At 42.5% G+C, this 114,009-nt stretch overlaps 4 protein-coding genes across 8 annotated transcripts; 2 read left to right on the forward strand and 2 right to left on the reverse strand.

Annotated features, from left to right (window-relative positions):
• Window positions 1-11,824: 11,824 nt before the first annotated feature.
• On the reverse strand, window positions 11,825-55,446 carry LOC115157306 (complement factor B). Of its 4 annotated transcripts, none has more exons than XM_029705443.1 (18): window positions 55,290-55,446; window positions 54,772-54,987; window positions 42,800-42,985; window positions 41,917-42,090; window positions 41,703-41,795; window positions 41,435-41,577; window positions 40,895-41,027; window positions 40,602-40,742; window positions 38,758-38,853; window positions 20,299-20,436; window positions 20,081-20,190; window positions 19,836-19,959; window positions 16,715-16,856; window positions 16,553-16,629; window positions 13,777-13,877; window positions 13,297-13,420; window positions 12,849-12,898; window positions 11,825-12,546 (listed from the first exon to the last, which is right to left on the reverse strand). In XM_029705443.1, the coding sequence occupies exons 1-18, from the start codon at window positions 55,345-55,347 to the stop codon at window positions 12,364-12,366; spliced, it is 2,289 nt and encodes a 762-aa protein (XP_029561303.1). In that variant the 5' UTR covers window positions 55,348-55,446; the 3' UTR covers window positions 11,825-12,363. The 4 variants fall into 4 exon arrangements, with proteins under 4 accessions (XP_029561303.1, XP_029561304.1, XP_029561306.1 ...); XM_029705444.1 differs by having other exon boundaries at window positions 40,617-40,742; window positions 55,290-55,445; XM_029705445.1 differs by having other exon boundaries at window positions 12,413-12,546; window positions 12,849-12,915.
• A 685-nt stretch (window positions 55,447-56,131) lies between these two features.
• LOC115157307 (DDB1- and CUL4-associated factor 8) lies at window positions 56,132-66,702 on the reverse strand. Its single transcript, XM_029705448.1, has 13 exons — window positions 66,642-66,702; window positions 65,756-65,826; window positions 65,505-65,594; window positions 64,545-65,170; window positions 64,230-64,370; window positions 63,926-64,020; window positions 63,643-63,753; window positions 63,419-63,549; window positions 63,065-63,172; window positions 62,780-62,910; window positions 62,483-62,602; window positions 62,235-62,351; window positions 56,132-59,089 (listed from the first exon to the last, which is right to left on the reverse strand). Exons 2-13 carry the CDS (start codon window positions 65,790-65,792, stop codon window positions 58,982-58,984), a joined length of 1,815 nt encoding a protein of 604 aa, XP_029561308.1. The 5' UTR covers window positions 65,793-65,826; window positions 66,642-66,702; the 3' UTR covers window positions 56,132-58,981.
• A 15,601-nt stretch (window positions 66,703-82,303) lies between these two features.
• Window positions 82,304-95,407, forward strand: LOC115157308 (calsequestrin-1). The gene is made up of 11 exons (XM_029705449.1): window positions 82,304-82,692; window positions 89,866-89,959; window positions 91,011-91,111; window positions 91,275-91,386; window positions 91,551-91,624; window positions 91,732-91,862; window positions 92,538-92,583; window positions 93,567-93,621; window positions 93,746-93,846; window positions 93,987-94,061; window positions 94,438-95,407. Exons 1-11 carry the CDS (start codon window positions 82,456-82,458, stop codon window positions 94,630-94,632), a joined length of 1,221 nt encoding a protein of 406 aa, XP_029561309.1. The 5' UTR covers window positions 82,304-82,455; the 3' UTR covers window positions 94,633-95,407.
• Window positions 95,408-96,118: 711 nt separating this feature from the next.
• si:rp71-1g18.1 (C2H2-type zinc finger protein) lies at window positions 96,119-101,268 on the forward strand. 2 transcript variants are annotated; one of them, XM_029705450.1, is made up of 4 exons: window positions 96,119-96,499; window positions 97,315-97,454; window positions 97,879-97,963; window positions 99,664-101,268. In XM_029705450.1, the coding sequence occupies exons 1-4, from the start codon at window positions 96,235-96,237 to the stop codon at window positions 100,911-100,913; spliced, it is 1,740 nt and encodes a 579-aa protein (XP_029561310.1). In that variant the 5' UTR covers window positions 96,119-96,234; the 3' UTR covers window positions 100,914-101,268. The 2 variants fall into 2 exon arrangements, with proteins under 2 accessions (XP_029561310.1, XP_029561312.1); XM_029705452.1 differs by lacking the exon at window positions 96,119-96,499 and adding an exon at window positions 96,863-97,003.
• Window positions 101,269-114,009: the final 12,741 nt, after the last annotated feature.

Below are 114,009 nucleotides of genomic sequence, written 5' to 3' on the forward strand. Positions count from 1 at the left end.
CTTCTTCTAATGCCTTTTTAGGGGAAAGTAATCCAAAAGTAACTGAAATGAATCAGATTACATTACTAGTTTGGGTAATCCAAAAGTTACTGATTCAAATTTTGGTCAGGTAACTAGTAACTGTAACGGATTACATTAGAAAGTACAAATCCTGCATGTAGGCTAGTTTAGGTTGTTATGTAAGCAAAATGGAGAGCAACAAGGGACACAACCCAAAGAAGGATAAAGGAGCCCCCAACTCTGAGGAAGAGGAAAAGAGCACAGAGGAAACAACTCAGGACCAATGTACAAACAGCTATCTTCTCCCTTCGATCCTTGGCCACATGGAGAACACAGACTTTCCTCACCGATTGAGTATAACATTCCTAATAGTCAGATATCTCCAGGTCTCTTATCTTTCTTTCTATTTCCTACTTCTTCATGATCATTCTCATTATGTTTGTAAATATGTTGATTAGCATTATTAAATGTTGATTGAATAAAAAATAAAGTGTTTGTTTTGTTATTTTGGTAAAGAACACCAAATAATTCATACCATCAGATTAATCAATTTCTTACTATTATTATACATTTTAGTCTTATAGATTATTAATGAAATAGATTAGTATTATTAAAATAACTCACACGTCAGGTCCTCTTAGAACACCATTTTGTCCAGGGCCATGCACAGACCTTTTGAGGGGCATGTGCTCAAACAAAAAAAAGTTAATCGGAACTGCAACTGCGGTCACAAACTAGTTGAGCAATTATTACAAGAAGAGGGGAAAGCCGCACAATCTGAAGAGTAAAGTATTTAACAAAACTGATCATTGGCCACTTGAATAAATGGAACACTAGTCCCTTTTAATAATGTCACTTTAATAATGTTTACATATCTTGCATTACTCATCTCATATGTATGTAGTAGAGTTAAAATGGTTATTCCAGCAAACTTCAAATTATTAGAATAGTACACAACGCAGAACAGAACAATCAGGTTGAGGGTCAGTGGCCAAAGCCCGCGAACAGGAATATTCCAAGTTCAGACAGAAGGGGGGAGTCAGTTCGCCAGGAACTTTACTTTTGGTTTCTAATTTTAATTGTTGCGCTACTGGTGATGCCTGTTGATGTTAGGTAGGCAGCTACAGTAGCTGAATGATGTTAACATCTTCAGGTTTTGTTTCATTAAATGTATTTTATTTTATCTGGGTGCTTACGTCACCTACTAACACCCTGGTACTACCCATAGATCCCGCTCTCCTCAGTCTGAGAAAACACTGAGAGAGAAATGTACGGGTTGCAGATTAGTCCTTTGTAGAAGTCCGTAACGTGAAATAAATAAAACGTCCCAAGGTTAATGCTGTAGATATTGTTATAAAGGGATGTGAGACTATCGAAACACGTAACTTTCAGAGTTTTATTGTTGTTATTAATATAGTTACAGAGTGCTAAAAGTGTTGCTAGCTAGCATGACTTTCTTTCTGTGATGCAGACGGCTAGCTGAGCTGCCGACTAGTGATGGTGTTGCATTATGGGGGATGTAGTTTTTGCCCTCTAAGGCAATTTTACGTTGTAACTTGTTTGTGTTGCAGTGGTTTTGTACATGAGTTGTTGTATTTTGCTACTATCAACACTGAAAGCACCTAGCAATGTATTGGGGATGTGAGACAGGATATGTGTTTTACCTTTCTTCATGCTCCTGTGTAGAATAACTTGTCAGGTGGTGCATTGGAGACTGGTGTGTTCCTGTCCTGTCTTTTCATAATACTATTGCAGGTATGGTTCTATTGTCTAAGAATTAAGATTATACATTCTTTGTATTAAGGACTGGTTATTATTTTATACTATACATTATGGATTTATGTATGAGTGTGATTGTGAGAGTCTGAGAAAACACTGAGAGAGAAAGAACAACTTGTCAGGTGGTGCATTGGAGACTGATGTGTTCCTGTCCTGTCTTTTCATAACACTATTGCAGATCAACATAAAAGCCTTAAAGACAGCCGTGGTGTCGCTCTTCATTTCTTGGTTCTCCTGTGGTGCATAAGAAACCCGCTACAGATTGGTGCCGTGACCCGGATCAACAGATCAGCTGCAGCAGATCGCCGGGGAACCCCTACACAGAACTGGATCGACATCACACGTTTAAAACATTTGAGGGCAAGGTGAACTTTGGACAATATGTTGCGTATACCTCAGTTGTATGAGATTACAGAACAGGAGAGAGAAGACATATCAGGTGTTGGTGATAACAATGTACATGTTACTCCGGTTGGTGTTACTGTGAGAGGTTCACAAGGTATGGCCACTGGGGTGGGGCGGGGGGCTCAGTTGGCCAGTATGGGGGAACATAGCGCTAGAGCCAGTCCTCTTAGATACCCAGCAGTCGACACTAGAGTGCCAAGTGTCAGTAGTAGCCAACCAGAGCATGTTAGCAGTAGCCAACCAGGCAACGATGACAGTGAAGAGTCCCAGAAGGCCATAGGGGGTGAAAATGAAAACCGAACCCAATTGCAAGCCCTAGCAGAGTTAGTCAAACAACTGGGCAGTGAAATAGGTCATCAAGTTGCCGCTAGTCTAGCAGGGGCTGGTCCAAGCACTTCCCCTCCCCAACCAATAGTAGAAATACCTGATTGGTCAAAGGTCAACCTAATTCTGAAGTCAGACGTCAGAGAACCACCCCACTTCCGGGGTGATAGCACAGACCGGTGCACAGTGACTGAATGGCAAGAACTTATGCAACCTCTCTGGCACATGTGGGACGAACTCGTCCCACCTACGTAACAGCCACTGAAATCCAGTGGCGCGATTTTTGAATCGTTAGAAATACTATTACTTCAATTTCTCAAACATATCACTATTTTACAGCTATTTAAAGACAAGAATCTCGTTAATCTAACCCCACTGTCCGATTTCAAAAAGGCTTTACAACGAAAGCAAAACATTAGATTATGTCAGCAGAGTGCCCAGCCAGAAATAATCAGACACCCATTTTTCAAGCTAGCATATCATGTCACATAAACCCAAACCACAGCTAAATGCAGCACTAACCTTTTATGATCTTCATCAGATGACACACCTAGGACATTGTGTTATACAATACATGCATGTCTGTTCAATCAAGTTCATATTTATATCAAAAAACAGCTTTTTACATTAGCATGTGACGTTCAGAAAAAGCATAACCCCCGCAAACTTCCGGGGAATTTACTAACAGTTTGCTAAATTACTCACGATAAACGTTCACAAAAAGCATAACAATTATTTTAAGAATTATAGATACATTACTCCTCTATGCACTCGATATGTCCGATTTTAAAATAGCTTTTCGGATGAAGCACATTTTGCAATAATCTAAGTACATAGCCCGGCATCACAGGGCTAGCTATTTAGACACCCACCCAGGTCAGCCTCCACCAAAATCACATTTCCTATAAGAAAAATGTTCTTACCTTACTTGTTCTTCGTCAGAATACACTGCCAGGACTTCTACTTCAATAACAAATGTTGGTTTGGTCCCAAATAATCCATCGTTATGTCCAAACAGCGACGTTTTGTTCGTGAGTTCTAGACACTATCAGAATGCAACATCACGGTCTTGCGCATGGCGCATTGGCGTGACAAAAAATTTCTAAATATTCCATTACCGTACTTCGAAGCATGTCAACCGCTGTTTAAAACCAATTTTTATGCCATTTATCTCGTAGAAAAGTGATAATATTCCGACCGGGAATATGCATTGAGCCTAAACAGCCGAATAAAATTTATCCTCAGGAGCGAATCGTGCACGCGCCTCATTCAAAGGTCCTCTGAGCCGCCACTTACCAAAGGCGATAATGTGTTTCAGCCTGAGGCTGCCTCGTCAACCTTCAGGTATTTCCCGGGTTCTGAGAGCCTATCGGAGCCCTGGGAATTGTCACGTTACAGCTAAGATCCTTACTTTTCAATAAACAGATGCAAGACGCACGACTCCTTGTCAGACAGGGTACTTCCTGCTTGAAACCTTGTCAGGTTTTTGCCTGCCATAGAAGTTCTGTTATACTCACAGACACCACAGTTTTAGAAAATTCAGAGTGTTTTCTATCCAAACCTGAACAATAATATGCATATTCTAGCTTCTGAGTTGGTGTAGGAGGCAGTTAAAAATGGGCACATATTTTTTCCAAAATTCTCAATACTGCCCCCTATCCCAAACAGGCTTACTTGAAAAAGAAGGGATGCAGTATATCAGAACAGGGGCAAGAAATACAGGACAGACTGATGGGGCGGGCTAAAGACAGTCAGAATTGGGCTCCGTGGAAACCCTCTTGTTAACATAAGCAGAGATCCTGAAGCCATATACAATATCTTGAGGCAGCACTTTGGAGAGGCAATCTCATCCACAATCCCATTAGGATAGTTCTATGAAACCTTACCAAGACAGTCAGAGAGCTGCTTGGATTATTGGGTTAGACTGAACAAAGCAATTGACCTTGCCAATGAGTGCTTGCAAAGACAGGGAAAAAGAGTGGATGATCCTGGTCACGAGGTGACCATGATGTTTGTTAAGCACTGCCCTGATCCGGCACTATATGCCGCTCTTAGGTGCAGGCCTATTGAAAATTGGACCGTTGGAGATTTGCAGGCAATGATTGACAGCCATCACAGAGACAAACAATCAGCCAGACACAGGGCGCAAAGTACTGCCAAGGTAGAAGTTGTGATGACCCCCGACGCTTGGTGTATGACTCAACAACAAGCAGTCGGTCAAAATAATTCAGCCACACCCACTAACAGTGATCAGGCTCCATTGAACAAAGTGATTTCTCTCCTGGAAAAGCTCCTGTCAACCCAGGAACAAAATCAAAGGAGAACTTCAGCCAGAACGCCACAAACTAATACTGCTGCTGGTCCCTGTAGAATTTGTAAGGCCTCAGACCATTCAACTCAGTCGCACTGCTTTAAGGAGGGGTTATGTTTCAAGTGTCACAGGACAGGCCACAGAGGCTTTGAATGTCCAGCAAGAAAACAAGTTGGAGAGGCAACTGCCGAGGCTCCCCCTGGCCCCGCTTTAAACTAACATGCTCACGCCAAGAGGGGGGCGGTGTGGGCGAACATGTTATACCTCCACAGAACACTACAGATATAAGGACTGGAAACACAATGAAAACTGAGGTGATTTATCCAAAAATAGAGAGTAATGACAGTCTTTTCTATGTTCCAGTAATGGTGCAAGAAATTGTAGAACTTCAAGCTCTGATAGATAGTGGGTCTATGACCTGCACGTTAAGTGAGTCAGCTGAAGACACACTTCTGAGATGTAATGTGATAAAACCAGAGTCTAGAAAGCCAACTCAAGTAGTTCTTGTAGGCTTTGGGGGCAACCAGGCACAGCCTAAGTATGAATATGACTTGAACATTGATCTTTTAGATTGCAAGATGGCAGTGTCTGTTTTAGTTGTACCTGGACAGACAGATGACATGATAGTTGGATCGAACGCCATAAAACACATAATGCAACAGGTTAAGAAAACAAAGTGGTATTGGGACAGCCTCTCCAAACCTGCCAAAGGAGATTCACATGGACTTTTACTCAGCATGCTAGCCAACGTGAAACGTTGGCACGGTGACAAAATACCAGACAAAGTGGGAACTGTAATGCTCAAGCAGAGTGTGACTCTCATGCCTCAACATGAACATTTGGTCTGGGGAAAACTGAAAGAAAAGGTGCCGCTATCAGTCGGTAGTACTGTAGTCATAGAGGCCACTACAGCACGATCTGCACCAAGAAATGTCCTAGTAGGACGCACTGTGTGTCCTTTGAGGGGTGACAAGTGGGTCCCCATGAAAGTGATCAACATGTTGGACCACCCTATTATTCTCCGCCGTAACACCAAGTTGGCTGATGTGCACCCATGCCTAGCCCTAGAAGACCTAGAGCTCTATGCCAGCCATGCTGAGAACCCCAGTAAGGTCCAGTCTGCCCTTCAGAATGTCACCCAAGCTGGGGAAGAATGTTCAGTTTGTGGAAAAAGGGCAAAGAAAGAGTATCTACAAAAGTTGGAAGAGTTGGGCTTAAAAGAAGTTGACATAGAGTCCTGTGAAGTGTCTGACATGTGGAAAGGAAAACTAGTGGACCTTATTGCTCAGTATGAAGGCATCTTCTCCAGGGACCGACTTGACTGTGGAGAAGCGAAGAACGTCATCCACCGTATCCGACTCAAAGATGAAAAGCCTTTCCGGCTGCCGTACAGGAGGGTCTCTCCATCCGACTACCAGAAACTGAGACAGACGCTGGAGGAAATGGAGGAGCGGGGCATCATCCGAAAGTCCAGTAGTGAGTGGGCCTCCCCCCTTGTCCTGGTTTGGAAGCCGTCAGGAGAGTTGAGAATTTGCACTGATTTCAGATGGTTGAACCAGAGGACAGAGAAAGATGCATACCCATTGCCCCATCAAGCCGATGCTCTCGCTGCTTTGGGGGGGAACTGCTTCTTCAGTACTATGGATTTGACTTCGGGATTCTACAACATCCCCATACATGAAGATGACCGCAAGTACACAGCGTGCACAACACCTACGGGTTTATTTGAGTACAACAGAATGGCTCAGGGGTTATGTAACAGCCCAGCAACATTCGCCAGAATGATGACCTCGATCTTCGGCGACCAGAACTACTTGTCCCTCCTGTGCTACTTGGATGATCTCCTGGTTTTCGGGAAGACTGAGCAGGAAGCCCTGGACCGTCTCGAAATGGTGTTCTCCCGCCTTAAGGAACACAACCTGAAGCTAGCGCAAAAAAATGTTACCTCCTCAGAAAATCTGTCAAGTTTTTAGGCCATATCGTCACAGCAGAGGGCATTGCAACCGACCCAGGAAAAGTGTCTGCAATCAACGACATCACAGCAGCTGACATGATGGGAAAACACCTTCGCTCCACCAAGGTCAGATCATTTCTTGGTATGGCAAACTATTATTCCCACTTCATTGCGAGTTTCTCAGGTTTAGCAAAACCACTTTCGTCTGATTGCAGGACAGAAAAGTAAGCGGAAAGGAGAAAAAGGAAAACCTCATGGCATGGCCCATAAATGTCTGAAACCTGAAGACTGGCTTTCTGAATGTGGGGAGGCGCTGGAGAAGCTAAAAGCTGCTGTCTCCCAAAAAGCCGTGCTGGCTCTTCTCTTCTGTGAAGAGTCAGGATCTTAGCTGTAACGTGACACTTCCTACGGCTCCAATAGGCTCTCAGAGCCCGGGAAAAACCTGAACGATGACGAGGCAGCCTCTGGCTGAAACACATAATCGCCTTTGCCAAGTGGTCTATCAGAGGACAAAGGGCTTAGGCTCGTGCCCGATTCGACCCAGTGATTTATTTTCTTTCGGCTGTTTACCTAATTGCAGATTCCCGGTCGGAATATTATCGCTTTTTTACGAGAAAAATGGCATAAAAATTTATTTTAAACAGCGGTTGACATGCTTCAAAGTACGGTAATGAAATATTTAGAAATCTTTTGTCACGAAATGCGTCGTGAGCGTGACCGTTATTTACCATTGGGATAGTGTCTAGAACGCACGAACAAAACGTCGCTGTTGGAACATAACTATGGACTATTTTGGACCAAACCTACATTTGTTATTGAAGTAGAAGTCCTGGGAGTGCATTCTGACGAAGAACAGGAAAGGTAATCAAACTTTTCTAATAGGAAATCTGACTTTGGTGAAGGCTAAACTTGGTGGGTGTCTAAATAGCTAGCCCTGGGATGCCGGGCTATCTACTTAGAATATTGCAAAATGTGCTTTCACCGAAAAGCTATTTTAAAATCGGACATATCGAGTGCATAGAGGAGTAATGTATCTATAATTCTTAAAATAATTGTTATGCTTTTTGTGAACGTTTATCGTGAGTAATTTAGTAAATTGTTAGTAAATTCCCCGGAAGTTTGCGGGGGTATGCTTTTTCTGAATGTCACATGCTAATGTAAAAAGCTGGTTTTTGATATAAATATGAACTTGATTGAACAGACATGCATGTATTGTGTAACATAATGTCCTAGGTGTGTCATCTGATGAAGATCATCAAAGGTTAGTGCTGCATTTAGCTGTCTTCTGGGTTTTTGTGACATTATATGCTAGCTTGAAAAATGGGTGTCTGATTATTTCTGGCTGGGTACTCTGCTGACATAATCTAATGTTTTGCTTTCGTTGTAAAGCCTTTTTGAAATCGGACAGTGTGGTTAGATTAACGAGAGTCTTGTCTTTAAATAGCTGTAAAATAGTCATATGTTTGAGAAATTGAAGTAATAGCATTTCAAAGGTATTTGAAAATCGCGCCACAGGATTCAACTGGCTGTTACGTAGGTGGGACGAATTCGTCCCGCCGGTCCTAGAGAAGCTAAAGCCATCGTTCTGAGGGGAACCCATGATGAAGCTGGCCACCAAGGCCAGACTAGAACACTCCATTTGGTACGTCAAAGGTTCTTCTGGACTGGAATGGAAGGGGAAGTGAAGAAGTATGTCTCCTACTGTAAGCGCTGTGTGGTTGGCAAGACAATGGAGCCAGAGGCTAGGGCACCGTTGGAATCTATTCAGACCAGCACAGCGTTGGAACTGGTGTGCATAGACTTCTGGTCAGCAGAAGGAAGGGATGGAGAGAGCGTTGATGTACTCATCATCACAGATCATTTTACGAAGCTGGCACATGCGTTTCCTTGCCCGAACCAGACAGCAAAGGTGGTTGCCCAGAAGTTATGGAACCAGTTCTTCTGTGTCTATGGGTTTCCCCAGCGGATACACTCTGACAAAGGAGCAAACTTTGAGAGTCACTTAATCGCAGAATTGCTACAAGTCTCAGGAGTCAAAAAGTCCAATACCACTCCATATCATCCTATGGGCAACGGTCAGACGGAAAGATTCAACCGCACGCTCGGAAACATGGTCCGATCATTGCCAGCGAGAGCAAAAGAAAGATGGCCCCAGATGATACAGACGCTCACCTTCTCGTACAACTGTACCACACACGAAACGACAGGATTCACACCGTTCTTCCTGATGTTCGGCCAAATTCCACGGCTGCCAGTGGACATCATGTTTGGAAGTACCCTGAAAAACGAAGACGTGTTGACTCATGACGAGTATGTTGACTCGTTCCAAAAGGACCTGCGAGAGGCTGTCAGGATCGCTCAGGCCAACATCACTGAAGCTCAGAAAAAGCAAGCAAGGCAGTATAACAAGAGAGTGAAGGGTACTGCCCTGGAGATTGGGGACCGAGTTCTCTTGGCAAACCGAAAGGAAAGAGGAAAAGGTAAACTTGCCGACTTGTGGGATTCAACGGTCTATGTGATCACATGGAAAGACCCGTCTGTGCACATCTACAGAGTCGAAGATCCTACTACCAAGAAGAGTAAAGTAGTTCATCGAAACTTCATACTGCCAGTGAATTTCCTGCCGGTGGGACAGACAGACGAGATGTCCACAGTAGCCTCTACTGCTTCAGAGGAGGACATAAACGCAGACAGCGGTGACGAAAGACCGGTATTCGATGTGGATGAGGATTCAGAGGATCGAAGGACTGCTGTCTGGATTCTCGAGGGCCAGAACCCTGAGGGACCCACGGAAGCTGAAGGTCAAAAATCTTCGGGACCGGAAGATGGCGTGAACATGAGAGAAGCTTCTCCTCAAAGCCCAGCGAAGGACATGATCTCAGGACAAGCAGCTAAATCAAGCACAGGAAGCTCCTCAATGATGCCTGGTGATGATTCAAGTGATCCTTCTGAAGATGACAAGTAGAGAAGCAACGTCAGTGAGCAGTCTAGATGGCATCAGCAGTAGAAGTTCATCAGTCAGCGGCTCTGTATGCATAAGATCTACTAAGAAGAGAATGAGTAACCAGAGAGAGGTAGAGCGCAGAAACAGCCAGACATCTGAGCTCACTGATACAGTCCTGAGACCAAGTGAAGGCACTTTGAGAACTCGAACTGGAAGAGTTGTGAAGCCTGTCAGAAGACTTTTAGAGTCAATGAGTCAAGTGATTGCTGAGCTGGACAAAAGAGAGCATCTAGCCGCTCTGATTCAAGCCTTATCAACTTTTGTTGAAGTGACAGTACCCCAGTGACACAGAAGCCAGAGGATAGATTAAGGAAATGAGAAATACTTTATTAGGGGGTCATAGGTTGTATGTATATGGGCATATTTCTACCTGGCAAAGTCTCTTTGCTGTCCTTCTGGACGACTCTTGGTCAAGGTTACCCCTGTGGAGGAAGAAGTCTTACCTTATGTCTTAAAGTTTGCTGAAATCAAGAAGGGGTGAGTGTAGTAGAGTTAAAATGGTTATTCCAGCAAACTTTAAATTATTAGAATAGTACACAACGCAGAACAGAACAATCAGGTTGAGGGTCAGTGGCCAAAGCCCGCGAACAGGAATATTCCAAGTTCAGACAGAAGGGGGAAGTCAGTTCGCCAGGAACTTTACTTTTGGTTCCTAATTTTAATTGTTGCGCTACTGGTGATGCCTGTTGATGTTAGGTAGGCAGCTACAGTAGCTGAATGATGTTAACATCTTCAGGTTTTGTTTCATTAAATGTATTTTATTTTATCTGGGTGCTTACGTCACCTGCTAACACCCTGGTACTACCCATAGATCCCGCTCTCCTCAGTCTGAGAAAACACTGAGAGAGAAAGGTACGGGTTGCAGATTACTCCTTTGTAGAAGTCCGTAACGTGAAATAAATAAAACGTCCCAAGGTTAATGCTGTAGATATTGTTATAAGGGGATGTGAGACTATCGAAACACGTAACTTTCAGAGTTTTATTGTTGTTATTAATATAGTTACAGAGTGCTAAAAGTGTTGCTAGCTAGCATGACTTTCTTTCTGTGATACAGACGGCTAGCTGAGCTGCCGACCAGTGATGGTGTTGCATTATGGGGGATGTAGTTTTTGCCCTCTAAGGCGATTTTACGTTGTAACTTGTTTGTGTTGCAGTGGTTTTGTACATGAGTTGTTGTATTTTGCTACTATCAACACTGAAAGCACCTAGCAATGTATTGGGGATGTGAGACAGGATATGTGTTTTACCTTTCTTCATGCTCCTGTGTAGAACAACTTGTCAGGTGGTGCATTGGAGACTGATGTGTTCCTGTCCTGTCTTTTCATAATACTATTGCAGGTATGGTTCTATTGTCTAAGAATTAAGATTATACATTCTTTGTATTAAGGACTGGTTATTATTTTATACTATACATTATGGCTTTATGTATGAGTGTGATTGTGAGAGTCTGAGAAAACACTGAGAGAGAAAGAACAACTTGTCAGGTGGCGCATTGGAGACTGATGTGTTCCTGTCCTGTATTTTCATAATACTATTGCAGATCAACATAAAAGCCTTAAAGACAGCCGTGGTGTCGCTCTTCATTTCTTGGTTCTCCTGTGGTGCATAAGAAACCCGCTACATGTATATACTGTATTCTATACTATCTACTGTATCTTTGTCTATGCCGCTTTGACAATGCTCGTCCATATATTTATATATTCTTAATTCCATTCCTTTACTTAGATGTGTGTGTATAAGGTATTTGTTGTGAAATTGTTAGATATTACTTGTTAGATATTGCTGCACTCTCTGAACTAGAAGCACAAGCATTTTGCTACACCCGCAATAACATCTACTAAACACGTATGTGACCAATAAAATTTGATTTGATGAGGGGGAGCTGCTAAAATGTTTTTCTCGCAAGGTGGAGGGGGGAGTATGGATGTGGGTATGCAGACCCACGAACCACTGTGGCTCCTCATGATGAGTTCCGGATATTTGTGGCCCCCACCCCCATCAAAGTTGCCCGTCCCTGATTTAGAATGAGAAGATGTACCCACATAGATTGAAATAAAAAATGAAACATTTATTGGATTTAAAAAATATGCCATGCCCAAAAGCCACTGTAATCTAAAAATGACACACATAACATCATTGTCATCTCCACTGGCAAAATTCATAATCATTTCTCGGAACACTTGACTGGGTTAAAAATTAACCAGGACATGCCCCTTATCGTAAAACTATCTTTTGGGTCTTGACCAAAGTAAAGTCCAAAGACAAACATTGTGTTTTGATGTGTAACCAATTACACAACAGGTCAAAGACAGCAGATTTTCATTAGATATTTGACTGAACTGTCAACAAATACACATTTGAACTAAACCTAATCCTGTTAATTTGTAGTAAAAATCTAAACCATTGCAGACATTAATTTCATATTCCTACAATAAACATACAAACAAAATCACATTGACTGAAAATAATGAACTACTCTTCACATTTCACAACTTCTGCATGGGCACAACTTCTACATTCTATTTGAATTGTTGATATAGGCCTACTGTACTTATCACGTATGTATGCAAGTTACACATATGACTTTCAGTCAACAAATTTTAAAGGCTCATAATTAGTTACATATTTTTTCTCTCCCAGGTGCATCTTGAGGAACTTCTGCATTCGGAATAGGTTAATGTGGTAATCTCTAGTAGTTGCAGTTGAAAGAGGCTTTGGGATATTATTACCCATACACAGGTCCTTAACCCCCCAGCTGATCACACCCACCTAAGACAAAAATAAGTTGATTACTTTAATAATATACACACAGTGAATTGTTATTTTAACGTGGCCAAGTTTAACTCCCAAAAACACATTCAAAGGAATAGTAGTACATCAAAAATTGAGAGTTTCAACTAAAAAGGCCTTAAAACATCTAGAGAACTTCAACATTTCAAGAGAAACCTAATCCTGCACATTTTACGAGAATGTCACCGGTGCGATTTCCTGTTTATCTTGATACAACCAGCATCATGCTGATAAAAGAAACATAGTATTTAAACGTGGAAGTATAGGTTAAATACACTCACCTGAATCCGACGTTTTTGATTTTTCAGATACAGGGCACCACCAGAGTCACCTTTAAATGTACACATACTGTACATGTAATACAATGTCATATAGCCTACCTGTATGTGCACACTGCCAGGTGAGACATCATACATGTAAAAGACCATTTCTAAATGTACATTTACATTTTAGTCATTTAGCAGACGCTCTTATCCAGAGCGACTTACAGTAGTGAATGCATACATTTCATACAATTTTTTTTTCTTCCCGTACTGGTCCCCCTGTGGGAATCGAACCCACAACCCTGGCGTTGCAAACGCCATGCTCTACCAACTGAGCCACACACATAAATATTACACAGCAATGGGATGTGCTAGAAAATATAAAAATGACTATGCAGAATTTTCCTGTAATACTGTGTTTAGTTTCCATAGTGATACATTTCCTTGATACATTGATTGAACGTACCTTTGCAGGCAACGTCCTCAACTTTGTCTTCTGTCCCTCCTGTACACAGGAAGTTCTTAGTCACAGCCTCCTTGTAGTTTTTAATGCCCTCAGCTTCCTCTGCATCCTTAATACAGCTCTCCCTCTGTGAAAAAGGAACAGAGACTGTCAGAGTTCACAGAACCCATCATTGTGGTATTCACACCGTAACTCTTATTCTTATAGCCATGGACGAATCAGATTGTGGAATTGTTTAAAGTACTTTCCAGACTCACTACTACTTTTATTACCAAGTAGATCATCCTCACAGGCAGATGCTTACAGATTTCTGAATAAAAAGTAGCTATGTGTTTGGGTGAAAGTTTGTAAGCCTAGACACTGCATAAACATTGCTATGGGATGTCTGATTGAATTCCAGCCTGCTCATGGCCATCTCAAAGCATGATTCGAAAAATCTGTTTGAATCTGCTGGCGAGACGGTTTTCACACAAACATTCTCACCTTTTCTTTCAATTTGATTTGAACATCCTTCTCGTACATCTGACCCTTCCACTCAGACATGAATCTGGCAGGTACAGAATTCTGATTCAATAGGAATTCCTCTGGGCAAAGAAAGATCAACTACCATTAGATAGCATACTACATTGAATAATGATAACGATAGCTAAACAACCGTACCTTCTGAGCATGTGCTGCTATATGGACACAATTTTATACGTAGCTGCTGATCCCTCCACTGCTGCTTCCCCGTCTTTCCTGTTCCCCTCACCTCTCATGGCAATGATCTCTTTGTCTGCTGTTCAAACTTTGACATGTTGTACAAACTTCTTTGTCTGTTCTAACTATAAACGACCTTTGTCTGTTGATAATAAACAACATGATTGACATGTTACAGAGAGGTGGAACAGTAGGCTACTCTGGCGAATTTCAATGATGTGCTGTCCATCAAATAGTGCAGTGTTGCTTGGTCATTGAGAAGCAAACTAACAATTGTATGTTATTTATTGTTAAATCGCAGATTGTTCTGCCCCAATGCAATTTGCAGACAGGGCTGGGCTACATGTAGGCATTGTTGGGGAGTAATGTAATCTGTTTACAAAAAAACTTGTAACTGTAATTGTTACGTTACCAGCAAAAATATTTTAAACAGATTACAGATACTTTTGAAAAAGTATATGATTACTTCTTGGATTACTTTTAAATTCAGAAAGGATTTTTGCAGAAAAAAAATATTATGTATCCTCTGTTATCTCAATGAAATTCAATCCAGTGTTAAAAAAAGGTGCACTTTTAAGTTTGTTCCACCTGAAACCACTATGATGACACAGCAAATGTGTTTGATGGATACTTTTTGTCTTCTTCTAATGCTCATTTGGGGAAAGTAATCCAAAAGTAACTGAAATTAATCAGATTACAGTACTAGTTTGGGTAATCCAAAAGTTACTGATTAGAATTTTGGTCAGGTAACTAGTAACTGTAATGGATTACATTAGAAAGTACAAACCCTACATGTAGGCTAGTTTAGGTTGTTATGTAAGCAAAATGCAGAGCAACAAGGGACACAACCCAAAGAAGGATAAAGGAGCCCCCAACTCTGAGGGGAAAAAGAGCACAGAGGAAACTCAACTCTGGACCCAAGAACAACCAGCCATCTTCTGCCTTTGTTCTCCTCCATGTTGCCTGACCAGAGTCAATGATCAAAGACTTTCCTCACCGATTGAATATAACATTCCTAATAGTCAGATATCTCCAGGTCTCTTATCTTTCATTCTATTTCCTACTTCTTCATGATCATTCTCATTATGTTAGTAAATATTTTGATTAGCGTTATTAAAGGTTCATTGAATAAAAGTTTTTGTTTGTTTTGTTATTCTAGTAAAGAACCTTTACTCAGTACTTTGTTGAAGACACCTTTGGCAGCAAGTACAGCCTCGAGTCGTCTTGGGTATGACACTACAAGCTGGGCAGACCTGTATTTGGGGAGTTACTCCCATTCTTCTCTGCAGATCCTCTCAAGCTTTGTCAGGTTGGATGGGGAGCGTTGCTACACAGCTATTTTCAGGTCTCTCCAGAGATGTTCGATCGGGTTTAAGTCTGGGCTCTGGCTTGACCACTCAAGGACATTCAGAGACTTGTCCCGAAGCCACTCCTGCTTTGTCTTGGCTGTGTGCTTAGGGCCGTTGTAGTGTTGGGAGGTGAACCTTAACCCCAGTCTGAGGTCTGAGCGCTCTGGAGCAGGATTACATCAAGGATCTCTCTGTACTTTGCGCCGTTCATTTTTCCCTCGATCCTGACTAGCCTCCCAGTCCCTGCCGCTGAAAAACATCCCCGCAGCATGATGCTGCCACCACCATGCTTCACCGTAGGTTGGTGCCAGGTTTCCTCCAGACGTGACGCTTGGTATTCAGGCCAAAGAGTTCAGAGAATCTCCAATCAATGTTACTATTAATATTCAATCGAGAAATTTGGATAGGTGGAAGAAATTATATAGTAAAACCGGCAAAAGAGCAAACGTAAACTAGGGAAAAAACGCAAAATCGTCCCCTGTGCCCAATAAAAAACATCACACAATCCTTCCCAAAGTAAAAACAAAAGTTTGACAATCCTCCCCTATTTTGGACCACCCCTGCCCCCAGTAAATTTCGATCCGTCCCTAATCTGGATATGTGAGACTGCTTTTGCATGCCAATGCTGATGATTGTTCATTGGTCAACAATCAAGACCCGCAAGAATTTAAAGATTATAGGAAGGGTTAAGAACAGTGTGAGTAAAATGAGAAACGAGAAGTGAGGGGGAGGGTGAGCAGGAGCTATGTAAAACAAATGTGTGCGTGAAGAAACACATGCGCAGAACGCTATACTTTGGTTGTTTGGCTATGGGAAAGAGGCGTACTAAAGATCTATGGTGGACAATAAGATCTGGAAGACAAGATCTACTAAACAACTAAAAACAGAATTAAAAAGAAGAAGCTGGTCAATAAGTTGACCAACAAAAACATCCATTGACACTATTAAATACGTAAATCATGTTAAGTAGCCTAACAATGAACCCCATGTATTGATTGAAAACAGATTTGTATTTATATTAATTAATATATTTATTTAAAAAACAAAAAAAGGAAAGAGGTGTCCTGTGGGGGTGGGACGGGACGGTTCAATATGGTTGCGCAGCCTCTGCCTATTCATAATTGGTGCTAGAAATCGTTTCAGCTCATATTTTGTGTGCTTATGTGTGGGTAGTTATGACACGCTTACATTAGATAAATTATGTCACTCACCTTGCGCCTTACAAGTTGTTGATGTATGGAGACCTGATGCACGGATGGAGGATATAGTACAAGGAATACAGATGGGCCTGCAAAATACAGCTACATTTCTCAGAGTTGTCCTCTGTCCTCATAAACCATGCCATATTTTGGGCTTGCCATGTCCTGACTTACCTGGTATATTTAGACATTTGGACATCACTATTCAACTTCAAGAGTGCCACATCGTAGTCATAAAACTCTGAAACCCCTTTGTCCTTCTTCTTAAAGACATTATATTCTGAATGAATTATAGGTTTCTGCTCCAACGTCATATCTGAATCAACAGACAAATATATTATCTTATTTTTTAGTCAGATGTTAGCCTCACACCTGACCATGTGCTGAAATCAAGGCATCAGAGGATAAACTACAATTGAATTTAACAAATGCATTACAATGAATTACCAAATAAAATCACATTTTATTTGTCAAATGCGCCGAATACAACAGCTGTAGACCTTACCGTGAAATGCTTCTTTACAAGCCCTTAACCAACAATGCAGCTCAAGAAATAGATTTAATAAAATATATATTTTAAAATCTATACAATCAAAAAGTAACACATGAAAAGTACATAACAATAACGAGGCTATATACAGGGGGTACCGGTACCGAGTCAATGTGCGGGGGTACAAGTTAGTCGAGGTAATTTGTAAATTGACTATGCATAGATAATAAACAGAGAGCAGCAGCAGTGTAAAACAAATTGAGGAGGGGGGGAGGGGATCAACGTAAATAGTCCTGGACCATGATAATTTGTTAGTGATGTGGATACCAAGGAACTTGAAACTCTCGACCCGCTCCACTTTAGCCCCGTCGATTATGGGGGCCTGTTTGGCCCCTCCTTTTCCTATAGTCCACTCAGCTCCTTTGTCTTGCTCACATTGAGAGAGAGGTTGTTGTCTTGGCACCAGGTCTCTGACCTCCTCCCTATAGGCTGTCTCATTGTTGTCGGTGATCAGGCCTACCACTGTTGTGTCATCAGCAAACTTAATGATGGTGTTGGAGTTGTGTTTTGCCACGCAGTTGTGGGTGAGCAGGGAGTACAGGAGGGGACTAAGCATGCACCACTGAGGGGCCCCAGTGTTGCGGATCAGTGTGGCAGATGTGTTGTTGCCTACCCTTACCACTTGGGGGAGGCCCGTCAGGAAGTCCAGGATCCAGTTGCAGAGGAAGGTGTTTAGTCCCAGGGTCCTTAGCTTAGTGATGAGCTTTGTGGACACTATGGTGTTGAACGCTGAGCTGTAGTCAATGAAAAGCATTCTCACATAAGTGTTCCTTTTGTCCAGGTGGGAAAGGGCAGTGTGGAGTGCAATTGAGATTGTGTCATCTGTGGATCTGTTGGGGCAGTATGCAAATTGGAGTGGGTCTAGGGTTTCTGGCATGATGGTGTTGATGTGAGCCATGACCAGCCATTCAAAGCACTTCATGGTTACAGACGTGAGTGCTTCGCGGGCGGTAATAATTTAGGCATTTTAACTTCGCTTTATTGGGCAAATGCCAACGGTCTATTTGAAACATGTAGGTATTACAGACGCGGCCAGGTAGAGGTTGAAAATATCAGTTCAGACACTTGCCAGTTGATCCGTGCATGCTTTGAGTACACGTCCAGGTAATCCGTCTGGCCCACAGCTTTGTGAATATTGACCTGTTTATGGGGTCTTGCTCACATCGGCTACGGAGAGCGTGATCACACAGTCGTCCGGAACAGCTGGTGCTCTCATGCATGCTTCAGTGTTGCTTGCCTCGAAGCGAGCATAAAAGGCATTTAGCTCGTCTGGTAGGGTTTCGTCACTGGGCAGCTCGCGGTTGTGTTTTCCTTTGTAGTCCGTAATAGTTTTCAAGCCCTGCCACATCCGACGAGCGTCAAAGCCATTCAATCTCAGTCCTGTACTGACGCGTGGCCAGTTTGATGGTAAGCCTGAGGGCATAGCAGGATTTCTTATAAGTGTCCAGAAGCGGCAGCTCTAGCCTTTAGCTCAGGGCGGATGTTGCCTGTAATCCATGGCTTCTGGTTAGGAAATGTACACATGGTCACTGTGGGGACAACTTCGTCAATGCACTTATTGATAAAGCCGGTGACTGAGGTGGTATACTCCTCAATGCCATTGGATGAATCCCGGAACATATTCCAGTCTGTGCTAAAAAAAGTCCTGTAGCGTAGCATCCGCGTCAACTGACCACTTCCGAATTGAGCGAGTCACTGGTACTTCCTGCTTTAGTTTTTGCTTGTAAGCAGGAATCAGGAGGATAGAATTATGGTCAGATTTGCCAAATGGAGGGCGAGGGAAAGCTTTGTATGCATCTCTCTGTGTGGAATAAAGATGGTCTAGAGATTTTTTCCTCTGGTTGCACATGTGACATGCTGGTAAAACGGATTTAAGTTTGCCTTCATTAAAGTCCCCGGCCACTAGGAGCGCCACTTTTGGATGAGCATTTTCTTGTCTGCTTATGGCCATATACAGCTTGTTGAGGGCGTTCTTAGTGCCAGCATCGGTTGTGGTGGTAAATAGACAGCTACGAATAATATAGATGAGAACTCTCTTGGTAGATAGTGTGGTCTACAGCTTATCATGAGGTATTCTACATCAGGTGAGAAATACCTCGAGACTTCTTTAATATTAGACATCGCGCACCAGCAGTTATTGACAAATAGACACACACCCCCACCCCTCATCTTAGCAGACGCAGCTGCTCTGTCCTGCCGAAACACGGAGAAGCCAGCCAGCTCTATATTATCCGCGTCGTTGTTCAGCCAAGTCTCTGTGAAACATAAGATATTACAGTTTTTAATGTCCCGTTGGTCAGATAGTCAATGGTAGATCGTCCAGTTTGTTTTCCAATGATTGCACGTTGGCCAATAATACTGAGGGTAGTGGTGGTTTACCTACTCGTCTGTAAATTCTTACAAGGCACCCCGCCCTCCTCCCCCTTTTTCTCTGTCTTTTCTTCACGCTGATGACGGGGATTTGGTCCTTGTCTTGACAAAGCAGTATATCCTTCGCGTCGGACTCATTAAAGAAAAAATCTTTGTTGAGTTTGAGGAGAGTAACCGCTGTACTGATGTCCAGAAGCTCTTTTCAGTCATAAGAGATAGTAGCAGCAACATTATGTACAAAATGAGTTTACAGCAATGCGAAAAAACTAACAAAATAGCACAGTTGGTTAGGAGCCTGTAAAACGGCAGCCCTCCGCTCTGGCACCATTATTGAATTGTACACATTGCCCAGAGAAGTTCAGAGAAGCACAGTACCTTCCTGGTTGAAGACTTTCACTTTAATCCTATCTATCTGCTTCTCCCTGAAACAGTGAGCAGCTGTAAGGACAAATCTAGGTGTAACGAGGGCACCCATGCAAGAGCTATGCTCATTGCCGACCTGAATGGAAGAAGGAGAAATAGATAAATACTGTAGCATGCCCACAGACTAGCTGCATAGTAGTTCCTCTTGAATGTAAAATGTGTCTCAAAGATCTCTTATTTGTTCTTCATCGACTCACCTCGACAGAGATTGTGACTACCCAAGGGTATTCTTGCCGTTTGGATGAAGTGGAATCATCACCATCACGGTCCCAGGATAGACCACACAGGCCTACACTGTTACTCTCATCTATAGAGAAGCAGAGAGAGAAAAAAACACACCTATGATCATGTACAGCAATGTGCACTAATTATAACTGTACACACTACATGAACACCAATGCTATTCTACACTAACCTATAATCATCTTGAACAGGGATGTCAGTTTGGTGTCGTCTCTTAGTTTGTAGAAATGCTTTTCTGAACTCTTCTTCGACACCAACTTGTTGATTTCCTCCTCGTTCATTTCTGCACCCACACCGAAAACATAAATATCTGAAAGAGAAGCGACAGACAGCTTATGTTATCTATGACACGTGTCCTTCACCTCTTATTTCCTGTGTGTTGATCTTTTTTTAAATTTCTCCTTGAGTTTAAGTATTCACATTGGTTGAGTTCCTGCCCGACTACATTGCACCCAGCAAACAGGGGACGTCCTAAGGCCATGTTCCCATGAGGTTCCTTTTAGGTATTCAGCGAGAAGTTATCCCATTGTTATCCCATCCATTCTGAGAACATTCTAGGAACATTAAAACATGAAGTTAACCTTAAAGGGACGCTCAGTTCAGGTCCCGGTTTGGTAACAGTATAACGTTATAATAAGTCCACTAGGGAACGTTACAAATAGGTTCCTATTTGGTTCTGACAAGATGTTGTCCTTGAGACATTCAATGACCACAAGGGGACATTGTAGACAGGTCCTGGCTTGTTACAGCTGGAACTTCACTTAAGGTTGTGGCATGACCATTAGGGAATATTACAAAAAGATCCCCAGGAGGTTCCAATAGGACATTATATTCAGGATATTCAGCAAACACAAGGTGACATCCAGTACAGGCCCTAGTTTCCTTCCGATAGAATGTTATAATAAGGTCTTTGAATGACCCTTAAAACCCTGTTTGGCTCTGACAGGACATTCTTATCATGACATTCAACGACCACACAAGCATGTTCCATGCATGTCCTAGTTTGCTTACACCGGGACGTTGTGTCATGGTCCCCAAGAGGGGTATGTTCCAGACATGTCATCAAGGATGTTTTTAGAGGGGCCTCCCGAGTGGCGCAGTGGACTAAGGCTGCATTGCAGTACTAGCTGTGCCACTTGAGATTCTGGGTTTGAGTCCTGGCTCTGTCGCAGCCGGGCGCGACCGGGAGACCCATGAGGCGGCGCACAATTGGCCCAGCGTCGTCAAGGTTAGGGGAGGGTTTGGCTGGCAGGAATGTCCTTGTCCCATCGCGCACTAGTGACTCCTGTGGCGGACCGGGCACAGTGCACGCTGACACGGTTGCCAGGTGTACGGTGTTTCCTCCGACACATTGGTGCGGCTGGCTTCCGGGTTAAGTGGGCATTGTGTCAAAAAAGCAGTGCGGCTTGGTTGGGTTGTGTTTCGGAGGACGCACCACTCTCGACCTTCGCCTCTCCCGAGTCGGGAGTAGCAGCGATGAGACAAGACTGTAATTACCAATTGGATACCCCAATTTATTTTTATTTTTTTAATAAAGGACGTTTTTAGAACGTTCTCAGGACACTCTGTACCAGTCCTCAGGATGTCAAATGATGGTCACAAGGGACCATTCTCTGGAATACTTTTGTCTAGTTCCCTGTAAGTTACCAGGACGTCACTGAAGACCATGTCAGGACTTTTTGGGGCATTCTCAGGACATTCATTTGACTAATCATTAGGACGTTGCATGATGGTCCCAAGGGAACGTTCTCTGGGGGACCATTGCCTAGTTCCCTGTAAGTTACCAGGAAGTCACTGAGTTGTGTATAATCACTAGTTGTAAATAATGTATGTAAACTTTGTTTAAAATCCACTGTCTGTATTCTGTCTCTTTATGTTGTTAATCAGTAGCAGCACCATATCACCAAGTAAAATCTGAGTATGTGTAAATGTTCTTGGCAACTAAAGGTGATTCGGGGACTTTTTTTAGGACGTTCTCAGGACAGCAATTTGACTAGTCATTAGGACGTTGCGTGATGGTCCTAAGGGAACGTTCTCCGGAGGACCTGACTTTTCAATATGACCCCACTTGGGATTTTAACTCACAACCTCTGGATTTGGAGTACACTGATGTTTCAGTGTAGCCATCCCTGTAGCTCAGTTGGTAGAGCATGGTGTTTGCAACACCAGGGTTGTGGGTTCGATTCCCACGGGGGGCCAGCACAGAAAAAAAAATGTATGATATGTATGAAATTGTATGAAATGTATGCATTCACTACTGTAAGTCGCTCTGGATAAGAGCGTCTGCTAAATGACTAAAATGTAAAAATGTAAAATGTTTCTGCAGAACCACAGAGTCTGTAGCATTCTCAGAAGTCCCATACACATTTATTACCTAGAACACATTTCTGCAGCAAAAGAGTGCCATCCGCATTGCTAAATCAGTTAATCTGCCTCTTGGTAGGCTTTGGGATAGTTAAAAGGCCAGAGGACCTGAGGGACCTACAGGGTACATAACTTAAAAGCATGTTTGACATGTATCATGGATTGATTTAAAAACCAATTGAAGAATCTGAAAATGTACTCTAAAACTCAGACAGCGAGTGCAGAGACCTTAAAACCGGTGTAAAATGTGCTCTCCGTCTGGTCTTGGTCAGTACCCGTGCTGCAGCATTCGGTATGTTTTGCAGTTGACCAATGGCTTTCTTGGGTAGACCAGACAGGAAAGCATTACAGTAGTCAAGCCTGCTTGTAATAAAAGCATGGATTAGTCTCTCTGTATCAGCCTGAGAGAGAAACATCCGCACCTTTGCAATGTTCCTCAGGTGGTAAAAAGCTATTTTGGTCACATTCCTAGTGTGTGATTCGAAATTGAATTCAGAATAGATAATAAGACAGAGATGTATCTTTATTGCCTGTGAATTAAAATGTGCAGACAGATTTTCTCTCTGTGCTTTGGTTCCAACATTAAGTACCTTAGTCTAGCTGGAGGAAGTTGTGCTAATGGTAAGCGAGTGTTGTGTCTTTTCCTTTGCAATGATGATTACATTTTTTGGTCGAACCTCGACTCACATTGGTTGAGCGCCCTCTTCTTTCCTTTCAATAGTGAGTGTATTACAGATAATCCTGAATGAATCCTGAATAATGATGAGTGAGAAAGTTAGAGGGTCAAAGATCATATCCCAAAGACATGCTAAACTCCCTTGTAAGCATGTCTTGGGGGTATGATCTTTGAATCTCTGTAACTTTCTCACTCAGCATTATACACAATATATTCACGATTATCCATAATCATTGTGGCATTCACATGAATGTAGAAGTGTTTATAAATAAGAATATAATATGTTTCTAATAAAAGTGACTCCAAAATAACACTTTACATTATTTACCATTAATTTTAATTAGGCACAAAATAATCTGAAACACAACCAAAACGAACTGCAAATGCATCCAACAAGTTTGTAGAGTCACAAGCTTGATGTAGTCATTGCGTGCTAGGAGCATGGGACCTAATACTAAACTTTTGACTACTTTATTAATACGAATCTTTAGGGGTGTCAATCATTTTGACCCCTACCCTTTTGTTTAAAAAGTAATTTGTTTTTCCTCAAAATCTCTTTCTCTGAGCAATTGTATCAGTATAAAATTATATAATTTCCAAATAGTTTTGAACATACAATATAGCTCAGTATTTGAATAATGTAGGTGGTCAGCTTATTTTTTCGGGGGAACCTTTCTCTGGGACCCTCAGGTAACATCCTGACAACTAATACACTGAACGTCCTGAGAATGTCCTAGCCTGGGCCCGTATCCACAAAGCGTCTCAGAGTACAAAATTGGTCATATATGCTGAGAATAAAGACATTTTACTCATACTCTTATGGGTAAAAAATTCTCATAAGAGTTCCACCTAGTGGACAGATATTTAGGAGATCTCATGAGCTGTTCAGACTAACCAGCAGGTGTCTTGACTATAGAAAAAGGCAGAGAGTCAGTGGTTCCCGCACCCCAAATAGGCAATTGCTTTGGAGTTGTTAAAATAATGTTTTGATATTTCTATATGATCAACCAATAAATAACCTAGACCTACATGCAACAGTATCTCTTGCGCTTTTGACAATGATTTTACATGAGGCCTAATTCACATATGTCTAAATACGTATAACCACTAGGCTAATAAATAATCAAATTTTTTCATGAACCTATATCATGTTATTTCACTTTATCCCTTTAGAGCTTATGCAAAAGCTATTTACAAAGTTGTTGAACAGGAGTGACAAGTGTTTTAATATAATGGTAATATCATCAAAATTCCACTTTCAACCGGTATAATACTGTATGACTCAGTGTAATGCCTACCACTTCATTCAAAATGTCAGAATTGGTTAAATAACATTATGCATGCCAACATATTAGGCAAAAATGACGAGTAGGCAAAGTTATCGTGTCAGGCAAAAATTCTAGTTATCAAACATTTTACCATTTCAATATTTGATTTACAGTGACAGTCACTGTGGTTGTTTGAAGCATACTATAGAGTTCACAGCTGGCAATGCCTCATCGCAATTGGTTATTCCCCATTATTTGCAACAATGTCATTGAGCATCATCACTATCTTTTCGGTACCTCAAACTGTCGAGATTCCCAGATGAGATAAACTTTAATGAGAGGATTTTACTCCTGGCTCAGAGTTTGAGCAGTGTCATAAAGGAAACATTCACCCATTTTAAATGTTATATTGTTTTTTGTGCATCTCTGAGTGGTGTTCTATTGATTCCCTGGGTCATTTCATGTCTTCTTGTGTATCTGAGGTATTGGCTTTCAAGCAGGCAGAATTTCGACCCGTATGATGTAGCATTGTGAAAAGTCCCTCTCACTACACTGGAAGTTAATAGGAATACGACTTTTAGATCACTAAAACATCTCTCATCATATCAAATTTTAATACTGCCCCATGTCATAACTTGGGAGGTTGTCTTCTCTCGAATGAGCCACTGATCATATTCCTACCTCGAGAAATTTGTAATTTAACAGAGGGTCAAACACATTTCTCCTATTTGTCTGTCTCTTCAGTCCAAGGTGCATTGTATGGTGCCGATGTGAATGTCAGACTCCACTCTGTGAGGCACATCGATCTACAGGTTGAACATAATGAGATTGTAGACACCTAAATTGAAAGTGCAGTTTGTTGAGGAGATTTTGCTGCTAACTAGCTAGCTAGCAAACGTAGCTATACACAATTGACAACAAACTTTCAGTATGCTTATAGAGGACATTCAACAAGCACAGAACATACACAAATGACTGATGATTGGCTGAGAGAAATTCATGATAAAAAGATTGTGGGGCTGTTTTGTTAGACTTCAGTGTGGCCTTTGACATTATCGATCATAGTCTACTGCTGGCAAAACTGATGTGTTATGGCTTTACACCCCCTGTTATATTGTGGATAAAGAGTTACCTGTCTAACAGAACACAGAGGGTTACTTTAATGCAAGCCTCTCAAACATAACCCAGGTAGAATCAGGAATTCCCCAAGGCAGCTATCTAGGCCCATTACTTTTTCAATCTTTACTAATGAATTGCCACTAGCTTTGAGGAAAGCCAGAGTGTCTATGTATGTGGATGACTCAACACTATACACATCAGCTACTACAGCGACTGAAATGACTGCAACACTTAACAAAGAGTTGCAGTTAGTTTCAGAGTAGGTGGCAAGGCATAAGTTAGTCCTAAATATTTCTAAAACTAAAAGCATCGTATTTGGGACAAATCATTCACTAAACCCTAAACCTCAACTACATCTCGTAATGAATAATGTGGAAATTGAGCAAGTTCAGGTGACTAAACTCCTTGGAGTTACCCTTGATTTTAAACTGTCATGGTCAAAACAGATTGATACAACAATAGCTAAGATGGGGAGTATTTCCATGATAAGACGCTGCTCTACATTCTTGACAGCACTGTCAACAAGGCAGGTCCTACAGGCTCTAGTTTTGACGCACCTAGACTACTGTTCAGTCGTGTGGTCAGGTGACACAGAAAAGGACTTCGAAAAATTGGTTCAGAACAGGGCAGCACGGCTGGCCCTTGGATGTACACAGAGAGCTAATATTAATAATATGCATGTCAATTTCTCCTGGCTCAAGTGGAGGAGAGAGTGACTTCCTCACTGCTTGTATTTATGAGAGGTATTGACATGTTGAACGCACCGAGCTGTCTGTTTGAACTACTGGCGCATAGCTCAGACACCCACGCATACCCTACAAGACATGCCACAAGAGGTCTCTTCACAGTCCCCAAGTCCAGAACAGAATATGGAAGGTGCACAGTACTAAATAGAGCCATGAATACATGGAACTCTATTCCACATCAAGTATAAATCCACGATAATCGAGAATTTCAATAAGCATTTCCGTGCTTCTACACCTGCATTGCTTGCTGTTTGGGGTTTTAGGCTGGGTTTCTGTACAGCACTTTGAGATATCAGCTGATGTAAGAAGGGCTATATAAATACATTTAATTTGATTTGATCCGTGGCCTCCAACTGCTCTTAAATGCTAGTAAAACTAAATGCATGAACTTCAACCGATCGCTGCCCGCACCCGCCCGCCCGGCTAGCATCACTACTCTGGACGGTTCTGACTTAGAATATGCGGACAACGATAAATACCTAGGTGTCTGGCTAGACTGTAAACTCTCCTTCCAGACTCACATTAAGCATCTCCAAATCAAAGTTAAATCTAGAATTGGCTTCCTATTTCGCAACAAAGCCTCCTTCACTCATGCTGCCAAACATACCCTCGTATAACTGACTATCCTACCGATCCTTGACGGCGATGTCATTTACAAAATAGCCTCCAACACTCTACTCAGCAAATTGGATGCAGTCTATCACAGTGCCATCCGTTTTGTCACCAAAGCCCCATATACTACCCAACACTGTGACCTGTATGCTCTCATTGGCTGGTCCTCGCTACATATTCGTCGCCAAACCCACTGGTTCCAGGTCATCTAAAAGTATTTTCTAGGTAAAGCTCCGCCTTATCTCAGCTTACTGGTCACCATAACAACACCCATCCATAGCAGGCGCTCCAGCAGGTATATTTCACTAGTCATCCCCAAAGCCAACACCTCCTTTGGCCGCCTTTCCTTCCAGTTCTCTGCTGCCAATGACTGGAACGAATTGCAAAAATCACTGAAGTTGGAGACATATCTCCCACACTAACTTTAAGCGTCAGCTGTCAGAGCAGCTTACCGATCGCTGCAGCTGTACACACCCCATCTGTAAATAGCCCATCCAACCAACTACCTAATCATCCACATATTTGTTTGTTTTTCTGCTCTTTTGCACACCAGTATTTCTACTTGCACATCCTCATCTGCACATATACCACTCCAGCGTAAAAAAAAAATTGTCACTGGCCTACACACAATACCCCATAATGTCAAAGCAGAAATCTATTTTTCACATTTTTACAAATGAATAAAAAATGTAAAGCTGAAACCCCTTTGTTATGGCAAGCCTAAATAAGTTCAGGAGTAACAATGTGCTTAACAAGTCACATAATAAGTTGCATGGACTCACTCTGTATAATAGTGTTCAACAAGATTTTTGAATGACTACCTCATCTATGTACCCCACATATACAATTATCTGTAAGGTCTCTCAGTCGAGCAGTGAATCTCAAACACAGATTCAACCACAAAGACCAGGGAGGTTTTCCAATGACTTGCAAAGAACGGCACCTATTGGTAGATGGGTATAAATAACATAAAAAGCAGACATTGAATATCCCTTTAATAAAAATCTAAGGGGGGGTTCTACTAAGCTATATGGAATTGTTTTAAATAAGTCATACAAAGGATAATTTAGGTATTTGTTTTTGAATCAGCCCAAAAAGAAATGAAACAACTATTTCATGATTATTTTACGGCTATTAGCCCATATAAATGCATTGAATAACAGATTCACGACATGGAAAACCAGATAGTCCAACCCCAAAAAATGTAAAAGGAAGTTTGTTCTTAAGTGTCTGTCCTACACTACCATTGAAAGGTTTGGAGTCACTTAGAAATGTCCTTGTTTTGAAAGAAAAGCTAATTTTTGGTCCATTAAAATAACATAAAATTGATCAGAAATACAGTGTAGACATTGTTAGTGTTGTAAATGACTATCGCAGCTGGAAACGTCTGATTTTTAATGGAATATCTACATAGGCCCATTATCAGCAACCATCACTCCTGTGTTCCAAAGGCACGTTGTGTTAGCTAATCCAAGTTTATAATTTTAAAAGGCTAATTAATCATTAGAAAAACCTTTTGCAATTATGTTAGCACAGCTGAAAACTGTTGTTCTGATTAAAGAAGCAATAAAACTTGCTTTCTTTCGACTAGTTGAGTATCTGGAGCATCAGCATTTATGGGTTCGATTACAGGCTCAAAATGGCTAGTAACAAAGTACTTTCTTCTGAAACTCATCAGTCTATTCTTTTTCTGAGAAATGAAGGCCATTCCAGGCGATAGTATCTGCAAAACACGAGTCTCAACGTCAACAGTGAAGAGGTGACTCCGGAATGCTGGCCTTCTATGCAGAGCTGCAAAGAAAAAGCCATAGCTCAGATTGGCCAATAAAAATAAAATATTAAGATGGGCAAAAGAACACTGGCCGGAGGAACTCTGCCTAGAAGGCCGGCATCCCTGAGTCGCCTCTTCACTGTTGACATTGAGACTGGTGTTTTGCGGGTACAATTTAATGAAGCTGCCAGTTGAGGACTTGTGAGGAGTCTGTTTCTCAAACTAGACACTCTAATGTACAGTCGTGGCCAAAAGTTTTGAGAATGACACAAGTATTAATTTTCACAAAGTCTGCTGCTTCAGTGTCTTTAGATATTTTTGTCAGATGTTGCTATGGAATACTGAAGTACAATTACAAGCATTTCATACGTGTCAAAGGCTTTTATTGACAATTACATGAAGTTGATGCAAAGAGTCAATATTTGCAGTGTTGACCCTTCTTTTTCAAGACCTCTGCAATCCGCCCTGGAATGCTGTCAAATAACTTCTGGGCCACATCCTGACTGATCGCAGCCCATTCTTGCATAATCAATGCTTGGAGTTTGTCAGAATTTGTGGGTTTTTGTTTGACCACCCGCCTCTTGAGGATTGACCACAAGTTCTCAATGGGATTAAGGTCTGGGGAGTTTCCTGGCCATGGACCAAAATATTGATGTTTTGTTACCAGAGCCACTTAGTTTTGCCTTATGGCAAGGTGCTCCATCATGCTGGAAAAGGCATTGTTCATCACCAAACTGTTCCTGGATGGTTGGGAGAAGTTGCTCTCAGAGGATGTGTTGGTACCATTTTTTATTCATGGCTGTGTTCTTAGGCAAAATTGTGAGTGAGCCCACTCCCTTGGCTGAGAAGCAACCCCACACATGAATGGTCTCAGGATGATACAGGACTGATGGTAGCGCTCACCTTGTCTTCTCCGGACAAGCTTTTTTCCGGATGCCCCAAACAATCGGAAAGGGGATTCATCCGAGAAAATGACTTTACCCCAGTCCTCAGCAGTCCAATCCCTGTACCTTTTGCAGAATATCAGTCTGTCCCTGATGTTTTCCTGGTGAGAAGTGGCTTCTTTGCTGTCCTTCTTGACACCAGGCCATCCTCCAAAAGTCTTCGCCTCACTGTGCGTGTAGATGCACTCACACTTGCCTGCTGCCATTCCTGAGCAAGCTCAGTACTGGTGGTGCCCCGATCCCGCAGCTGAATCAACTTTAGGAGACGGTCCTGACGCATGCTGGACTCTCTTGGGCGCCCTGAAGCCTTCTTCACAACAATTGAACCGCTCTCCTTGATGTTCTTGATCATCCAATAAATGGTTGATTTAGGTGCAATCTTACTGGCAGCAATATCCTTGCCTGTGAAGCCCTTTTTGTGCAAAGCAATGACGGCACGTGTTTCCTTGCAGGTAACCATGGTTGACAGAGGAAGAACAATGATTCCAAGCACCACCCTCCTTTTGAAGCTTCCAGTTTGTTATTCGAACTCAATCAGCATGACAGAGTGATCTCCAGCCTTGTCCTCGTCAACACTCACATCTGTGTTAATAAGAGAATCACTGACATGATGTCAGCTGGTCCTTTAGTGGCAGGGCTGAAATGCAGTGAAAAGGTTTTTTAGGGATTCAGTTCATTTGCATGGCAAATGATCATCTGATCACTCTTCATAACATTCTGGAGTATATGCAAATTGCCATCATACAAACTGAGGCAGCAGACTTTGTGAAAATGTATATTTGTGTCATTCTCAAAACTTTTGGCCACAACTGTACTTGTCTTCTTGCTCATCTGTGCACTGGGGCCTCCCACTCCTCTTTCTTTTCTGGTTAGAGCCAGTTTGCACTGTTCTGTGAAGGGAGTAGTACACAGCATTGTACGAGATCTTCAGTTTCTTGGTAATTTCTCGCATGGAATAGCATTCATTTGTCAGAACAAGAAAAGACTGACGAGTTTCAGAAGAAAGTTCTTTGTTTCTAGCCATTTTGAGCCTGTAATCGAACCCACAAATGCTGATGCTTCAGATACTCAACTAGTCGAAAGGTCAGCTTTATTGCTTCTTTAATCAGGACACAGTTTTCAGCTGTGCTAACATAATTGCAAAAGGGTTTTCTATTGATCAATTAGCCTTTTAAAATGATAAACTTGGATTAGGCTCTTGGGCTCCCAAGTGGCGCAGTGGTCTAAGCTAGAGACGTCACTACAGATAACCTGGTTCGAATCCAGACTGGATCACAACCGGCCGTGATTGGGAGTCCCATAGGGTGGCGCACAATTGGCCCAGCGTTGTCTGAGTTTGGCCGGTGTAGGCCATCATTTTAAATAAGATTTTGTTCTCAACTGACTTGCCTAGTTAAATAAAGGTTAAATCAAAAAAATATATAATAATAATAATAATTAGCTAACACAACATGCCATTGGAACAAAGGAGTGATGGTTGCTGATAATGGGCCTTTGTACGCCTATGTAGATATTCCATTAAAAATCAGCCGTTTCCAGCTACAATAGTCATTTACAACATTAACAATGTCTACACTGTATTTCTGATCAATTTGCTATTATTTTAACGGACAAAAACATGGACATTTCTAAGTGACCCCAAACTTTTGATCGGTGGTGTATATGTGAGAGACATAAGAAAGATCAGGTAACTTATTTTTTTACATTTATTTAACCTCTTGTTTTGGCACACCATATATATATACACTCAGCAAAAAAAAGAAACGTCCTCTCACTGTCAACTGCGTTTATTTTCAGCAAATTTAACATGTGTAAATATTTGTATGAACATAACAAGATTCAACAACTGAGACTTAAACTGAACAAGTTCCACAGACGTGACAAACAGAAATGGAATAATGGGGGGTCAAAATCAAAAGTAACAGTCAGTATCTGGTGTGGCCACCAGCTGCATTAAGTACGGCAGTGGATCTCCTCTTCATGAACTGTACTAGATTTGCCAGTTCTTGCTTTGAGATGTCACCCCACTCTTCCACCAAGGCACCTGCAAGTTCCCGGACATTTCTGGGGGGAATGGCCCTGGCCCTAGCCCTCACCCTCTGATCCAACAGATCCCAGACGTGCTCAATGGGATTGAGATCCGGGCTCTTCGCTGGCCATGGCAGAACAATGACATTCCTGTCTTGCAGGAAATCACGCACAGAACGAGCAGTATGGCTGGTGGCATTGTCATGCTGAAGGGTCATGTCAGGATGAGCCTGCAGGAAGGGTACCGCATGAGGGAGGAGGATGTCTTCCCTGTAACGCACAGCATTACGATCGCCTGCAATGACAAGCTCAGTCCGATGATGCTGTGACACACCGCCCCAGACCATGACGGACCCTTCACTTCCAAATCGATCCCGCTCCAGAGTACAGGCCTCGGTGTAATGCTCATTCCTTCGACGATAAATGTGAATCCGACCATCACCCCTGGTGAGACAAAACCACGACTCGTCAGTGAAGAGCACCTTTTGCCAGTCCTGTCTGGTCCAGCGACGGTGGGTTTGTGCCCATAGGCGACGTTGTTGCCGGTGATGTCTGGTGAGGACCTGCCTTACAACAGACCTACAAGCCCTCAGTCCAGCTTCTCTCAGCCTATTGCGGACAGTCTGAGCACTGATGGAGGGATTGTGCGTTCCTGGTGTAACTCGGGCAGTTGTTGTTGCCATCCTGTACCTGTCACGCAGGTGTGATGTTCGGATGTACCGATCCTGTGCAGGTGTTGTTACACGTGGTCTGTCACTGCGAGGACGATCAACTGTCCGTCCTGTCTCCCTGTAGCGCTCTCTTAGGAGTATCACAGTATGGAAATTGCAATTTATTGCCCCGGCCACATCTGCACTCCTCATGCCTCCTTGCAGCATGACTAAGGCACGTTCACGCAGATGAGCAGGGACCCTGGGCATCTTTCTTTTGGTGTTTTTCAGAGTCAGTAGAAAGGCCTCTTTAGTGTCCTAAGTTTTCATAACTGTGACCTTAATTGCCTACCGTCTGTAAGCTGCTAGTGTCTTAACGACCGTTCCACAGTTTCTGACACTCTATCAAAAACCCACTTAATTGAGCATGACATAGACATCGGAGATGCTAAGCCTATCAAACAGATTTTATCAACTGCAATTGGAAATTAGAGGTGCAGTATATGTTGGACAATGGTATTGCGGAGCCATGTTGTCAAATTGGGCTTCACCCTGTCTTCTGATCAAAAAGTCTGATTCCACTTTCAGACCTTGCACTGATTATAGAAAAGTTAACAATGTTACTAAAGCAGACCTTAACCCTCTTCCTAGGATGGAGGACTGTATTGAGCAAGTTGGGTCAGCAAAGTATGTTAGCAAATTTGATATTTTAAAGGGATATTGGCAAGTACCCCTTACCAAAAGAGCTTGTGAGATTGCTGCCTTTATAACTCCATCTGGTTTGTTCTCTTATACAGTGATGCCTTTCGGGTTGCGGAATGCTCCAGCCACCTTCCAGAGGCTGATGAATCGGGTGGTCTCAGGTCTGGAAGGGTGTGCCGTGTATTTGGACGACATGGTCGTCTACTCAGACTCTTGGGAGGAGCATGTCTGTAGAGTGCAAGCCCTGTTTGAAAGACTGGTGTGGGCCAGGTTGACTATCAATTTGGCAAAGTGTGAGTTTGCCAAAGCTACAGTCACATACCTAGGCAAGGTTGTTGGTCAGGGTGTTGTCTGTCCCATGGAAGCCAAGGTTCAGGCTGTGAAGCAGTTCCCACAGCCCTCCACAAAGAAAGTGCTGATGCGCTTCCTGGGAATGGCGGGGTACTACCGTGCTTTCTGTAAGAACTTTTCGGTAGTAGTGTCCCCCCTGTTGAAGGCCAAGGCTGAATTTATCTGGTCCACCCAGTGTCAAGAGGCATTTGATGCAGTTAAGGCTCTTTTGTGTTTGGCACCCGTGTTGGTAGCACCAAATTTTGGGAAACCTTTCAAATTGCAGGTAGACGCCAGTCAAATCGATGCTGGGGCTGTGCTTCTCCAGGAAAATGATGACAATGTTGAGTGTCCAGTCAGTTTCTTTTCCCGGAAATGTAATAAGTATCAGCAAAACTATTCTGTAATTGAAAAGGAGGCTTTAGGTCTCATTTGGGCTTTACAGCACTTCGAAGTCTATGTTGGTTCTGGTTTGACCCCTTTAACTGTGTTCACTGACCACAACCCACTTATTTTTTCTGAAGTCCCTGCAAAATCCCAACCAGTGCCTGATGCGTTGGGCTTTGTTCTTGCAACCATTCAACCTCGATATTAGACACATTAGTGGTAAGGATAATATCATTGCTGATGCTCTGTCCCGTGCTCCTTTAGCCTAGTTTGTATTTTCTCTCTGCTGACCCCTGCGGGCTGTCTGCGCCTCTTTCCTCTTAAATTGCTCCCTAGGTACCAGGGCTGCCAAGTTTGAGGGGCGGACAGTCAGCTAGGGGACACGGGGCTACTGCTAGGAGCCGGGACTGGTATCTGTTTTTTGGGGGGGAATTTTGGATTGTTTTAAATATGTTGGGTCGTAATTTGGGTTGAGGGTGGGACCCTCATTTTAAGGAGGGGGGTGTCACGGCCCCTCTGCAGTGCAGGGGCGGTTCCTCCTGCAGGCAGAGGAGGGTCGTTAGTGATTGGAGCTGGCATGATTGGAGCCACCTGGGCTCAGGGTTTAAAACTGCTTCACTAACCACTCTCTCTCTCTCTCCCTGCTCCTCCAGGTATGATTCTGTTTTGTTTGTTCCTTTGTAGGTTTACTTAGTTTCCACTCAGTCATGTTCACACACACAGATTCATACATCCATGCACCTTACATACACCCTACATTATGACATTTCCACACCTCATTCCTTTTTCTTTGTTTAAAGTTAATAGTTTTTGGTTTACAATAAAGAACCTTTTGATTGGCCTATACCTGTTGTTCATGTCCCCTCATTTTTGCCACCGGCTATGAGCCGGCCTGTGACAAGTGGTGTTCATTAATTGTTTATGGTTCATTGAACAAGCATGGGAAACAGTGTTTAAATCATTTACAATGAAGATCTGTGAAGTTATTTGGATTTTTACAAATTATCATTGAAAGACAGGGTCCTGAAAAAGGGAAGTTTATTTTTTTGCTGAGTTTACATTGCATTCGGAAAGTATAAAGACCCCTTGACTTTTTCCACATTTTGTTACATTACAGCCTTATTCTAAAATGTATTATTGTTTTTTTCCCTTACCAATCTACACACAATACCCCATAATGACAAAGCAAAAACAGGTTTTTAAAAATGTTTGTAAATTTATACAAATAAAAAAATTGAAATATTACATTTACATAAGTATTCAGACCCTTTACTCACTACTTTGTTGAAGAACCTTTGACAACGATTACAGCCTCAAGTCTTCTTGGATATGACGCTACAAGCTTGGCACACCTGTATTTGGGGAGTTTCTCCCATTCTTCTCTGCAGATCCTCTCAAGCCCTGTCAGGTTGCATGGGGAATGTTGCTGCACAGCTATTTTCAGGTCTCTCCAGAGATGTTCGATCGGGTTCAGGTCTGGCTCTGGCTGGGCCACTCAAGGACATTCAGAGACTTGTCGTTGTCCTGTTGGAAGGTCAACCTTTGCCCCAGTCTGAGGTCCTGAGTGCTCTGGAGCAGGATTTCATCAAGGATCTCGCTGTACATTGCTCCGTTCATCTTTCCCTCGATCCTGACAAGTCTCTCAGTCTCTGCCGCTGAAAAACATTGCCACAGCATGATGCTGCCACCACCATACTTGACTGTAGGGATGGTGCAAGGTTTCCTCCCGACGTGACGCTTGGTATTCAGGCCAAAGAGTTCAAAGAGAATGTTTCTCATGGTCTGAGAGTATTTATCTAGGGGCGGCAGGTAGCCTAGTTGTTAGAGCATTGGGCCAGTGACCAAAAGGTTGCTGGCTCAAATCCCAGAGCTGACAAGGTAAAATCTGTGGCTCTGCCCCTAAACAAGGCAGTTAACCCACTGTTCCCTGGTAGGCCGACATTGTAAATAAGAATTTGTTCTTAACTGACTTGCCTACTTAATAAATTAAATTACATTTTTTTAAATGTGGTCTTTTGGCAAACTCCAAGCGGGCTGTCATGTTCCTTTTACTGAGGAGTGGCTTCCGTCTGGCCACTCTACCAATAAAGGCCTGATTGGTGGAGTGCAGCAGAGATGGTTGTCCTTCCATATCCACAGAGGAACTCTGGAGCTCTGTCAGAGTGACCATCTGGTTCTTGGTCACCTCCCTGACGAAGGCCCTTGGTCACCTCCCTGACTAAGGCCCTTCTCCCCCGATTGCTCAGTTTGGCCAGGCGGCCAGATCTTAGTGGATCCAAACGTCTTCCATTTAAGAATGATGGAGGCCACTGTGTTCTTGGTAACATTTTTTGGTACCCTTCTCCAGATCTGTGCCTCGACACAATCCTGTCTCGGAGCTCTATGGACAATTCCTTTGAACTCATGGCTTGGTTTTTGCTCTGACATGCACTGTCAACTAACTGTGGGACCTTAGTGGTGTAAAGTACTTAAGTAAAAATACTTTAAAGTACTACTTAAGTAGTTTTTTGGGGGGTATCTGTATTTTACTTTACTATTTCTATTTCTGACAACATTCACTTTTACTCCACTACATTACAAAAGAAAATAATGTACTTTTTACTCCATACATTTTCCCTGACACCCAAAAGTACATGTTACATTTTGAATGCTTAGGTGGACAGGAAAATGGTCTAATTCAGACACTTAAAGAGAAAATCCCTGGTCAACCCTACTGCCTCTGATCTAGCAGACTCACTAAACACAAAGCTTTTTTGTAAATCATGTCTGAGTGTTGGTGTGCCCCTGATTATTTGTAAATTAAAAAAACAAGAAAAACGTGCTGTCTGGTTTGCTGAATATAAGTCATTTGAAATGATTTTGATACTTAAGTATATTTTAGCAATTACATTTACTATTGATACTTAAGCATATTTAAAAACAAATACTTAACTTTTACTTAAGTAGGATTTTACTGGGTGACTTTCACTTTTACTTGAGTCATTTTCTATTAAGGTATCTTTACTTTTACTCAAGTATGACAATTGGGTTGTTTTTCCACCACTGGACCTTATATAGACAGGTGTGTGCCTTTCCAAATCATGTTCAATCAATTGAATATACCACAGGTTGACTCCAGTCAATGATGATCAATGGAAACAGGATGCACTTGAGCTCAATTTCGAGTCTCATAGCAAAGGGTCTGAATACTTATGTAAAGTTATTTCAATTTTCTTTTAAATACATTTTCAAAAAAATCTAAAAACCTGTTTTCGCTTTGTCATTATGGGGTGTTGTTGACTGCTGAAAAAAAGAAGATTTAATCAATTTGAGAATAAGGCTGTAACAAAATATTGAAAAAATCAAGGTGTCTGAATACTTTCCGAAGGCACTGTACTTCCATTCAACTGGTACCAGGGGACTTTAAGACAAGTCTTGTGAGGCCTGTGGGTGTCTTAGAGCAAAACAACCGACACGTTTGTGAGAGTCTCACCTTTGCTAATATTAGTGTGTATACAACACTGTTCGGACAATACAGACAGAAGTTAGCAAATCGTCTGTACCGACTTCAGACGAGTAGCTTGTGGGGGTCGTAGGCGAACATGGAGAACACCATCGTGTTCGTGAGAGTCCCATCGTTCAAGAGAGGGGTCACGATACAGATTTTGTAAGAAGACCGATTTTCGGGATGACTCATGGTCTGACAAACACCCTCTTTCTCTGTCACCTTTCACCGCAGACGCGGAAGTGTGACATAGACGGATGTATTGAGACGCGTGCAATGCAGATATCTCTATCTTAAACTGACAGATTTTTATGGGGATTTTTTTATTATGCTAATTTGATTTCTGCGGGGGTATGGACATCGACCTTAAAGCACGGTGAAGTTATTCATTTCACTTTGGATGGTGTATAAATACACCCAGTCACTACAAAGACAAAAGGTGTCCTTCCTAATTCAGTTCCTGGAGAGGCAGGAAATTGCTTAGGGATTTCACCATGGGAGTTAGAGAGTTTAATGGCTGTGATAGGAGAAAATTGAGGATGGATTAACAACATTGTAGTTACTCCACAACACTAATCTAACTGACAGAGTGAAAAGGAAGCCTGTCCAGGTTAAAAAATATTCCAAAACATGCATCCTGTTTGCAACAAGGCATTAAAGTAATAGTGCAAAAAATGTGGCAAAGCAATTAACTTTCTGTCCTGAAAGCAAAGTGTTATGTTAAGGGAAAATCCAATACAACACATTACTTAGTACCACTCTCCATATTTTCAAGCATAGTGGTGGCTGCATCATGTGATGGGTATGCTCGTAATCGTTAAGTACTGGGATGTTTTCAGGATAAAAAAAACAAACCATGGCGCTAAACGCTGGAAAAATCCTAGAGGAAAATCTGGTTCCGTCTGCTTTCCAGCAGACACTGGGAGATTAATTCAGCTTTCAGCAGGACAATAACCTAAAACCCAAGCCCAAATTTACACTGGAGTTGCTTACCAAGAAGACAGTGAAGGTTCGAGTTAGTTTTGGTCGAGTTACAGTTTTAGCTTAAATCTGCTTGAAAATGTATGGCAAGACCTGAAAATAGTTGTCTAGCAATGATCAACAACCAATTTGACAGAGCTTGAAGAATTTTGAAAATAATAAATAGGCAAATTTTGCACAATCCCGGTGTGGAAAGACTTACCCAGAAAGTCTCACAGTTGTAATCGCTGCCAAAGGTGATTCTAACATGTATTGAGTCAGGGTGTTGAATACTTATCTAATCAAGATATATTCTTATTATTTTTCATGACAAGAGTATTTTGTGTAGATTGTTGACCAAAAAATGACAATTCAATCCATGGATAATGCCACTTTGTAACAACAACAAAATGGGGAAAAATTCAAGCGGTGTGAATACTTTCTGAAGGCACTGTAACAATGGTTTTGCTTATTTTGCTTTGTTTGTTTGAAAGACAAAAGCGTTCAATCAAGAACTGGGTCAAGTGGCTGGGGCTACATAAGGTGAATAGAGTACATTTATGACAAGAGTGTTCAGCAGTTGATTTTACCCAGATATTTCTGCCAGTCTTTGCCATGTATTTCTTCCATCAGGTTCCTAATCCTGATAACAGTGGGCTCTGCACTTCCCCCCATGTTAGTTTTGCCTGCAGGAATGGCGAGAATTAAATACATTAAATCTACCTTGAATTGTATTATACATTCACACATGCAGTACCAGTCAAAAATTTGGACACACCTACTTATTCAAGGGGTTTTCTTAATTTTTACTATTTTCTACATTGAAGACATCAAAACTATGAAACACATATGAAATTATGTAGTAACCATAAAGTGTTAAATCAAAATATGTTTTATATTTGAGATTCTTCAAAGAAGCCACCATTTGCCTTGATGGCAGCTTTGCACACTCTTGGCATTCTCTCAACCAGCTTCACCTGGAATGCTTTTCCAACAGTCTTGAAGGAGTTCCCACATATGCTGAGCACTTGTTCGTTGCTTTTCCTTCACTCTGTGGTACAACTCATCCCAAACCATCTCAACTGGGTTGATGTTGGGTGATTGGAGGCCAAGTCATCTGATATAGCACTCCATCACTCTCCTTCTTGGTCAAATAGCCCTTACAGCGATTACACCGGGAGGTGTGTTGGGTCATTGTTGAAAAAACAAATGATAAGAAGTCTCTTCTTATTGGTGTCCTTTAGTAGTGGTTTCTTTGCAGCAATTCGAGCATGAAGGCCTGATTCACGCAGTCTCCTCTGAACAGTAGATGTTGAGATGTGTCTGTTACTTGAACTCTGTGAAGCATTGATTTGGGCTGCAATTTCTGAGGCTGGAAACCCTAATGAAATTATCCTCCGCATCAGAGGTAACTCTGGGTATTCCTTTCCTATGGCGATCCTCATGAGAGCCAGTTTCATCATAGCGCTTGATGGTTTTTGCAACTGCACTTGAAGAGAACTTTCGAAGTTCTTGAAATTTTCCATATTGACTGATCTTCATGTCTTAAAGTAATGATGAACTCTTGTTTCTCTTGCTTATTTGAGCTGTTCTTGCCATAATATGGACTTGGTATTTTACCAAATAGGGCTATCTTCTGTATACCACCCTTACCTTGTCACAACACAACTGATTGGCTCAAACACATTAAGAAGGAAATAATTTCCACAAATTAACTTTTAACAAGGCGCACCTGTTAATAGAAATGCATTCCAGGTGACTACATCATGAAGCTGGTTGAAAGAAGGCCCAAGAGTGTGCAAAGCTGTCATCAAGGCAAAGAGATACTTTGAAGAATCTCAAATCGAAAATATATTTGGATTTGTTTAACAGTTGTTTGGTTACTGCATGATTCCATATGTGTTGTTTCATAGTTGTGATGTCTTCACTATTATTCTACGATGTAGAAAATAATAAAAAGCCTTGAATGAGTAGGTGTGTCCAAACTTTTGACTGGTACAATACATACACACACACACACACCTGTACACAGACTCCCACACACACCTGTACACAGACTCCCACACACACACACACACACACACACACACACACACACACACACACACACACACACACACATACACACACACACACACACACACACACACACACACACACACACACACACACACACACACACACACACACACACACACACACACACACATTTGTTTTACTATCCTTGTGGGGACCAAACAATTGATTCCCATTCAAAATCATATTTTCCTTAACCCTAGACCTAACCCCAAACACCTAACACCTAACCCTAATTGTAACCCTAAACCTAACACCTAAGCCTAAAATAGCCTTTTTCCTTGTGGGGACCGGTAAATGTCCCCACTAACTGTGAGGACTTATGTTCCCCACAAGGATAGTAAAACCAAATACTCACACACAACAACATTACCATCTGTAAACATAATAATGGCCTGCTGTGTGTCTTCAAGCTCATTTCTTTCCTTAAAGACAGCCATCTTTCCATGGATTCTTTTAAATACCCTTGAGAGGTTACTTCCAGTACCATTTAATTTACCTGTTGAAGGAGGAAATCTTACTCTGAGAACTATGCATTGCCACCAACATGTTTGCCAGTCAGACACAAAAGAAAAAACAACAAACAATAATACATAATTTATTTACATACTGTAGATTGTGATGGTCAAATAATAAAAGCCATGTTCTTACCATAGGTGACATTATTTAAGTTCTGTAAAACCATGTCTGAGTGTGAGTAAGGAGAGAAGATATCAACAATCTCATTGACCTCAGATGCAAAGCTCAGAATTCCGTACCTCGGAATGACTTCAAAAAAAGATATCTGCCCAGTCAAAAATGGAGAGGAGGAAGTGTAAGAGAGAAAAGAAACACAACCAAAGCATAACAAAACAAAAGTTTCTTGATATCAAAACAAATAACTGACCATTTGTACTGCAATAGTGTTACTAGAAAGTAAAGTATTGCACGCATGACTGTAAGTCGCTTTGGATTAAAGCATCTGCTAAATGGCATATACTATTATATATTACTATGGGCCCTAATCAGACTTGAGATGAGTAGACTTAACATTGACTTAAGTCAATAAAACATGGACTTAAGTCAACATTTTATTACTTAAATCCATGTTAAGTAAACTTACCTCAAGTCTGAATAGGGCCCTAAATGTATTGTAAAGATTGTACAACAGATCTGAGCTGTCTGTTTGTCTTAATACTAGTAATACTGTACCTGGTTGATGAGGGCTTTAACACAGTTTTTGGCCACAGTAAAATTATCTCTGCTTATGCTCCCTGAATTATCCAGAGCAATGTAGATGTGGAGCTTGCCTCCCTGCCTCATCTGGATGGACCTTTGTACTTGCTGCCCATCAGCTGTAAGACAATATTCAATTCGCATGGTACAGATTTCAAAGCAAAAAAAATGTAGCACGGGGTGTATAAAACAAAACAAAAAGAGGAACAATGTCGTTCACTACATATGGGTCTTGGCAACTCACTATTGTCATCCAGGCCAGATATTGCCAGACGATTCTCGAGGGATGTAGAGAAGTACTTGGACACCTCCTCTGGGGTGTCATAGTAGTGTTTACCTGTAAAATGTAAATGTTCAAACTCTACGTATCTAGTTTAGCAGCTTCTAACTGCATCTGTGTATATTATGTGTTACATGGATTTATTGACAATGTGAGGGATGGGTTTATGGTTCCTCACTGTAACAGACAGGCTCAGTTCCTGACCAGTCTCCACCCTCCAGGCATATCCGCTCCTTCGATCCCAGCAGCATCAGTCCTAAAGAACATTCATAGGTCACCCGGTCACCTATATCAAGCATATTTCCATTGCGCTTGGCCCCCGGGGGAACGCCAGGGTCACGGCAATGTCCAGCTAGGGTGTGGGATAAGGTGGAGTAAGATAAGGAAACAATGGACCGGAGGAATTACCTTTACATACAAAAACTTTACCTTAAGAAAACACGTTATTCCAATAGACTAACGCTCTGTGCCATTTGGAACACAGCCAGCTCTACATCTGACATGCAGATCCCCAATGTCTTACAGTCCTCATGACCTAACCAACCCTTAAAGGCCCGATGCAGACATTTTTATCTCATTACAAGTAATTTCTCTGTAACAATTAAGTACCTTAGTGTGATTGTTTTCAATTGAAATGGTCAAAAAGAAACAAAAATGGCTTCTTAGCAAAGAGCAATTTCTCAAGCAAGAATTTTTCTAGGACTGTCTGGGAGTGGTCTGAGTGGGGAGAGGAAAACCAAACATGTGTTGGCATTGGCAGAGAGGTTTGGAACTCTCTTATTGGTCTATTAAGTAATTTACCACATGGTGATGTCACCATGGAAGGCCAAAACTCCATCCGACCAAAACAGGCAGAAATATCAGGTGGTTTTGTCAATCAACAATTACACTAAAAGGGCATCATCATCATTATCACAATTTCAGTGTTATTCCAACATAATAGTGTGGAAATATACATAAAAGACAGGAAAATGTTTTTGACTGCACAGGGCCTTTCAGGATCTCTGGGGGTTGGTAAAGGGATTTGTAAGAGGTTGGACCAAAGATATCTTTTCACTTACAGCCATGATCACAGATAGGCGTGTCGCCACTCCACTTCCCATTACTCTTGCAGACTCTGGAGGCGGAGCCGGCGAAAGCGTAACCGTCATGGCATTCATAAGTGGTCTGGTTCCCAACAACATACTGCAATAGGACAGGAGACACCTCACCATTTCTCAGCACACTGGGATCAGGGCATGTCATGACTGTTGGGAGCGAGATAGAGGGAGCAACAATGAGAGAGTGTAGTTGGTAGCATTAGTGAATATTCTTAATTTTTGTATTTAAGTCAGTTAAGAACAAATTCTGATTTACAATGATGGCCTACCAAAAGGCCCCCTGCGGGGACGGGGGCTGGAATTAAAAATGAAATAAATAGAAATATAGGACAAAACACACATCACCACAAGAGAGACAACACTACATAAAGAGAGACCTAAGACGACAACATAGCATGGCAGCAACACAACATGGCAGCAACACAAAACAGGGTACAAACATTATTGGGCACAGACAACAGCACGAAGGGCAAGAAGGTAGAGACAACAATACATCACGCAAGGCAGCCACAACTGTCAGTAAGAGTGTCCGTGATTGAGTCTTTGAATTAAGAGATTGAGATAAAACTGTCCAGTTTGAGTGTTTGTTGCAGCTCGTTCCAGTCGCTAGCTGCAGCGAACTGAAAAGACAAGCAACCCGGGGATGTGTGCGCTTTGGGGACCTTTAACAGAATGTGACTGGCAGAACGGGTGTTGTTTGTGGAGGATGAGAGCTGCAGTAGATATCTCAGATAGGGGGAGTGAGGCCTAAGAGGGTTTTATAAATAGGCATCAAACAGTGGGTCTTGTGACAGGTATACAGAGATGACCAGTTTACAGAGGAGTATAGAGTGCAGCGATGTGTCCTATAAGGAGCATTGGTGGCAAATCTGATGGTCGAATGGTAAAGAACATCTAGCCGCTCAAGAGCACCTTTACCTGACAATCTATAAATTTCATCTCCGTAATCTAGCATGGGTAGGATGGTCATCTGAATCAGGGTTAGTTTGGCAGCTGGGGTGAAAGAAGGAGCGATTACGATAGAGGAAACCAAGTTTAGATTTAACATTAGCCTGCAGATTTGATATGTGCTGAGAGAAGGACAGTGTACCGTCTAGCCATACTCCCAAGTACTTGTATGAGGTGACTACCACAAGCTCTAAACCCTCAGGAGGTAGTAATCACACCTGTGGGGAGAGAGGCAGTCCTCTTACCAAACGACATGACCTTTGTTTTGGAGGTGTTCAGAACAAGGTTAAGGGCAGAGAAAGCTTGTTGGACACTAAGAAAGCTTTGTTGTAGAGGATTTAACACAAAATCTGGGGAGGGGCCAGCTGAGTATAAGACTGTCATCTGCATATAAATGGATGAGAGAGCTTCCTACTGCCTGAGCTGTTGTTGATGTGAGATAGCAGATGTTCTGACTTTATACAGGGGAAGGGGAAAAACAGGGGAAAAAGAGGGAGGAGCATCGGGGCTAGTCGCATTAGAAGGGGTGGGAGATGAGGAAATGTTGGACGGGCAAGGAGGCATGGCTGAGTCAAATAGAAATTCTGACTTAATGAAGTGGTGATTAAAAAGCTCAGCCATGTGCTTCTTGTCAGTAACAAACACATCATCAACTTTAAGGGACATGGGCAGCTGTGATATATTTTTGTATTATTTATTTGGACAGGGACAATGTACAACAACAAAATAAGTACCAAAAAAAGCAGATAAATGATGCTTTGCACCAGATTTAGCTAACAGCTCATTTCCATCATTCTCTGGGCAGGTGAACATATAAACATGAAAACATTACATACAAACAGACAAAATACAGTGCATTCGGAAGTATTCAGACTAAAGGTCGACCGATTATGTTTTTTTGTTTTTTTTACACCGATACCGATACCGATTATTGGAGGATCAAAAAAGCCAATTCCGATTAATCAGACGATTTTTTTTATTTCTTTGTAATAATGACAATTACAACAATACTGAATGAACACTTATTTTAAGTTAATATAATACATAAATACTATCAATTTAGCCTCAAATAAATAATGAAACATGTCAATTTGGTTTAAATAATGCAAAAACAAAGTGTTGGAGAAGAAAGTAAAAGTGCAATATGTGCCATGTAAAAAAGCTAACGTTTAAGTTCCTTGCTCAGAACATGAGAACATATGAAAGCTGGTGGTTCCTTTTAACATGAGTCTTCAATATTCCCAGGTAAGAAGTTTTAGGTTGTAGTTATTATAAGAATTATAGGACTATTTCTCTCTATACGATTTGTATTTCATATACCTTTCACTATTGGATGTTCTTATAGGCACTTTAGTATTGCCAGTGTAACAGTATAGCATCCGTCCCCCTCCTCGCTCCTACCTGGGCTCAAACCAGGAACACATCGACAACAGCCACCCTCGAAGCAGTGTTACCCATGTAGAGCAAGTGGAACAACTACTCCAAGTCTCATAGCGAGTGACGTTTGAAACGCTATTAGCGCGCACCCGGCTAACTAGCTATCCATTTCACATCGGTTACACCAGCCTAATCTTGGGAGTTGATAGGCTTGAAGTCATAAACAGCGCAATGCTTGAAGAATTGCAAAGGCCTACCACCGCTCAGTCAGACTGCTCTATCAAATATCAAATCATAGACTTAATTATAATATAATAAACACACAGAAATACGAGCCTTAGGTCATTAATATGGTTGAATCCGGAAACTATCATCTTGAAAACAAAACGTTTTTCCTGTCAGTGAAATACGGAACCGTTCCGTATTTTATCTAACGGGTGGCATCCCTAAGTCTAAATATTCCTGTTACATTGCACAACCTTCAATGTTATGTCATAATTACGTAAAATTCTGGCAAATTAGTTCGCAATGAGCCAGGCGGCCCAAAATGTTGCATATAGCCTGACTCTGCATGCAATGAACGCAAGAGAACTGACACAATTTCACCTGGTTAATATTGCCTGCTAACCTGGATTTCTTTTAGCTAAATATGCAGGTTTAAAAATATATACTTCTGTGTATTGATTTTAAGAAAGGGATTGATGTTTATGGTTAGGTATAGTCGTGCAACGATTGTGCTTTTTTTGCAAATGCGCTTTTGTTAAATCATCCCCCATTTGGTGAAGTTGGCTGTCTTTGTTAAGAAGAAATAGTATTCACACAGTTCGCAACGAGCCAGGCGGCCCAAACTGCTGCATATACCCTGACTCTGTTGCAGAGGTGACACATTTTCCCTAGTTATAAGAAATTCATGTTAGCAGGCAATATTAACTAAATATGCAGGTTTACCTTCAGGCTCTGATCAGTCCCTACACCCAAACAAGGGCACTGCGTTCATCCACCTCTGGCCTGCTCACCTCCCTACCTCTGAGGAAGCACAGTTCCCGCTCAGCCCAGTCAAAACTGTTCGCTGCTCTGGCACCCCAATGGTGGAACAAGCTCCCTCACGACGCCAGGACAGCGGAGTCAATCACCACCTTCCGGAGACACCTGAAACCCCACCTCTTCAAGGAATACCTAGGATAGCATAAAGTAATCCTTCTAACCCCCCCCCCCCCTAAAAGATTTAGATGCACTATTGTAAAGTGGTTGTTCCACTGGATATCATAAGGTGAATGCACCAATTTGTAAGTCGCTCTGGATAAGAGCGTCTGCTAAATGACTTAAATGTAAATGTAAAAATATATACTTGTGTATTAATTTTAAGAAAGGCATTGATGTTTATGGTTAGGTACGCGTTGGAGCAACGACAGTCCTTTTTCACAAATGCGCACCGCATCGATTATATGCAATGCAGTACAGGCTAAATAAACTAGTAATATCATCAACCATGTGTAGTTAACTAGTGATTATGATTGATTGATTGATTGATTGTTTTTTATAAGATAAGTTTAATGCTAGCTAGCAGCTGGCTTCTTACTGCATTCGCGTAACAGGCAGGCTCCTTGTGGAGTGCAATGTAAAGCAGGTGGTTAGAGCGTTGGACTAGTTAACCGTAAGGTTGCAAGATTGAATCCCCAAGCTGACAAGGTAAAAATCTGTCGTTCTGCCCCTGAACAAGGAAGTTAACCCACCATTCCTAGGCCGTCATTGGAAATAAGAATGTGTTCTTAACTGACTTGCCTAGTTAAAAAATATTATATTAAAAAAATAAAGAATAAAAATAAAATAAAATAAAAAAATCGGTGGCCCAAAATACTGATTACCGATTGTTATGAAAACTTGAAATCTTTCCTAATTAATCAGCCATTCCGATTAATCGGTTGACCTCTAGTCTGAATGTAGACGCCTTCTGATTGTGTCTGAAGGTCACAACACTCAAAACAGGTTTTAACACACACACTGAGATCTCCTGAAGAGGAAACCTTACAGTTTATCATAACATAATTTATTAACCCTTTAAAAGGTATAAGGCATTGGTTTAACCTTCTTCATGTGCAATATTTCGATTTTATTTTGTGTTATACCACTCAAATATTATCAGGTCCAATAGCAATGATTGCAACGACTATTATTTGCAATGTCTTGACTTCTGTATTGAAACTTGTCTGTATGTCCAGAACTTTGTTTTTCTTAATGTCTGGTGTATTCGGGAAATATTCAGACCCCTGGACTTTATCCACGTTGTGTTAGGTTACAGCCTTATTCCTAAATTTATTACATTGCTTATCCCCCTCATCAAGCTACACACAATGCCCCATAATGACAAAGCAAAAACATGTTTTTACAGGGAAACTCAGGGACATTCAGAGACTTGTCCCGAAGCCACTCCTGCGTTGTCTTGGCTGTGTGCTTAGGTTTGTTGTCCTGTTGGAAGGAGAACCGTCACCCCTAACTGAGATCCTGAGCGCTCTGCAGCAGGTTTTCATCAAGGACCTCTCTGTACTTTGCTTCGTTAATCTTTCCCCTGATCTTGACTAGTCTCCCAGTACCTGCCACTGAAAAACATCCCCACAGCATGATGCTGCCACCACCATGCTTCACCGTAGGTATGGTGCCATGTTTCCTTCAGAAGTGATGCTTGGTATTCAGGCCAAATAGTTCAATCTTGGTTTCATCAGACCAGAGAATATTGTTTCTCATGGTCCGAGAGTCCTTTGGGTGCATTTTGGCAAACTCCAAGCGGGCTGTTATGGGCCTTTTACTGAGGAGTAGCTTCCATCTGGAGTGCTGCAGAGATGGTTGTTCTTCTGGAAGGTTCTCCAATTTCCACAGAGGAACTCTGGAGCTCTGTCAGAGTGACAATCAGGTTCTTGGTCACCTCCCTGACCAAGGCCCTTCTTGTTCAGTTTGGCTGGGCAGCCAGAGTCTTGGTGGTTCCAAACTTCTTCCATTTAAGAATGATGGAGGCCACTGTGTTCTTGGGGACCTTCAATGCTGTAGACAGTTTTTGGTATCCTTCCCCAGATCTGTGCCTCGACACAATCCTGTCTCTGAGCTCTACGGACAATTCCTTCAATCTCATGGCTTGGTTTTTGCTCTGACATGCACTGTCAAATGTGGGACCTTTATATAGACAGGTGTGTGCCTTTCGAAATCATGTCCAATCAATTGAATTTACCACAGTCGGACTCCAATCAACTTGTGGAAGCATCTCGAATGGAAACAGGATGCACCTGAGCTCAATTTCGAGTGTCATAGCAAAGGGTCTGAATACTTATGTCAATAAGAAAATTCTAAAAACCTGTTTTCGCTTTGTCATTATGGGGTATTGAGGATTTGTTTTATTTAATCAATTTTAGAATAAGGCTGTAACGTAACAAAATGTGGAAAAAGTGGAAGGGGTCTGAATTAGAGGTCAACCGATTAACCGGAATGGCCGATTAACTAGGGCCGATTTCAAGTTTTCATAACAATCGGTAATCGGTATTTTTGGCCACAGATTGGCCATTTATTTTTTATTTTTTATATATAATATTTTTTAACTAGGCAAGTCAGTTAAGAACACATTCTTATTTTCAATGACGGCCTAGGAACGGTGGGTTAACTGCCTTGTTCAGGGGCAGAACAACAGATTTTTACCTTGTCAGCTTGGGGAGTCAATCTTGCAACCTTACAGTTAACTAGTCCAACGCTCCAACCACCTGCTTTACATTGCACTCCACGAGGAGCCTGCCTGTTACACGAATGCAGTAAGAAGCCAAGGTAAATTGCTAGCTAGCATTAAACTTATCTTGTAAAAAACAATCAATCAATCAATCATAATCACTAGTTAACTACACATGGTTGATGATATTACTAGTTTATCTAGCCTGTACTGCGTTGCATATAATCGATGCGGTGCGCATTCGTGAAAAAGGACTGTCGTTGCTCCAACGTGTACCTAACCATAAACATCAATGTCTTTCTTAAAATCAATACACAAGTATATATTTTTAAACCTGCATATTTAGTTAATATTGCCTGCAAACATGAATTTCTTTTAACTAGGGGAAATGTGTCACCTCTGCAACAGAGTCAGGGTATATGCAGCAGTTTGAGCTGCCTGGCTCATTGTGAACTGTGTGAATACTATTTCTTCCTAACAAAGACAGCCAACTTCGCCAAACGGGGGATGATTTAACAAAAGCGCATTTGCGAAAAAAGCACAATCGTTGCACAACTGTACCTAACCATAAACATCAATGCCTTTCTTAAAATCAATACACAGAAGTATATATTTTTAAACCTGCATATTTAGCTAAAAGAAATCCAGGGTAGCAGGCAATATTAACCAGGGGAAATTGTGTCAGTTCTCTTGCGTTCATTGCACGCAGAGTCAGGCTATATGCAACAGTTTGGGCCGCCTGGCTCGTTGCGAACTAATTTGACAGAATTTTACGTAATTATGACGTAACATTGAAGGTTGTGCAATGTAACAGGAATATTTAGACTTAGGGATGCCACCCGTTAGATAAAATACGGAACGGTTCCGTATTTCACTCAAAAAAATAAACGTTTTGTTTTCGAGATGATAGTTTGCGGATTCGACCATATTAATGACCTAAGGCTCATATTTCTGTGTGTTTATTATATTATAATTAAGTCTATGATTTGATATTTAATAGAGCAGTCTGACTGAGCGGCAGTAGGCACCAGCAGGCTCGTAAGCATTCATTCAAACAGCACTTTCGTGCGTTTTGCCAGCAGCCCTTTGCAATTCTTCAAGCATTGCGCTGTTTATGACTTCAAGCCTATCAACTCCCAAGATTAGGCTGGTGTAACCGATGTGAAATGAATAGCTAGTTAGCCGGGTGCGCGCTAATAGCGTTTCAAACGTCACTCGCTCTGAGACTTGGAGTAGTTGTTCCACTTGCTCTACATGGGTAACACTGCTTCGAGGGTGGCTGTTGTCAATGTGTTCCTGGTTTGAGCCCAGGTAGGAGCGAGGAGAGGGACGGAAGCTATACTGTTACACTGGCAATACTAAAGTGCCTATAAGAACATCCAATAGTGAAAGGTATATGAAATAAAAATCGTATAGAGAGAAATAATCCTATAATTCCTATAATAACTACAACCTAAAACTTCTTACCTGGGAATATTGAAGACTCATGTTAAAAGGAACCACCAGCTTTCATATGTTCTCATGTTCTGAGCAAGGAACTTAAACGTTAGCTTTTTTACATGGCACATATTGCACTTTTACTTTCTTCTCCAACACTTTGTTTTTGCATTATTTAAACCAAATTGAACATGTTTCATTATTTATTTGAGGCTAAAATGATAGTATTTATGTATTATATTAACTTAAAATAAGTGTTCATTCAGTATTGTTGTAATTGTCATTATTACAAAGAAATAAAAAAAATCGTCTGATTAATCGGAATTGGCTTTTTTTGGGTCCTCCAACATTCAGTATCGGCGTTGAAAAATCATAATCGGTCGACCTCTAATTCAGACTCCTGTCTGGATCCCACTGGGGTTATCTGGTTTTCTGAGAACACAAGGCTGCCACAGACCTGATGAAACCAGCCACCTGTCAGAAGATGCTTACACTTGTTCACATTGTTATGACTCTATACTTGTGATGAAAGGTCAAGTTTCGGTCAAACCCATTTCTGAGTTTTTACTTGCTGATAAGGTGGTTCCTGCTGTCAGGGGGAGGTTAGATTTATTAAAATGTTGTTGCTAGGGAAAGTTACGTATGGTAATTGGGGATGCTATATGAGTTACAGGATGTCTTAGACATTTTGCAGAACTTGGGGGAGAAACTATCATATACTGTTATACTGTAGTCTGTACCAACTTCTGCCTACAAATTGTATTACTAAAGGAGTCTTTGTTTTAATACTTAGACTCTTTGTTTATGTTTCCTTTCCATTACTAATGTATGTTTGATAATTATATAGACCTGATCATTTGTTGAGGAAATTGACCAACACACATATCCCAGTTATTGCACCTACTGAAATTGCACTGTGTTTTAATCAATTCTAAGGATTTGTAGGATTTGGTACGTAAATGTTATTCTCTCTGTATAGTATGATATATAACTTTACATTACAAATGGAATAGCGGTCATACAATATCGTACAAATTAGTGTCATAAGTCTTAAGGCCTTTACTCACAACTGCGCTGAGATCCTTTCGTTCAAATTCTGAAAGAATACAGATTCCGATTTTGATGCACTATACCATTCACACCAAGTCCTAGGAGTTTTTCACTCCACTTCTCAGACAAATTCGCAGAACGTCACCAACACTGCTGCGTTCATTCTCAGTGGCAATATGTTGTTCAAAGTGGCTAGAGAGGACGCAGTAATGAGAGAAAAATCATATACTACTGTAAAAAAAGTTCTGATAGGCCATTCATTCTATACTGTAGGATGAATCATGAAAAGCTACGTTTTCATTCAGTTGCACCCCATTTAATATGAGAGGAAATGCAAAACTGCTACCAGTCGTCATTCCTCGAACATATATGCTGACTATCATTCCACTTGCTGCTGCCTATAATTTTATTTCGATCTGATTAAAGAGATGAAGTCTAGACAAGCTAGGCCTATTTTAGGAAACTTTATGAATGGACATAGAACATTTGTGAACTCGTACACAAACCCACCCACCTAAAAGTTTCCATCAAAGCCGTGATATAGACTATATGAAGATGAATTGACAACCATTTAAAAAAACAGAAATACAGGCACGCAACTTGCCCATAGCCTAATGATCAGCCGTTATTACATTTTAGTGAAGAAATGGGTGGTTATTTTGACATTTTAACATTTTAATTGGTTGGGTGCTTTATCTAAATCAGTGCAACCACTTATTCATAAGGGTAAACTCCAGCAGATACTTTTTTGTCTGTCTTTTAGGATTGCCTATAGCACAGGTGGTCACCAAAGATTCACTTTAGCAGGCCTATAGGCTAATATACAGTGGGGGAAAAAAGTATTTGATCCCCTGCTGATTTTGTACGTTTGCCCACTGACAAAGAAATGATCAGTCGATAATTTTAATGGTAGGTTTATTTGAACAGTGAGAGACAGAATAACAACAAAAATATTGAGAAAAACGCATGTTAAAAATTGTATAAATTGATTTGCATTTTAATGAGGGAAATAAGTATTTGACCCCCTCTCAATCAGAAAGATTTCTGGCTCCCAGGTGTCTTTTATACAGGTAACGAGCTGAGATTAGGAGCACACTCTTAAAGGGAGTGCTCCTAACCGCAGCTTGTTACCTGTATAAAAGAAACCTGTCCACAGAAGCAATCAATCAATCAGATTCCAAACTCTCCAGCATGGCCAAGACCAAAGAGCTCTCCAGGGATGTCAGGGACAAGATTGTAGACCTACACAAGGCTGGAATGGGCTACAAGACCATCGCCAAGCAGCTTGGTGAGAAGGTGACAACAGTTGGTGTGATTATTCGCAAATGGAAGAAACACAAAAGAACTGTCACTATCCCTCGGCCTGGGGCTCCATGCAAGATCTCACCTCGTGGAGTTGCAATGAGCATGAGAACAGTGAGGAATCAGCCCAGAACTACATGGGAGGATCTTGTCAATGATCTCAAGGCAGCTGGGACCATAGTCACCAAGAAAACAATTGGTAACACACTACGCCGTGAAGGACTGAAATCCTGCAGCGCCCGCAAGGTACCCCTGCTGAAGAATACATATACATGCCCGTCTGAAGTTTGCCAGTGAACATCTGAATGATTCAGAGGACAACTGGTGAAAGTGTTGTGGTCAGATTAGACCAAAATGGAGCTCTTTGGCATCAACTCAACTCGCCGTGTTTGGAGGAGGAGGAATGCTGCCTATGACCCCAAGAACACCATCTCCACCGTCAAACACGGAGGTGTAAACATTATGCTTTGGGGGTGTTTTTCTGCTAAGGGGACAGGACAACTTCACCGCATCATTTGACGGGGCCATGTACTGTCAAATCTTGGGTGAGAACCTCCTTCCCTCAGCCAGTGCATTGAAAATGGGTCGTGGATGGGTATTCCAGCATAACAATGACCCAAAACACACGGCCAAGGCAACAAAGGAGTGGCTCAAGAAGAAGCACATTAAGGTCCTGGAGTGGCCTAGGCAGTCTCCAGACCTTAATCCCATAGAAAATCTGTGGAGGGAGCTAAAGGTTCGAGTTGCCAAACGTCAGCATCGAAACCTTAATGACTTGGAGAAGATCTGCAAAGAGGAATGGGACAAAATCCCTCCTGAGATGTGTGCAAACTTGGTGGCCAACTACAAGAAACATCTGACCTCTGTGATTGCCAACAAGGGTTTTGCCACCAAGTACTAAGTCATGTTTTGCAGAGGGGACAAATACTTATTTCCCTCATTAAAATGCAAATCAATTTCTAACATTTTTGACATGCGTTTTTCTGTTTTTTTTGTTGTTATTCTGTCTCTCACTGTTCATATAAACCTACCATTAAAATGACAGACTGATCATTTCTTTGTAAGTGGGCAAACGTACAAAATCAGCAGGAGATCAAATACTTTTTTTCCCCACTGTACACATACACAAAACATTAGGCACACCTTCCTAATATGAGTTGAAGAAAATAATGGACTTGGTGAGAAAGGGCCTTTACTTGGATGACCTCACCTATCATACATCTTCGAGATTTGGAGGACGTATAATATTCTACGTCTTTCTCTGAGACCAGGCTGCTTGTGGAGTCATAAATGAGAATTACAAGGAGAATTTAAGGTTAAGGAGAACTAATAACAAAGGTACGGAGATTTTACATAGCAGGTTATATGAATTGGGTTAAGGTTAGAATAAGGGTTAGGGTTAAGTTCACCAAACTTGGTCCTGGGGACCCCAAGGGGTGCACATTATGGTTTTTGCCCTAGCACTACACAGCTGATTAAAACAATAAAAACTTGATGATAAAATGTGCACCCCTTGAGGTCCTCAGGACCGAGTTTGGAAAACCTGGGTTAGGGGAAGGGTTAGCTAAATTGTTAGTTGTCCCCAACGAGACTCGAACATGCAACCTTTGGATTGCTAGACGGTCGCAGTACACGCCCAACCATCCTCCCCGACCAACCTCCCTACTTTTATTTCTGTCTTAATTAACCATACCATTGTTGCATTTCTAAACCGAGCGTAACATTCTTATTGGAGGTACAAACATTTGATTTGAAAATGTAAAACGTCTGTCCAGTGAGTCGTCTGGTTTTAATGTGTCTTCTGTTGCATAAAAACAAGTCAGTGACCTTTTAGGTTTAAATCAACGTGAGCATGTCTGATTAGACTTTACCATTTTTTGCCTCAGACAAGAAAGGCTTGGAAGCTACTACATGCTTTCAGAGAGGAGGGAAGGCCATTCCATTTCTTTGTTGCTTTGAATGAGAAGGCAGATTGGGCAAGGGTGGTGGACCTTTTGGGGATGGTTGTCAAAGACCCTCAGGGGTGGATGTGCAACATTGTGTGTTATCTTGAACAGCAGAAAGATCTGAGTACAGAATTAAGTTATCCAAATTGAACATATATTCACCATACCCCTGCACTCACTGCCTCGTCGACTGGGGCTTGGGGACCAGCGATTATGGCCCAGACATCTGTGCATACGTTTGGGGTAAGGGTAATAACCATCAGGACAGTGGTACAACAGCTCACTGCCCACATTTGATCCATTTGAGAGACTGTACTCCCCTCCTCGAATTGACATGCCATCAGTACTGCAGACAGAAACTCCAGACGAGAGTACTGAGAGAGCTAGAGAGAGAGAGAGAGAGAGAGAGAGAGAATGAGGGTGTGTGCTTGTGTAATTGGCAGAAGTGTGCAAGATAGTTTGAACATAACATTATAGGTACAGCATAAAGACAAGTATCTATGGCTCTGTAGGTCTGATGCAAAGCTAGGATTCAGGAAAAAAACAACTGTCACTCTTGCCTTTACTAATAGTCATATACACACTATTGCTATACTTTTATTTTCGATCAAAGTATGATTATATTGCTCAACACCTTAAGGAGTAAGACAGGTAACATAAATACAAACATATACCAAGGACTTACCAGTGCAGACAAGGCAGAGAATTAAGGAGTATATCAAAGTCAATATTTCAGGTCCCATCCCTGTGTCTTAAGAGTTGCAGTAATTGAGACAAGGTTTAGAGTTGAGCATTTGGGAATGTGCGTTATTTGTGGGCATAAATATGGAGCCTGAGATTTTATGCTGAGAATCGAAAAGGTAAGCAAACACTATTATATCAATAACGCGGTCACTGTTTAACTAGGCCACTGTTAAACATACACACACAGCAATAAACTTGACTTTGGCTCAGACCCATCACTCATTGATTTGCTTTTACGGTAAAAGGAGAGCTCTAAGACCCATAGTTATTTGCCAACATAGTCTCCCAGGTATTCATCAGTGAAGAAGATATTGATTCACATATTTTCTTCATTTGTGTCTTTATCTTGCTGACAAGAAAGAGCCAGTGGTTTGCTGAAGGGTGTGTGGATTTTTATTTGAGCAAGTATGTGGGTAGTCTCTAGCCCACTAGCCAGATCAGTTTGTGCATTAGGCAACTCCTCCACTGTTCAACAAATAACAGAAGTTAGAAGAAATGGCTAAAGCACACATACTAACTTTACTGGAAGCCAGGTGGTCTATCATATATCCATACTTGTTTGGTTCCCCATACCTCGGGCAAGCTTAGGCAAAAGCCACTATACAATCATGTGTAACGTAAGCACTTTAATGAAATTATCTACCGTTTCGCTCTAAATAATTTAGTTCCTTCCTAGTTAACTTAATTTATATAGTGCTTTTCAAAAGAAGTAACAGTGCTTCACATCATAAAACAAAATAAGTAATAAACAAGGACAGAATGAAAACAATATAGCTCATTATAATCATACATTAAAATAATCTTTATAAAAGTGTCTTCAGTTGTTGGATAACAGAGCCTGATGCCTGAACAAGTTAAAAACAAACAATGTCAAAATAACAAGGGACAGTCTTCTGTTTATTGCACAAATCATACATGTTTCCAACTGAACCGGTAGAACACAATATTAGGCAGCAGTGGGATAAATCATTGATCAAAAGCCGAAATATATATATACACAAGAACAAATAAAAACAGCCAGCGGGACAGAGAAAATTGTAAATTGAAAATGAGAAGGAACCAAACTTGATTCATTGTTTAACTGAATCCTACCGATATACTGTAACAATTGGGGATGTCATTTACAGAAGACAAACTAAAGCCATCCTCGTATCTTCATTTTAAAAGTACTTCGTCCTCATATAGAATATAAACCTCTGCATCAACACCAATCAAATATTTTTACATTTTCTTAAGTCAAACATTGCTAAAGATTATTTCTATACAGTTTTAATATATGTACATGAATTCATCAAACTTTTATAATCTCATACAAAAAGAGAAAAAGCTGGACTTTATCGCTCTCAAACAAAAACAACTGGCAAGCAGATCGATCCTCCCTCCTCCTGTCCCCCCGGAAGGTCTGACAGGGTAGATGGCCTCAAATACAGATTGAGGAACGGCTTCTTAAATCCCACAAAGGTCACAAAGAGAGTCAAACAGCAGTCTCTAAATCTGGGTCGTATCCACAAAGCATCTTAAAGTAAGAGTGCTGATCCAGGATCAGTTTCAGACCATAATGAATAAGATTATATGAACAGATCCAAGATCAACACTGCTACCCAGATGCTTTGATCTGCAGAGACTGATCAAACACCCGCTTCTCCTTTACAGAGTCTGAACTCTGGCAGAGACTGACAGCTGGCATGAGCCATGGATGTAGGTATATTCAGGGTTCCTCAAACAGAAAAGATGAGAATCCTTTTGGATGTACTGTATATATACACAATGAGACCATTCAGGTGTTCCTCAGGAGCCCTCCAGCTCAATAACGTGTACTCTCAGAGAAAGATGGGTTAAGGCTCGCACAGACTACGATTTCAGCCGTCTTATGCCACAATATTGCCATCACAGCCAAAATATCCACATGGTGGTCAAATCCTTAGGTCGTAAACAATTGTCGGACATCTTGGGTCATTCAGTGTTACAGGGTCTATGGCTTCGACAAAGTTCTAGCCGTGTCAGAAATGTTGGGCCTTTATCGTGTTGTGTGGCTGGTGTAACGACTAATAAGATGGCTGACACTGATTATGCACACATTAAGTCAGATTAATATAATAGTTTGATTTAAACATTTACATGCTTTGCAAGAACGATTTCCCTAATAATCTTGTTTACATGACATCTGAAACCAGGCTACTTGATGGGATTTTGATAAATGCACAAAATCGCCAATCAAAATAAAAGTTCCACCACAACGACCATGTTATTTTTGGGAAGCCTATTTGATTCCGAGTTCAGACATATATACGTTTGTATGTGAAAACTATTTCTAAGATGCATACTTTAATTTTCTCCGAATTGGCTTGGGAGGCTTGCGCTGCTGGTGCTGGCACATGCACAGATCAAATACACTGCTGCAGTTGCAATAGCCAATCGCAGAACGTGACGACAGAACTGAAGCAAATTGTACAATCTGGCCGGGTTGATATCAAGATTTTAATTTGGTAACATCGCACAGTGTGACATGTAATAATGGTAAAATACAGATTTTGACGTACAGCGTGGGAAGGCTTTTAGGGAGGTAGAGGCTTAGGCCAGGGTGCTCGTCCAGGAGTGTAAAGGAGGGAGGGGGTTAAGTTGGTGGAAGAAAAGGGAATCTTTCAGCTGGAGCTCTGTTCAAGACACTCCTGCTAAGTGCATATCCCAAGCTAAACAACTAGTCATACCTGTCTCATTTTACAACGCACCTTTACTTTACTGAGGTGTTCTGGGGAGTCAACGTAGCCAATGTTTCATAACAATGCATGGTTGGCCACCCCAGCGCATACTTTGTCTAAGAAACCCAAACATCCCTGATTAAAGTGCACTCAGTAGCGTGGGAGGTGGGGGGGATGTTGGAAGGCATTGGGCTGAGGGAGAGTGAAAAAACACAGCAGAATATAAGGGATGCAGTCACCAGGTATGAGCCATCTGCAGGCTAAGCTGATTGACCACATGCGGATGTTCTGAGGCTAACCCTAGAGGTTGTTAGGGGCTCTGGTTTGGCCCTTGAAAACAAAATGAAATATGGAGTGAATCACATTTTAGGGTTGATCAAAAGGTCAGAATGTACATCAACCCCTTTCTTTCCCCCCTCTTCAAATCCCCCAACAGAAAAGTAGAGGGGAAAGAGAGTGGAGTAACGTGTGCATTGCAGATGACGGCCAACTGATTGTGAGATGTGTGTGATGTTGAAGTTCTTTTGTTCTCTGGCTTGGCAGAGCATACATGTGGGTGTAGATGAGTCTAACTGGTTGTGTAAGGATGTGAGCACTTATCAGCCTCCCTAGAACACAGGTTAGAACAAAATCAGGGTTGAGTGTATCAGCCCCCTCCCCTCAAACGGTGCATGAACACAACTGTCTACAATCACTCCCTGTCTGATTAGAAGTGAGGTTTTGTGTCTGTCTATACTAGTCACCCTCCCTCTAAGTTGTTTGTATGTCTGTGTGTGTGTACCTTTTTACTGTTACTTCATGGTCTCCCAGTGTTCATGTGTGAGCCAATAGTGCCTGCATATATGCATCAATACTAGGGCAATGCAGTGTGTGTGTGTGTGTGTGTGTGTGTGTGTGTGTGTGTGTGTGTGGCTGGCTTGTATATCTCTTTGGCTCAGGAGGACATGCACTGGACGTGGTCTGGCCCTCCATCCTCTTCATCAGAGGAATCTGGAGAGCTCCATGACTCATCAGTGTCTCCCTCTGCACCCTCCCGACGTGTCTAGGAAAGAGAGAGGGAAAAAAAGAGGGAAAGAAATAAAGCGAGAGAAAGAGAGACAGAATACTCAACACAAAAGTCCCTGTAGATACTCCTGGAGAGAGAGATGTCCTGGTTTGATTACTGGAAGAGACGTGGTGGGTGGTGCAGAGGAGGATCCTCCCTCCCCGTCTCAGCCACTCACCTACCAGAGTGTAGGCTCATTACATTTTCTTGTGACGTGTCAAGGTTTTACCCTAGAAGTTAGTCATCCTTAATCATTTTTGTGTCTGTAAACTGCATAAGATTTGGCTTGCTATAACAAATCAAATTGTTGCTTTGGTGATGAATGAGCTAACGCTATTATTTAAAAGTTTTCCCGTGTGGTGTGATCCTACTAATGATAATGTTTCAGTCCCCTTGCTAATTGAGTGAAAAACTCCCTCGCCGAGACCACAGTAGACCAAGTCATAATTCAAATGTTCTAGTAGAAAGTGATAAGCTGTGAATTTTGATAACCTTCTCTTTGAATTAGGTGTTACATTGTTTTACCCAAGTAATATTCGAGGTCCACTGGTATTGCTAATGGTTTTCTGCTAGCAAATGACACTGCTCAACCTCAATTGCCCATACTAGTGTAACTTGATCTTGAGCCATCATTTAGATTGACAATTACATTAGGTGAAAATCTAACAATATTATGTCTGAAAGTGCCCTGCTCTTTAAGTAAGGCGTACCGTTTTTGTTTCAGGACCATATTAGCATTGTTAGTGATCAAAACCTATGCATCACAGAGTACACAACCACCACTTGTCACCCAATTTGCCCCAGGTCAGATAAGGTTAACCCATATGGTTAATAACCCACTCTTTTCTCAGTCTGTAGGCGTAGACTTTAAGTGAACACTAATCTCGACGCATACCATATGAGTCTTAGTTATTAACATTGATCTAATTTCCCTTTTTGATTTCAACCATCTGACTGGAACTCAATTAGTGATTTCTTACTGCCACCCAATATAATTGGGGCACACCTTTTCCAAGCCCATAAAGCCCTTTGTATTTACAGTACAGACCCAATGCAGAACCATTCATCATTTTGTATATGTATTTCCCAGAGCCAACAAGCTCTTTTATGTGTACAAGCAACTCTTGCAGGGGTATAGCCTCTCAGGAACGACTTAAGAGAACATTGGCCAGATGACGCAAGATGTCCCTAAAGAGGCAAAAGCTGCATAGTTTGCTGCCCATTTTAACCAGTTACAGCCCCTTTACAAAGCAACTCAGAAAGAGTTCCAGCGGGGTGAACTGCATTTCAGGTAGACTCAGAATCATATTGGTTAGGCATAAAGTAATGAATGGTTGTGCGTGTTCTTTTAATCTTGTTCGTAAAACTTGAGGGTACGGTCCTCGTAGTCAACCTGCATTCAGCACTCAAAGTTCCTTCTCTCAGAATTTGTCGAGGTAGGACCAATGACATATATAAACCCTGAATTGCTGATGCTGTATTGAAGGTGTCGGTTGGCCATATTGGCACTCCCTAGTATGAGCAGTCCTCCAAGGGAAAGAATGGAATTCTACACTATTTCAATTAAATGTTAAGGACAAAATTACATGTATTTATTTTTGTTGTTGTAGTGAGAACAGTAACATTAGTACAAAAAAAAAATAATACCTTCAGGAAAATGTTAGATTTTTTATGTTTAGCTCACATAATATATTTTAAATGTATGCATTAATTAAGGTGTCTGAAGTAGAACAAACGTGTCAAAAACGAATGTAGACATTAATAAGTCGCTCTGGATAAGAGCGTCTGCTAAATGACTAAAATGTAAAATGTAAATGTAATTAATTAATGCATTTCTATAGCTTCCAAAATATAATTTTTTTTACAATTGAGTGCCGCCAAGACGGCAGCCCTGTGGCTTTAATACAGCGCCCCCTGTCAGTCATCCAGGGTTTATACACGTCATTGGTTAGGACCCATGACAACGCCCAAGTACAGATGGTAAACATGTGCGTGAATTCACTGAAGGAATTCAGAATGCAGTGACTCCAACCCATGTCAACTCTGAGGCGAGAGATCGGTTTTCTAATAAGCGTGAGGAATTAGCCCTTTTCCTTTCTAGACATTGAACAGACAGCTTCCACTGTTTTCCGCTAAACCCCTCATTGATAACATCTTTATCAACACGCCTAAATCTGTCCTCCTTAATGTAGATTTTGGGCAGACTGATACACCTGTTAACCAACCTTATTTCTTTAGGTCCCCTACCCTCTTCACCGCTTACAACCAAGAACCAATTTTAGTGTTGCTCATAAATGACAACCCAGAATCAACTATAAGTACTAGAGGTCGACCGATTAATCGGTTGACTGATATCAAATCCACCTAAAAGGAGTGATATAAGAAAGAGAAAATGCTTACAGAATTAGACTTAAAAAAATGTGTTAGTATTATTTGTCCAGGAGAGGACACTCTTTACATGGCTATAAAGCTATCATGCCTTGGAGCGCTACAGCAAGACAGGACACTATCAGCCAACACAATTACACCAGTCAGAGTGAACAACTGTGAACTAACTGTTACTGCTTCTAGTCAGTGCTGAGAGGATAGAAGCTTGTCAGCTCAAACTGACCAAAATTAGCACTGGCCATACACGGTTACATGTAATAGTAGGGTGTTGGCGTCGTGACGAACAATGGATGCTATGCCCAAATGTAAAGCAAGTGCCGTGCTAAGAACGTTCAAATGTTTTCAGAGACACTACAAAAACTTAGCAGGTTCAAAGTAGCGCTTGATTTATGCTTTTCCTTTCAAGTGACAACATAATTCAGTAGCTACTGCCTTACAATCGATTAACACATACTGAAGCTAGATAGTACACATTGTCAATGTATGGGTATGTCGTTTTCCAGCTGGACAGCATGAGGCAGCTCAGTCTTCAGAGGCTCATTTTTTTGCTGGAATCAGTGCAGTTCATCCTCCTTTCACTAGAGTAACAGTTTTTCCATTAAAAAATAAAATAATATTTTGTGCTATCCAGTGATATTAAGAAAAATAGATCAGTTATCGGTAAACATTTCCACTAAAATCGGATCCAAAACTCATATATTGGTCTGGCTCTAGCATACACACCCCTTACAGTGTTATGGTGTGTTCCACTCACCCTCTGGGACCGTCTGTTTCTCATGTGTCTCATGAGGAACCACAGGAGCTGTGTGTCGTACTGATCTCCATGTCGAACAGTGTCCTCGTCACGCTCACGCTTGTTCTTCTTCATCACCTGAACGACCACAACACCAGTCACATCAAAACTCACAGCTTTGGTATGCAGAATCCAAGCCTATATGCCGTGGGATGTTTGGGATATGTTGAGGTTTGTGTGTGTGGAATCAATGGTATGAACCACCGTACGTCTTTGAGGCCCTTGAGCCCTGTGGGGTTCTCGGCAGTGGGGGCCCAAAGTTTAACATCATGATCCAGACCACTGGTGGCCAGACCTGGGAGGTGAGGGTGGGGCTCCAGGCAGTTCACCTAGGAGAAGAAGTTGAGATAAAGTCAAATGAGAGACAGATTAGTGAGTGAGCATAAAACTGTGAAACTGATACTGTTCAATTTCATTTAAGGGTTTTACTTGCACCTGCCCATTATCAAGCCATTTCCTTTGGCCATCATACATCTTCCCACCCACACACCATCTCTCCCTCTCACCACTCCTCCTCTGTCTCCCTCCATGAACTGGACTATGCAAGCTGAGACCTTGTCCCACAGGTAGATGTGTCCACAATCGCTGCCACTGATCACAAACTCACTGCTAGGGCCATAGAAGTTAACCCCCTTCACTGTGAGATGGAAAAATAGAATAGAGGGGGAGGGAAAGAGACAGCGAGAGAGTATTATACTGGAAGTCACAGTTATAGCATGGTAAAACACCAGTGTTCGTGTTACTTATAATTGACTAGTTCATAATCATTCATTCCCCTTTTAACCCAGTACCTGTAGCGTTGTTGCGATGGCCCTTGTATCGCCTGCAGTAATCTGCACCATCACTATGGCTGGAGTCAAACAAGTAGATGTCCTCATCATTGTAACTAGTCAGGAGCTCTGAAGAGATAGACAGACATGGGGCGCATTCAGCTGGACGCAACATTTTGGAACGTACAGATAGGCTATTTCTATGTAGAACAAACATTCCTCTCATATGTAGAATAAGGAATCACCTCTGCTCTATTCATGGCATTTCTATCCCTGGTCACTGATGGGGAGGACAAACATGAGGACAGTCATAACAGCAAGAGCCAGAGGAACTCCGACTTCGAATAAAAGTGTGCTTGAGTCCTTGTGTTTTACCTGTTCCATCGTGACTGTACAGTAAGCAGGTAATGTTAGTTTTGGACTCGCTGGACACCAGGTGAGATGGACAGAACTTCTTCAGTACGCCATTATTATCATTCTCATTTATCTTCCTCTGATCATAGATCCTACAGAGATAGAAGGTGAGGAGAGGTGTGAGAGAGAATCCAAGACAATGCACTTCCTCTGCTTTACGGACACAAGAGGGATTTGAGTCTAACCTGACATACTGATCTCTCCCTCCCACAGCAAAGTGATGTGTGTTGACAGGGTTCACAAAGATGGTATACAACCCCACTTTCTTATCCCCCTCCTTCACCACCACCAGTTTACTGAGAGAAAAGGAAAAGAGGAAACAAATAGTAGAAAAAGGGTTAAAAGACTTATGTTCTACATTGGGACTTAAGTTTTTCCCAGACTGGTCAGATCACCAGTAACGTCCAGGTGATCTTGCAGTAATGGCGTTAACAATTGCATATCAGACAGACATGTGATGTCACTCACTTGGCAGGCCGGTCGAGGCGAAGGTCGATGCCAAACACCACGGCATCCTCCCCAGCCGACAGAAAACAGCAGGGAGAGTCTGGCTCCAGGGCCAGCTGACACACACAGAGTAAACACAACACACTTAAATCAACTCAGCTTTCAGCTAAAAAGGCTTAGAATCTTAAATGACAACCCATTCCCCACAGTATGGAGGAAAGGGTGTTGTTTGAGACGCCGCCAAAGTCGGGCCAGTAAGACCAGTAGCCAGACTCATTAACTCGATACAACCATACCTTGTGTGGTATACACATGGTCTCCATACCTTGTGTGCTGCCCCTTTATGCTGAGCCACTCTCTTGGTGTTCTTGCAGCGTTGCATGGCAGAGAGCTCAGCCACTCTGATCTGACCATCCCGGGCACACATGGCCAGAGTTGAGTCTCCACTGTGGGGAAGAAACTTGGCCTTTGGAGAAAGAAAGGTACATTTCAACATCTCTCAAAAGGTCCTGAACCGTATTTCTAGCTTTCCTTTCATATTTTTCACATGGTTTCTCAATGGTTGTCAATAACACCAGAAGTGTTCACATCCTTTCTACGGTCTCACCCTCGCCTAGCCTGATTGTGCTCTCCTCCTCACCTGAAAGACATTGCTCTTATGCCCACTGTCAAACTCCAGCTCAGCCCGACGACGTGCCCAGTCCCACACCACCACTCGTAGGTCATCACTGCCAGAGGCCAGGCGTGTGCCTGAGGGGTTGAAGTGCAGGGTGTTCACACAGCCGGTATGTCTCTCCAGGCGCCCTTGTAGCTCCAGCCTCTGGACCAGCCCCCGCGCGCCACACACACGTCTCACAAACTGGTGCGAGCCCCGGCCAATCTCCCTCAACCGCAGGGAGGGCACCGCCCGCCATGATGGCCTGCCAAGATCACGCAGCTCCGCTCCCAGCCAGACGTCCATGGCCTGCTCGTCTTCCTCTTCTTGCTCTTCCTCCTCCTCCTCCTCCTCCACTTCAGAGCTGGAGGAGTGGTGAGCGGTGCCACCGCTCGGGCGGTTCCTCTTTCTGGCGGCCCTCTTAACTGCATCTCTCTCCTTCACTCTCTCTCTTCTACCCCCCTCACCATCTTGCTCCCCTTCCTCGTTCAGGGAGTAGAGGCCGCTGCCGTCCATACTGTCCGTGTCTTCCTCCTCCTCTCCAGGCACCCTCTCACCCTCTGCATCTGGCATTGGCTTGTCCTTAGCGCTGTCTCCTGCCTTTTTGGGAGCTGAGGGAAAGATGAGGAAGTTGTCACACATTGACAAAAAAAGCACTACTGTCAAGAAGCAGGGAGGAAACTTATCCACTGTAAAACAAATAGTTTGTAGAGTGTATAATGTCAAAGTTATGGTGTCCTGTGTGTTTTGGCTACATGTTGGACTATGACAGCAAAAGTCCTCTTATACTACACTGGTTTGAGTCTATGATTAACTGCTTGAGAGCCAGACTGTCCCTCTGGTTTGAGTCTATGATTACCTGCTTAAGAGCCAGACTGGTTTGAGTCTATGATTACCTACTTGAGAGCCAGACTGTCCCTCTGGTTTGAGTCTATGATTGATTACCTGCTTGAGAGCCAGACTGCCCCTCTGTGGCTGTGGAAGCATCTCCCTCCCCACGCTGGTCCTCTCCTGGATCTGGCTCCTCAGACCCACCTGACAAACACACAGAGATGGCGACACATTCACATTAGTCTTACATAGCTGGCTCTGGTAGCGTGGCTTACTAGTAGTAGTTCAACAACAATGTATGTTCGTATTCCCAGTCGGCCAACAGTGAGGCCTGGGTGATCAGTGAGGCCTACGTGATCCCTCACCATTAAGCTCACTGGCTTTACCATCTGCCTCAGCCATCCTGCTTCTCTCTTCGTGTGGACAGGAGGAGAGCCTGGAATGAAACCGAGGCAGGGTCAAATGAATTAGTCTGCCGGCTGCTTTTGAAGACTCCTAATAATAATAAATATGTATATTGCCAATAATTGCAATATGTCCAAGGTAGCAAGACATGTCACTCAACAAGTCAGCTAGCTGTGACTGATGAACAAATTATGTTCTCAAGTCACGGTATGATTGGAAATCTTGCAAACTAGCCAACCAAGTTAGCTAACATATCAGCAACTAAATTAAATCGAGTGCACACTAACACATGAAACTAGCTGCCAGTCTCTAGTTAGCCAACATAGGACTTGCAGCCTGTAGTTTGGAATTGGAAGTAAGTTAGCTAGTTAACGTTAGCTGTCAAACTAATCTTAGCTAGCTGCTGCAGCAACACTGACATTTAACAAAAGTCAAAACAGCTGACTGGCCACCATGTCCATTCTGCTGTAGAGATAATGTTAACTACCTATTCTGTTAGTTGATTGGATTAGCAAATGTACACATTTTGGTACATTTAGTTCAACTTTGTTCAGGAGTTTGACCAATTTCACGCCAGTTAAAAGAAGTAAACAGCAATGGCTGGCATGCTAGCTTGCTAGCTAAAGCTGTTACCTCTAACTACAAGTCGTAGGCCCGACGAGCGTAGCTAGCAACAGTACGTCGTTTTTTCTAATCTTAGGCGCAGATTTATTGTCTTCAACCTACTATACTAACGTTACTTAGCTAACTATAGCACCTTGGATAGAAAATCTTGGAGTAAAAACACACGACATGAAGAATGCGTGTCAAAAAGAAACAGTAAAATTAAAGACTACGTGCGCTCACGAGTGTGTGCTAGCTCTGTTTATGTTTTGACGGTTCAGCTTCTGTTTTCGGTCATTCCTTTTCCGGCGAAGGATTTCTTTCGCCGGAAATGTGGGTCTGTGTATAAATAATGAACCGTGTCATCTAATGTAAATATTGTGAATATGTTGTTGTGGAAATTCTTACACAGGGACACTCAAAGTCAATCTGAAATGAATCATTGTTTATTTGTCAGCGCGCTGGAGAGGTTCCAACCAACTCAATGCACCATAGTACACATGTCAATCAGGAGCTCTCCCTGGGCAGTCCCAGCAGTTGCCTTATATATGGCTATAACAGACAAGCTATATTTGCACGATTTAGCATAATTAATTAAGTATGATCATTTTGTTTAATTCATGTGTCCGACCAATACAGGTTCATAACATGTGGCAGACCAATAGCTCAAGAGGCTTCTCTCTAAGCTGAGACTTTGAAACTGAGATATCTTTGGTTCTCAAAACAAGGTCTGGGCGTACTGCCAAATTGCAGCTACTGATAGGGAGGATTCATTCAGTCAGCCACTTGCATGAACACAGAAATTGGTTTATAGAACAGCACATGAATAGAACACAGAAATTAGTTATAAGAAAAGCAACAAACATTAAAATTCCCATTACAATGTAAAAAAGTGAAGTTAGGTGAAAATTGTTTCCCACCTGTAGGACACTCAAAATGGCATCTTATACGCATGATTGATTGTTCCACATACTAATTATACCCTATCAATTGTTATGTCATTTATTATTACAATTGAATAACTAAAGCTTTCTGGCCTGGGTGGTTTCAAACCACCCACCTTTAAATTAACAGTCTAAGGCGGCGGAGAAGATTGAGGGTATTCGATTAACCTCACCCGGGCACTGGGTTGGGTGTAGTTTGCATCCTGTGAAGTGATTGCATTCTGGAACATGTGTGGTGACACTGATGGTTTCTCGGTAACTAATGGCATCTACGGTTGTGTCTGAAATGATTTTACATAGCAGGTTAGAATAACTAACACAGCAGGTTAGGATAATTAACTTAGCAGGATAGGATAATTAGGTTGAGGTTAAGAAAAGGTTAGGATTTTATGGAAAAGAGGTGTTGTACATTTCTGAATGATGCATCATGCTACCTTGTTGACATCATGACAGATTGCTGTTCGATTTGTGCAGGGCGAACCTTCCACCTCAGCTTCACCAGCTTCGCCCGTTCACGTGAGGCCATAGCCTTGTATAACCCGAGTCAGCTTAATCAAATCCGCTCAATGAGAGTGGTGGTTAGGTGGAAGAGGACTCTGAGCTTCTCCTTTCTGTTGTAAACAGGTCAAGGGCGACCTCGAGTGGCTGAATAAATCAATTGCATTCTGTGAACTGCGTGTGTACCTTTGAAGGAAATTAGAGAAGGGGTGGGGGGGGGTGGGGGTACCTATGTAAGAATAGCATTCAACATCATAGTGCCCTCCAGCTTATCATTAAGCTCAGGGCTCTGGGTCGGAATCCCTCCCTGTGCTACTGGGTCCTAGACTACCTGACGGCTGACCCCAAGGTGTGAAGGTAGGCAACAACACCTCCGCCACGCTGATCCTCAACACAGGGGCCCCACAGGGGTGCCTGCTTAGCCCCCTACTGTACTCCCTGTTCACCCATGACTGCGTGGCCACGCACGTCTCCAGCTCCATCGTCAAGTTTGCTGACGACACAACAATGGTAGGCCTAATTACCAACAACTACGAGAGGGAGGAGATGAGAGCCCTGGCTGAGCGAAGCCAGGAAAATAAGCTCTCCCTCAACATCAACAAAACAAAGGAGCTGATCGTGGACAACAGGAGACAGCAGAGAGAGCACGCCCCCATCCACATCGATGGGGCCGCAGTGGAGAGGGTCAAAAGTTTCAAGTTCCTCGACCTGAAATGGTCCCTTCACACTGACACCTTCAGGAGGCTGAAGAAATGTGGCCTCACAAACTTCTACAGATGCATTCTGTCAGGCTATATCACCACCTGGTACGGCAACTGCACTGCCCGCAGCCGCAGGGATCTCCAGAGGGTGGTGTGGTCAGCATAACACAACACATCTTGCTCTTCAGTGTAATCAGAGGGCTAATATCAACACTATGCATGCCAGTCTCTCTTGGCAAAAGGTAGAGGAGAGACTGGCTGCACGTCTTTTGATAAGAAACATGAATGTGTTGAAAATTCCAAATTGTTTGCATAGTCCACTTACACACAACTCTGATACACAGACTTACCCTACCAGACATGCCACCAGGGGTCTTTTCACAGTCTGCAAATCCAGAGAAAATTCAAGAAAACGTTATATAGAGCCACTCCGTTCCATCTCAGATTACTCAAGTGAACAGCAAACCTGGTTTTAAAACTCAGATAAAGCAACACCTCACGGCACAACCCCTCTCCCCTATCTGACCTAGATACTGTATTTTGTGTGTAGGTACTGATACAGTATGTAGGCTATGTGGGACTTTTCTCCAGTACGGAGAAAAAAATGTATGAAATGTATGCATTCACTACTGTAAGTCGCTCTGGATAAGAGCGTCTGCTAAATGACTTAAATGTAAATGTAAAACATATGCAGATCTGTCCACAAGCTGTTCTTGTCTATTGATGTTCTGTATTATGTAATGTTTGTTGTTTTGTATGGACCCCAGGAAGAGTAGCTGCTGCTTTTGCTACAGCTAATTGGGATCTGAATACTCCACATCCTGTGGCGTTCTGCGTTAGCATCGAATAGCCCCCGTGACATGCAACTTTTCAGGGAAGTTAGGAACCAATATACACAGGCAGTTAGGAAAGCTATGGCTAGCTTTTCAAGCAGAAATTTGCATCCGTTAGCACAAACTCAAAAAAGTTCTGGGACACTGTAAAGTCCATGGAGAATAAGACCACCTCCTCCCAGTTGCCCACTGCACTGAGGCTAGGAAACACTGTCACCACCGATAAATCCACTATAATTGAGAATTTCAATAAGCATTTTTCTACGGCTGGCAATGCTTTCCACCTGGCTACCCCTACCCCGGTCAACAGCCCTGCACTCTCCACAGCAACTCGCCCAAGCCTCCCCATCTCTCCTTCACCCAAATCCAGACAGCTGATGTTCTGAAAGAGCTGCAAAATCTGGACCCCTACAAATCAGCTGGGCTAGACAATCTGGACCCTCTCTTTCTAAAATGATCTGCTGAAATTGTTGCAACCCCTGTTACCAGCCTGTTCAACCTCTCTTTCGTATCGTCTGAGATTCCCAAAGATTGGAAAGCTGCCGCGGTCATCCCCCTCTTCAAAGACCCAAACTGCTACACACCTATATCTATCTTATCCTGCCTTTCTAAGGTCTTCGAAAGCCAAGTTAACAAACAGATTACCGACCATTTCGAATTCCACCGTACCTTCTCTGCTATGCAATCTGCTTTCAGAGTTGGTCATGGTTGCACCTCAGCCACGCTCAAGGTCCTAAACGATATCATAACCGCCATTGATAAGAGAGATTACTGTGCAGCCATATTCATCGACCTGGCCAAGGCTTTCGACTCTGTCAGTCACCACATTCTTATTGGCAGACTCAACAGCCTTGATTTCTCAAATGATTGCCTCGCCTGGTTCACCAACTACTTCTCTGATTGAGTTCAGTGTGTCAAATCGGAGGGCCTGTTGTCCGCACCTCTGGCAGTCTCTATGGGGGTGCCACAAGGTTCAATTCTCGGGCCGACTCTCTTCTCTGTATACATCAATGATGTCGCTCTTGCTGCTGATTCTGATTCTCTGATTCTCTGATCCACCTCTACGCAGACGACACCATTCTGTATACTTCTGGCCCTTCTTTGGACACTGTGTTAACTAACCTCCAGACGAGCTTCAATGCCATACAACTCTCCTTCCGTGGCCTCCAAATGCTCTTAAATGCAAGTAAAACTAAATTCATGCTCTTCAACCGATCACTGCCCGCACCTGCCCGCCTGTCCAGCATCACTACTCTGGACGGTTCTGATTTAGAATATGTGGACAACTACAAATACCTAGGTGTCTAGTTCGACTGTAAACTCTCCTTCCAGACTCACATTAAGTATCTCCAATCCAAAATTAAATATAGAATTGGCTTCCTATTTTGCAACAAAGCCTCATTCACTCATGCAGCCAAATATACCCTCGTAAAACTGACCATCCTACCGATCCTCGACTTCGGCAATGTCATATACAAAATAGCTTCCAACACTCTACTCAACAAATTGGATGCAGTCTATCACAGTGCCATCCGTTTTGTCACCCCATATACTACCCCCCACTGCGACCTGTACGCTCTCGTTGGCTGGCCCTCGCTTCATTCACGTCGCCAAACCCACTGGCTCCAGGTCATCTACAAGTCTCTGATAGGTAAAGCCCCGCCTTATCTCAGCTCACTGGTCACCATAGCAGCACCCACCCATAGCACGCGCTCCAGCAGGTATAGCTCACTGGTCACCCCCAAAGCCAATTCCTCCTTTGGCCGCCTTTCCTTCCAGTTCTCTGCTGCCAATGACTGGAACAAACTGCAAAAATCACTGAAGCTGGAGACTCATATCTCCCTCACTAGCTTTAAGCACCAGCTGTCAGAGCAGCTCACAGATCACTGCACCTGTACATAGCCCATCTGTAAACAGCCCATCCAACTACCTCATCTCCATACTGTATTTATTTATTTATCTTGCTCCTTTGCACCACAGTATCTCTACTTGCACAGTCATCTTCTGCACATCTACCATTCCAGTGTTTAATTGCTATATTGTAATTACTTCGCCACCATGGCCTATTTATTGCCTTAACTCCCTTATCTTACCTCATTTGCACACACTGTATATAGACTTTTTTTCTTTTTTCTACTGTATTATTGACTGTATGTTTGTTTATTTCATGTGTAACTCTGTGTTGTTGTATGTGTCAATCTGCTGTGCTTTATCTTGGCCAGGTTGCAGTTGTAAATGAAAACTTGTTCTCAACTAACCTACCTGGTCAAATAAAGGTGAAATAAAAATGAATTTAAAAAAAGATTGCTGCCCTATGTAGAGTTGAAGTCGGAAGTTTACATACACCTTCGCCAAATAGATTTAAACTCGGTTTTTCACAATTCCTGACATTTAATCCTAGTAAAAATTCCCTGTCTTAGGTCAGTTAGGATCACCACTTTATTTTACGAATGTGAAAGGTCAGAATAATAGTAGAGAGAATGATTTATTTCAGCTTTTATTTCTTTCATCACATTACCAGTGGGTCAGAAGTTTACATACACTCAATTAGTATTTGGTTGCATTACCTTTCAATTGTTTAACTTGGGTAAAATGTTTCGGGTAGCCTTCCACAAGCTTCCCACAATAAGTTGGGTAAATTTTGGCCCATTCCTCCTGACAGAGCTGGTGTAACTGAGTCAGGTTTGATGGCCTCCTTGCTCGCACACACTTTTTCAGTTCTGCCCACAAATGTTCTATAGGATTGAGGTCAGGGCTTGTGATGGCCTTGACATTGTTCTCCTTAAGCCATTTTGCCGCAACTTTGGAAGTATGCTTGGGGTCATTGTCCATTTGGAAGACCCATTTGCGATCAAGCTTTAACTTCCTGACTGATGTCTTGAGATGTTGCTTCAATATATCCACATAATTTTCCTAACTCATGATGCCATCTATTTTGTGAAGTGCACCAGTCCCTCCTGCAGCAAAGCACCCCCACAACATGATGCTGCCACCCCTGTGCTTCACCGTTGGGATGGTGTTTTTCGGCTTGCAAGCATCCCCCTTTTTCCTCCAAACATAACGATGGTCATTATGGCCAAACAGTTCTATTTCTGTTCCATCAGACCAGAGGAAATTTCTCCAAAAAGTACGACCTTTGTCCCGATGTATAGTTGCAAACTGTAGTCTGGCTTTTTTATGGCGGTTTTGGACCAGTGGCTTCTTCCTTGCTGAATGGTCTTGCAGCTTATGTCGATATAGGACTCGTTTTACTGTGGATATAGATACTTTTGTACCCGTTTCCTCCAGCATCTTCACAAGGTCCTTTGCTGTTGTTCTGGGATTGATTGCACTTTTTGCACCAAAGTACGTTAATCTCTAGGAGATAGAGCACGTCTCCTTCCTGAGCGGTATGACGGCTGCATGGTCCCATGGTGTTTATACTTGCATACTATTGTTTGTACAGATGAATGTGGTACCTTCAGGCGTTTGGAAATTCCTCCCAAGGATGAACCAGACTGGTGGAGGTCTACATTTTCTTTTCTGAGGTCTTGGCTGATTTCTTTTGATTTTCCCATGATGTCAAGCAAAGAGGCACTGAGTTTGAAGGCAGGCCTTGAAATACATCCACAGGTACACCTCCAATTGACTCAAATGATGTCAATTAGCCTATCAGAAGCTTCTAAAGCCATTACATAATTTTCTGGAATTTTCCAAACTGTTTAAAGGCACAGTCAACTTAGTGTATGTAAACTTCTGACCCACTGGAATTCCGATACAGTGAATTATAAGTGAAATAATCTGTCTGTAAACAATTGTTGGAAAAATTACTTCTGTCATGCACAAAGTAGATGTCCTAACCGACTTGCCAAAACTATAGTTTGTTAACAAGAAATTTGTGGGGTGGTTGAAAAATGAGTTTTAATGACTCTAAGTGTATGTAAACTTCTGACTTCAACTGTATAGTGAGCTCTAAAAGTATTGGGACAGTGACACAGTTTTTGTTGTTTCGGCTCTGTACTCCGGCACTTTGGATTTTAAATGATACAATGACTATGAGGTTAAAGTGCAGACTGTCAGCTTTAAATTGAGGATATTTCCATCCATATTGGGTGAACCATTTAGGAATTACAGCACTCTGCGTACATAGTCCTCCCCATTTTAGGGGACCAAAAGTATTGGGACAAATTCACGTATATGTAAACAACAAAACATGTGTCATGGTACCAATACTTTTGGAGTTCTTCATTGAACACTGGTAACTTCAATAACATTTACATTCTGTTTTACCACTTCATATACTGTATTCTAGTCATGGCTCATCCTATGTAGAGCTAATGCTGCATACACCTTTTCTATTAATATACTGTCCATGCACACTATTCACATTCATATACTGTGTATTCGGAAAGTATTCAGACCCCTGCCCTGTATCCAAATTTTGTTATGTTACAGCCTTATTCTAAAATTGATTAAATACATATTTTCCTCATCAATCTACACAAAATACCCCATAATGACAAAGCAAAAACAGGTTTAGAAATTTTAGCAAATGTGCTGTACAGAAACCCAGCCTAAAACCCCAAACAGTGAGCAATGCAGATGTAGAAGCACGGTGGCTAGGAAAAACTCCCTAAAAAGGCCAGAACCTAGGAAGAAACCTAGAGAGGAACCAGGCTCTGAGGACTGGCCACCTGATTAAACCAGAACATGGCCAAGATGTTCAAACATTCATAGATGACCTGCAGGGTCAGATAATAATAATCACAGTGGTTGTAGAGGGTGCAACAGGTCAGCACCTCAGGAGTAAATTATTTTCATAGCCGATCATTCAGAGTTAGAGACAGCAGGTGCGGTAGAGAGAGGGTCCAAAACAGCAGGTCAGGGACAAAGTAGCATGTCCAGTGAACAGGTCAGGGTTCCATAGCCGCAGGCAGAACAGTTGAAACTGGAGCAGCAGCACGGCCAGGTGGACTGGGGACAGCAAGGAGTCATCAGGCCAGGTAGTCCTGAGGCATGGTCCTAGGGCTCAGGTCCTCTGAGAGAAGAGAGAAAGAGAGAGAAAGAGCGAGAGAGAAAGGAAAGAGAAAAAGAGAGAGAGAATTAGAGGGAGCATACTTAAATTCACACAAGACACCGGATGAGACAGGAGAAATACTCCAGATATAAAAGACCCCCGACACAAACTATTGCAGCATAAATACTGGAGGCTGAGACAGGAGGGTTCGGGAGACACTATGGCCCTGTCTGACAATACCCCTGGACAGGGCCTCACAGGCAGGATATAACCCCACTCACTTTGCCAAAGCACAGCCCCCACACCACTAGAGGGATATCTTCAACCACCAACCTACTACCCTGAGACAAGGCCAAGTATAGCCCACGAAGATCTCCACCACGGCACAAACAAGAGGTGGGCACCAACAGGAAGATCACGTCAGTGACTCAAACCACTCAAGTGACAAACCCCTCCTAGGGACGGCATGGAAGAGCACCAGTAAGCCAGTGACTCAGCCCCTGTAATAGGGTTAGAGGCAGATAATCCCAGTGGAGAGAGGGGAACTGGCCAGGCAGAGACAGCAAGGACGGTTCGTCGCTCCAGTGCCTTTCCGTTCACATCCCTGGGCCAGACTACACACAATCATAGGACCTACTGAAGAGATGAGTCTGCAATAAAGACTTAAAGGTTGAGACCGAGTCTGCGTCTCTCACATGGATAGGCAGACCATTCCATAAAAATGGCGCTCTATAGGAGAAAGCCCTGCCTCCAGCTGTTTGCTTAGAAATTCTAGTGACAGTAAGGAGGCCTGCGTCTAATGACCGCGGCGTATGTGTAGGTATGTACGGCAGGACCAAATCAGAAAGATGGGTAGGAGCAAGCCCATGTAATGCTTTGTAGGTTAGTAGTAAAACCTTGAAATCAGCCCTAGCCTTAACAGGAAGCCAGTATAGAGAGGCTAGCACTGGAGTAATATGATCAAATTCTTTGGTTCTAGTCAAGATTCTAGCAGCCAAGTTTAGCAATAACTGAAGTGTATTTAGTGCTTTATCCGGGTAGCCGGAAAGTAGAGCATTGCAGTAGTCTAATTTAGAAGTGACAAAAGCATGGATACATTTTTCTGCATCATTTTTGGACAGAAAGTTTCTGATTTTTGCAATGTTACGAAGTCGGAAAAAAGCTGTCTTTGAAATATTCTTGATATGTTCGTCAAAAGAGAAATCAGGGTCCAGAGTAACGCCAAGGTCCTTCACAGTTTTATTTGAGATAACTGTACAACCATCAAGATTAATTGTCAGATCCAACAGAAGATCTCTTAGTTTCTTGGGACCTAGAACTAGCATCTCTGTTTTGTTCGAGTTTAAAAGTAAAACATTTGCCACCATCCACTTCCTTATGTCTGAAACGCAGGCTTCTAGGGAGGGCAATTTTGGGGCTTCACCATGTTTCATCGAAATGTACAGCTGTGTATCGTCCGCATAGCGGTGAGGGTTTGAATGTTCAAATGTCCGAATGACATCACCAAGAGGTAAAATACATAGTGAAAACAATAGTGGTCTTTAAATTGAACCTTGAGGAACACCGAAATTTACAGAAGAAGACAATCCATCCACAGAGACAAACTGATATCTTTCCGACAGATAAGATCTAAACCAGGCCAGAACTTGTCCGTGTAGACCAATTTGGGTTTCCAATCTCTCCAAAAGAATGTGGAGATCGATGGTGTCAAAAGCAGCACTAAGGTCTAGGAGCACGAGGACATATGCAGAGCCTTGGTCTGACGATGGTAAAAAGGTAATTTACCACTTTCACAAGTGCAGTCTCAGTGCTATGGTGGGGTCTAAAACCAGACTGAAGCATTTCGTATACATTGTTTGTCTTCAGGAAGGCAGTGAGTTGCTGCACAACAGCTTTTTCTAACATTGTTGAGAGGAATGGGAGATTCGATATAGGCTGATAGTTTTTATTACTGTCACTTTTAGTGAGTTTGGTACACATCCGGTGGATAGGGAGCCATTTATTATGTTCAACATAGGAGGGCCAAGCACAGGAAGCAGCTCTTTCAGTAGTTTAGTTGGAATAGGGTCCTGTATGCAACCTGAAGGTTTAGAGGCCAAGACTATTTTCATCAATGTGTCAAGAGATATAGCATTAAAAAACTTGACTTTCTCCCTTGATCCTAGGTCCTGGCAGTGTTGTGCAGACTCAGGACAACTGAGATTTAAAGCGGAGTCCGTAATTTGCCCTCTAATGATCATGATCTTTCCGTCAAATAAGTTTATCACTGCGGAAGTGAAAGCCATCCTCTCTTGGGGAATGCTGCTTTTTAGTTAGCTTTGCGACAGTATCAAATTTCTTGGGGTGATTGTTCTTATTCTCCTCAATTAAGTTGGAAAAATAGGATGATCGAGCAGCAATGAGTGCTCTTCGATACTGCACGGTACTGTCTTTCCAAGCCAGTCGGAAGACTTCCAGTTTTGTGTAGCGCCATTTCCGTTCCAATTTTCTGGAAGCTTGCTTTAGGGCTCGGGTATTTTCTGTATACCAGGGAGCTGGTTTCTTATGACAAATGTTTTTTGTTTTTAAGGGTGCGACTGCATCTAGGTTATTACACAAGGTTAAATTTAGTTCCTCAGTTAGGTGGTTAACCAATTGTTGTACTCTGACATCCTTGGGTAGGTGGAGGGAGTCTGGAAGGGCATCTAGGAATGTTTGTGTTGTCTGAGAATTTATAGCACGGCTTTTGATGATCCTTGGTTGGGGTCTGAGCAGATTAATTGTTGCGATTGCAAACGTAATTAAATGGTGGTCCGATAGTCCAGGATTATGATGAAAAATATTAAGATCCACAATATTTATTCCACACGACAAAACTAGGTCCAGAGTATGACTGTGGCAGTGAGTATGTCCGGAGACATGTTGGGCAAAACCCACTGAGTCGATGATGGCTCCGAAAGCCTTTTGGAGTAGGTCTGTGGACTTTTCCATGTGAATATTAAAGTAACCAAAAATGTGAATATTATCTGCCATGACTACAAGGTCCGATAGGAATTCAGGGAACTCAGTGAGGAACCGGAGGCCTGTAAAACAGTAGCTATAAAGACTGATTGAGTAGGCTGCATAAATATCATGACTAGAAGCTCAAAAGACGAAAACGCAGTCATTTTTGGGGGGTAAATTGAAATTTGCTATCGGGATGCGGGGGGGGGGGGGGATATGGTCACAAGTATAACCAGGAGGAGAGGCCTCATTTAACACAGTAAATTCATCTGGCTTAAGTCATGTTTCAGTCAGGCCAATCACATCAAGATTATGATCAGTGATTAGTTCACTGACTATAACTTCCTTGGAAGTGAGGGATCTAACATTAAGTTGCCCTATTTTGAGATGTGACAAATCACAACCTCTTTCAATAATGACAGGAATGGAGGAGGTCTTTATTCCAGTGAGATTGCTAAAGCGAACACCGCCATGTTTCATTTTGCCCAACCTAGATCGAGGCACAGACACGGTCTCAGTGGGGGTAGCTGAGCTGACTACACTAAGCTGGCAGGGTGGCTAACAGCCTGTTGCCTGGCCTGTACCCTATCTCATTGTGGAGCTAGAGGAGTTAGAGCCCTGTCTATGATCATAGATGAGAGCACCCCTCCAGCTAGGATGGAGTCCGTCCAGCAGGCCAGGCTTGGTACTGTTTGTGGGTGTGTCCCAGAAAGAGGGCCAATTATCTACAAATTGTATCTTTTGGGAGGGGCAGAAAACAGTTTTCAACCAGCGATTGGGTTGTGAGACTGCTGTAGAGCTCATCACTCCCCCTAACTGGGAGGGGGCCAGAGACAATTACTCGATGCCGACACATCTTTCTAGCCGATTTACACGCTGAAGCTATGTTGCGCTTGGTGACCTCTGACTGTTTCATCCAACATCATTGGTGCCGAAGTGGATAACAACATCTCTATACTCGCCAGTTTTAGCCTTAGCCAGCACCATCTTCAGATTAGCCTTCACGTCGGTAGCCCTGCCTCCTGGTAAACAGTGTATGGTCGCTGGAAGATTATTTAAGTCAAATCCTGCGGGTAATGGAGTCGCCAATGACTAGGGTGTTCAATTTGTCAGAGCTAATGGTGGGAGGCTTCGGCGTCTCAGACCCCGTAACGGGTGGAGGAGAGACCAGAGAAGGCTCGGGCTCTGACTCCGACTCGCTGCTTAATGGGGAGAACCGGTTGAAAGTTTCTGTCGGCTGAATGAGCGACACCGGTTGAACATTCCTACAGCATTTTCTCCCAGAAGCCATGAATACATTGTCCGGTTGCGGGGACTGTGCGAGGGGATTTTTACTACGATCTGTACTTATTGGTGGCACAGACGCTGTTTCATCCTTTCCTACACTGAAAGAAACGTTAGCAACAAACCGCAACAAACCGCACAGCAGCACGTAAAAACATGTCTACAAGTGACGGTCACTATATATATATATATACACTGCTCAAAAAAATAAACAACACTATGTAACTCCAAGTCAATCACACTTCTGTGAAATCAAACTGTCCACTTAGGAAGCAACACTGATTGACAATAAATTTCACATGCTGTTGTGCAAATGAAATAGACAACAGGTGGAAACTATAGGCAATTAGCAAGACACCCCCAATAAAGGAGTGGTTCTGCAGGTGGGGACCACAGACCACTTCTCAGTTCCTATGCTTCCTGGCTGATGTTTTGGTCACTTTTGAATGCTGGCGGTGCTTTCACTCTAGTGGTAGCATGAGACGGAGTCTACAACCCACACAAGTGGCTCAGGTAGTGCAGCTCATCCAGGATGGCACATCAATGTGAGCTGTGGCAAGAAGGTTTGCTGTGTCTGTCAGCGTAGTGTCCAGAGCATGGAGGCGCTACCAGGAGACAGGCCAGTACATCAGGAGACGTGGAGGAGGCCATAGGAGGGCAACAACCCAGCAGCAGGACCGCTACCTCCGCCTTTGTGCAAGGAGGAGCAGGAGAAACACTGCCAGAGCCCTGCAAAATGACCTCCAGCAGGCCACAAATGTGCATGTGTCTGCTCAAACGGTCAGAAACAGACTCCATGAGGGTGGTATGAGGGCCCGACGTCCACAGGTGGGGGTTGTGCTTACAGCCCAACCCCGTGCAGGACGTTTGTCATTTGCCAGAGAACACCAAGATTGGCAAATTCGCCACTGGCGCCCTGTGCTCTTCACAGATGAAAGCAGGTTCACACTGAGCACGTGACAGACGTGACAGAGTCTGGAGATGCCGTGGGGAATGTTCTGCTGCCTGCAACATCCTCCAGCATGACCGGTTTGGCGGTGGGTCAGTCATGGTGTGGGGTGGTATTTCTTTGGGAGGCCGCACAGCCCTCCATGTGCTCGCCAGAGGTAGCCTGACTGCCATTAGGTACCGAGATGAGATCCTCAGACCCCTTGTGAGACCATATGCTGGTGCGGTTGGCCCTGGGTTCCTCCTAATGCAAGACAATGCTAGACCTCATGTGGCTGGAGTGTGTCAGCAGTTCCTGCAAGAGGAAGGCATTGATGCTATGGACTGGCCCGCACATCTGGGACATCATGTCTCGCTCCATCCACCAACGCCACGTTGCACCACAGACTGTCCAGGAGTTGGCGGATGCTTTAGTCCAGGTCCTCAGGAGACCATGTGGTTTTCCACTTTAATTTTGAGTGTGACTCCAAATCCAGACCTCCATGGGTTGATAAATTGGATTTCCATTGATTATTTTTGTGTGATTTTGTTGTCAGCACATTCAACTATGTAAAGAAAAAAGTATTTAATAAGATTATTTATTTCATTCAGATCTAGGATGTGTTGTTTAAGTGTTCCCTTTATTTTTTTGAGCAGTATATCTATGTGTGTGTATGTATATATGTGTGTATGTATGTGTGTGTAACCAATCTTGATCTGTTCTATGTTAATTGCTGACCAAAATAAAGGTTCTTAAATGAAATACAAGTCTTCAGTTTCTGTTGGTTACAATACAATGGTATATGTGCCAAACATATCAAAACATCAATCAATCAAAGCAATCATTTCGAAACAGTCCATAGGCTGAAGAAAACAAGCGCTCCTGAAAGGCTGCTTGGCTCCAAATTACTGCACATATTTGCTGCCATGCCATATTACACCACTAGAGGCTGCTGTTGCCTAAGAGTAGGCAGTTCATTTCAGTTGCATGAGTTTACGCACCACACTTGGCCCATGTAGCTAAAATATTGTGTTTTTCTCCTGTACAACTAACACTCACAAAGACACATTAGGATAGGACTCCACAGTTGTTTGAAATACATAATGCTTACAAAAGTCGTATTGTGTGAGTATTAATATGACCGCTCCTCACTAAACACTCTCCCTCTCGTTCTCTCAGATACGGTAACACAGAGACAAACGAAACATAGCAGGCCATGGGTTAAGCAAACAGTCTTCATTTTCTACAGTCAATGACACCAGATATGCTTGGCATCTCAGTCAACACTCCCCTTGTCACCCTGTCCCCTTACAGTACACATATCCCATCTCTACATCCCTCTCCCCCTCATATCCCTCCACAAGAGCCGGTGGAGTGGGGGTGACTAAATAGGAATTAGGAATTAGCCGTGCTTGTCACTGAATACAGAGGGGGAGATCATGTAGCAGACTTTTATTTATAATTCACTTCTCCCCTTTCAATTTGTAAAGTTATATCACAGGCAACACACACACACACACACACACGCGCGCACGCGCGCACACACACACACACACACACACACACACACACACACACACACACACACACACACACTTGTAAGTCGACAAATTCACAGAGCGCAAACAAATGAAAATGCTTTCACAATGGTAAAACTATCTGTCGGTTATCATTGAGTGAAGACTGATATCCCCTAGGGCAGGCCAACTGACCTATGTACTGTAACTCTAGTGAAACCAAACCAGAAGCGTCACTCTCATCTCTCGCCCCTGTCCCCCTGTCCTTGTGTGACCTCCTGCCACATTCTAGCACCGGGCAGTGCTAAGAGCAGTAAACTAGACCAGCACCCCTCCTAACATGTCCCCCCATCATCCTAAATCCATTATTTTTCGCCAGGATCGGAGCCCCTCAAAACTAAATATGGGGAAAGTGTTCCAGGACTATCTGTGCCCATCCCCCCGCCCATCATTCCTAGTCTCTCTTCATTTTTCCAGTGGGCTGTCAATCGATCTCTTGCTCTTTCTATTTGAAACCATCGCCTCTGTCTCCCACCGTCCTCTTATTCACTGAAGGAGAGGTGGGGGAAGTCTGTTATTCCTCTATGACTCCGCCTTCCTTTAACCCAACACACAAACACGCAGATGCAGACACACACCCACAAAAACTAACACACACACACACACACACACACACAGGATCTGTATCTTACTCTCGTCAGCCCTGTCACCTCGACAGCCGCTCTACTCCCCTCCCACCTTCATTGCCAAATTCACGCACACACGCCCACACGCGCACACGCACACACGCACACACGCACACACATACACACACACACACACACACACACACACACACACACACACACACACACACACACACACACACAGGCGCGGTCTGTGACCAGACTCCGCCCCTCCATTTCTAACACGCCAGCCCATTTTATTTCCTTGAGGAACTAATTATGAGCCATATAATGATAATTTTGGGCCCAAAAAAAACAACATGTTAAACAGGCCCACTGAGCTAAAACTGGTCCAGCCCGAAATGCCCTCTGCACGCACACACACACACACACACACACACACACACACACACACACACACACACACACACACACACACACACACGCACACACACACGCACACACACACACACGCACACACACACACACACACACACACACATACCTACATCCATAATTGAGCCCACCCCCTCTTGCTCTCTGCCCTGTTTCCAGCTCCCCGTGTGGAGGGGGTTTAATAAGGGGGGCTCAGGAGTTGGTCTTGCTCTGTTCTGGGTGGTGGGGATCGGAAGTCCTTCCTCATTTTTAAGAAATTATTTAAATTTTAACTCACTGAAACTACAATTAATTTCCAAATAAGCAAAGAAACATGAATTGGAGCTGGGTGCTTATGGCAGTCCTTCTGTCTTGCGGGGGACTGTCATGGGGTGAGCAGGGTTTGGACTTCCCTGAGTACGATGGGATGGACCGGGTCATCGAGCTGACTACCAAGAACTACAAGTCTGTGATGAAGACGCATGATGTGATGGTTCTGTACTACCATGAGCATCCCGGATCCGATGCCGTTGCCCAGAAACAGTTTGAAATCGAGGAACTGGCCCTGGAGGTGGGTCACAGGTCAAGGAGGACTTGGTCAGGGGACTAGAAGGTCTGTGTCAGGTGACAGGTGACAGGAGGCTGGGAGGACTGGGTCAGGGGACTTGGAGGACTGGGTCAGGGGACTGGGAGGACTGGGTCAGGGGGGTGGAAGGACTCGGTCAGGGGACTAGGAGGACTGGGTCAGGGGACTGGCAGGACTGGGTCAGGGGACTAGGAGGACTGGGTCAGGGGACTGGGAGGACTGGGTCAGGGGACTGGGAGGACGGTCAGGGGACTGAGTGGACTAGGTCAGGGGACTGGCAGGACTGTGTCAGGGGACTGGCAGGACTGGGTCAGGGGATTGAGTGGACTGGGTCAGGGGACTGGCAGGACTGGGTCAGGGGACTGAGTGGACTGGGTCAGGGGACTGGCAGGACTGGGTCAGAGGACTGAGTGGACTGGGTCAGGTGACTGGCAGGACTGGGTCAGGGGGCTGGGAGGACTGGGTCAGGGTACTGAGAGGACTGGGTCAGGGGACTGAGAGGACTGGGTCAGGGGAGTGAGAGGACTGGGTCAGGGGACTGGGAGGACTGGGTCAGGCAACTGGAAGGACTCGGGCAACTGAGTGGGGTATGGTGAGGAGAGGGGATGGGTAACTGGGAGGTAGAAGTGGGACACAGTGCCTGAGTAGGGATGCACCATCACTGCTATAATTAATCAACTGGATGATAGTGTGTATTAAGGGGCTACGTGGATACAGACAGTATTTACAGGTAACTAAGTGTTGTTGTTAAGGGTAAGGCAACTCAAATGTGGCCTTTGAAACATGCCACAACATAGACAATGATTAAATTAAGATGTTCAAGGCAATAGATAAGAAGCGAAAGCTGCAAGGGTCCGACTATTGCATGGATTGGACAGTTTACTGAATTTGAAAGCCTTTTTAGTGAATGAATTTGGTCATCAGGGTAAATAGGTAAAGGCAGACATGAGATAGTAACAGGAATTAATAATCAGCTGATGCTATAAATGGCCAAATAAGCGATAGTGCCTGGAGGGGACTGTAGGGGTACTATGTTGACTCACCTGCTGTTCCAGAAATCTCTGGGTTGCTGGAAATATCCCTGGTGTGTATTGTTTTAAGACTGACTCATGCTTTTGTGGTCTTAGATGAAATGGGAGATGGCAGGGATGGGCGTGTCTTTAAGGAATGGTGTGGGGCAGGAATTAGTGCAGCGACATAAGAAATACTGACAACTGAGACAAAAACATTTGTCACGTGCCTGTGGCATGGAGGGAGTGTGAGACAGCATTCTTCACATGCAAAGTGCTGAGTCGTGAGGACACGGGATCCCATCACCAGTCCTGGCAAATGGTCGACAGTACAGATAGCAGGTCTGTACTGTCGACCATTTATGACTCAAACATGACATGGACAGAAGTAGCAGGACCCAAAGTCATCAGCTCGTTGACTGATCTGATTTACAATCCATAAGAATAATCTCTTCTATCTTCCTAACATCTATCAGAAATGTCCTACATTTCTTGTATTGATTGTAATAGGGTGTGCGGAGTAAATCCATATGTGTGTGTACATGGCTATATGTCCATTTTGATATGTGTGTGTCACCATGGGTGTTTGTGACCATGGGTGTGTTGTGTGTGTTTATGTGACCCTGTTCTTTGAAGTACGCCCCTCGCTACATCCATCACACACTCAACTGCCCTTTTTCTTCTCCCTGATTTCCAACTGGCCTTCCTACCAGCCAACATGCCATCCCAATAACCCCTCACGATAGGCTAAAGGTCAAAGGTTAAAGCTTCATCCTGTCACTCAAGACTTTCAGCTGCAGAACAGTCACGTTCATCCTGGTGAGAGGATTACATCCATAGCATGATAATTTAGGCGTGTCATCACCTCATTTCAACAGTGTCTGACAGAGTTACACCGTAGGTCTGCTTCAGACTACAGCTCCGTACATAGAAGAAAAATTCACCCATAGAAATAAAATGTGTACATTCTATTTCAATGGCTACACCACTCCATTGTAAATCTGTTACTTAGAGAACTCCACATAGGCCTACTGTCAACACAATTCCATACGTTCAGTGAGAGATGTGCAGCTATTCCTCATTCACTCATATCTGAGCAATATGGATGTCAAGAATGTGTGTGTTGTGTGATTTCATAGACACTTTTTGATTAGTTTTGGCACCAAAGCAAGTGCCAACCTACATTTCGAATTAACTACATTGTTCAATCTTAAACCCCTGCACTCTCTCACCCTTGAAAGGGGATACCGGTTATTGATCTCCAGTGAAATCAGTAGCCCTCTCAGGAGGCACAAAGGTTATCTCATTCAGCAGTGAAACCCATAGGTACCCCTGGATGGCCTGAAACTGAAGACTAATGGGTGTGAATGACTGGTGGTTTATAAAGAAATATAAATGCTCTTCAGATGGCTAATGAGCTAATCCTCTCAAATTCAGCTCTGCCAGGACTGGCCCAACTTCTTAGGACTACAACTTAACCACTTTGGACTACAACTTCCAGGATTCCGTGAAGAGAAACACAACACAGCTCTGATGGCTGAAGAGCTATTTTGGGACTGGTGCCTCTTAAGGAGTTGTATGGTTTTCTTTTTCTTTTACTTATTTAATCACCTGGAAAACGAATAATGAACAAATATACCAAAGTCTACTGTAGAATTTTGCCATGACTAGGTTCCCCGGTTGGAAACGCTTCAGGAAACGAACACATCCACTTGCGTGTGTGCATGTGGGTGTATATGAGTACATGTGTGCATGTATGTATGTAGGTCCGACATGTGTGCATGTATGTATGTATGAAGGTCCGTGTGTGTGCATGTATGCATGTAGGTCCGTGTGTGTGAGAGACATATGTCTACTCAGCAGGGTGTTTTGATTAATGATATATTAATCATCATCTGAGAATTCTTGCCTGCCCCCTCCTCTGTATGTTATGGGACATCGAGGCCTAGCCCAGGAGGTTCAGGCCCCAGTACTGTGGTGTCGGCTGACTGGACTGGGCTGACTGACAGACGGCTGCAGTACTGTACCTGTCAGCGGATCCTAGAGACTTGAGCGTCACCAGCACCTTGCCAAAATAGTCCTTGGTTGGTGTGGCTCTGGGTCTATATTTATCGAGTGCTGCTGTTGTGGATGTTTGTGTATCCTAAAGTGCTGTGTTGCTATTTAAAAGGTAGTAGTGCCATGACATTATGTGAAATTAATGTGCACTCTGCACTCTGTTTTGGTCTATTGCAGAGAAAGAGAGAGAGAGCGAGAGTATACTACATAGAAATAGAATGAATAGAACGGGCTTGGAACCTCAAACCCTGGCAATTTGACTGGTAACTGATGTGTACACTTGCAATAGATGTGGTAAAGAGTTACAATTAAAAAACAAATTTGACTACCATAAACGATTTCTGTATGCTAGCTATTCTAACCAGCTTCTATTCTAACTAATCACTTATCCTAAACCTGAAAAGGGACAACTTCTACATGTTATGCAGCAAAAACTGCCAAATATATCCAAATCAGACTTAAGTAAACACATTGTGTGCCTATTCAATACCGCCTTGCACACTCTTGCCTGCATCGAGCTGATCTAGGGTGTAATCATTAGTCCAAACAGTTGCAAACAAGAGTTTCTATTGGACAAGTTCAGGTATGATTATCAGCACTCTGTTCCGTTTGCTTCCGTTTAAGATTCATTTTTACAGAATCGGCAGAATGAATACACCCATGATCACCCCCAACCACAGCTCACTTTCATAACAGCCACATACAAACAGCATGATCTCTTTGCTCATTGTATAATTCCTTCTCGCAGCTACACGCTATTCTGTGACCAGGCGAGAAAAACCTTTCCAAGCCAAACATTCATAACCGCTACACACAGCTTACATCAGGTTTTCCCAAACTCAGTCCTCGGGACCCCAAGCGGTGCACGTTTTGGTTTTTGCTCTAGTACTACACAGCTGATTCAAATAATAACTAATCATCAAGCTTTGATAATTTGAATCAGCTGTGCAGTGCTAGGGCAAAAAAACAAAACATGCAACCCTTGGGGTCCCGGGGACTGAGTTTGGGAAATGCTGGCCTACATCGTTGTCACCATAGCTACTAAAACTAACGCGTTAGTAAACCCGCTGCAATCATGCAGTACAGTGTACAGCAAGCAGTACAGGGCCCCTGTGGCAATACATTAATAAAACCAAAAGTTTACCTTGACTTGGAAGAGTTCCAGTGTTGGAAAGCCATAGCCAGCTAGCTAACATAGCATCCCTCTGTTTGAGCCGTGTGTCTCAGTAGGCTAAACTAGCTAGCTAGCTAACTATTTCACAGCGGTTTAGATGGTACGATGATTCTCTACACTATACTTGTTTTGTTACAAACTGAAATTAAGCGAACTATTAGAATTTTAGCAAGAAGGAAATGGCAGAGCGACTTCTACATAGTGCATCTTGAAGTGGAAAAATGTATACAACAAAATATAGCTAGCTCTCTCTCTCTATCTCTTGCGTCTCCTTCATTTTGAATATTTATTTATTCAAAACCGTTCAACTATTGTCTCTCTCTATTTGAGTCACCTACTCATCACATTTTATGCACTGCAGTGCTAGCTAGCTGTAGCTTATGCTTTCAGTACTAGATTTGTTCTCTGGTCCTTTGATTGGGTGGACAACATGTCAGTTCATGCTGCAAGAACTCTGATATGTTGGAGGACGTCCTCTGGAAGTTGTCATAATTACTGTGTAAGTCTATGGAAGGTGGTGAGAACCATGAGCCTCCTAGGTTTTTTATCAAAGTCAATGTACCCAGAGGAGGATGGAAACTAGTTGTCCTCCAGCTACACCATGGTGCTACCCCAGAGAGTACTGTTGAGGCTACTGTAGACCTTAATTGCAAAACAGTGTGTTTAATCAATTATTTGGTGACGTGCATATGGTTTAATCTAAAAATGATAACTTTTTTTAATGTTTCACTATTTTTATGAAATTCACTGAGGAGGATAGTCCTCCCCTTCTTCATCTGAGGAGCCTCCACTGCATTCAAATGATGCTGACTGATGTGGCATATGCAATGGAATTCATTTTTTTGTAGCGTCAGTTGAGTTGATTCAACAAATCGCAGCACAGATTGATGGGTACACTTCCTGCTTTTTCTTCCTGCTTTGCTGCTATGGGTACACTCTCAATGGCTAATCAAAAGGGAACCATCGCGCTCTCCCAGAAGCTTGGCTAGTGTGTAAAAAAAATGCAAATTAGGACAAACAAAAGGTGTAATGGGTCTGCACTCAAAAAGATGTCTCATAAAGCTTACTTCATTTTGAAGATAAAAAATTCACTGCATCAGGGACAGCGTACACAGACGTTTCGGCTTTGCAGCCAGCTTCAGTGTGTAGGTACAATTTATTTTTAATTCAAAACAGCATTTGTAGGGAACAACCGATGAGACTGTTATACAACACTGTCTACATCAGATTTTACATATCGTTTATGAGTCAGTCCTACATATTTATGAAAGGCTGAGCCTGATGTCCTTTGCAGTGGGCTATCTCATGAATTGATGCCAGTCCACCCATTATGCCATCATCGACTTGAATGGAGACACCCATTCTATTCATTCTATTTCTATGGTATAATCTAGGTCAGGCAATGAGATAGATGAGGATAGCATGTCATCTCATTTAGATGTACAGTATGTGCTCCTCCCTCCTCCCTTCCCTGATTTGTCACGAAGCAAACTCTCCCCTTGCACTCAGGCAAGAAACCTGCCCGCTTCACAACTCATGCCCCCAAACAGCAACCTTATATAGCTGTAGTAGTCTGTTTGGCTAAAAGCCTTTAGCTGAGTTTAGCCCTCAATCTATTTAACAGGCCGATCTAGATCCTGACCCCCTTAGAACCTCTTCATATGAATACCACTCCCCCCATGACAAATATGGACACATAACTCACTGAGCACAGACGTCAGTTCAGCGTGTAGTTTTGATTCATATTTGATTGAGTTGTCATCTAACATGAATTCAAAGTGAAAACAACAAAAAGTCAAACCATGTCATTGAATTTAGATTGGGTGAAAAAAAAATGCAAAAAGTCCCTAAATTCATGCTTGTTGATGACTTTTTGCAAATTTTATCAATTTTCCATGTTGATTCAGCGTCATCAGATTGAATTTTTTGGTTGAAATGACATGGAAACAAATTTGTTTAAACCAGTTTGTACGCAGTGGGAAGTGTCTACAAGGGAAAACCTATTAATCTGACAAGTAAATAGTGGGGACTTTAGCTGAAAATCAGCTTTCCTGGGACAGCCTGCTATTATACCATTATAATACAGTATAATAATTCACCTCTGACATTTGGGCCGCTGTTTTACAGTTATTCACAAATAAACATTCCCCCAAAAGGTACATAATATCAAACTGCACACCAAGACATAAAGCAAGGGCCACTATTGCTTGCATCCCACGGTTTCAGGCTAGGATCTCTAGGCCTACCATCAGTGCCAGCTATCATCATTGCCATGGTGTGGAACATGACAGCCTGGTTATGGGATTTTGCTATGTAATAAAATTAACTGCACAGAAGCACTGATAACTTATCCTTCATGTCAGTCTGTGTGTCTCTGTGTATGTATGTTTGGGTGCCTGCACCTCCTTGATGAAGTGCTAGAAGAGATATGTGAAAGCAGGGTTGCACCTGTTGCTATCCAAGCACCCAGTTACCCCAACGCAGTCAGCAGAACTGTTATCCCACCCCCTCCGTATGCAGGCCACGGATGTGGCAACATCGTTGGTTGAGCCGGTTGTCAGTTATTAGGGTCAAGTTTCACACAGATTTAGAAAGTGCATGGACAGCGCTCTGAGTCCCAGGCTTTTATGGTGGAGGAACTGAAGGAAAATGTGTGAAATAAAACAACAACATTTCTGTTTGCTTTAGTGTGTACGCAGTGCACTGAGAATGACACCTGTCCCTCCAGCAAACCCACAAAGCTGAGGGTGAAGTGAATGCATATCAATTTCCTTACAGAATATTCAAAAATAAACTTAAAAACAAACTCCCCAAAAGTCCTTATAAGTTCTTCGTACATTATCAGAAGATATTCCTGCTCAGGCATAAGGGTGCCACTGTGTTTTCAGTTATGTGAATGTGTTTTTTTTTTCACAGCTTGCAGCTCAGGTCCTTGATGACCTTGACGATGAGGATATTGGATTTGGCCTTGTTGATGAGAAGAAGGGCAGTGTTGTTGCTAAGAAACTCGGTAAATACGCACAGAAATAGACACTATTACCGATATTCAAGATTCATAGGATTATTTATAGTTCTGAGGCCAGTTATGGTGAAATTGTCACCATCTTTCAACATGTTCCATTTGTCAAAGTGTCACAATCAAATGTAGACATCACCACTGACCAGCTATGTGCTCAGTGGAGTAAACTGCTTGACTGTCTCAATGGATGCATCTCAATAGTCATACGTGGATTCCTCTCCTTGTCTTGCCTCCTTCCTCTGCAACTATCAATGTAGATAATTTCCCCTGTGGAGGGCGCTGCAGAACACTATTTCACATTTCTACTTGTTTATGTGCACGAGCTGCTGTGCGGGTCACACTTCGACAGGCTGCTGACTAAAATACCTCACTCTTACGATGACAGTTTTTAGGAGTACTGTTTTTCAAAAAGGTTATTTTGAAGGAAGGGGTCACTGAGACTTACACTCTCCCAGAATTAGGAAATATATTATAGGAGAAAGCAATATGGTGAACGCCCATTGCCCACTGAGACATCACCTTTTTAATTATCTCACCTCAGTGATGATGAAGTAAAGGAAACAAGGAGAAGACGCCACTACACTTTTGAGATGCACATCTTGTGTCATTGTGCTAAGGCAATCTAGAAAAAAGAAACGCACACCTATAAAGGCGAGGTGCTGGCTAGCGGAGCAGAACACTAGAAAATAAAGGAAAGCCGCACACTCTAAGAGCTCAGATGCAAAAATTTTAATAACCAACGTTTCGACAGCTAAGCTGTCTTCATCAGGGTATCATCACAAACACTGAGAGATGAGTCATTTATATAGTGTCAAGAGACACACAGGTGTTTGTAATCATGGCCAAGTATGGCCTAATATCATTGGTTAACTGAAATATTAAAAAAATGGTATACAAGGAACATACAAAAAGACAAACAAATGGATAAGTGGATTGTGCTAAGGCAACCCATGAGCAAGCCTGACCTCTAGTGGATTCAAGGTTATGACTGGATTATGACTGGATATGTAAGCCCCGAGTTGAAATTATGTTGTCTCCTCAGGACTTGAGGAGGCCGACAGCATCTACATTTTCACCGAGAACGAGATCATTGAGTACGATGGGGAGCTTGCTGCAGACACAATTGTGGAGTTCATCTATGATGTATGTGAGAGTAATGTCATCTATTTATGCTCTTTTTTACCTGGCTGCAATTTGTAGGAAACAGACTATTTATCCACCACTGATATATTCTGTACTGTTTCACTCTCTTTTCCCCCACCATGATCTTCCGCTCCCCATCCATCCTACTTTTACTCTGTTCAAGGTTCTTGAAGACCCAGTTGAGATCATTGAGAACGATCCGGAGGTTAAAGGTTTCCATAACATTGAGGAGGATATCAAACTGGTTGGCTACTTTAAGAGCGAAAAGTCTGAACGTAAGAATATATAATGTATATTTAAAACATTTTATTTCTGTGTTTTTACTGTATACTATAAGTTATGTGTACATTTTATGGATAAAACAGTGTATTAACAGTGTATTTGCCAACAAAAAATCTAGATTTTACTCAGGTCTTAACAAATGCCTGTAACATTTCAGATTATTTGGCCTATGTGGACGCGGCTGAGGAGTTCCACCCACACATCAAGTTCTTCGCTACATTCACTCCCAAGGTGAAGAACCTTGCCCACTAACAACTACATCCTCAAAATTACACTGGAGCTCTACTCTCTTTTAAAAGTATCCCATTGTTCCTTCAGACCAATCCTCTGTATTCCAGGTTGCCAAGGATCTGGGCCTGAAGGTGAATGAGGTGGACTTCTATGAACCCTTTATAGATGAACCCATAGTTATCCCCGGAAAGCCCTACACAGAGGAGGAGCTTGTCGAGTACATCGAGGATCACGACAGGTGAGATTCATGGCCACAGTGGCCAGAATGGCACAATACATAATGAGAAGGGTCAGGTGTTCTTTCCTCTCTTTGTGATTTGACTTGTAAAAACCCTATACCTAGGTGTAAAGGGAATTTTCAGGTGAACCAAAAGGAGAGCAGTCGTTGAAAATATCAATCAAAATCAACAGTTGCAACAGGGAGACACCTCCAGAAAAAATGTATAATCGGGCCTGTTGGAGACGGGTTCCTTTACATTCTAATCGAACAGTACTAAATGTTCTCTAAACATCAGCCCAATAGGCTTGTACAAAGTCAAAACAAAATACTGTAACTTTTCTGCTACAGAATCACAGAGTGTTCATAATGTCATCATCAATACAATAATAATCAGTGTGTCCTCTGCCCTTGTACCTTGACTAGCTCCGGCGTCCAGCCCTATCAAACGATATGAGAACAATCCATAACAGTCAGTAACAAGTCTAGTGATCATCAACCCGTACACAAATGAGTGTTGCAAATAGGTCACTGGAAGTCATGTGTATTACAGAAAGGGAAAACATATAAATATGCTAAGTATTGTGTTAATTACTCTTAACTGACTATTCCCATTAAAGTAGGACTCAAAGTTTAAAAAGTGTAACCTTGCTCAATGAACAATAAATAAATATCTGACGTCCTATTTCTTTACAGACCAACCCTGAGGAAGATGGAGCCCGATAACATGTATGAGATCTGGGTAAGCTATACCAACTATTACCATAAAAATCATCCTACAAAACAAAATGGATGATGTCTTCTTAGTAAGCATGCCTCCCCAATTTTTATTGTTATCCACCTAAGTATACTGAACAAAAATATAAACGCAACATGCTGAACAAAAATATAAACGCAACATTGAACAATTTCAAAGATTTTACTGAGTTACAGTTCATATAAGGAAATCAGTCAATTTAAATAAATTCATTAGGCCCTAATCTATGTATTTCACATGACTGGATAGGGGTGCAGCCATGGGGTGGCCTGGGATGGCATAGGGAGCCAGGCTCAGCCAATCACAATATGTTTTTCCCCACAAAAGGGCTTTATTACAGACAAGCCAGATGTGGAGCTCCTGAGCTGGCGTGGTTACACGTGGTCTGCAGTTTTGAGGCCGGTTGGATGTAGTGCCAAATTCTCTAAAACGACGTTGGAGACAGTGTATGGTAGATAAATTAACCTTACATTCTCTGGCAACAGCTCTGGTGGATATTCCTGCAGTCAGCATGCCAATTGCATGCTCCCTCAAAACTTGAGACATCTGTGGCATTGTTTTGTGTGACAAAACGGCACATTCTAAAGTGGCCTTTTATTGTCCCCAGCACAAGGTGCACCTGTGAAATGATCATGCTGTTTAATCAGCATCATGATATGCCACATCTGTCAAGTGGATGGATTATCTTGGCAAAGAAGAAATGATTACTAATAGGGATGTAGACAAATTTGTGCACAACATTTGAGAGAAATACGCTTTTTGTGCGTATGAAAAATGTCTGGGATTTTTTTTCAGCTCATGAAACATGGGACCAACATTTTACGTGTTGTGCTTATATTTTTGTTCAGTGTATATATGTGGCCTAAATGTGCAAACACGGATGGAAATACACTTGTAGGTAGTCTATATTCCCCATCCCAGTTTTCTTAACTGGTGTTAGTGCGTTTAAGGAGTCTGTCTTTTCTTAGGAGGATGACATTGATGGCGAGCACATCATTGCATTCGCAGAAGAGGATGATCCAGGTACAGAACCAAAGGGGAGGCTAATGAGTCAATAGGGCTGGGTGGGGGAGGAGGGAACCATTGTCAGCAAGAGGGGTTTCATAAGGCTTTATGTACATTTGACACTTGACCTTTGACTTCCCAGATGGTTTTGAGTTCCTGGAAATCCTAAAGGAAGTAGCAGAGGAGCACAATGATAATCCCAACCTCAGCATTGTCTGGATTGATCCAGATGACTTCCCGCTGGTAAAATCATGGTCATGGATGGTCACTTATCAATACAATATAATCCATCTATCCAATTTCCCACATTAAATATGGGGGATCGTGATATGAGATTCTGATTGCTGTTGATTTCTTCCTGGAATATTATCCATCCTCTTTAGCTTGTCCCATACTGGGAGAAGACCTTTGGAATTGACCTAGGCTCTCCCCAGATTGGTGTTGTGGATGTTGAAGATGTGAGTAATGTTTCTGTCATGTATGAGGAGTCATGAGGTTCTACTCATAGAAATAGAATGAATAGGACAGGCTTGGAACATCTAATGCTGGCAATTTAACTGGTAAACTCATGCGTACACTCTGAATGTATTTTTTTGTAATGTCAATGTGTTGTTCAGTTGATTCAACAAATTACAGCACAGATTAATGGGTACATTTCCTGCTTTTACTTCCTGCTTTGCTGCTATGGGTACACTCGCAATGTGCACCCATTATGCTTTTACTGACTTGAATGGGGACGCCCATTCTATTCATTCTATTTCTATGGTTCCACTAGCATTTAAAAACATTCAATAGTCTATCTTTGGCACTGAATTGCTTTTTGTCTCTCTATAGGCCGACAGTGTATGGATGGAGATCGACAATGATGACGACCTACCAAGCGCAGATGAGCTTGAGGAATGGATTGAAGATGTTCTTTCAGATGAAATTGATCCAGATGACGATGACGATGACGATGATGATGACGACGACGACGACGATGACGACGATGATGATGATGATGATGACGATGATGACGATGATGAGTAAATTGTTGATCTCATCATTTCACTGGCCTATGTCTAAATCTGGCCAATATAATAGAATTGGCCAATCACATCATCTCCTTCCTCAAGTTTTCCTTGTCCTCTGTTGTAACACGTCATTAAGTTAAATATGTCTGCTCATATGGACATCCTCATGTTTTCAACATCCTTGCTCAGAGCATCTTGTCAAAATATTGTTGTATTTTTTCCCCTTTGCTTTGAATCCATAAAAGACAGTACTTTCTCAGAGCCCCATTTTTTTATTCACACCACACCTGTAACTTTTCCATCCATACAATATGAAAAGGATACAAAAAATAAATTGTGAAAATAATACTTTCAAAATACAGCTATTGGATATTCACTAGCACTAAATCTTAAAACACCTGATGCTTCTGATTTTTATATTTCAAACAAATAGAGGGGTTACTTTGTTGATGCATTTTAAGTCCATCTGTAAACTTGTCGCCTGAATGTATTTTATTTTTGTTTTATTTTCTCTAGATTAAATGTTCGCCCCTCTCCTAACTTGTCAAATCCAAGGGTGCAAGCAGGCTTTTCCTACATACAGGTCATGGGTCATACCAACCTACTCTGTTGAATTATTGTAACTTTAGTTGGTAAGCTTTTTTTCTTCTTGTGCACTGAAATGTGCTGTAAATCACATGGATGTTTTCTACTGACAAAGAAATATAACAACAGTATTCCTTTTTTTTTAAACAAGAAAACTTAAACATACTGTAAAGGCTCAAAATAAATGACAGCTTGGAAAAAGATTTGAAAACGACTTGTGATCTGGATTATTGTGTGTGTGTGTGGACATGTTTAACTATTCTTGTGGGGACCAGAAGTCCCCACAAGAAAAGTAAACAAACATACATTTGACCAACTGGGGACATTTTGTTAGTTCCCACAAGGTAAAATGCTATTTCTAGGGTTTAGGGTTAAGGTTAGAGTTAGTGTTAGAATTATGTTAAGGGTTAGGTTTATGGGTTATGGTTATGGTTAGGGTAAGAGTATGGGTTAGGTTTAGGAGTTAGGGAAAATAGGATTTTGAATGTGACTGAATTGTGTGTCCCCATAAGGTTAGCTGTACAATACTGTGTGTGTGTGTGTAGCATAAAACTCAGATAAGATAATAACAACAAATATCTCTCACTGTTAGCATTATTTTATTTCCCCCCATATTACATAATGAGATATTACCATATTACGCACCACGCTTTCCCCGGAAATAAAATGTATTTGGCACAAGACGCTAAGCGTACGTTGGGTCGTCACTAGTTAGCACAGCCTCCAAATCCTAAACCCCGCATATTTCTACAATTTATCTTCTTAAAATGTGATTTTAAACCTAACCTTAACCACACTGCTAATATTAAATGAAATGTTAATACATTTTTACGATTTACTTTGTGGCTGTGGTAACTAGTGGAAACACGTACTTTTTTTCTCCATTAAACGTCAGAGACACGCCCCCGGTTTCTCAGACCATGTGGTTGATGATAAACACAGTTTAATATCTCCCCATGTTAAGCTTTTTGGTTTTAACATTTGTTCGATTTTAGTTAGATTTTTTACCGCGCGCTCACTATTAGCTGTCAGCATGTCTGTTTCCGACGATGTGAATTTTGAAACCCAGATTGCGTCTGTTTTGGATTCACTTGCAAAGGTGGCCGTCGTGGAAATAACGAAACTGTTCGAGAGTCGCTTCCTTGCTTCGGGAACCACTATTCTCATTGAAGGGCGGAGGGAACAAAATGAAACCCTGCAAACAGTGGACGCTGTAAAAAAGTCTGGCAAAAAATGTCTTCGCAGTATCGGAGTTCAAGTGGATGAGGAGATAACAACGTCCTCAGAGCTACATGAAAGTATGTTAGCTAACGTTAGTAGTACTTCATTACACTGGTAAATCCATGGTAACGGAATTACGCAGAAATTCAGATATTTTTTTCAGATTAACATGTATACCAAACAAAAAACATTGATTTCAAAGTTTAGCAAACCATACAACTCAATGCACAAATACTAATTTTAACAATTTCCACTGACAATTTTACAAAAACACATTTACAGGAAGAACTGTGCAGATAAAGTTTAGTAACAGAATGAAAACTGACATTTTACCATAATTCTGTTACCAGACTGCATCTGCACAGTTGATGTATTTACTGTGTAAATTGTTCAAAGTAGCCATTGTGCATAGAGTTGTATGGTTTGAAGTCAATGTTTTTTGTTTGGCATACATTTTGTAAAGTAAAAGAGTCTCATTGTCCTGTAGCTAACATTGTTGCTCTGCAGAGAGTGCAGGGAAACGTTGTTCACAATCTCATCAAAACAATTCTTCGGATACTTTGAAGCAAGTATACAATCATGTATGCATTTGAATAAATACACACTGTTTAGTATGCATGATGACTCTTATCATCTTTCTTTCTGAAAGTGACTGTTGAAATCCATTTTTTATTTATTTTATGACTTGATGTTACTGCAAAACATGATGACTGACAAAATGTCAACAAACAACATTTTGGAGGCAAAAAATAACAACGAAATCCACAATTACTGATTTGTTTAATCTCTTTCTTGCTATTATTTTCAGTACTGATCTGCACCATGCTGTCTAACAAATGGAATGTTTGTGTGCTTTGCTTTCTACCCCTCCCCTTTCCCATGCATTCTCCAGACCCAAAACAGTGCTTGTCCTTGGAGGGGGGCAGTGGTTCTTTGAATGGGAGCAGTGAGGAGGAGGGTCCTGCACATCGTATCCCCCCGCTGAAGGCTAATCAGCCTGCTGAACTCAAGTGCTCTGTTCTAGAAGAGAAGGTCAGTGAGTTGTTTGGGTTAAAGGGATACATTGTGATTTTGGCAATGAAGTCCTTTATCTACTTCCTTAGAGTCAGATGAACTCGTATCATTTGTATGTCTTTACGTGCATTTTGAAGGAAGTTGCTAACTAGCATGCTAGCTGTTACCATAGACTTCCAGCCATTGTGCTAATGCTGGTTAGCATTGGCTCGCAAAGCTACCTCAAACTTCCTTCATGCTGGATGTAGAGACATAAAAATAGTATCCAAGAGTTCATCTGACAGTGGGTAAGTAGATAAAGGGCTTCATTGTGAACCATAAGATGTGTTTGTTACTAGGACTAATGCCCTTTTGACTTGTAGGCTTCAAGCTAATTTGATTAGCTGACACCTGTATTACAGAACCTAAGTAGTCGTCTTTTTGGCTTGTCATCTGTCGTCAGGTTGTGGAGATGGTGGAGGGGAGCAGTCTGGAACCAAAATCTTCAACAACCACTGAGCCAGAAGAAGAACAAGTGATCTATTCTGGTAAAAAACACATTTATTCTAGGAGGTGGTAGTGAAGCTATAGACACTGAAATATACACTGCTCAAAAAAATAAAGGGAACACTTAAACAACACATCCTAGATCTGAATGAAAGAAATAATCTTATTAAATACGTTTTTCTTTACATAGTTGAATGTGCTGACAACAAAATCACACAAATAATCAATGGAAATCCAATTTATCAACCCATGGAGGTCTGGATTTGGAGTCACACTCAAAATTAAAGTGGAAAACCACACTACAGGCTGATCCAACTTTGATGTAATGTCCTTAAAACAAGTCAAAATGAGGCTCAGTAGTGTGTGTGGCCTCCACGTGCCTGTATGACCTCCCTACAACGCCTGGGCATGCTCCTGATGAGGTGGCGGATGGTCTCCTGAGGGGTCTCCTCCCAGACCTGGACTAAAGCATCCGCCAACTCCTGGACAGTCTGTGGTGCAATGTGGCATTGGTGGATGGAGCGAGACATGATGTCCCAGATGTGCTCAATTGGATTCAGGTCTGGGGAACGGGCGGGCCAGTCCATAGCATCAATGCCTTCCTCTTGCAGGAACTGCTGACACACTCCAGCCACATGAGGTCTAGCATTGTCTTGCATTAGTAGGAACCCAGGGCCAACCGCACCAGCATATGGTCTCACAAGGGGTCTGAGGATCTCATCTCGGTACCTAATGGCAGTCAGGCTACCTCTGGCGAGCACATGGAGGGCTGTGCGGCCCCCCAAAGAAATGCCACCCCACACCATGACTGACCCACCGCCAAACCGGTCATGCTGGAGGATGTTGCAGGCAGCAGAACGTTCTCCACGGCGTCTCCAGACTCTGTCACGTGCTCAGTGTGAACCTGCTTTCATCTGTGAAGAGCACAGGGCGCCAGTGGCGAATTTTCCAATCTTGGTGTTCTCTGGCAAATGCCAAACGTCCTGCACGGTGTTGGGCTGTAAGCACAACACCCACCTATGGACGTCGGGCCCTCATACCACCCTCATGGAGTCTGTTTCTGACCGTTTGAGCAGACACATGCACATTTGTGGCCTGCTGGAGGTCATTTTGCAGGGCTCTGGCAGTGCTCCTCCTGCGCCTCCTTTCACAAAGGCGGAGGTAGCGGTCCTGCTGCTGGGTTGTTGCCCTTCAATACGGCCTCCTTCACGTCTCCTGATGTACTGGCCTGTCTCCTGGTAGCGCCTCCATGCTCTGGACACTACGCTGACAGACACAGCAAACCTTCTTGCCACAGCTCGCATTGATGTGCCATCCTGGATGAGCTGCACTACCTGAGCCACTTGTGTGGGTTGTAGACTCCGTCTCATGCTACCACTAGAGTGAAAGCACCGCCAGCATTAAAAAGTGACCAAAACATCAGCCAGGAAGCATAGGAACTGAGAAGTGGTCTGTGGTCTCCACCTGCAGAACCACTCCTTTATTGGGGGTGTCTTGCGTATTGCCTATAATTTCCACCTGTTGTCTATTCCATTTGCACAACAGCATGTGACATTTATTGTCAATCAGTGTTGCTTCCTAAGTGGACAGTTTGATTTCACAGAAGTGTGATTGACTTGGAGTTACATTGTGTTGTTTAAGTGTTCCCTTTATTTTTTTGAGCAGTATATTTGTTATAAACTGTTTGTATATAAAGGGTTGAGGGTACTATTTAACAACTATTTTATTTTCTGTCCTCCAGCCACTGTGGATCCAATCCACCTCTATGTTCCTGTTCAAAGCTCCCCAACTAAGCAGAAACCCCAGCCCCTCAAGACAGAAACCGAGAATGGAATCAACATAGAATGCGAGACTAAAGTCATCTGCCAAATGGTCCCAAAGGCAGAGGAGGAGGACCTAACACGACAGCCTACATGTAAAGAAAAGCCTACCCAGGTGGAGCCCCAGCAGGCCAGTTACAGCACCGCCAAAGGGACAGCCTACAGCCCGTCCTCCTCAGATGGGGCTTTGGCTCCTGTACAGGCTAAGAGTAAGTTGAAATTTATGGATATAACGAACCCTCCCTCTGCTATAATGAAGAAAAAGGTCCATTTCAAGCTGGACCAGACAAAGAAGAAGAAGGTGGACTTCAAGCTGGACCAGACAAAGAAGAAGAAGGTGGACTTCAAGCTGGACCAGACAAAGAAGAAGAAGGTGGACTTAAAGCTGGACCAGACAAAGAAGATGAAGGTGGACTTCAAGCTGGACCAGACAAAGAAGAAGAAGGTGGACTTCAAGCTGGACCAAACAAAGAAGAAGAAGGTGGACTTCAAGCTGGACCAGACAAAGAAGAAGAAGAAGAAGGTGGACTTCAAGCTGGACCAGACAAAGAAGAAGAAGGTGGACTTCAAGCTGGACCAGACCTCCTTGGAGCAGAAGTTGACGAGGCCTTGCTCTGTCCAGCTGGTTAACCTGCTTTTGGTGCCCGGAGGAAAGAACTCTGGAGGGAAGAAGGCTAATGGTAGCAACTGTAACGGCAACAAGAGGTTCCCCATGCCGAAGGACCTCAAGACCCACCAAGGCCTCCACACGGGCCGACGCCTCTGCTGCTTCACTCAGTGTGGGAACGGTGTCTGGCGGCTGCAAGGGGTCCTCTCCTCAAGCCGCGCCCATGGCTGCAAGATCTGTGGGAAGCGCTTCAAGCGCAGGAAGATCCTGAGGAGGCACGAGCGCTTCCACACCGGTGAGAAGCCCTACTCCTGCTCCCAGTGCTCCAAAACGTTCGCCCTGCGGAAAAGCCTCCGCAGGCACGAACGGTTCCATACAGGGCAGAGACCTCACAGCTGCCCCCAGTGTGGGAAGAGCTTTCGTCTCAGGGACAATCTGAAGGCTCATCTGCGCTTTCACACTGGTGAGAGACCTTTCACCTGCTCCTTCTGCTCCAAGAGCTTCAGAATCTTCCGGAATCTTGAGAAACACAGCATTGATCACTTGGGAGCGACAGCGAAATAGCACATTTTCCGGCGAAAGACAACTGTGCTAAAAGCATGAGCAGCCTTTTGTAGGCCACCTTACAAAACTGTCCTACCTCTAACTGAAACTACTAAATGTCCATTCCTCATTATAACCAACCCTGTTGGTTATTTTTGTTAAGGTGCTATGATGGTAAATTGCCATTATGAGAGATGGGGACAGTGGAGAGATCTGAAAGGACACAGTCAACCATACTTTATAGGTTTGGATTCTCCAGAATGATCATCACAGTATAAGCTTCAGTGGACACTGATGTTGTTGACAGCCATAATGTTCTAATACGGTAAGGGCCGGTTTTCCAGACACAGATTATACCTAATCTTAAACCAAAAAATTATTTCAATGGAGTTTTTCTATTGCGCATGCTGGACTAGGCTTAAAGGGACTCTTCGGGATTTTGGCAATGAAGCCCTTTATCTACTTCCACAGAGTCAGATAAACTCATGGATACCATTTTTATGACTGCATTCAGTTTGAAGGAAGTTGCTAACTAGCACAATGACTGGAAGTCTATAGTAACTGCTAGTAGAAAACATAGATTTCCGGTCATTGCTCTAATGCTAGTTAGAATTGGCTTGCGAAACTACACTACATGACCAAAGGTATGTGGACACCTGCTCGTTGATTTCGGAATGAGATGTTCAAACTTTACAGTTGGCACTATGCATTGGGGCAGGTAGTGTTCTCCTGGCATCCGCCAAACCCACATTTGTCTGTCAGACTGCCAGATGGTGAAGCGTGATTCATCACTACAGAGAACGCGTTTCCACAGCTCCAGAGTCCAATGGTGGCGAGCTTTACACCACTCCAGCCGACGCTTGGCATTGCGCATGGTGATCTTAGGCTTGTGTGCGGCTGCTCGGCCATGGAAGCCCATTTCATGAAGCTCCTGACTAACAGTTCTTGTGCTGACGTTGCTTCCAGATTCAGTTTGGAACTCTGTAGTGAGTGTTGCAACTGAGGACAGACGATTTTTATGCGCTTCGGCGGTCCCATTCTATGAGCTTGTGTGGCCTACCACTTTGCGGCTGAGCCGTTGTTGCTCCTAGATGTTTCCACTTCATAATATAAGAACATATAGTTGACTGGGGCAGCTCTAGTAGGGCAGAAATTTGATAAACTGACTTGTTGGAAAGGTGGCATCCTATGACGGTACCATATTAGAAGTCACTGAGCTCTTCAGTAAGGCCATTCTACTGCCAATGTTTGTCTATGGAGATTGCATGGCTGTGTTCTTGATTTTTATACACGTGTCAGCAATGGGTGTGGCTGAAATAGCCAAATCCACTGATTTGAAGGGATGTCCACATAATTTTGTATATACAGTTGAAGTCAGAAGTTTACATACACTTAAGTTGGAGTCATTAAAACTAGTTTGTCAACTACTCCACAAATTTCTTGTAAACAAACTATAGTTTTGGCAAGTGGGTTAGGACATCTACTTTGTCCATGACACAAGTACATTTTCCAACAATTGTTTACAGACAGATTATTTCACTTATAATTCACTGTATCACAATTCCAGTGGGTCAGAAGTTTACATACACTAAGTTGACTGTGCCTTTAAACAGCTTGGAAAATTCCAGAAAATTATGTCATGGCTTTAGAAGCTTCTGATAGGCTAATTGACATAATTTGAGTCAATTGGAGGTGTACCTGTGGATGTATTTCAAGGCCTACCTTCAAACTCAGTTGCTTGACATCATGGGAAAATCAAAAGAAATCCGCCAAGACCTCAGATAAAAAATTGTAGACGTCTACAAGTCTGGTTCATCCTTGGAAGCAATTTCCAAACGCCTTAAGGTACCACGTTCATCTGTACAAACAATAGTATGCAAGTATAAACACCATGGGACCTCGCAGCTATCATACCGCTCAGGAAGGAGACACGTTCTGTCTCCTAGAGATGAACGTACTTTGGTGCGAAAAGTGCAAATCAATCCCAGAACAACAGCAAAGGACCTTGTGAAGATGCTGGAGGAAACGTGTACAAAAGTATCTATATCCACAGTAAAACGATTCCTATATCGACATAACCTGAAAGTCGCTCAGCAAGGAAGAAGCCAATGCTCCTAAACCGCCATAAAAAAAGCCAGACTACGGTTTGCAACTTCACATGGGAACAAAGATCGTCCTTTTTGGAGAAATGTCCACTGGTCTGATGAAACAAAAATAGAACTGTTTGGCCATAATGACCATCATTATGTTTGGAGGAAAAGGGGGGAGGCTTACAAGCCGAAGAACACCATCCCAACCGTGAAGCACAGGGGTGGCAGCATCATGTTGTGAGGGTGCTTTGCTGAAGGTGGGACTGGTGCACTTCACAAAATAGATGGCATCATGAGGATGGAAAATTATGTGGATATATTGAAGCAACATCTCAAGACATCAGTCAGGAAGTTAAAGCTTGGTTGCAAATGGGTCTTCCAAATGGACAATGATCCCAAGCATACTTCCAAAGTTGTGGCAAAATGGCTTAAGGACAACAAAGTCAAAGTATTGGAATTGCCATCACAAAGCCTTGACCTCAATCCTATAGAACATTTGTGGGCAGAACTGAAAAAGTGTGTGCGAGCAAGGAGGCCTACAAACCTGACTCAGTTACACCAGCTTTGTCAGGAGGAATGGGCCAAAATTTACCCAACTTATTGTGGGAAGCTTGTGGAAGGCTACCCAAAACGTTTGACCGAAGTTAAAGAATTTAAAGGAAATGCTACCAAATACTAATTGAGTGTATGTAAACTTCTGAACCACTTGGAATGTGACGAAAGAAATAACATCTGAAATAAATAATTCTCTATTATTCTGACATTTCACATTCTTAAAATAAAGTGGTGATCCTAACTGACCTAAAACTGAATTTTTACTAGGATTAAATGTCAGGAATTGTGAAACTGAGTTTAAATGTATTTGGCTAAGGTGTATGTTAACTTCTGACTTTAACTGTATATGCAGAGACATGAAAATGGTATCCATGAGTTCATCTAACTCTGGGGAAGTAGATGAGACTTCAATGCCAAAATTAAGTATCCCTTTAATCTGGGTCTGGAAAACTGGCTCTAGGTCTTTACACTGTATTTCATTGGACAAAACACAAGGGATCTAGGCTGAGATTAGTTTGAGATTATTCTCAAACCACGATCTGTGTTCATGATACTTTTCTTCACTTTGTTGTAAATACAAACAGATTGTACCTTTGTGTATCTTTGTTCATAAATTGTTTGAGAGATGGGTGTAAAGTTTGATACTTTTATCTCTAACTGTTTTACTAAACCATTATGCCAAATACTTTAGTAATGCAGCAACTTTCTCTCGTTCTTTTTTATCCATACTGCTGTGTTTCAGGTAAACATCCTCCTTACTTTTTCCTTTATAGAAGTAGGGAAGTTTCTCTAAAAACACATGACTTAGTTCAAAATGGGAAGTATGATGTATCCTTTTAATGTGTAGAGAGAAGTTATTTCATATGTAATATGCAATTATAGCTAATGTCTCTGGCTTATTTTGTGAAGATATTAGAAATATATTACTACATGGCTTTTTTTGTCAACTAACTGTATTCAATTCTACCCCAAAAGGCTGTAATGTTCCAATTAAAAAGAAAAATGTTTTACTGGAAAATAGTTTTTGTAATCTGCGTGAAAAGACCATTCAAAGGTCTGTGTTTTATTATATGGATTTTGGTAAGTACTGTAGTAATCTTGTGGGAATTCCTGATTGTTACAAAATCACAGCCACAAGTTGGCCCTTTGTCTGGCAATAAAAGACATCACCTGTATTTTTGGTTTCACTAATGACTTTTAAACATTCACACAACCAGACACTTCTGATGTGCCGGTCTCTGTTCCCTTTGTTCCAAAAGTTAATGTATATTACAGTAGCATATTCTATTTTATAGCATATTCAAAAATTCTAGCCACAAAGATGTCATAACTGGTCCTTGCTATCCGGTTTCCTTGGGACATCCCTACCCCGTTGAAATTTAAAATGGTAAGGTTTAAAGAAAAATTCCACACAAAAACGATCTTGGTGTCATTAGTCCATTGTTGATATAGTCCCAATGTTTTGCATGTCAGCGATAAGTTTTCAAGATGTATTACTTTCGAAATACAGAAATACAGCCGGTGTCATGCATTTTGCAACATATGAGTGAGCTTTCGCTTTTGAATGCTTGAATTGCACACCGAGAGAGGGAGAATCTCAATTTCACACTCCTTGCGTCCTCTCCTCGCCTCGTCAAAACTCATTGGATGAGAAAGGCAGAGGTCTCTCCACTCTGACCTTCTCCAATTGTTTTTTTAGAAGGAGGCAAGGATAGAGGATGTGAGGAGTATCCAACTGAGACTCTCCCAGAGAAATACACACAGGCAAGGACTCACGGACGACCTTATAGGTAGGTTATTTTGTGTGATTTAGCTGCACAGACCTTCCCATGGCTCATTACCTACTGTGTTAACATGCCATTCACTTCAGCAGGTGGCTTCCATTGAAACGGGCAACTTTGAGCTCCACCCACAGCAGACTGCAGAGATACTTCCTTTCCTTAAACCCTCTGGGATTCCACTCTACGTTTCTGCCTTCTGCTCCAATCATCTTTGAACAACAGGAAGGGAGCAAGATGGACAAAAATGTACCATTCCTCCCTCAAGGAGAACCCAGCTGGAGGTGATGCTGATATGCCCAGTGTGCCAGGACATAAGGACTGGTGCCAGGTGCCTCGTGGGCACAGCTACTGTATGGTGTGTCTGGAGGGCGTGATAGACTTTGCCTCGGATATGCCCTTCCACTGCTCATACTGCGGGGCCATCATTGGGGTCCAGGAAAGCTATGCTACCCCTGGCTAACATCGCAGAGGGCTAAAGAGAAAACCTGAAGGTGCTCCTCTCTCTTTGTTCACAGTTCTGGTTAATTACTTTTGCCAAGACTTCTGTTGCTGCATTTATCATTTGTGTCTTGAGCTGTCACTAGATTGGTTTGGTTGACTTGCTTATGACTGTGTCATGACTATCCATTTGATTAAAGATGCACTATGTAGAAATCGCTCTGCAATTTCCTGGTTGCTAAAATTGTAATAGTTTGCCAAATTTCAGTTTGTGTGACAAAACAAGCAAGTATGTGTAGAGAATCAGTGTGTAGAGAATCATTGTACCATCTAAACTGCTGTAAAATATATTTTCCATAACCAAAAATATTGTATTTTCAGCTAATTGATGTACAAAAACCGAAAGTAAAAGACGCAAAAACGAAGCTTCAGAACGGGAATCGTAGAAATAGTGCACATACAGTACCTTCGGAAAGTATTAAGACCCCTTTAAGACCACATTTTGTTAGGTTACAGCCTTGTCCTAAAATTGATAACATTGCTTTGCCCCCCACTCATCAATCTACACACAATACCCCATAATGACAAAGCAAAAACAGGATTTTAGAATGTTGCTAATTTATAAATAAAGAAAATACCAAACACTGATATTACATTTACATAAGTATTCAGACCCTTTACTCAGTACTTTGTTGAAGCACCTTTGGCAGCGATTACAGCCTCAAGTCACCTGTATTTGGGGAGCTTTTCACATTCTTCTCTTCAGATCGTCTCAAGCTCTGTCGAGTTGGATGGGGAGCGTAGCTGCACAGCTATTTTCAGGTCTCTCCAGAGATGTTTGATCGGGTTCAAGTCTGGGCTCTGGCCGGGCCATTCAAGGACATTCAGAGACTTGTCGTTGTCCTGTTGGAAGGTGAACCTATGCCCCAGTCTGAGGTCCTGAGCGCTCTGGAACAGGGTTTCATCAAGGATCTCTCTGTACTTTGCTCCATTCATCTTTGCCTCGATCTTGACAAATCTCCCAGTCCTTGCCGCTGAAAAACATCCCCACAGCATGATACTGCCACCACCATGCTTCACCGTAGGGATGGTACCCGGTTTCCTCCAGAAGTGACGCTTGACATTCAGGCCCAAGAGTTCAATCTTGGTTTCATGAGAACTGAGAATCTTGTTTCTCATGGTCTGAGAGCCTTTAGGTGCCTTTTACTGAGGAGTGGCTTCTGTCTGGCCACTCTATCATAAAGGCCTGATTGGTGGAGTGCTGCAGAGATGGTTGTCCTTCTGGAAGGTTCTCTCATCTCTACAGAGGAACTCTAGAGCTCTGTCAGAGTGACCATCGGATTCTTGGTCACCTCCCTGACCAAGGTCCTTCTCCCCGATTGCTCAGTTTGGCCGGGCAGCCAGCTCTAGGAAGAGTCTTGGTGGTTCCAAACTTCTTCTATTTAAGAATGATGGAGGCCACTGTGTTCTTGGGGACCTTAAATGCTGCAGACATTTTTTGGTACTCTTCCCCAGATCTGTGCCTCGACACAATCTTGTCTTAGAGCTCTACAGACAATTTCTTTGACCTCATGGCTTGGTTTTGCTCTGACATGCACTGTCAACTGTGGGACCTTATATATACAGGTGTGTCAAATCATGTCCAATCAATTGAATTTACCACAGGTGGACTCCAAGTTGTAGAAACATCTCAAGGATGATCAATGGAAACATAATGCACCTGAACTCAATTTCGAGTCTCATAGCAAAGGGTCTGAATACTTATGTAAATAAGGTATTTTTATTTGCAAAAAAAACTGTTTTCGCTTTGTCATTATGGGGTATTGTGTGTAGATTGCTGAGGATTTTTTATTTATTTAGAATAAGGCTGTAATGTAACAAAATGTGGAAAAAGTCAAGGGATCTGAATACTTTCCAAAGCCACTGTAGAACAGCTCTACAGCTTCTTAGACTTGCTTTCAATGCGAATGACAGATCTATAACCCGTGTTTCTATGTGAATTTGGTTGGGTTGCCCAAAAGTTACATATTGCAGCTTTAACAGATTGATTTCTGATTTCATTGAAGGCTAAGATGACTGAGTGTGTATTGTGACTGCTGTCCAGAGAAACAGAGCCTGGCAAGACGTGTCTGAAGTGTGAGGTGTCGCTGTGGCAGGAGCATGTCCAGCATCACCTGCAGCTCCCTGCCAACGTGGGACATCCTCTGGTCAAACCCCTAGGAGACCTGAGCAAGAGGAGGTAACCTGAGCATGAGCATGAGGATGAGGTGCTGAGATACTACTGCTCCATGTCTGGACAAGAAGCAGACGTCATCGTCTTGACGTCCAATGTTCTGGGGAGAACTGACTGTGTTAAAAAAACTAATTCTGTTACCATATTTCAACAAGAATAAATGTGGTGTGGTAAGTGGCAGTGACTTTCTCATAAAAGGAGTACACTTCCAGTCAGGTATGCACGGTAGAAATCCCCGGGTCTGTTGGGAAAAAAAGAGAGCAAACACAAACAGGCTCTTTTAGCCTTAATCTGAGAATCATGTCACATACTTCAGATTAGATCAATGTTATTATCCCAGGGGGAAATTAGTTTGGTCATGTGCTTGAAATACATAATATATAAAAGAGAGAATGATACACCACCCAGATACTCTGCCCATGCAGAATGATTGGCACAGTATTGTAATGTATAATTTGCAGACAAACTAACACAGGAATAATTGCACTCTTCAAACACAAGTATAGATATAGATCTGTGAGTATCTGTGCAAATGAAATGTACTGTATATAAATGTGTTTCAGGCATTTATGGAGCAGCAGTTCCAGTTGCAAGAGGCTAAACTACAGGAATGCAAGGACTCTCATAGTTGAAGACTTCAAAAATATAAACACAGCATGCAACAATTGAGATACAGTTCATATAAGGAAATCAGTCAATTAAAATAAATTCATTAGGCCCTAATCTATGGAATACAGATACCTTTAAAAAAAAAGTAGGGACGGTAGATCAGAAAACCAGTCTGTATCTGGTGTGACCACTCTTTTCCTCATGCAGCGGGACACATCTCCTTCGCATAGAGCTAATCAGGCTGTTGATTGGAATGTTGCCCCACTCTTCAATGGCTGTGCGAAGTTGCTGGAACACGCTGTCCTACACGTCGATCCAGAGCATCCCAAACATGCTCAATGGGTGACATGTCTGGTGAGTATGCAGGCCATGGAAGAACTGGGACATTTTCAGCTTCCAGGAATTGTGTACAGATCCTTGCGATATGTGGCCGTGCATTGTCATGCTGAAACATGAAGTGATGGCGGCGAATGAATGGCACAACAATGGGCCTCAGGATCTCCTCACGGTATAACTGCATTCAAATTGCCATCAATAAAATTCAATTGAGTTCATTGTCAATAGCTTATGCCTGCCCATACCATAACCCCACCGTCACCATGGGGCACTCTGTTCATAACATTGACATCAGCAAATTGCTCACCCACACGACCCCACACACGTGGTCTGCGGTTTTGAGGCCAGTTGGACAGACTGCCAAATTCTCTAAAGCAACGTTGGAGGTGGCTTATGATAGAGAAATTAACATAAAATTTTCTGGCAACAGCTCTGGTGGACATTCCTGCAGTCAGCATGTCAATTGCACACTCCCTTAAAACTTGAGATGTCTGTGGCATAGTATTGTGTGACAAAACTGCACATTTTAGAGTGGCCTTTTATTGTCCCCAGCACAAGGTGCACCTGTGTAATGATGATGCTGTTTAATCAGCTTCTTGGTGGATGGATTATCTTGGAAATGGAGAAATGCTCACTAACAGGGATGTAAACAAATTTGTGCACAACATTTGAGAAAGAATATGCTTTTTGTAAGAATGGAACATTTCTGGGATCTTTTATTTCAGCTCATGAAACATGAAACCAACACTTTACATGTTGCGTTTCTATTTTTGTTCAGTTAGACTCACTCTAATGCTTTTGATTTATTTTGAGATTCATAGTTTTCTTTCTTTGTGCCCAGAGGTAGACCTCTAATACCAATGACTCCAGCATTAACAGTTACTGTGGTGCTGCTGTGCCTCTGGTTCATTGTCCTCTATTATGGTGAGTAAATCTGATCATGATGCCATCAGTCACGTCTTGAATTTGAATATAGCATTCTTGCATCATCAGGAGTCATTGCTCTCTTACTTGCCCCAAATAACATTGTCAATCATTGACCTGCATACACTTGGACTTCGGCAAGGTGTATGTGTGAGCGTAGGCGTGTGCCTGTATGCCTGAGTGTGTGCACAGATGTGTGTGCAGCTATGTGTAGGTGTTTGTGTTTGTCTGATGAACATTTTGTCTACATCAGCATATAGTTCCTCTGTTTAAAATCAGAATGTCACAGATACATTGAAGAAACGGCAGACTCTCTTACACAATGTCTACTCCTCCATGGCAGGTGAGAAGTAACAATGTGTCACGAGAATTTTCAATCCCAATGATGATAACTAACAATTATTTAAGCTTTGACCAATCCCCGAGGTTTGTAAGACCCTGGGTTTAATAATAATTAGGTAAAGACTCAGCTTCTGCAAAAGGTCCGTAAAGTTTATTCAGAGAATGTTCTAAAGCCAAAAAATGCAAAGACATGACATTTTATAACTCCCATTTCCCCCACCTCCTTACACGTACATACAGACACACAAACAGTAGGTGGGCTGTATCTTTCCCCACAATCCGCATTCCTCGTCTATCACTACCAAGCTGGCAGTTCTATCGTCCCGAGATTAGAGGGACCTTGACAGGACTCCCTTTCCTGTCGTAAGTTTCTTAGAGTTCTAATCAGGTTAGGTCATGAATAGTTTAATTGTCCTCTGTATTTTCTTAGTCACACACACACACACATTTCTCTCCCTTACTAGTCTCGGCCAAACCTTATTGGAGTTAAGTTCATCACTCTATTCATTACATGTTACATAATCTAATAATTACGTTTGTCTAATTATACATGTTACATAACCTAATAATTACGTTTCAGGGTGAAATTCTTTAGTCATTACCATAAACATATAAATTCCCTTATCATAAGGATATGTTGTTCTTTGTAGACAATAAAGCTTTAAGATTCTGGTACTGTAGTAATAAGTAGGTCATTACATATTTATTACTTGTTTAAGATTATTTGTGTAATTAAGATCCCATGAAAGACACACACATGGTTTTTTGGAGGTGAGGGGGGTTGCCACACTGGGCACCCAGGGAGCTGTTGTTGTGGGGGGTTAAGTGCCTTGCTCAAGGGCACAATGGCAGGAAATGGCATCTAGGATTTTATACCAGAAATCCTCAGTTTGCCAGCTCACTTCCCACCAAATCTTTCCTGTCCGTCCCAGGATTCAAACTAGCAATCCTCCCGTTCCAGACTCACCTCTCTAACCACTAGGCTACCTGCCACATTACTGTATGGTAAATTTCACATGTTGTTGTGCAAATGGAATAGACAACAGGTGGAAATTATAGGCAATTAGCAAGACGTCCCCAATAAAGGAGTGGTTCTGCAGGTGGTGACCACAGACCACTTCTCAGTTCCTATGCTTCCTGGCTGATGTTTTGGTCACTTTTGAATGCTGGCGGTGCTTTCACTCTAGTGGTAGCATGAGACGGAGTCTACAACCCACACAAGTGGCTCAGGTAGTGCGGCACATCAATGTGAGCTGTGGCAAGAAGGTTTGCTGTGTCTGTCAGTGTAGTGTCCAGAGCATGGAGGCTCTACCAGGAGACAGGCCAGTACATCAGGAGACGTGGAGGAGGCCGTAGGAGGGCAACAACCCAGCAGCAGGACCGCTACCTTCACCTTTCTGCCATTAGGTACCGAGATGAGATCCTCAGACCCCTTGTGAGACCATATGCTGGTGCGGTTGGCCCTGGGTTCCTCCTAATGCAAGACAATGCTAGACCTCATGTGGCTGGAGTGTGTCAGCAGTTCCTGCAAGAGGAAGGCATTGATGCTATGGACTGGCCCGCCCGTTCCCCAGACCTGAATCCAAATGAGCACATCTGGGACATCATGTCTCGCTCCATCCACCAACGCCACTTTGCACCACAGACTGTCCAGGAGTTGGCGGATGCTTTAGTCCAGGTCTGGGAGGAGATCCCCCAGGAGGCTATCCGCCACCTCATCAGGAGCATGCCCAGGCGTTGTAGGGAGGTCATACACACTACTGAGCCTCATTTTGACTTGTTTTAAGGACATTACATCAAAGTTGGATCAGCCTGTAGTGCGGTTTTCCAATTTAATTTTGAGTGTGACTCCAAATCCAGACCTCCATGGGTTGATAAATTGGATTTCCATTGGTTATTTTTGTGTGATTTTGTTGTCAGCACATTCAACTATGTAAAGAAAAAAGTATTTAATAAGATTATTTCATTCATTCAGATCTAGGATGTGTTATTTTAGTGTTCCCTTTATTTTTTGGAGCAGTGTACTTTAAAGTACTACTAAGTAATTTTTTGGGGTATCTGTACTTTACTTTACTATTTATATTTGACAACTTTTATTTCACTACATTCCTAAAGAAAATTATGTACTTTTTTCTCCATACATTTTCCCTGACACGCAAAAGTACTCGTTACATTTTGAATGCTTAGCAGGACAGAAAATGGTCCAATTCGCACATTTATTAAGAAAACATCCCTGGTAATCCCTATTGCATCTGATCTGGCGGACCCACTAAACACAAATGCTTTGTTTTTAAATTATGTATAAGTGTTGGAGTGTGACCCTGGATATCTGTACATTTTTAAAAAACAAGAAAATGGTGCCATCTGGTTTGCCTAATAAGGAATTTTCAATTATTCTTACTTTTACTTTTGATACTTAAGTATATTTTAGCAACATTTACTTTTGATGCTTAAATATATTTAAATCAAAATACTTTGACTTTTACTCAAGTAGTATTTTCCTGGGTGACTTTCACCTCTACTTGAGTCATTTTCTATTCAGGTAACTTTACTTTTACTCAAGTATGACAATTGGGTACTTTTTCCACCACTGACCTCCAGTCTGTGGAGAGAGTGGGGTTTCAAACTGTCCCTCCCCCACTTTGGCAAAGCACCTGAGGTTCTCACCACCCAGTGCTACTCCTCTGGGAGACATTACTAGGATATCGTTGTCCTCCCAGAGCATTAAATGCTAGGGGACTGAGGGCCTCGCTTTTGGCCTCAAAAATGAATCCTGGAGCATCACACATAAAATGAATCCTGGAGCATCACACACAAAATGAATCCTGGAGCATCACACATAAAATGAATCCTGGAGCATCACACACAAAATGAATCCTGGAGCATCACACACAAGGGCAATCTGTTTGCCTACCACAAGATGAAGAGGGAGATCGCCAATTCCCTGAAGGGCAACAGGTTGGCAGTGGTGGTAGACTTTGGGAAGGGAACCATCACTTTTTCTGAAGTGGGTATGAAACTGACCCAGCTACACCAGTTCAAGGCTCAGCTCAGCCAGACTGTGCCTGGGATTCGGCCTCTACCGCATAGATCCTCCCAGTAGAGTCACAATTATAGAGACCCGGTAGTGGTCCAACTTTAGCCCTGTTTCTACCTGGTGCTAACATGTGCCCTTTGTCCTGATCTTGCCCACATTCTGATTGTGCTCACATTTTTAGAGCGGTGTAGATTAAAAGACACATTGTGATCTGATCTTCCTGACAACCTCCAGAGGTAGTCAAGAACCTATTGTCTGGATATTTTATTTAACCTTCATTTAACTAGGCAAGTCAGTTAAGAACAAATTCTTATTTACAATGACGGCCTACCCCGGGCCAAATGTGCGCCGCCCTATGGGACTCCCAAACACGGCCGGATGTGATTCAGCCTGGATTCGAACCAATAACTGTAGTGATGCCTCTTGCACTGAGATGCAGTGCCTTAGACCGCTACACCAGTCAGGAGCCCATCGATATCAATCAAGCGTAAACATAACATGATTGTCAAACCATTTAAAATCATCATTATACCGGCCTTTAAAATTGGTGACAGGAAGCACCATTGACTAATGCAGTGTTCCCCAAACTCAGTCCTGGGGACCCCAAGCGGTGAATGTTTGGGTTTTTGCTGTAGCACTACACAGCTGATTGAAATAATCAAAACTTGAGTTATTTGAATCAGTTGTGTAGTGCTAGGGCAAAAAGCTAATTGTGCACCCCTTGGGGTCCCCAGGACTGAGTTAGGGAAGCGCTGGACTAATGGCATAATGT

The sequence above is a fragment of the Salmo trutta genome, chromosome 21 (assembly GCF_901001165.1).
Source record: "Salmo trutta chromosome 21, fSalTru1.1, whole genome shotgun sequence".
Classification (NCBI taxonomy): Eukaryota; Metazoa; Chordata; class Actinopteri; order Salmoniformes; family Salmonidae; genus Salmo; species Salmo trutta.

Bases quoted from the DNA above. Each gene is read 5' to 3' on its own strand.
- LOC115157306 (XM_029705443.1), bottom strand. From the start codon at position 55,347: ATGGGACCTGAAATATTGACTTTGATATACTCCTTAATTCTCTGCCTT. The intron at 19,960-20,080 runs GTGAGTCGATGA...TCTTCCATTCAG, and splicing joins TAGTCACAATCTCTGTCGAG to GTCGGCAATGAGCATAGCTC. The intron at 13,421-13,776 runs GTGAGAATGTTT...CCTTTTTCACAG, and splicing joins AAATCAAATTGAAAGAAAAG to AGGGAGAGCTGTATTAAGGA.
- LOC115157307 (XM_029705448.1), bottom strand. From the start codon at position 65,792: ATGGCTGAGGCAGATGGTAAAGCCAGTGAGCTTAATG. The intron at 65,595-65,755 runs GTGAGGGATCAC...TGTGTTTGTCAG, and splicing joins TAAAGCCAGTGAGCTTAATG to GTGGGTCTGAGGAGCCAGAT. The intron at 63,754-63,925 runs GTGAGTGACATC...CTTTTCTCTCAG, and splicing joins CGCCTCGACCGGCCTGCCAA to TAAACTGGTGGTGGTGAAGG.
- LOC115157308 (XM_029705449.1), top strand. From the start codon at position 82,456: ATGAATTGGAGCTGGGTGCTTATGGCAGTCCTTCTGTCTTGCGGGGGA. The intron at 82,693-89,865 runs GTGGGTCACAGG...TTTTTTTCACAG, and splicing joins TCGAGGAACTGGCCCTGGAG to CTTGCAGCTCAGGTCCTTGA. The intron at 94,062-94,437 runs GTGAGTAATGTT...GTCTCTCTATAG, and splicing joins GTGTTGTGGATGTTGAAGAT to GCCGACAGTGTATGGATGGA.
- si:rp71-1g18.1 (XM_029705450.1), top strand. From the start codon at position 96,235: ATGTCTGTTTCCGACGATGTGAATTTTGAAACCCAGATTGCGTCTGTT. The intron at 96,500-97,314 runs GTATGTTAGCTA...TGCATTCTCCAG, and splicing joins GTCCTCAGAGCTACATGAAA to ACCCAAAACAGTGCTTGTCC. The intron at 97,455-97,878 runs GTCAGTGAGTTG...ATCTGTCGTCAG, and splicing joins GCTCTGTTCTAGAAGAGAAG to GTTGTGGAGATGGTGGAGGG.